At 56.6% G+C, this 135,852-nt stretch overlaps 7 protein-coding genes across 20 annotated transcripts in view; 2 read left to right on the plus strand and 5 right to left on the minus strand.

Annotated features, from left to right (window-relative positions):
- The window catches only part of CHAF1A (chromatin assembly factor 1 subunit A), a 26,844-nt gene extending 9,054 nt beyond the window's left edge, over positions 1-17,790 (plus strand). Inside the window, exons 4-15 of the mRNA XM_082620237.1 lie at positions 1,890-1,946; positions 4,417-4,646; positions 4,778-4,838; positions 5,173-5,241; positions 7,683-7,909; positions 8,393-8,561; positions 8,720-8,800; positions 9,216-9,308; positions 10,048-10,300; positions 10,970-11,460; positions 16,638-16,737; positions 17,308-17,790. Of these exons, the coding sequence (XP_082476363.1) occupies positions 1,890-1,946; positions 4,417-4,646; positions 4,778-4,838; positions 5,173-5,241; positions 7,683-7,909; positions 8,393-8,561; positions 8,720-8,800; positions 9,216-9,308; positions 10,048-10,300; positions 10,970-11,460; positions 16,638-16,737; positions 17,308-17,408 (1,932 nt within the window). The 3' untranslated portion in view covers positions 17,409-17,790. The remainder of the gene's footprint in view (positions 1-1,889; positions 1,947-4,416; positions 4,647-4,777; positions 4,839-5,172; positions 5,242-7,682; positions 7,910-8,392; positions 8,562-8,719; positions 8,801-9,215; positions 9,309-10,047; positions 10,301-10,969; positions 11,461-16,637; positions 16,738-17,307) is intronic.
- Positions 17,791-18,940: 1,150 nt separating this feature from the next.
- UBXN6 (UBX domain protein 6) lies at positions 18,941-32,201 on the minus strand. The gene is made up of 10 exons (XM_082620238.1): positions 32,007-32,201; positions 28,578-28,741; positions 28,067-28,131; positions 26,890-27,018; positions 23,074-23,171; positions 22,442-22,517; positions 21,640-21,724; positions 21,190-21,540; positions 20,875-21,023; positions 18,941-20,312 (listed from the first exon to the last, which is right to left on the minus strand). The coding sequence occupies exons 1-10, from the start codon at positions 32,087-32,089 to the stop codon at positions 20,187-20,189; spliced, it is 1,326 nt and encodes a 441-aa protein (XP_082476364.1). The 5' UTR covers positions 32,090-32,201; the 3' UTR covers positions 18,941-20,186.
- A 9,823-nt stretch (positions 32,202-42,024) lies between these two features.
- On the plus strand, positions 42,025-60,104 carry HDGFL2 (HDGF like 2). Of its 3 annotated transcripts, none has more exons than XM_082620393.1 (16): positions 42,025-42,198; positions 44,561-44,637; positions 44,732-44,870; positions 50,301-50,492; positions 53,835-53,951; positions 54,067-54,138; positions 54,755-54,911; positions 55,021-55,096; positions 55,169-55,478; positions 56,562-56,665; positions 57,547-57,620; positions 57,755-57,825; positions 58,186-58,287; positions 58,492-58,684; positions 59,342-59,474; positions 59,800-60,104. In XM_082620393.1, exons 1-16 carry the CDS (start codon positions 42,127-42,129, stop codon positions 59,900-59,902), a joined length of 1,992 nt encoding a protein of 663 aa, XP_082476519.1. In that variant the 5' UTR covers positions 42,025-42,126; the 3' UTR covers positions 59,903-60,104. The 3 variants fall into 3 exon arrangements, with proteins under 3 accessions (XP_082476519.1, XP_082476521.1, XP_082476520.1); XM_082620395.1 differs by having other exon boundaries at positions 59,803-60,104; XM_082620394.1 differs by having other exon boundaries at positions 54,758-54,911.
- PLIN4 (perilipin 4) lies at positions 60,099-73,548 on the minus strand. 3 transcript variants are annotated; one of them, XM_082620391.1, is made up of 7 exons: positions 73,246-73,548; positions 73,065-73,132; positions 72,406-72,553; positions 71,527-71,588; positions 64,912-68,959; positions 64,613-64,800; positions 60,099-62,525 (listed from the first exon to the last, which is right to left on the minus strand). In XM_082620391.1, the coding sequence occupies exons 2-7, from the start codon at positions 73,113-73,115 to the stop codon at positions 61,854-61,856; spliced, it is 5,169 nt and encodes a 1,722-aa protein (XP_082476517.1). In that variant the 5' UTR covers positions 73,116-73,132; positions 73,246-73,548; the 3' UTR covers positions 60,099-61,853. The 3 variants fall into 3 exon arrangements, with proteins under 3 accessions (XP_082476517.1, XP_082476516.1, XP_082476518.1); XM_082620392.1 differs by having other exon boundaries at positions 61,918-62,376; positions 62,448-62,525; positions 73,065-73,548; XM_082620390.1 differs by having other exon boundaries at positions 73,065-73,548.
- A 1,388-nt stretch (positions 73,549-74,936) lies between these two features.
- On the minus strand, positions 74,937-84,923 carry PLIN5 (perilipin 5). 6 transcript variants are annotated; one of them, XM_082621348.1, is made up of 9 exons: positions 83,962-83,978; positions 83,481-83,591; positions 83,089-83,170; positions 82,077-82,272; positions 81,069-81,151; positions 80,526-80,706; positions 79,417-79,616; positions 77,789-77,902; positions 74,937-77,576 (listed from the first exon to the last, which is right to left on the minus strand). In XM_082621348.1, exons 3-9 carry the CDS (start codon positions 83,146-83,148, stop codon positions 77,046-77,048), a joined length of 1,365 nt encoding a protein of 454 aa, XP_082477474.1. In that variant the 5' UTR covers positions 83,149-83,170; positions 83,481-83,591; positions 83,962-83,978; the 3' UTR covers positions 74,937-77,045. The 6 variants fall into 6 exon arrangements, with proteins under 6 accessions (XP_082477474.1, XP_082477473.1, XP_082477476.1 ...); XM_082621347.1 differs by lacking the exon at positions 83,962-83,978 and adding an exon at positions 84,898-84,923 and having other exon boundaries at positions 83,089-83,591; XM_082621350.1 differs by lacking the exon at positions 83,481-83,591 and having other exon boundaries at positions 83,089-83,150; positions 83,962-84,017.
- Positions 84,924-85,070: 147 nt separating this feature from the next.
- Positions 85,071-87,632, minus strand: LRG1 (leucine rich alpha-2-glycoprotein 1; the record flags this gene model as incomplete). Its single annotated transcript, XM_082621351.1, has 2 exons — positions 85,071-86,476; positions 87,493-87,632. 2 exons carry the CDS (start codon positions 87,630-87,632, stop codon positions 85,465-85,467), a joined length of 1,152 nt encoding a protein of 383 aa, XP_082477477.1. The 3' UTR covers positions 85,071-85,464.
- Positions 87,633-90,824: 3,192 nt separating this feature from the next.
- SEMA6B (semaphorin 6B) lies at positions 90,825-118,245 on the minus strand. Of its 5 annotated transcripts, none has more exons than XM_082621236.1 (17): positions 118,108-118,245; positions 102,603-102,752; positions 102,340-102,463; positions 100,645-100,705; positions 100,422-100,484; positions 99,950-100,051; positions 99,443-99,533; positions 98,980-99,099; positions 98,403-98,491; positions 96,708-96,925; positions 95,720-95,851; positions 95,334-95,483; positions 94,749-94,931; positions 94,514-94,660; positions 93,301-93,378; positions 93,113-93,171; positions 90,825-92,695 (listed from the first exon to the last, which is right to left on the minus strand). In XM_082621236.1, the coding sequence occupies exons 2-17, from the start codon at positions 102,721-102,723 to the stop codon at positions 91,791-91,793; spliced, it is 2,643 nt and encodes an 880-aa protein (XP_082477362.1). In that variant the 5' UTR covers positions 102,724-102,752; positions 118,108-118,245; the 3' UTR covers positions 90,825-91,790. The 5 variants fall into 5 exon arrangements, with proteins under 5 accessions (XP_082477362.1, XP_082477360.1, XP_082477364.1 ...); XM_082621234.1 differs by having other exon boundaries at positions 100,422-100,499; XM_082621238.1 differs by lacking the exon at positions 118,108-118,245 and adding an exon at positions 104,326-104,447.
- Between the last annotated feature and the right edge of the window lie 17,607 nt (positions 118,246-135,852).

A 135,852-nucleotide genomic window follows, 5' to 3' on the forward strand; every position in this document is an offset into this window, starting at 1 on the left:
TGGGCAAGACCGAACAGATGCGTCTTGCTCCCCAAACACCCTCATATAGCGGTCTGGCAGTCACGTTTGGTGCTACATCTTTTTTTTTTTTTTTTTTTTTTTTTGCGGTACGCGGGCCTCTCACTGTTGTGGCCTCTTCCACTGCGGAGCACAGGCTCCGGACGTGCAGGCTCAGTGGCCATGGCTCACAGGCCCAGCCGCTCCGTGGCGTGTGGGATCTTCCCGGACCGGGGCACGAACCCGTGTCCCCTGCATCGGCAGGCGGACTCTCAACCACTGCGCCACCAGGGAAGCCCGGCAGATGCTTTTTCTTAAGCCCTTGGTAAGACGGCTTTGGCGTTTCTGTGGGCGCCTGCGCAGTGAGGTGGGATTGAGCGCTCTCCCGATCACATGGCTTTCACATGATGGTGCGCGGCCCTCTCCTGAGGGAAGGCTTGGTCCAGAAAGGACTCGGTGCATCCTGAGTAAGAAGGATGTCTTAAACTGTAGTTTTCTTCGGTAGGAAGTCTTAGGGCGAGGCTTTCCCAGATAGAGGAAGCACTGTTTTTACACAGTTTTCTTGGCATGTCAAGACAATTTCAAGAGAAATGGGCTTTTGGTTTTTCAGCTCGTCTCATTTTCTGGCTGCCTCCTCAAGTCTAAAATGAGCCCGGCTGGGTATTTCTTTCCAGTCTGAATTCTCCCCGTTGGTCTTCCATGCAATGAATGGTCTGTTCGCCAGGATTCCCTGCTCTGGAGGTAGCTTAGGCCAGTAGCCTGGACTCCTTGTGCGTATTCCTACCTGGGACTGTTCAGCCAGCACGGCGAGGGAGTCCAGCCATGTGTCTTGGTCAGTCCTTGTAGCCCATGCTCAGTTTGAAGCAGAACGATAGAGAATGCTGTGCTCTAGAACACAGGGGTTCTAGACCAGATTACCACCTCTGGCCAGCTGACCTTTCTTCCTGGGCATTTACTCTGTGTTCTAAGAAGCAGGGCTGTGCTGGGCAGGGGGTACAAACATGGGAATCCAGCCCGTACACGTGTCTTACTTGACTCACGGGGTGTTGATTTGTAGACATTACAGCAGACCTTGGAGATAATGTGGATTTGGTTCCAGACCCCCACAGTAAAGCGAGTAGCACAATAAAGTGAGCCATGTGGATCTGTTGGTTGCCCGGTGCATATGAAAGTTACATTTACACTGTACTGTAGTCTATTTAGTGTGCAGTAGCATTATGTCTGAAAAAAGCACATACCTTAATTAAAAAATACTTCACTGCAAAAAACGCTGTTGTCTGAGCCTTCAGCAAGTCGCTATCTTTGCAATAGTAACATCAAAGGTCACTGACCACAGATCCCTGTGACAAGTATAATAATGATGAAAAAGTCTGAAGTGTGAGAATTACCAAAATGTGACACAGAGACACAGAGGGAGCAAATGCTGTTGGGAAAATGGCGTTGTGTTGGTGTGCCTGTACTCACACAGGAAATTTCCACTGTCAGCCTCTCTGGGGAGAAGCAGAAGGGGCAGCAGCAGTGCTGGGCTGCGTGCCTGTAAGACTCCGTCCTCTGTGGCCAGGGCGCCTCCTCTCCAGGTGCCTACAGGCCTACCACTCTGTGTCTCCCTGACACCAAGGGCCCTGGCTGTGGCTTCTTATTTCCAGCTTGGCCTCCTACGTTTTTTGGTTATCTGCCTCCCGGTCTCCCCTTTTATCCTCACATGCGTTGGAGTTTATGACCCAACTAAGAAGTTTTGGTTCTGTTTGCTGGAACTGGTTACCTGGAAAGGTTTTCACTGTTGTTGTTTTACATTGTTTCCTCCTTGCCCTCCCCAAGGACTGTGCGGTATGTTAAACGTGTTAAAGTGATAGAAACAACCCATGTTTACAGATCAATGTCTTTCCTTTCAGATAAGTAAGAAATTGGTCAAAGGCTCTGCAGAGAAGAACAAGATGAGACTGCAAAGAGTAAGACATGTCCCCTGAAATAGAAAGTTCCCCTGGTGCGCTTTTCGCAGTAAATAGGAAGCAAAGCCCTTTGCCCTTCTCTGGCCCGGTTTTCACTCTCCCCTGCTTGTTCTGAGCATTATTTTGATTCTTGCTTCATTTTGCATAACTGGGCCTCGTGCTTATGGGTTGCATCATTTTTAGGTTTGTTGAATCCTAAGGTTTTGCATGTAGGCTTTTCTAAGCTCTTATAATTAGTACTGACTGTCGTAATAGTTGGGCAGCCCCACTGTAGTTTAAAATTGCCTTAAAAAGAACCCAGTGGCTCTCCCTGCGCCCCAGCCTCCTACGCGTGTAGCTTGAAGTTCCATCCCTTCCCAGGCGCCGTACCGTGGTGGCCCCTACATCAGATGGGTGATTACTGTTTAGTGGTTGCCTGCTGAGTCTTCCATTCTGTTATCTGGAGGTCAGCACGTTTCACACCCAGCAGTGCAGGGGCCTTCTTCCTTACTGGATGAATTGCAGAGAAGGCCATGGACTTCTTCCCCGACCAGCTGACGGAAGGGGCGCTGATGACCCTTGGCTGTGCGCTTACCAGGCACTTGCTCTGCCGTCTGCCTTATGGCTGTGTTCGATTTTTGTGGGTCAGATTTTGATGGCTTTTTTAGAGTTTATCTCATTCTTCTTTGTAGTTTCAGAGATGGGCACCTGCGGGGCGGGAGTGGGGAGGGCCTGATTCCAGAAGCCTCCTGTCCTCATAGTTAGCAGGGAGAGACTCCTCCTCACCACCCAGCACTCGCGGCTGGTCTCATTACTCAGTTACTCGATCCAGACCAGCCCCTTCTTCAGGTATCCCATGAGTCATGTGCGGAGGGTACCTGGCAAGGACTTTCTCAGATCTCTACCAGCATGCCTCCATGGCTCTTGTGAAGCGAGCAAAGGTTGATCAGGGCAGAGGGTAGGATATTCTCTAGGGACAAGGGCATGATCATAGGCCCATACCAAAAGCTGAGTTGTCGGGCTTCTGCCAAAGGTGAGAAGCCCATCTTTGGTGGTTCCTGTCCTTGAGAATTACCCTGCGCTATGTTAGAAGGTAATGCCCTTCAGTCTGGGAGGTGAAACTTGTTTAATACAAAATCAAAATTATATAATAACCCAGCGCCCCAGGCCACATACGAATTCTTTGGAATGAGGAACTGATGTGATTAAAGGAGATGTTCCCGCTTTAAAGAGTATCCAAGAAAACTAGCTGTTTCCTCCTGCTGGTGATGAAACGGCACTGCCGTAGTCATAGAGATCACTCTGGGTCCTTTCTTAACACCTGACCTTTTCAGATGCCAAGAAATGTTTGTTCGTTTTGGTTTTTTGAGAAATGATTTTATTTTTATTTTTTATTTTTTTTTCTTTTTGCTGTACGCGGGCCTCTCACTGTTGTGGCCTCTCCCGTTGCGGAGCACAGGCTCCGGATGCGCAGGCCCAGCGGCCATGGCTCACGGGCCCAGCCGCTCCGCGGCATATGGGATCCTCCCAGACCGGGGCACGAACCCATATCCCCTGCATCGGCAGGCGGACTCTCAACCACTGCGCCACCAGGGAGGCCCGAGAAATGATTTTAAAGATAGAATTTTTTCTTCTGAGAAATGGCTGTAAAGATTAAACAAAAAATTTTTTTGCTTTTATTTTTTAATGTGTTCTCATCTGTTTCCCACTGTTGTTTTTTGTTTTTGTTTTTTTAATATTTAATTAATTAGTTTATTTATTTGGTTGCGCCGGGTCTTAGTTGCAGCAGGCGGGCTCCTTAATTGTGGCATGCGAACTCTTAGTTGCGGCATGCATGTGGGATCTAGTTCCCTGACCAGGGATTGAACCCGGGTCCCCCGCATCGGGAACGTGGACTCTTATACACTGCACCACCAGGGAAGTCTCAGTTCCCCCCGTTTTTAAGACTTGCTCGTCAGTTTCCCCCTCGTCTCATCCCACTCTCCCATTTCAAGAGAAAGAAAAGAAACCCTATTGTCTGGAATAGTTTTGGGGGGACGGGAAGGAAAATGTTTTTGTTTTGAAGGTAGGGAGGCAAAACCTGTGGGTGTTTTTGTGTCTTTATTTCACCACAGCTTTCTGAGCAGATAAATGCAGTTCAGATCCAAGAGCAGGTACCCGGCGTAGGCAGCCTAGAGGTGCTTACTTAATCTTTTTTAATTAAGTAAAAATTGACCATCATCCCACGTTTGAAGATGGTGTCTTAAACGCATCTTACTTTGAATTGCCCAGAAGGTCCTGTGGCAGTCGGCTAACCCTCATCGCCTTTCTCATGACAGAAGGAAATGTAATGGACTGAAAAGCCCCCTCTTTGTAAGGACGCTGACCAGCAGGCTGCTCCCGGGGCTGGTTCCTTCGTGCCTGCCCTCCGCTTGCGCACGGCCGCCCCCGGACGCTGGTGCGGCCCTTCGTGGCATCCGTGGGGCTGAGCTGTGGACCGTCTCCCGTGCAGGATAAGGAGCGCCTGGGCAAGCAGCTGAAGCTCCGGGCCGAGAAGGAGGAGAAGGAGAAGCTGAGGGAGGAGGCCAAGCGGGCCAAGGAGGAGGCCAGAAAGAAGAGGGAGGAGGAGAAGGAGCTGAAGGAGAAGGAGCGGCGCGAGAAGCGGGAGAAGGACGAGAAGGAGAAGGCAGAGAAGCAGCGGCGCAAGGAGGAGCGGCGCAAGGAGCGCCAGGAGGCCCTGGAGTGCGTGTCCCGCCCCTCCCCTCCCCCTCCCCTCCCCCTCCCCATGCCCAGCCTCGTCCCTGTCCAGGGACGATTGCGGGGCGTGGGCCAGGCCTGTGCTGGTTGGTGAAACTGAGTTTGATGTCTCTTAGGGCTAAGCTGGAGGAGAAGCGGAAAAAGGAAGAGGAGAAACGGTTGAGAGAAGAAGAAAAGGTAGCATGTTCTCCCAGAACTTGCATCTTCCTGTGTGTTTGAGAAGCGGGGTCTTTTGCCTGACTACTGCTGGATATCGGATATCGTCCTGGAGGTAGTGGGAAGCGGGGTGGGGGCCCAAGAACTGACATGTGCCTGCTGGCTTGACATCCCGGTCCTTCTGCAGCTCTGACCTTTTGAGACTGCCTGGTACCCGCTTGTGGGTTTTGAGAACTAACATCAAAATAATGCTTTCAACCTAAAAATGCTTGGGGTTCAGTTCTAGGGGCTTTTGCATGTTTTAAAACAGTTCCTCTTCATTTCTTCCTCATCCTCCTCTTCTCTTACATTGCAGCGCATTAAAGCCGAGAAAGCAGAAATCACGAGGTTCTTTCAGAAACCAAAGACTCCACAGGCCCCCAAGGTGAGCAGCTGGCTTCCTTTGGCTTTACTTTTGGCCTTTGTCAGGCTGTTCCTTTTGAAAAATAAAAAGACGTCTTCTGACCCACTGGCTCTTCTTTCATCAAGAGGGGCCTCTGCTTGCCCAGGGAGCTTTGATCTCTGGTAGGGTCTGGAGGTTCGATACCTTGTCATTCACTGTGTGCTCAAAAAGGCAAAAAGTGGCACGTTTGCTAAAACTGCCAAGTGTTTAGAGGTTGCTTCATCAACAGTTTTGTGCTGGGAGCTGTGTGGGAAGGTGTAAGGGAGGAAGACCCGGTCCTCACCCTTGGAGATTTTCTGCTCAACATAGGAGACAAGGTTGAGCATAAAACATGTGGGATTCAGCACAGGATTCTGCTTCCCCATCTGCCATCCGGTCACCTTCTAGACCATCCTCTGCCTGTGGAGACCCCAGACCTGCCTCCATGCTCCAGAGGTGTGACCCACCTCCTCTGATGCAAGGGTGTCCTTCCAGATCTTTCTCTGGGCGTGTGCATCCCTTCGTATATTTGTGTGCTTATGTAGGTAACAAATCATGAATTTATTATGTTACCGCTTTGTTCGCTTAGTCCTATCTTGGATTCTTGCCATGTTGGCCTCTCCATTCTTTTTTGTTGCTGCATAAAGTGTCGTGATGTGGGTGGCATCATCGTTGATATCCCCCTCCCCTGTTGATCCCCCCAAACGGTGCATGGATGTCACCAGCACACCTCTTGGGATGCGGACTTGCCACTATGTCTGGGGGACACAACATTGACAGAGTTGTATTTGTTATTGTCCAAGTGCCCTCCCAGCAGGAAATGCTGATGGACAGTCTCCCGTCCCCGCAGTGCGTCAAAATACGTCCTCTCCGCCTACTTACTGCCAGCACTGGATGTGACGAATTTTCTTATAACTGCCGACCTGTTGGGTGAAAAATACGTATCTTTGTTTCACTTCGTTTTTCCTTGATTCTCATTGCAGTTGAACATCTTTTCATGTTTGCTTGCCATTTTATTTCTTTTTCTGTGACTTGCCAGTTTTTGTTTCTTGCCCATGTTTCTATAGGATAGGCTTTTTCCCCTATCTCTGGCTCTTTATATAGTCTGGGTTTTCATTCTTGGTGGGATACACTACACATACTTCCTTCAGTCCATTCCTTCCCCCTTGACTTGTTGATGGTGTCTCGTTGTACAGAAATTTTTCGTTTTAATCTGAACATTTTTATTCTTTTATCGTAATTGGCTTTTGTTTCGAAAGCCTTATGTATCCTGTGGTTATAGACACGTTCTAATTTTTTCCAGGTTTTTTTTTTTTTTTTTAGCTTAAGTTTTGTTTTTTTATGTTTATTTAGTTCCTTAGCTTAGCTGGAATTCTTTGTGCCCGTGGACTGGGGCGTGGCCCTAGTGTTTCCCCGTACGGATACCCAATGTTCCCAGCAGCTGTTAGTGAGGAGGACAGTCTGCTGGTTCTTGGCCTCGGCTGTGTGTTGGACTCACCAGGGAGCTTTAAAAATCACTGGAGCCTGGATCCCATCCCAGAGAATCTGATGGGCCTGGCCTGGGCATCAGGATTTTCAACAGTTCCCTGGGTGACCCTGCCATGCGACCCACAGTGAGGGTAGCTGGCCTCAGCTGTTGTTTTCTTGCTGGAGTGAAAGGCTGGCCTTCTTATACCCAACCACAGAGACGTACACGCTCCCCCTGACCCCCCATGTTGTCCTCACTTGCTGCCACCCTCGGGATCTGCTGACACAGACATTCATGATGCTGAAGGAGCTCCAAGAAGGGAACTCAAAGCTACCAGGGTTGGGAATTTCTGGAGGGTCAGTGGTTAAGACTCTGTGCTCCCAATGCAGGGGAAACAGGTTCCATCCTTGGTCAGGGAACTAAGATCCCACATACTGCCCGGCACAGCCAAAAAAAAAAACCTACCAGGGTTTACCGAGAAGGATTCTTAGGATACAGACACCCGTGTTTCAGGTTCACGTCAGGCTTCAGTTCTGTTTCGAGTCATCTTGTAACAGTGTGGCGGGTCACTCTCCTAGGTCTCTGTTTGCTCATCAAGGTCTAATTATCTTAAAAAAAAAAAAAAAATCCAGTGAGATCCGTCCTTTTCAGGAGTACTGATCAGCGAGTTCTGACAATGTACAGGGCCCTGCAGCCACATCCGTCATCAAGATGTAGAGCATTTCCGTCCCCCGCTCCCTCCTTCCACCTCAGCCCTGGTGACTGCTGACACGGTCTCTGGCCCTGTAGTTTCGCCTTTTCCAGAAACCCACGTAAATGCCATCAAGCAGCGTGTGGCCTGTGTACGCGTCTCCTCTGACCTCCCAACCTGGACGACTCGAAAGCACCGGGCCTCGCGTCCAGCGGCTCCTCCTCACCGCTGCTGTGTGCGGGTCTGTCACAGTAGGGGTGCCATCATGCCCCTTCTCCATTTCAGACCCTGGCCGGTTCCTGTGGGAAGTTTGCCCCTTTTGAAATCAAAGAGCACATGGTCCTCGCCCCTCGCTGTCGGACTGCCTTCGACCAAGACCTCTGTGACCAGTTAGACCAGCTCCTCCGGCAGCAGAGTGGCGAATTCTCTTTCCTGAAAGATCTGAAAAGCCGGCAGCCCCTCAGGTCCGGACCCACCGTGGTTTGTAACCAGAACACAGAGCTTTTTAACAGGTTAGTGCTGGCGGAGACTGCCGTTTGCCCGTTGGTGATGTCAGAGAGCCCTGGGTGGCCCGGGAAGACCCCTGCGTTCTGGTCGCTCCTGTGTCCCGTGGCCTTGGTTGGTTCTCTCCCTCCTGGGCCTCAGGCCCCAGACTCGGCGGCTTCCCCTGAGCCTCTGGAGTCTCCTGGGTGCGGCGGGTTCGTAGAAAGCCCTGCTTTGGAGGACGGGCTGTGTGTGCTGGCTTCCCGGCAAGGCAGGGACATTCCCCCACTCTTGCCATCTTACCCGTCACACGCCGCCTTGGTGCGTGCTGTGGGGCAGCTGCTGGATAGTCGGGCTTCTCCCTCTCCTCGCGCCATGCCCCTGGAGTAAACACTAGCCTGCCTTGGGGCAGGTGGGGCCGCCCGTCACGGCCCACCGCCCTGGGGGGAAGGCCGCTGGTGGTGGGCGGGCGCACCACAGAAGGGCCTCTGAGCGGGAGTCTCTCCCCTCAGCGACGTGGTGATCGTGGAGAGCAGCAAAGTGGACGGTGTCCCCGAAAGGAGGAGGTTTGGCAGGATGAAGCTGCTGCAGTTTTCCGAGAACCACCGGCCGGCCTACTGGGGGACGTGGAACAGGAAGACGACGGTCATCCACCCGAGGGACCCCTGGGCCCAGGACCGGGTGAGCGTGCGGGCAGCTGCTCCCGACCCCCTGTGCTTCCTTCCCAGTGTGCCTTTGTCACTGGGCTCTGGGAGCTCCCTGAGTGTTCTAGCCTTCGTGCTCTGCCTTCCCCTTCCGCCCTGAGGATGACAGTGACCACTGTGCGTTTGCCCCCTCAGAACCTCCTTGACTACGAGGTGGACAGCGACGAGGAGTGGGAGGAGGACGAGCCGGGGGAGTCCCTCTCCCACAGCGAAGGGGTGAGCGTGGCTGGGCTGCTTCCGGCTTCCGGGCGGGCTCCGTCACACACAGCGTCCGGGTTTACGGCTGTTCTGGGAAAACCTTACTGGGTGGCAGTAACCTGCCTGGCGGTGGACGGGGCAGCGTCCGCCCGCCTCTGGACGGGCCCGCCTGCTTGCTGCCTCCCCGAGGGGCCTGCCACTCCCGCTGCTTTACATTTGGGCCTTGCTTATCTGTGTCCTGCCTGACCCCCACCCCCGCTGGAGCACAATGGGGCTGGGTAATGGGATTTTGGCTGATCCCTCAGGGTGTGCATAGGAATGAGACTGGAAGCAGTAGGAGGCTCTTTCTTTCTTAGACGTTCACAGGTTAAAATTTTACGTGAAGCATGTGTTGTTTCCACACATCATGAACGTACTTTTTTCTCTTCTTGAGGATGACGATGATGAGGTGGGAGAGGATGAGGATGAGGATGATGGTTTCTTCGTGCCCCATGGGTACCTGTCTGAGGATGAAGGAGTAACCGAGGTGAGGGGTGAACGGGGAGGGAACGGGTCCAGAGCTTGGTGGCTGCCGACCTGGGGGTGGTGACATAGGTCTCAGTCCACCCCCACGGCCGATTCCGCGTGGACCTCGCTCCCCACAGCCTCAGAGCCTCAGCACTCCCGCCCCCCCAGCTTTCTCAGTTCTGCCAGATGGTGGGACTGTTGAGGGAGCCATTTCTAGGGCTCCGAAGGCCTGCCGGGTTGTGGTGTTTGGGTAGTGGGGAAGCTGACAGGGCTGATGCCACTGCGGGAGTGACTTGTCTCAGAGCCAGACTTGCGGGGCCTGTGTTCTTCGTACGTTTCCAGCCAACGAGGCAGACAGATCTCGTTGGGCCCGCAGTGTATCTGCCTTAGACAGTGGCACCAGTCTGGGGTGGGAGAGGGCCGGGCATGGTGATTTCAGCTTCAGGGTCACATGTTAACCAGAAAACCCACAGTGGCGTTAAGAGGCTTACTGGCGAGGTAATAAAAAATACCTGTGACTACCCGGGGATGGCCAGAGGGGGCAGATGCACCTAAGGCACCAAATGGGGGAAAGTGCCAGTTATTGCTCAATCCGAAAATGCTCTCTGCCTGTTTCATCACCCGTCGGGGGTTGGAAGCTGGGTGGGCGCTGTTCCTCGCTGGCCTGCCCCTGCACGTGCTCTCACTGCCCTAGAGGCTGGGATCATGGGTGCCGGGGAGGGGGACCCTGAGCAAGCGTCTGCTCTCTAACCTGCAAGGAGTGTGCCGACCCGGAGAACCACAAGGTTCGCCAGAAACTGAAGGCCAAGGAGTGGGACGAGTTTCTGGCCAAGGGGAAGAGGTTCCGCATCCTCCAGCCCGTGAAGATCGGCTGTGTCTGGGCGGCCGACAGGGATAGCGGAGCTGACCTGAAGGTGCTGCAGCAGTTCACAGCCTGCCTGCTGGAGACCGCGCCCCCCGAGGAGGAGCAGACGCCCAAGGCCTCCAAGAGAGAGAAGAGGGACCAGCAGAGTGAGTGCCGGGGACGGGTGGGGACGGAGGGCTCGGGCTCGGGCTCCCACCTCCTCCAGGCCCAGGGAGTTCCAGGCCTGGGGCAGGCAGGAGACTTCCTAGGCACGTGGCATGGTAATTCAGAAGTTCTTAAAAAAAATAGCCAAAGCCAGCGCTTGTTGAGCACATGTGTGCTTTCTGTGACACTCATGGGAGCAGCACGGGGCAGCCACTTCAGTCGTCCCGTTTGCCCAACCAGCACACACATCCCTAGCTCTTCAAAGCGGGGGAGGGCCTGCTACCCAGGAGAACATGAGGACTGTTATTAAGGAAACAGGCACATGAAGTGAGACATGACAGTTTATCCCAATGAGTCCTGCCTCCTGGGGCTTGGGCCTCTCAGAATCTCTTCTGGAGCAAGTTCATGTGTCTTAAGTCCACCCATAAAAAGCCACCCACACTAAACCTATCATGGCTGGTCATTTCATGATGTCAGTAAGCATTTTGCTGCTCACCTTAAACTTACATGGTGCCGTGTGTTGATTATATCGCAATAAAACCAGAAGGGAAAAAAAGGCCACCCGAAGCTGACCGTGTTTCTCGGCCTCGGTGACAGATTGGGGAACCCAGGTGCCACGTTTATCCCATCCCGCCCCGAGTCTCATCCACGCGTCCCCCCCTCCCTGCCAGTCTTGGCCCAGCTGCTCCCGCTGCTGCACGGGAACGTGAATGGCAGCAAGGTGATCATCCGGGAGTTCCAGGAGTGCTGCCGCCGAGGACTGCTCAGCAAGGACGCCGGCAGCCCTGAGCTCAGCGCCGCCAGCCCCCCGAGCCCTGGCCCTTCCCGCCCACAGACCCCCACCGCCGGCGAGGACACCGCCGTCCCCTCCAAGGCCAGGCTCAAGCGGATTATTTCTGAGAACTCGGTATATGAGAAGAGACCCGACTACAGGATGTGCTGGTACGTCCACCCACAGGTGCTAAAGAGCTTTGCCCAGGAGCACCTGCCCGTGCCCTGCCAGTGGAGTTACGTCACCACAGTGCCCTCGGCCACAAGGGAGGACAGTGGCAGCATCCCCGCCGCAGGGCCCAGCCAGGGGACGCCTGTCTCGCTCAAGAGGAAGTCGGTGGGCAGCATGTGCATCACCCAGTTCATGAAGAAGCGCCGGCATGACGGGCAGGTGAGACCCCGCAGCGGCTTTGTTATCTTTAACAATCTTTCTTTTTAGAGCAGTTTTCGATTTACAGCAAAATTGAGGTGACAAAACTGACCAAAATTGAGGGGAAGGTACAGAGATTTCCCGTGTGCCTCCTGCCCCTGCCACGCACAGCCTCCCCCCAGTATCAGCGTCCCCAGCCAGAGCTGTGCTCTGGGCAGTTGCAACTAACGAACCTACATGGACACGTCACTGTCACTGAGACTTTGTGGTTTACTAGCGTTCACTCTTGGTGCTGTGCGTCCTGTGGGTTTGGACAGATGTATGAGGACTTGTATCCAGCATTACAGTGTCATACAGAATAGCGTCACTGCCCTAAAAACCCCCACGATCCACCTATTCATCCTTCCCTCCCTCCAACCCCTGGCAGCCACTCATCCGTTTAGTGTTTCCATGGGCTTCTTTCACTTAGTCGTGTGCCTTTAAACTTCTTCCCCGTGTTTTCATGGCTTGAGAACTCGTTTCCTGTTAGTGCTGAATAATGTTCCATGTCGTGGCTTTTATTTAGTTTTTGCGCTCAGTTAACACAGTTACTAAGCACTTGCTGTGCACTAGGTACCCTGCTAGGCCTTGTAGACAGTGGTGAGCAAAACACCATCTAATGGGAGACACAGATGGGGGTCGGTGGAGCGGACAGCCAGCCACGTGATTGCAGCCTGACAGCGCGTGGAGGAGGAAGCACGTGGCCCCGTGGGGACACGTGTTGCGAGGGGCCTGCCCTTGCCTGGTGGTGGGCAGGCTTCCTGAGAGACGCTGGTCCCCAGAGTGAAGTCTCCAGTGCTGCCTGGACACCCAGAGGCTGGGGCCCGAGCCTCGGCCTGGGTCCACGTTTGATTGTTCTTTCTCTTACTGGAATGTGGGCGTGAATGAGTCTATTCTTGTAGCTACTCTTACTGGAAACCTGTGGTGTGAGCACTGGGTCCTCACTTTTTTCTTTTCTAAAGATAGATTTTATTCCTTTTATTTACTTTTGGCTGCGTTGGGTCTTTGTTGCTGCACGTGGGCTTTCTCTAGTTGCGGCGAGCGGGGGCTACTTTTTGTTGCGGTGCGCAGGCTTCTTAGCATGGTGGCTCCTCTTGTTGCGGAGCACGGGCTCTAGGCACGCGACCTCAATAGTTGTGGCACGTGGGCTCAGTAGTTGTGGCTCACGGGCTCTAGAGCGCAGGCTCAGTAGTTGTGGCTCATGGGCTTAGTTGCTCTGCGGCATGTGGGATCTTCCCGGACCAGGACTCAAACCTGTGTCCCCTGCATTGGCAGGTGGATCCCTAACCACTGCGCCACCAGGGAAGCCTCTAATTTTTAAAAAATCTTGTTTATTTTTGGCTGTGTTTTGGGTCTTTGTTGCTGCACGTGGGCTTTCTCTAGTCGTGAGTGGGGGCTGCTCTTTGTTGCGGCATAAGGGCTTCTCTTGTTACGGAGCACAGGCATGCAGGCTGCAGTAGTTGTGGCGTGCAGGCTCAGTAGTTATGGTTCGCGGGCTCTAGAGCGCAGGCTTAGTAGTTGTGGTGCATGGGCTTAGTTGCTTCGCGGCATGTGGGATCTTCCTGGACCAGGGCTCGAACCCGTGTCCCCTGCATTGGCAGGCGGATTCTTAAGCACTGCGCCACCAGGGAAGCCCACCGGGTCCTCACTTGAGGCAGGCATCTCACAGACCCAGAGATGTGGGGAGACTTGATTTTACGAGGAGGAGCTGGGTCTTCCGCTCACATCCCGGGCTCTCCTCGGGGGTGCTGCCACTCCAGGAGCTGCTGCTGAAGGCTGGGTGGTGACGGAGACAGAGGGGAGCCGGCGTCCGCGTCCGCCCCCACCCCCGCCCCCTGCTCCTCTGCTGTTAGTTAGTGTGTGGCCATCAGGGTGAGGAGGCCGGGGGCGGGGTGGGGGGGCAACGGCTCCTGGAGTGACGTTTAGCCTTCTCCCTGCGGCCCACAGACCAATGAGGTCTTGGGTGCGACGTAAACCTGCTTCCTAAACTGTCACAGCAAGAGGGACCGTCAGAACCGTCCGGTGTGGTAATGCCGGCTGTTCCTGCCACTCTCCAGCCCCTGTCCCTGTGAGGCCTGTGGACACAGCTTGGTACTGGGGGAGCCCACCTGGTGAGGAGTTGGGGGCCCCAGCCCCACAAACACTTCCCTCCCTGGGCCTCGACCCAAGACAATCTGTTATGTGTTCAAGCCGCAGAGCCTTTTCACGGTCGATGTCATTAGCCAGACAATCTTAGCAGGACTGCGAGTGTGACTGCTCTGGTTGAAACTGGCCAGAGAGCCCATTTGAAAGGGGCTGGGTCTGGAAGACCTCCTTAGTGTCCTTATCCAAGCAGTGTGCGTGGGCTCCTGTCCCCGTCAGCCCTCCCTTAGATTCTCGCGAGAGACACAGCTGTCTTCCTGAGCCCCTCTCTGCTCTTCCTCTCCTGGTGTGGCCGTCCCCACGCGTGTACATTGCCTGTGTTTCTCTACGTGGAAAACGACTGTTTAGCCCTTATTACTTTCCTCACGCCAGGCACTTGACGTGGATTCTTACGTTTCATTGGTGCTTCGTTGTTTACTGAGCTACCAGGAACGAGAAAATGCTCCCACATAAACTGGGTGCCCCTCCCCAAGTGAGAGGGGTTGATTCATGAGAGTCAGTGACGCCTTTCATCCCACGAGACACACGTGAACAGCAGTCAGTGCGGCTTCTCCCCGTTCACAGTTCTTGAAGAGGCTCTGCGGTATGGCGGGGACTCACGGAAGGCTACACAGCCGGTGGTTCTGGGTGTGCTGGCCCCAGCGGTTCTGATTCAGTGGGTGTGGGGTAGGTGCTAAAGTCTGCAGTTTAAAAGCCCCTTCTCAGGGAATCCTGTGAGAAGGACCCCGGACCACAGCGTGGGCCAGCACAATGGGTGCATCCTGGGAAGGGAAGCTCAGAGCACCGGCTGTTCAGGGCAGTGGGGAGTCATCCCCGCTGCTCCTTTGAGTGCTCGAGGTGGGACACCCTGCTTGTGACAGCACTTGGTCCCCTGGGACTGTGCAGGCCTCAGGTATAAAGCCCCCTGTGTCACCTTAAACTTATGGGAGTTTGTCTCCAGCAACAAGAAGTCCGGAGCTTGTGAACATTGTCGTCCGGGGCCAGGCACCTCCTGTCGCGCTCCCTCCTGCTTTAGTTTGTGGCCTTGTCTTCATGGTGGCAGAACGGCTGCTGCGCCTCCAGCCAGCAAGACGAGGATGGCCAAGCCCACCCTGGGAAGGATTCCCGTTTGGCTGGAGGGGTGGCAGACTTCCACCTTACCTTTCTGGCTGGAATGCTCTGGCATAGCCACCCCAGCTGCAAGAGAGGCTGGTTCAATGAGACGTTGACCGACAAAATGCTGGTTGATTTGGAAGGGTGGGTGGGAGGATAGCTCTGGGTGTGTGTTGAGCAGGGCCTGTGCTGCATGGTGCCAGCATAAAGTGGGAGCCACGGATGGAAGTTTCTGAGGTCGGGATTGGAGGAGGCCTGGGAGCATGGGAATGCTTCCCCTTGCGTTTTGGTAAAGCCACTAACTAACTGATCCTTCCACACGCTTGGGGGTAATTGTTGCTAAACTGTAAATGCATATGAATAGTTTAGCTTGGGTTGGGCTTTTTCAATTTGTGGGAATTCTAAAATCTTTTCATTTAGAGTTCAAAGTAGCCATGCTACCTTATGGGTTTACAAGGTACCATGATCTAGTGAATCGAACAGGCTGAGGTCAGGTGCCAGTTATGCCACCAAGTGTGTGTGTGGCCCCACGGCAGCTCAACCCTTCGGCCTTGGTCTTATTTTTACATGGGCAGGGGCTGCATTTGCCCTTTCCAGTCTCCATGCTTTGTGGTTCAGTGTCTTCCTGCTCCGGAGGCTCACTTTCCGGCGCTGCGCCCTCCCCTGCAGTAGTGACAGCAGCGAGGCGAGCTGCCCCGTGGCCCTCAGCACAGCAGGACTCAGAGCGCCGTCCTGAACCCTCACTTCAGAGACTTGAAACCTGTCGCGTGCCTGCGGGGCTGTGGGCGGTGGTTCCTCCGAGAATTCCTCATTCGTCTGCACTTGGCTTCCTGTCTGGAGGGCCCAGGGGCTGGGGAGAGCTCCAAGAGACACATCTGTCCCATTGCTCACCCAACCCAAACCAGTACCTCCAGGGCAGCGCGGGGGAGAGCTGCGCTGTCTGTTCGTCTTGGACATTCAGCTCTCTTGAAACAGGTAGCTGGAAACTGCCTACAGCGTCCCCAGAGGTGCCCCTGCCTGCCTGGGGCCATTCCTGCCTCGGTGGCTCCCAGCCCGAGGAGCCCAGCGTGGAGCTTTTACACTAGCACTGAGGGGGCTGCGAGCTTGAGCCCCGTCTGCCGGCCAGGCTGGAGGACCGTGGGCAAGGCGGACAGCCCCGGTGTGCTGTCGTCCCTTTTCCAGGCAAACGGAGACTTCTGTAGCAGAGGAACTCCAGGAGTGTTTTGAGAAATAGCCTCCCCGCGGAAGTAGCCCCAACTCCACCGCCTCTGCTGGCTCTTTGTTCATGTACAGAGTGCGAGCCGCGTGTGGATGGGTGATGTATAAAATCGGTCCTGTTACTTTCCACAGTCTGTCTCTCTGTCCCCTCTGGTGGAAGCCAATGAAAACAGCCTGGGAATCTCACTGTAAATCCTACCCTCCATACAGCCTTCCCACCCCTCCCAACCCCTGTCCACAGAGGGCAGATGGTGTCCTCACAGGCAGAACTGGTTGGAGCCTCAGTCAGAGGGAGAGAGTTACCAAGCATCAGGCAGAGGGGATGAAGCTGTGGGGCAGCGAAGAAAACACTGGCCAACTAACTTCTCAGCCACTTAGTCCAAATAATAATTCAGAGAAAGTGTGTGCTTTATCCATTTCTCTTTCAAACCAAACCGGAAACCCAGAGTTCTAATTCAAAAACAATAAACAGATTATTTTTGTAATCAGGTAAATAACGATGGGGGTAGTTTTCAGAAATATGAACATAATTAGTTCATTTGAGAGAACTCCCCCAAAGTTTCCTTGGATCATAACCCGTCAAACAGACTCCTCAAATTTTGTTGCCAAGATGGGCAGAGGAGGTCAGGAGTAGGGAAGCGGGTGGCGGGAGGGGTCACACCGTCCCTGTGTGCTGCTGCTGACGGCCGTGCACCTTGTCTGTTCAGGTCGGAGGAGCTGGGGACCTGGACGGCTTCCAGGCGGACACAGAGGAGGAGGAGGAGGAGGAAGGCGACTGTGTGATCATGGACATCTCGGATGTTGGGGGTGAGAAGGGTCCCAAACCCTCCTCTTTTCCTTCAGGCTGGCAGGAAAGGGAAGAACGGTTACGGTCACTCTCCCGCTCACCTCTTGACTAACGGGGACTGAGTGAGGAGGCCCTGGAAGGCACTGGGCGGGCCGGTCTGATGGTGATGCAGGCAGTAGGCTCCAGCCCAGGCCCTGGGCCGCCTGCCCTGGTCTGAAAGCTGCATTTAGGAAACCAGAGACCTGAAGGTTGGTGGTGATGAGCCGTGTCAGGGAGGGAGGGTCCGGGGTGGGGTGCCAGCACTGGTGAGGGGCAGCCTCTGAACTAAGCTTCCCAGGGGCAGTGAGCCCCAGGCCGGCCATCCTCGGCAGCATGAGCTCCAGCAAGCCACAGGGCCTTGCTGCCCACTTTCCTCATCTTTGCCACGGGCTTCCCCTGCTCTGGAAGGTCAAGGGTAAAGCCGCTGGAAAGTGCCACGGAAGCACACGGGCTTGAGGTGGACGCAGCCAAAGCTCTAGTGAGGAGCGGGCAGCCCGCCCGGCCCCACAGCGGACACGGCGGCTGAAGCTCCTCCCTCTCTTGCTTTGCAGACATCCAGGCCCCGTGTGGAACAACTCCTGGAGCTGGGGGGTCTGTGGGAATGGACACCAGTGAGAGCCTCGTGGCCTCCAGCTCGCTCGGCCCCTCCTGAGCGCCCCGACTGGCCCGTGTATGTACGTAGAATGGTTAGGGTATTTTCAATGCCACTCAGATACTTGAAAGTCCTGATTCCTGTGTAAAGAGCACTTTGTCCTGCTTCGCAGACCTCCCTGGAAGTTTGGAAAGTTTTATATAGGATGCTTGATTAGTTCTTCTTGATATTTGTAAAAATTTCCCCCCCAAAGCTGCATATTATTCTGTCCCTTAATAAAGCATTATTGTGGTGTGATGACCTGCCCGGGGAAAGCCTGGTTGTGCTCTCCGGACCCCTGGCAGGCACTGTGATGCGATGCTTGTAAATGAATTGAAGCCCCTCGGGTGCGGCGTGGCACCTGGACCTGACATGGATGTGTATAAACTATTGTCTAGCCTGACCTAGCATGTCTGTCGTCTTTTCAAACACGTCACTTCTGTGAGTGGTGCGTCCATTGCCCTGGGCCCGAGCCCAGCGCTCTGTGCCGTCGGGTGTCCGCTCCCCACCCCGCTGCCCCTTCTCCGCCACGCATAGACTTGTGGCATGTGTATAAAGCTTTACGCTTTGCAAAAGTGCTGTCCCACCTCTTTGTTGTGAAATCCTCAACCTCCCCACTGACCTAGTTCAAGGTGAGGGCTTCTCGGCAGGTGGCTTACGCCGGTTAATCCCTCCTGCCCCTCGGGTAGGCGAGCAGAGGTATTCCCAGCCTCCAGGAGCTGAATCCTGGCTTCCAGAACCGACCGCTGGGTCAGGCCACCCCTCGGGAGTGTTGAAGCTGAGCAGCGTGGAGCCAGCCACGGCGCCTGCTGAGCCCTGGCCTCCGAGGCCCTGGAGCAGCCCTCGGACCGGGCTGTGATAGGCCCCTCAGAGGCGTCCGAGCATGCGCTGAGGACCTGGAGCTGCTGAGATTTTGGCAGAATTCACAGACTCCATCGGAACCGGGCTCCTGTCTGCCGGCCCCTCACATCATGCTGTCTTTATTGCCGCTGTTCCCGAGAGAGAAGAGTCGGCTGGCATCTCATTGTGAAGAATGGTTCAGTGTTGACTGTGGATACACCCGAAACAGGGCAACACGACCCTAGCCCCGGGGAGCTCGCCATGTGGGGGCCAGGTCCCTGCCGGGCCTGCCTCTCCTGGCAGCACCCCAATCCTTCTGGAGGGGTCCCATTCCTCTCCAGCTCCGCACGGGTGGGGCTGACAAGCACCCCAGTTGTGGGGTGAGGACCCTGGCCCCATCCAGGATGAGCTGCTGCAGGTGGGGTGAGGCTGAGTGCTGGCACAGGGAGAGGACGCAGGCGTGACTCCACCTGTGATGTGACTGCCTGCAGCAGTCACATCACGTCGCCTTAAAACTTTCAGTTGCCACCTGACAATTTGCAGCCGACTCCTAGTGGGAGTCGAGAGCAGGGTATCAAGCCGAGGCAGTGCTGGGTTCCGGAGATGAAGCGGCAAAGGAGGATGGGCCTAGGTCCTGCCCGCACGTGAGAACAGAGCTGCCGGCGGCCCAGGTGGGAGGCAAAGCGCGTGTGGCTGACGGGGTTACCAGGGAATTTTGTTCTAATCACATTGGGGGCCTGGATGCTTTAATCTCACAGTGGCCAGAGAACCAGCCACCACTGGCCTCCGTGAAGGCAAGGGTCCAGTAGGGGCCACAGCCCGGGGCCAGGCTGCAGGTGAGAGGGAGGGGACGATCCAGATGAGTGGTCAGGAGCGGGGGCTCAGGTGTCTCCTGGCAGAGGTGTGACCGGGGGCGAGTGCCCACCCCCTCCAGGCCTTGGCCCCCCTGGAGCCCTGTGTTGGCTCCCCTCGGCTGCTGCAATGAACCGCCAGACTTGTTCTACCGGCAGTTCTGGGGGGCGGAAGTCCGACAAGGGCCTCACTGGCTCAGAATCAGGTGTCAGCAGGGCTGGTTCCCGCTGGAAGCTCTAGGGGGAATCTGTTTATGTCCCTCTTCCAGCTGTTGGAGGCCAACCTTGGCATGTGGCCCCTTCCTCCACATCTCCGCATCCCTTCTGTTTTCCTCCACACATCAGAACTCACCAGGTTAACCCAGGGCCACCTCCCATCTCATCCTCAATCACAGGCCAAGTCCCTGTGTCACATAAAGTAATGCATTCACAGGTTCCAGGGAGGAGGATGTGGACATCTGGGGGAGCTTGCCCTGTGGGGCCTGCAAGGCTCCAGGGCCCTGGGAAGCGCTCAGCAGGGCTGGCTCATCAGGCTGGTGGGGACAACAATTAGGAAGGTGCAGGAAGTGAAGAGCTTGCCTCAGACGTGAGGGGCTCCTGGGTGCCCAGGTGGCCGCGGGGTGTCCGCCTGGCCCCACTTCACCAGGAGCCACGGCCGGGCCTCGCCTGCCGGCAGCTCTGCAGAGCTGCCACCCTATGCTGCCTCCCACGGCTTCAACTCACCACCGGGAAACTAGTCAAACACCCTATTTATTCAGGTTTAGAATTTTACACACCATGTCCTGACAGGCCCAGTGTCTCGTTCTTGTGCCAGTCACCTCAGGGCTAGCCGCAGCCACTGGGGCCACAGCACACGGGGACTGGGCCTGGGCTTCTCTAAGCAGGCTACTAGTGGCTGCCCCATCCAGGTGGCAGTCTCGGCACACATCCACGGCCAACCAGCACCCTTCCCCATGCCTGTGGTGCCCGTGGGCAGGAGGAGGTTCCGGAGGAGGCTGGGAGGCCCCGGAGTGGTGGGGGGACCGTGGACGAGAGGAGTGTGGAGGAAGCAGGGAGAGAGCATGAGACAGACCCCACAGGGGCTGAAGCCAACCCTGCTTTTGTTTCATTAGAGCTTCTTGATGGCCGACAGGAGCTCGGGTTTCAGGACAGATGAGTCTGGCTGGGCCCCCGCAGCCCTGATGTCTGCTAGCACGGCTGCATCCCACGAGAAGGTCAGGAGGGCCGAGGGCACCTGCAGTGGAGTAAGAAGCCTAAGCCTCGCTCTGGCCTTTACGTGACAGAGCTCCCGCTTCACGTTCAAATCTTCCTGCTGGAGCAGGGGCTGCTCCCCGCCGCTGACGGCACACCCATGCACTCTCAGTCCACTCGTAACAGGGGCTCCTCTGATGATGACCCAGGCTTGGGGACGCCCCCTGGCCTGGCTGAAGCCAACCCAGCGTCGGGCAGCACTCAAAACTTCCTGTCCAGGCCTCCCTGAATCAGGGTCTGACCGCTCTCTAGCCCCCTCCTGCACCCTCCCCAGTAATTCCTTGCGTTTTGAACGCCACCTTGGCTCTGCGCCACAGAGGACTCTAACACACTGGGCACATTCCCATTTTGTAGACACAGAAGTTACTCAAGATCACATGGTAAAGAAGTGGAAAGGTGGGACTCACACCCAGGGAGCCTGGCCCCAGGACCCCGTCCCCTAATGCCATCCCCAACCGAAGAGCATCCCCCTCCTCAGGGGTTTGTGCTGATTCAACAAGAACCCAGAGAACCCGGATCCACTGTGCGGGGAGCCCGTCACTCACCAGCCCGCACTCATTGAAGGCCAGGTTCTCGTCCTCCAACAACTTCTGCCCTCCCAAGGCCAGCAGCTCAAAAGGCAGCCAGTCCATCTGCAAGGCCTCCCGGACAAACGCGTACAGTGCTGCCGCCCGCTCCCGGGCGTAGAAGGTCCCTGGCGGGGGGACAAGAGTGGCGCTGGAGCTCGTGGGAGCCCCCCTGAGCCCACCCAGCCCCCTGAGCCCTCGGCCTCCTCCCCCGGGACGAGCTCAGACCAGAGCAGGCTGCTCCTGCCGGCGCACAGCGGACCCGAGGCAGCATTGCCAGCACCCGGCACGCACCCTGGAGGAGGCAGCCGTCGGGAAAGCGCACGCGCAGCAGCGTGTACGTGTACTTGCGCATCTCCCTCTGCTCCTCCCGCTCGCGCATGGCCTTGGTCCGCAGCACGCTCAGCCGCTCCACGGCCTCTGACCGCAGCCGCTGCTCTCGCTTGAGCTCCTCTGCCGTGAGGCTGAAGAAGTCCGCAGGCAGGTCGAACTGGGAGGCCAGGGGCGAGGGCCGGAAGACCCGGCGCTGGCGGGCCAGTGTGGCCCGCACGGGCTCGGCGCGCAGCAGCTGCTCCTTGTGCTGCTCCAGGCTCTGGGGCTGGGCCAGGGCGGCCTCGCTCAGCACGTAGAACTCCTCGGGGCCCTCTGGGACACGTGGGCACGTCACTGCCGTGGCAGGGAGACCCCCGAGCCGGGCCCCTCCCACCCCTGGGCTCAGCCACAGCCCTTCTCTTTTTCTCTTACCCTGGTTGGGGGTCGGAAGCAGCACCTTCTGGAAGCCGATGGCCTCAAAAAACTCGTGGGTCCCTTCCAGGCAGTTAATGCGCTCCTGAGAGCAGAGCCAGAGGTCATGCGGGACCCTTGGGGCCTCCTCATGCCCCACCGGCCTCACTGCCCACCCCGCCCTTCTGGCCCAGAGTCCCCAGTCTCACAGAGTGGCCGCTGCCCCTGGACAGGATGAACCCCCAAAGCTGTCTGCAGGGGTGAGCTCACAGAGGGCCTGGGATCCCAAAAGGTCAACACCAGGGTGAAGCAGGCTGAAGAGCCAAAGGACAGCGGAGGCTGGGAGTCCCCAGAAGTGGGGGAGGCAAGCTCTGGGATGCTGGATGTGGGTGGGGACCCCCAGGAGAGAGCGGGGCTCCGCCAGCTGCACGGGTACCATGGGCCAGAGTGCTAGGACCCTGCGATTTCTCCACAGAAACCAGAAGTCTGCGTTTGCGTGAAAAATCTCCCCAGTGCCGATGTGTTCCCAGCTAATTCAAAGAAAAGTCGAGTCACGCCGTGGGTTGGTGGCAAGAGCAGACAGTGTACGCGTACTGTGCTCGTCCTGCGCTCTTCCTGTGCTCACAAAGCCCTCCCTCCCCGCCTGGCACCTTCTGCCCACCTCAACTCCCAAGCCCTGCAGGGGCCCTTCTGCAGCCGGCTCTGGCCACCACTGGCTGGCTGCAGACCAGCTGCTCCCACCGCCAGCCTGGGTCCTGGGTGGCCTCACGGGCCCGGCCACGCCGGCCACCCCAGGCTAAGTCACTCTGATGGCAGCCCTCACCTGGAACACCTTGTTCTGAAGCTTGATCTTCCGGTACTTCTCCTCGTCGGGATGCAGGTGGATGTTGTCCAGGTACCTGGGGCGGACAGGGGAGAGCAGCTTAGAGCCACACCGGCTCGTGCTAAGAGTGACCCCCGGGAAGGCTGCCGTCATACCTGGTACACCCCATAGAGCCCAACCCCTGGTGCCCCCGACACTGGGCCTCCTCCTCAGTCCTGCCTCCCCCTGCGGGCGCCAAGGAGCCACCGTGGTGGGGGTGGAGCAACCAGAGCCAGAGCTGATGGGTCCCCAGAGCTGGCTTGGGGGTTGCTGAGCAACACAGACTTCTGGCCCCGCCCCCGACCTACTCCCATCAGAGGAGTTGGCGATGGGGGTGACCCTGCCTGCTTCACATTCTTCTGATGATCCCAAAGGGAAGCCAGGGTTGGGAACCCCTGATTCAGTAAACCTCTTCGTTCTAAACACTGGTAAACTGAGGCCCAGAGAGGCCAAGCCCCTTCCCCAAGGGCGAGAGGGAGTGAAGGGTGGGGCCTGGCCTCACTCCCAGGGCCGTGCTCCCTCCGGGGCCCCTCAGCCGATCATGATGGAGGCCCAGGAGCTGGCACCCCGGTGGGAGGGGGCCACCTGCTCACCTGGCGATGGTGTCCACGCCCAGCTTCACCCGGTCCCGGTCCTTGTTGAACGTGTGGATCTTCATGATGGAGGCGGCCACTGGGTCGGTGGAAAAGTGCTGGGAGGAGGGAGGAAAGCTGAGTCAGAAAGCGTCCACCTCAGGGCCTGGAGGCCATGCCAGCGAAGCAGCCAGGTCTCAGCACTCAGGTGGCAGCAGTGACACCGGTGACAACAGTAAGAACTGTCTCACAGCAGGCCCTAGTGTGGGACAGAAGCAAACTCAACAGCAGAAAAAGGAGGAGGAGAGCCCTTTTGATGACTCCAGCCTGGGGCCTCAGCCCTGCCCTCACGTCTAGGGAAAAGGGGGCGATGGCAGCCCAGGTTACGCCACCCCTCGGGTCGGCGTGACACAGACCTTTGCCTACCGCTCTGGCTTTGGTGCCCAACGCCAGCACTGAGCGCCACCAAGGGCGCAGCAGCTGAGTGCCCAGGACCCGCCGGCCACTGCGGACCTGCCGTCCCTCCTCATCCCCCATCCCTACAAGGGCGTTCTAGAAACAGACGGAGGTGGCAGAGACAGGACACAAAAGAGGTCTGTGACCTGCAGCTGCCTGGTCACTCCTGGGGGAGGCAAGATAGTGGAGACATCACTGACCGGTCCCCACATCTCGGGGGCTCGACCTGCTTCTCTGGGAGAGGAGGAGCTGCAGATGGAGAGGTCGCAGGGCCCACAGTTGATCCCTCGACCGGCCCAGCCTCTGGGCACCCCCGGGGACCCTGCGAACAGCACCCCAGCGAGGAGAGGCTGAGAATGGATAACTAAGGCGAGGGGCAAGACTGGGCAGCAGATCTGCTCACGCTCTGGATAGCCACTGCACACGGCCACACCGTGTGGTGGTGTTTCTCTGCAGCCCCAGAAAGTCACTAGTTACATGGCGAGTGGGGCTGGCACCTGCGTCAGCCCCAAAGTCATTTGCACTGCCTGGATGATGGTGGGGGTGGGGCCTCCCTGGCAGTCCAGTGGTTAAGACTCCGCGCTTCCACTGCAGGGGCCATGGGTTCGATCCCTGGTCGGGGAAGTTCCGCATGCCGCAAGGTGTGGCCAAAAAGAAAACAAAAAAATGGTGGGGGTGAACAGCTGGGTCACCAGAGGTGATGAATCAAGAGCACAGAAGACCTGGCCCACTCAGATCTACCCCTGGGCAGCCCTGCAGAAGCCCAGCCACAGCTCCTGGAAGGCAGCTGTGGGGCTTCCACCCTGCCCCAGCTACCTTCCCTCAGCTACACTGGGGTGAGCCTTCAGCAGCCACAGCTGTGTCACTTAGTTGTCTGATCTGAACTGGGCCAGCTCTCCTGGGAACTTCAAATTGGGACCCAGCCCAGTCTGCCAGTAAGTTGCCAGAGTAGGACAAAAAGATGTGTAAGGGCAGAGAAATCGGGTCTGCAGAGAAGCAGCAGTAAGATGGGGGGCGTCCTCAGGACACAGCTGAGCCAGGCTGAGCGCCCCCTACTCCAGCCTCCTCAGGACAAGCACACCCACCCACCCAGGGAAGAGCTGCAGCTCCAAATGCTGTGCTCAGATGTTCCCAGGCAGCCTGCAGCCTCGTTTAAATTAGGACCAGGGCGCATGAACGGACAAGGGGACAAAGGAACAGACACATCCAGAAAGGAACTGAATCCATGTAGGGATCTACTTTGTGATAACGGCATATTTCACGGTGGCCAAAAGACAGGTGTTTCAATAAATGAGGATTGGGGAAAACTGGATAACTATCCGGGAAAAAAAAAGAAATAACACTAGCTCCATGCATCCTATTCTACACAGGTATAATTCTAGTGGGATCAAAGCTTTAAACAGGGCTTCCCTGGTGGCGCAGTGGTTGAGAGTCTGCCTGCCGATGCAGGGGATGCGGGTTCATGCCCCGGTCCAGGAGGATCCCACATGCCGCGGAGCGGCTAGGCCCATGAGCCATGGCCGCTAAGCCTGCGCGTCTGGAGCCTGTGCTCCGCAACGGGAGAGGCCGCAACAGTGAGAGGCCCGCGTACCGCAAAAAAAAAAAAAAAAAAGCTTTAAACATTAAACAAAGCAAACAACAAAAGACAAAACAGAAAAGCACTAGAAAAACCATGGAAGAGTTGTTTTAATCCTGAAGTGGGGAAGGCCTTCCTGAGTAGGTCACAAAACCCAGAAGCCATAAAATAAGACCGACACATTGAATTACATAGAGATTAAAAATTTCTACATGGCCATATGACCATAAGCCAACTCTAAAAGTAAACAACTGGAGAAAAATATTCACAACTCAGATCATAGGCAAAAGGCTAGTTTTTCCTAATATGTAAAGAGTGCCTACAAATCAATAAGAAAAAAAAAACACACCACCCAACACAAAAATGGGCAAAGGATGCATTCTCATATGAAAACACAGCCAACCTAAGCCAAAAAAAGGAAATGCACACTAAAACTATGCTGAGATATTATTTTTACCAATCAGTTTGGGTAAAGACAAAAAATGTTTGGTAACCCACAGTGACAATGGGGGACAGGGAAATGGGTATTTTCTCACACACTGCTGGGTGAGTGTGAATCAGGACAACCCACATGGAGGTTCATCTGGTGACAACTATCCAAAGCCCTACACGCTGTCCTCTGTCCCAACAACTCTGCTTCTGGAATGGAGCCTACAGCTCAAAGTGATGTACAGACAAGGTTTTCATCATAAATATTGTCCTCACTAGCAAAAGACTAGAAACTTCCTATGCGCTTATCAACACGGGGTTGGTTAAAGAGTCAGGGAACAATTTGCCATGAGTCATCACGCAATCACTGTGGAGAATGCAGGCTTTTGAACTGCTCAGAAAAAAACAGAGAGCTGTGACAGAGCCAATGGGGTAAAAATGTTAGCAACTGGAAAATGTGAGTAAGATGGGCAGAATGACATACATATTTGTGACCTGATCCCTGGAACCTGGGAGTATGTTATGGGTCAGGGGGTGTGGAGGTGACAGATGGAGTTAGCCTGCTGATCAGTGGACTTTAAAATAGGGAGATTAGCTTGGATTAGCCAGGTGAGCCCAGTGGAATCACAAGGGCCCTTAAAAGGGGGAAGAGAGAGAGAGAGAGAGAGAAGCAGAGAGATGGCAGCTGGGAAAGACCTGGCCTGGCACCGCTGGCTGTGAAGACGGAGAAGGAGCCATGGAGTACAGACAGCCTGACTCCCCCTAGGGCTCCCAGAAGGCACACTGCCCTGTGGCCAACTTGACTGTGGCCCTGTGAGACCCAACTCCCACTTCTAATTTCCAGAATTATAAGAGGCATGCTGTCTGGAGGCACCAAGTTCGTAGTAATCTGTCAGAACAGTAATAGGACACTCCCACCCTGAGTAAAGGATGTTCACGTGTTCTTTTTGTTCTCCTTGCGATTTTTCTTTAGGTTTTAAATTATTTCCAAATACAGAGTTTTAAGGGGAAAAAAATGTGGAAGTTCTTTCTGTACTGATATAATACCTAGCAGTTTCCACGTCAGGCGTGAATGGTACATTACCTTTTACGTAAAACAAACACGCAGCACGTGTGGCAGATATAGATGCATCGGTAGTTTGTGCATATTTGGAGCATCTCTGAAAAGGGGCCTAGACTACTTACAGCTGCTGCCTCAGGGAGAATGGCCATGAGGTGGGTGGGAGGTGGCTTTTCCCCGCCTACCCTTCTCTATCTTGAATTCTGTCCCTCAGGTAAGTACTCCCTCTTTAGAGAGGTTAGAACAGAACCACAGCATATGCTCTGTGCCACCCGGGCTTCCGGGGGGTGGCTCCGGCACCGGGGCCGGCACTCACCGAGAGAATGGCCTCTCTGATGCAGGCGTCCCGCTGGTCCTTCCTCAGGATGGCCCCTGTGAGCGGGCAGGTGAAGTACACTCCGGGCACTGCCAGGTGGGTCGAGCCCTCCTCTTTGGGCTTGGGCACCTGGGAGGATGGGTGAGGGTGTCTGAGGACAGAGGCCACCCCGAGCTGCCCGAGTGCCACAATCCTGAGAGCGTGGCCCTGGGAGCCAGACATCCTGGTCCCAATGCTGTCCCCTCTGCCTATTAGCCATGGGACACCGTGGCCCAGTGGCCAAGCCCCTCTGAGCCTGTCTTCTGGTCTGTAAGATGTCCTCGAGGGACCACCTCAGAATTCAACAAGGTAAGGAACGGAAAGCGTGGAGCAGCTCCGGACATGGTGTAAGTGCTGAATTGATCGTTCCTGCTCTTCCTGCCCCCCTACCTGGTGAGGAAGGGGCTTTGGTGGGAGAGCGAGGAGTCACGGTGCCCTGGACGAGTCCCAGCCTTGTTCTGGGCCTCAATTCCTAGGTAATATCCAGGGTCCCTTCCATTCTGAAATTCAGTGAGGCCTCACAGGTGGTGCTGCTCAGAACACAGTTTCTGCCAAGTCCTCCTTTGAGGCCTGCCTCCTCCAGGAAGGCCTCCCTGACTACACCAGTCTCCGTGGTGCCCTCCTGTATCCGAGGAAGGCAGCAGAGGGCAGCGCTAAGGCTAAGGGCTTTGGACTCAGACTGGGGTTCCAGTTCTGCCCCTGCTGGTTTCCAGGTGCATGACCAAGGGCACCGGGCCTCACCTCTCTGAACCTCAGTTTTCTCTTCTGAAAAGTGGGAACTGTAACAGCACCTACCTTCATGGGGTTACAGGGGAGGGAGGGAACTTAACGGAGGTGCAGTTCCTCCCCCAGGGCCTGGGCCTGGTGTCATTAGATGCCAAGCACGCAGGTCCCAGATGACACCGCCCTCAACCACGGGGATCCCCAGCGTCCTGAGGCCAGAGATGACCTCGATCCACCCCGCTGTCCCTTCTGCATCTCCCCACCCTCTCCAGCACCAGATGCTCACCGCCCAGGGCTGGGCACCAATCAGACCAAACACAGAAGAGAGCCCAAGCGGGCACTCTGAGGGCTCCCAGCTCCCCTGCCCGCCCCAGGCCACCCCTTGGGTGTCATGCTGCCATCGTGATGCTTTTACCGGGTTGGTCCCTGGGGCCTCTGGGCTCCCACTGACAGTCGCTTCAGCTTGAAGTTCCTTTCTCACTGCGGGGAGAGGCAGGGACGGGTCAGTGTGCGAGCCAGGCACACCATTCCCCGGCACGGACCCTCGTGTGGGTCAAATTCTAGTCCTTCCAGCTCGAGGTGCTCCCAGCCCGCCAACCTCTCCATGCCCCCAGGCTGCGCCAGGCCACACGCTCCCCCTCCTCCTCTGAGTCCCAACCCTCCCCTCCGCAACCTCCCTGACATCCGTGCCGCCCAGACCACAGCAGACCCCTTGGCATTTCCACCTGCATAGCCCCTTTGTGGACTGGCTCACAGCTGTGATTTAAACCCTCCTCCCACCCCGAATCGCTGGCTATGAAATTATTTTCAGCCAGAGCCAAGCACAGGACCTGGAACGCATGAAAAGTCAAGGATCAGCCTCGAGGACCACCGCTCCACCGCCCCCCCGTCCCCACCCCCGTGGCCCAAGGACAGCCGAGGCTCACCCTGGCTCCGGATGGACTCCTGTGACGTGGGGCCCCGCGCCCTGGGCTGCTTCTGCTCGAGCCGGGCCAGGGCCGCCGCGGCCGCCATCTGCGCCTCATCAGTGGGTCCCTGGCGGGGCTGCCGGAGCGCCGGCTTGCTGGGCTTTTCTTTGGGGGCCTTCTCCCTAGGGAGATGTGGTGGGACCGTGAGGTGACGTGGGGGCAGATAGAAGAGCTTTTGTCCCTCTCCCACTTCTGCTCCTGCCCCAGCAGACAGACATGGGCCTCTGCCCCAGGGGCCACCACAGCCACCAGACGGGTCTAACGCAGACGGAGGAGCCTCAGGAGGCAGACAGTGACTCTGCTTCCCGCCCTGCCCGCCACTTTGGACAAATCCTGCACCGGCCTGGGCCTCGGAGTCATCTGTCAGGCGAGGTAAGAGCACACCTACCGTCCACAGGGGCTGACGCTCTTCGCCCCCTTCCCTGAGCGAGAGGCTCCACCCTTACTGTCTACGAGGGTGAGACATGGAGGCTTCATCTACTGAGCACCTACTGTGTGCCAGGCAGCGCACCAGGAGCTTGCTGTCGCTCAGCGCGTCTATTACGCATGGCAACGTGCCTCCCAGAGAATGCTCCAGACGCCCTTTCACAAGCCCCAGAGGGTCACGGAAGCTCGGGCAGCAGGCCAGGCCGCACGCAGGCCCTGCGTGGAGTGTTACAAGGATCTGGTTTAGGGACTTCCCTGGCGGTCCCGTGGTTAGGACTCGGTGCTCTCACTGTCTTGGGCTCGGGTTTGATCCCTGGTCAGGGAACTAAGATCCGGCATGCAGCGCAGCATGGCCAAAAAAAACCCCAAACAAAAGATCTGGTTTAATCTCCTCTCCACCCTGGGAAGTAGGCAGGGTGATCATCCCACAGGATGGGCAGCTTCCTAACCCAACCTAGCTCGAGAACGACCTGGCCTTGACGTTCCAGCAGAGATGGCCTTCTTCCCACCAGGGTCTGACTCACCTGCCTCACCCTCCTTTCCTCAGGACCCTCTCCTGATGCCACTAGTTGGAATCATCTGTGCTATATCTCTAGAACCTTCTCAGGAGCCAAGGCTCTGAGTTCATGGCCCTCATGCTTCCCACTCTGCTCAGACACCCAGGCAGCCCTCTTTTCTTGTCTCCAGGCCTCCGGGAGCTTCCTGCCCATCCCGGCCCCTCTCTCCCACCCTCCCAACAGCTGAGAGTTTCAGGTCGAAGAAAAGACAAGTCACGTAGTGCCACCCTAGCCCCATCTTTCCATGAAAACGCCATTTTTCCAAGACCCCTCACTCACCTGCTTCATGGCTCCTCTGGGCAGCCAGAGGGATCCTTCTAAAACCCAGTCACTCCTCTGCACAAAGCCATCTCATCCCATGCAGGACAGAATCCTGCAGCCTCCGCACGCTACAGGCCCTTCACAACCTGCCCCTTTCCCTTGTTCACTCCTATCTATACTCCCTGCTGTTCTTCACACAGACCCAACCTCGTACCACAGGACCTTTGCACTTTCTGTGCCTTCTGCCTGGAGTGTTCTGCCTGGGAGGGACAGGCACCGCTTCAGCTGTGTGTGTGTGTGTGTGAGAGAGAGACAGAGACAGAGACAGAGAGACAGGGGTTGATTTCCACACGGCTGAGTCTCACCTCATCCAGCTCTCGCTCAAAAGTCACCTTCTCAGAGAGGCATTCCCAGACCACCTAACAGTCACCTACATGGTTCACTCTCTGGACCCTGTTTATTTTTCTTTAGGGCCGATCTTTCATCGTTTATGTATTGTTCTACTTGTCCACCTCTCCCCACTACAACGTGAGCCCTGAGAGGGCAGGGATTTTCATGCCGTAACAGTGCTGGACACACCCTCGCACGCACCCTGAGTCTCCAGTCCGGCTCCAGGTATGTCACAGAAGCTTGGATCTCCATGTGACTCCCCTCTCCTGTCCTCCCAGGCCTCCAGTCTGACACAGCCATCAGCCCCCACCTCCTTCCTGTCACACACAGTCCAGCTGCACCAGCCCCCCACCTCCACCCCCTACTTGATGAACAAATGAATGAACCCCCTTGTCTGGCCCACGGCTCTCCCTGGGCCCCTCTTAAGCTGCCCTCCTCCCCTGTCACCGCCCCAGGCTCCCAGGACCTGCACTTCCCTCCCGTACTCATGGATCTGACCCTCATGGGCCTCCTTTGTCCCACTACTCCTTTGTCCCCTCCCAAGAACCCCAGGGGCCCCCAATCCTCGTGACAGATGCCCTGATGTCCTTGCCACGCACCCACTCTCCCTCACCCACCCCCACTGCCTCATGATGCCCTCACCACCCCTTCCTGCCAGCCTCCCTGCCTCTCCTCCGACCCCCTCCCAGCCCCGACCTCTTCACAATCCCTTCCATTATGCCTCACAGACCCCTCCCCAGGCTGACCTCTTTCTTCAGTCACTCCTGAACCTAAACCCCTCGGGTCCCCCAGCCCCCTCTGTAGCTCCTGGTAGCAGCCCCAGCCCCTCCTGAACTCCCTCTTCTCATCCCATCCCCCCCAGTGGAGCCTCCTTCTCAGCCCACCGGCCCTCAGTCTGGCATCCTCACCTGCTCCAGCTCTTCACTATCCTCTGCACAGCACTGGCCCCTCACACCTGCCCATGGAGTCTCCATTGTGGCCCCAGGCCCTTCTCTTCTCCAAGTCCTCCCCAGATAAGTCACAGAGGCCTGGAAATGCAGGCCACCTCCCCTCCCCTCCCAGGTCACCCTCGGGACCTCCAGGCCACTCAGCCATCACCCACGAGGCCCCCCACCTCCTTCCGGTAGCAGACTCCCCCAGCTCCCCAGCTCCACCCACCTGCCTCCCTTCTCCTCCCAGACCTTCCTCAGCCCCTCGCAGAACCCACCACCCACCCAGTGCATCCGCACCTCCCAAGTCCCTGACAACCCTTCCAACAACGCCTCAGGCTCCCTGACCTTCCAGATCCTCAACCCGTCCTCCCTCCTGCTCCAGAACCAAGGCCCAGACCCCCATCGCCACAGAGTCTAAGCCTCACGACTTTTTGTGACCCCAGCTCTACCTGTTTCTCCAGGCTCAGTCCCCAATCTCTGGTCACCTAGATTCCCCCAAGCCCTATGCGATGCCTCTTCAGGGCCCCTTCTCTGCATCCCCAGCCTCTCCCTTACCGCCCGCCCTAACCCCCTAGGGTCTCTCCAGGGACCCCCTCACTTTCTGCAGCCCCGCCCCCTCCAGCCTCGCCCCCTCGTGCCCCGCCCCCGGAGGCCTCCCCTCCCCCCTACTCCCACTCCCTCCCTCTTGCCCCGCCCCCCGAGGTTTCTCCCCACGCTCTCTCTGCCGCCCCTCCCGGCCTCTCGTCTTCCCTGGCCTCCCCGCCCCTCCCCCTCCGCTGATCTCCGCCCCCGGGCCTCAAGCCTCAGCGCCTGTCACGCACCCCACCGACTCAGTGAGCTTCTGACCGGGCCCCGCACTCTTGAACTTGACGTCGGCCTTGATCTCTTGGAAGAATTTCTTCATGGTGGCGGCGGGCCCGGCGGCGGGGGGCCGCGGGGGGAGGGGGGCGCAGGGGCCAGTAAGGGAGGGGCCGGTAGGAGCCAACAACCGGAAAGAAAATACTGGGCCGCCGGAAGTCCCGCCTTCCCGAGGGCAGCCCACGTGACAATCGGTCAGACGCTGCTTTCTGGATCTCCGCGCCTTGCTGGCCCGGAGTGAGCGCTCTGCACTGTCGGGCCGCGTCTCGGTGGTTCTCCTAGACTCTGTTGCCAGGGGCAACGAGGGCGCTTCCAGCGGGAGGCTGTGCTTGGGCGCCTTCCACCGCGTTCCCCAAGGAGTGAGTGACAGGAGAGGGAGGGACAGAACTACAACCCCACGGAGAAAGCGCTGGCCTTGTCCGTTTCCCTCCTCAAGAACCATCTCTGGCTCCCCGGCGGTTACGTGATAAAGTCCCAACTCAATGTGGAGGCATTCAAGGTCCCCACAAGCCAACCCGGTGGTCCGCCCTAGTAGTCCCCCACGCACACAGTGTGGGAGAGAATGAAGAGGATGCACAGAGCTGGGGCTTGGGGACCCACGATGGCGGACCCCACGGGGTTTAAATTAAGGAGATCGGGAGATTATCCTCAGAGCATTGACGAAGTTTAAGGAAGAATGGAAGAATCTGGTGCCGCCCAAACTTTAACCTTCCTGAATTTCAGTTTCCTATCTATGAAATGGGGATAAGAATAGCACCTGCTGGACTTCCCTAGTGGCTTAGTGGTTAAGAATCCGCCTGCCAGTGCAGGGGACACGGGTTCCAGCCCTGGTCTGGGAAGATCCCACATGCCGTGGAGCAACTAAGCCCGTGTGCCACAACTACTGCAGCCTGCATGCCTAGAGCCTGCGCTCCGCAACAAAGAGAAGCCACCGCAGTGAGAAGGCCGCACACCGCAACAAAGAGTAGCCCTCGCTTGCCGCAACTACAGAAAGCCCGCGCACAGCAACAAAGACCCAATGCAGCCAATAAATAAAGAAAAAAGAAAAAAGAAAAAGAATCTACCTGCCAATGCAGAGACACAGGTTGGATCCCTGGTCTGGGAAGATCCCACATGCCACAGAGCAACTAAGCCCATGCACCACAACTACTGAAGCCCGTGCACCTAGAGCCCATGCTCTGCAACAAGAGAAGCCACTGCAGTGAGAAGCCCGGGCACCGCAACAAACAGTAGCCCCTGCTCGCTGCAACTAGAGAAAGCCCGTGTGCAGCAACGAAGACCCAATGCAGCCAAAAAATAAATAAATAAAAATTAAAAAAATGTGAATGCCGGGAGGCGGAGATCACTGGGGTCCAGGTTGAAGGCTGCCTACCATACTAGAGCACTGAGTAAAACTGCAATAGATGAGACACTGCCCACTGGTTTACAGTGTAGAAAGCATGCTATGGAAAAACAAGGCAGGGAAGAAGGGCAAAACTCTAACACTGGTTATTTGGGTTGGGGGGATTACAGAGGATTTTTCTCTTTTTTTCCCCCTAGTTTCCAAGTTTTCTTTAATGGGGTTCTATGACTTTTATGATAGAAAATAATATTTTAAAATACAAGACGAATGGGACTTCCCTGGCAATCCAATAATTAAGACTCCGTGCTTCCTCTGCAGGGGGCATGTGTTCTACCCCTGGTCTGGGAACTACGAACCCATATGCCTCGCAGTGCAGCCAAAAAAATTTTAAAATAAAATAAGGACTTCCCTGGTAGTCCAGTGGTTAAGACTCCACACTTTGAATGCAGGGGCATGGGTTTGATTCCTGGGCGGGGACTTTCTGCATTAGTTTCCACTAATAGAAGAAAAAAATAAATAAAATAAAATATAAGACAGTTGGGGGACTTCCATGGTGGCACAGTGGTTAAGAATCTGCCTGCCAATGCAGGGGACACAAGTTCGAGCCCTGGTCTGGGAAGATCCCAGATGCCGTGGAGCAACTAAGCCTGTGCACCACAACTACTGAGCCTGCGCTCTAGAGCCCATGAGCCACAACTGCTGAGCCCACGGGCCGCAACTACTAAAGCCTGCACGCCTAGAGCCCGTGCTCTACATCAAGAGAAGCCACCGCAATGAGAAGCCCGCACACCGCAGGGATAAGTAGCCTCTGCTCGCCGCAACTAGAGGAATCTCATGCGCAGCAACGAAGACCCAACACAGCCAAAAAAAAAAAAAAAAAAGACAATTGGATTAAGCCTCTAGGTCTAATTTATGGGAATTACAAGGGATGGACAAAGAATAAAACAGCCTCACAAGGGAATTCCCTGGCGGTCCAGTGGTTAGGACTTGGCACTTCCACTGCTGAGGGCCCGGGTTCAATCCCTGGTCGGGGAAATAAGATCCCACAAACCGAGTGGCATGCTCCATCCCCTGCCAAAAGAAAAAAAAAACAGCCTCATGAGGAGATAGACAAATCCAGACTGTGAGACATTCTCCAAGCCGACTGACCTGTTTGCTCTAGAACATCAACGTTGTGAAAAATAAACAAGATTCTAAGTAAAAGGGATTAGAGGAATATAATCTTTACTTGTGGTGCAAGAACATTGATTTGATCCCTGTTTAAAAAAAAAGCTGCAAAAACTTCTTAGAACAATGAAAATTAGAAATGGACTGAATATTAAATAATATCTTGGCATAAATATGAATTTTCTTTGCTGTGATAAAAGTATCGCACTTATGTAATAAAACGTCCCTATTCTTAGGAAATGCTGAAGTATTTAGGGGTGAAGGGTCATGATGGATGTATGAAACTTTCAAATGTTTAAAAACAAATACGTATATATTCACACACATATATAAAGCACATATGGAAAAATGTTAACAATTGTTGAATATAGGCGTAAGGTTGTGGTGCTTTTAAAATATGTCCATAAAGTCTTTGGTGCTCCTACTTTCCAAAGGTGGAGCCTAATTCCCCTCTCCTTGAATGTGGGCTGGACTTGGTGACTCACTTTTTTTTTTTTTTTTTTTGTGAATGGCGAAGAGGGTTGCTCTTTATTTGACTTTCTCAAAGGCTCCAGTATGCTCAGTAAAGTTTCAGCTCATTCTGGGATGGAAGGAAAGGAACAGTGCGGACTAAATGTAGCATAATGTGACAAATATGACATGCTTGTTCAGTAGTATCCTTTGTTTTCATGGTTTGAGATAGAGAAAACTAATTAAGTGGCTGAATTTGGACAGGAATCCAGGTCTTTTAACTCTCCATCAAGCAAATAGTCTTTTTTTTTTCTCACTATACAATACTATTTGGACAACAGAGAAAAAAGTTTTTTCCTAAGCCAGGAGACAAGTTTGGCAGTGCACCAAAATCGTGATTTGATGTTAGATCTCAAAGCTGGAAGTAAGTTTTTGTTTTTTGGCTCTTTAATTTTTGAAATGGCAAGTTACCTTGATAGGTTGGGACAGTACCCAACTTCCCTTTTTTTTTTTTTTTTTTTTTTTTTTGCGGTACGCAGGCCTCTCACTGTTGTGGCCTCTCCCGTTGCGGAGCATAGGCGCCGGACGCGCAGGCTCAGCGGCCATGGCTCACAGGCCCAGCTGCTCCGCGGGATGTGGGATCTTCCCGGACTGGGGCACGAACCCGTGTCCCCTGCATCGGCAGGCAGACTCCCAACCACTGCGCCACCAGGGAAACCCGATGTGGACCATTTTTAAAGTCTGTATGGAATTTGTTATAATGTTGCTTCTGTTTTCTGTTTTGGTTTTTTCGCTCTGAGGCATGTGGGATCTTAGCTCCCTGACCAGGGATCAAACCTGCACCCCCTGCATTGGAAGGAGAAGTCTCAACATCTGGACCGCCAGGGAAGACCGTAAAGGGTTCATACTTTTAATCCCTGGGGTCAGCAGAATAGTGCTCCCTAAAAATGACCATGCCTTGGGCTTCCCTGGTGGCGCAGTGGTTGAGAGTCCGCCTGCCGATGCAGGGGACACCGGTTCGTGCCCTGGTACGGGAAGATCCCACATGCCGCGGAGCGGCTGGGCCCATGAGCCATGGCCTCTGAGCCTGCGTGTCCGGAGCCTGTGCTCCGCAACGGGAGAGGCCACAGCAGTGAGAGGCCCGCGTACCGCAAAAAAAAAAAAAAAAAAAAAAAGACCATGCCTTAATCCTGAGAACCTGTGAATATGGTGACATTTGTGGCAAAAGAGATGCTGCAGATGTCACTAAATCAGGAACCTTGAGATGCAGACATGATCCTGGATTCTTTGAATGTGCCCCACGAAATCACAGGGTCCTTATAAGAAGGAGGCAGGAGGGTCAGAGAAGATGTGACGACCACAGCAGTATGAGAAGGACATGATTTGCTATTGCAGCTTTGAAGATGGAGGAAGAAGCCACAAGCCAAGGAACGCAGGAGGCTTCTAGGAACTGGAAAAGGCAAGGAAACTGATTCTCCCCTCAAGCCTCCAGAAGGAGTGCAATTCTGCCTATATTTGGATTTTAGCCCAGTGAGACCCATTTGGGTCTTTTGACCTCCAGAATGGTCAAAATAGATTTGCATTGTTTTACGCCACTAAGTTTGTAGTAATCTGTTACAAAAGCAATAGGAAATGAATACAACCCCTAGACTAAATAACCCTAGGAAACAAGTACTGATATTTCTCACCGATTTATAGGAGAGGTTGCAAAGTTCTGGATGGACTTGTTCATATCCCCGCAGCTTGCAGAGGGATGATTCAAACCCAGGACCATCAGACCCCAGTCACACTTCAGTGGGTGCTTCTTGAACCATAATGCAAACTCAAATCCCATGGGGAACTTGTTTATGTATTTTTAAAAATATTGATTTATTTATTAACTTATTTTGGCTGTGCTGGGTCTTAGTTGCAGTGCGTGTGATCTTTGTTGCGGCATGAGGGATCTTTAGTCGGAGCATGCGGGCTTCTTAGTTGGGACATGCAGACTTCTTAGTTGCAGGATCGAACCCCGGCCCCCTGCCTTGGCAGCACGGAGTCTTACCCAGTGGACCACCAGGCAAGTCCTGGGAGCTTATTTAAAGGCAGATTTTGTTGCCTCTGGTCTTGAGGGGGCTGCGATTCTGCATTTCTGACAACACCCTCCTGGGGAGAATGAATGAGGCAGGAATGAATGAATGAATGTTACCCTCACAGCTCAGGTAAGGAGAAGCTCTGGGGCAAATGTCGAACATTCCCAGATTCCAATCCCCCGGTGCTATCCCTCTGCCTCAGTTTCCTTATCTGGAAAGCAGGGGTGAAAAATAACAACTGACATGGGAATGAAATTAACCATGTTAAATGCTTACTATATGTGACTTGGAACATAGTAGCTGCTCAATAAATCTTAGTTATTATTCTACTTGGGTAAGTGGGCAGTAAATATTTGTTAATCAGAGTATTGAGGGACTTCCCTGGTGGTCCAGTGGTTAAGACTCTGCACTCCCAGTGCAGGGGGCCCAGGTTCGATCCCTGGTCGGGGAACTAGATCCCACATGCCACACCTAAGACGCAGCACAGCCTAAATAAATAAATAAATATTAAAAAAAAAAAAAAAGATAGGATTGAAAGCTGATGGCCCAGGCTGTAAACTGGAGATCAAGCCTGCAGCACACAGTAGGTGCTCAGGTCACCTGCTGATTAGAAGGAGACGTTCCATGCAGTTCTTGGGGCAGGGCAGCACCTTCCCCACCTTGCCTCCTCCGGCCAGGTGCCAGGCACCATCTCTCAGGGAACAGGAAGCAAAGTCACCTCCCCAGGTGATGACTAATGGCCCAGCCGTTGGCTTCAGTGGCCTCTGATTTGGCGGGAAGGCATGGCTCCTCTCCCAGCTCAGCCTGCCATTTTGGGGGAGCCCTCCTAACCCTCTTAGGGAACTCTGCCCCCTGGCTTCCATCAGAGCCTGATCTTTTTTCAGCTGCTCGACATAGCTCAGTCTCTGGTTTTCTGCACTGGCTCAAGGTCTGGGGGAGAAGTTTTCACTGAATCAGGAGGGCCCTGGAGGTGGGAACCCAGAGAAGTGGCATTCTTGCCCTCGGAAGGACTGGATGTATGACCTCAGGCAAGGCACGCCCCTCTCTGGGCCTCAGTATCCCCATCTGTACCCTGGCCTAGGCCAGACCCCTCTGCACCAAGTTCCTCATTTATTGTGCAACTTCTACCTCATGTGAGGGTGCCCAGATTTAGCAAATAAAAATACGGAATGCCCAGTTAGATCTGAATTTCAGATACAAATACTTTATTGTTTTATATACATAATTTAAATTTACAGGGAATTCCATGGCAGTCCAGTGGCTAGGACTTGGCACTTTCACTGCTGAGGCCCGGGTTCAATCCCTGGTCAGGAAACTAAGATCCTGCATGCCCAGTGGCTAGGCCAAAAAAAAAAAAAATTACAATCTTAACCATTTGAAAAAGAACTATGGGTCAGATATTGTTATTTCATGATATATGCATTATTAATTATTTTTATTGTGATAAAATATATATAACACATTAACCATTTTAACTATTTTTAAGTGCACAGCTCAGTAGCATTAAGTACATTCTCACTGTTGTGCAACCATCCCCACCATCCGTCTCCAGAACTTTCTCATCTTCCCAAACTGAAACTCTGTCCCCATGAAACACTGACTCCCCATCCCCTCCCCCAGCCCCTGGTCCCACCATTCTACTTTCTGTCTCTATGAATTTAACTCCTCTGGGGACCTCCTATAAGTGGACTCATACAGCACTTGTCCTTTTGTGACTAGTCTATTTCACTGAGCATAATGGCCTCAGGGTTCATCCATGTTGTAGAATGTGTAATAAATACTTTTTTAGTGCAGATATGTCACAAATATTGCTTGGAACATACTTACCCTAAAAAAGTATTTGTTGCATATCTACAATTCAGATTTAGCTGGTAATCCTGAATTTTATCTGGCAATGTTACCTACAGCCTTTCTTCACACAGCAGCCTAAGGAATCTTTTATTTTTATTTTATTTATTTTTTAAAATAAATTTATTTATTGTATTTATTTTATTTTTGGCTGCATTGGGTCTTTGTTGCTGCATGCGGGCTTCCTCTAGTTGCCACAAGTGAGGGCTACTATTCGTTGTGGTGCACAGGCTTCTCATTGTGGTGGCTTCTCTTGTTGTGGAGTACAGGCTCTAGGTGCGCAGGCTTCAGTAGTTGTGGCTCGTGGGCTCTAGAGCACAGGCTCAGTAATTGTGGCGCAGGGGCTTTGTTGCTCCACGGCATGTGGGATCTTCCCGGACCAGGGCTCGAACCCATGTCCCCTTTATTGGCAGGCGGATTCTTAACCACTGCGCCACCAGGGAAGCCCCAGGAATCTTTTTTAAAACAGCTTTATTGATATATCATTTACATACCCTAAAATTCACCTTTTTTAAGTGTACAATTCAATGAATTTTATTGTATATTTACAGAGCTCTAGGACCATCACCACAATCTAGTTTTAGAACATAGGGTGATTTTCCATCACCTTAAAGAAACCTCATACTCCTTTGCAGTCAGTCTAGATTCCTACCTTCAGCTCAAAGCAAATACTGATCTACTTTCTGTCTTGAAATTTTTGCCTTTTTTGGACATTCTATCAAATGTCATATGATGTTGGAATCATAGAGTATGTGATCTTATGTCTGGCTTTTTCCACCGAGTATAATGTTTTGGAAGTTAATCCCTGTTGTAGTGTGTATCGGTCCTCCGTTTCTTTCTCTTGCTGAAGAGTCAGCAGTAAAATTCATCATCAGGATATACCACATTTGGTTTATCCATTTATCCGTAGATGGACATTTGGGTTATTTCCCCTTTTTGGTTTTTGTGAATAATGCTGTTATGACTATTAGTTGTATAAGTTTTGGTGTGGATGTTTGTTTTCATTTCTCTTGGGTAGATACATAGAGTTGGAATTGCTGGTTCATGTGGTAAGTCTTTGTTTAACTTTGTAAAAAACCCCAAAAACGAAAAAAACCCTGCCTTTTTGAGATGTATTTCACATGCATAAGGATGTTTCTTGAGATTAAAGTATTTGTGATCAAATCCCTCCAGGTTTTTTTCCCCCAAGAAGTTAAAATAAAACCCAAGCGTGTCACTGATATTCACAGGGCATATGATAGGTCCTTAACGGACCCTTTTGCTATCTGCTCTGCCCTAAATGCCCTCCCAGCGCCCACCTCCCTACCTGGACCTATTTCTAGTCATCTTTGAACTCTCTGGTTAAACTACTATCTCCTCCAGAAAATACTTCTGTTCCCCCATGATAGACGAAGTCTCTGGCATTACTCAGCATTTGTTTCTCCTTTTTCCTTTTTTTTAAAAAATTGAAGTATAGTTGATTGACAATGTTGTGTTAATTTCTGCTGTACAACAAAGTGATTCAGTTATACATATACATACATTATTTTTTATGTTCTTTTCCGTTATGGTTTATCACAGGATGTTGAATATACTTCCCCGTGCTATAAAGTAGGACCTTGTTGTTTTATTCAGCTCTTTCTTTTTTTAAAAAATAAATTTATTTATTTTATTTATTTATTATTTTTGGCTGTGTTGGGTCTTCGTTGCTGCGCATGAGATTCCTCTAGTTGCGGCGAGCAGGGGCTACTTATCCTTGCGGTGTGCGGGCTTCTCATTGCGGTGGCTTTTCTTGATGTAGAGCACGGGCTCTAGGCGTGCAGGCTTTAGTAGTTGCGGCCCGTGGGCTCAGCAGTTGTGGCTCATGGGCTCTAGAGCGCAGGCTCAGTAGTTGTGGAGCCCAGGCTTAGTTGCTCCGCTGCATGTGGGATCTTCGCGGACCACAGCTCGAACCCGTGTCCCCTGCATTGGCAGGCGGATTCTTAACCACTGCGCCACCACGGAAGCCCAATTCAGCTTTTTCTTAAGCATCCTATTTTACTCAGAGTTCCTTCCCTGGGTCTTAATTACGAAGAAATTAACATTTCTTTGCCCTGCTAGACGTTGGATATTTCAGGAGCCGTAGTAACAGCACCTAAGTGCTTCCAGTATTTCCTGCTGCCAGGCACAGTTTCCAGCGCCTTAGGGGCGGTGATGTCATTTAATCCTTACTCCCCTATAAGATCTGTACCATTATGAGTCCCGTTTTACAGGTTGGGAGACTGAGGCAGAGATTACATAACTTGGCCAGGCAGTGCTCAATGCATTTTTCTCGACTGAATTAGTATGTATATTGGGTATTTTGTGGCTCTGGCATATGGTGCTCAATAAACTTGTCGTGAGTGAAGAAATAAGTGTTTTGTGAACTTTTTGGCTGTTTATCCTCAGACCCCCACATGACCCGTCCCTACCCCTAAGCCCCGCCCCCTCGAGCAGGCAACGGCGCGTCCCTATTTTGAGTTGAACCTCGTCTCTTGCGATATCCAATGGCGGACAGCCGCTTAAGCCTTTCCTCCTGTGATAGCTAAAGGCCAGTTCTCTACCTTGAGCCGCTCCTCTCGTGGTACCCAATGCCCTTCAGCTCTATATTATGCCCCTCCTCACAGGAGCGGGAGGCTATCAATGACGCGCCCCCTACAGTGATTGGGCCTTCTTTCCTGTGGTAATCCAATAGCATGTTTCCTACTTAAGGCCCCTCCTCCTGTGGCGTTCTATGGCCCGCCCCTCTACCCTAAGGCCGGCCCCGAAGGAGCCTGGCTGCCTGCCTCTTCTCTCACAGAGCGCCTGTTTCTCTCCTCCTACCTTTCCTCTTTCACCTCCCTTAACCTCCGTCCCCTCCCATTAGGCTTCTGGGTCACGCCCCCTTGGCTCTGCCCGTTAGCCAATCCCGTTAACATGCTCTGCTCCAACCCCTCTTCTCATTGGTCCCCCTGCTCCTCTATCCCCGCATGTGGTCCTGAGCGACGGCGTCGCCCGCCCGTGACGGCCGGAAGGCGGGACTTCCGGCGACGGGCAGGCCAATAAACACGTTCCGACCCGCTACCTAGGCCGTCGCCCCCGCCCCCTCGGCGCCCTGCTCCCGCCCCCGGCTTCGTCTCCCCTTGCCGCCGCTGCCGCCGCCGCTGCCGCCGCCCGTGCCGCTGCCCGTGCCGCTGCCGCTTCCCGCGGCCTGGGCCTCCCGCCGCTAGCATGCCGCACGCCTTCAAGCCCGGGGACTTGGTGTTCGCCAAGATGAAGGGCTACCCGCACTGGCCGGCCCGGGTGAGGCCGCGAGGGAGATGGGCCAGGCGACGGGGGGTTGGGGGTGGGGTGGGGCAGTAGGGGCCCCGGGCCTGAGGGAGCCGCGCTCTCGGGGTCTGGGGGACTCCGGGCCTGAGGAACCCGCGCGCCGGGGGTCTGGGGGGACCCGGGCCTGGGGGACTCGCGTGCCTGGGGGTCTGGCGGTCCCCGGCCTGAGGAACCCTCGCGCGGGGATTGTGCGGGAACCTGGGCCAGGAGGTCTGGGGGTCCCGGGCCTGAGCGACCCGCGCGCCGGAGGTGCGGGGGGCCCCGAGCCTGGGGGACCCGCTCTGGGGGTCCCAGAGCCGAGGGATATGGGGTTGAGGGACCTGGGGCCTGAGGAGCCAGGGTTCAAATCTGAAGGAGTTTGGTGGGTGTGAGGGGAGGGGAGGAATCTGGGATTTGAGAAGAGGGTTCAGACTAATGGGAAGGAGGTGCTCCGGACTGAAGGACCTCTTAATGGGGGGCAACAAGAAGCCAAGTTCTGAGGGGCTGGGGGTCCTGAGCCACGTATGAAGGGGGCCTAGGGATAAGGGTTCCAGTAAGGGAGAGGGGTTGAGGGTCAAGGTTGAGAGGTGCTCAGCAGGACCAGGGCTGGAAATAGGGCTGGGTGCTGTGTTCACAAGGTCGCTGGAGCTGAGAGGACTGGATCTGAAAATGTGGGGCTTCAGAGACCGGAGATTGGAATAAGACTTGTTTGGGGGACCCTGGGGACTGGTGCCCTGTGAGGACTCCCCCGCCAGACCCTGGTGGAGGAAGCTGGTGGGGGCACAGGGTGGAGGGAGGACTTGGGGTGGGTGGAGGGATGCTTGAATCAGAGGCCAGCCACGGGGACTCAAACTGGAAAGAGAGAGCCCCTGAGGGAGGGGGCTGGGCCCAGGGGACTTTAGGGATCCCCTCTGGAGGAAGCTGGGATCCAGAGGACCCAGATGATTCGAGGGGTCCAGTTCTGAAGGGAGTCTTGAGCGCGAGTCTCAGAACTGCAGAGTGGAGTTTCAGGCACTGTGTGGGGGGCAGGCCAGTGTGGAGGAGGGGCCAGGAGGTTGTTGCCATCCCTAGGTCTAAGTCACCCCAGGACTGAGGTTGATGGAATATGCATGTTAGGACTGAAGGAATTTGGAGGGGGAGGCAGTAGAAGCATGAAGCTGAAGGCTCGGCTGGAACAGAAGGAGCTCAGGAGTTGTTGCCTGGGCAGTATTGTGGGGTGCCTGGAGATTTCAGCCTCGTTCCCTGCTAGACCCTCCCTCCCTCTGGGTGGAAGTAAGCAGGAGGGCATCACACAGAGCTGGGCGTTTGGTTGCAGAGAGGCTGCCACAGGATGCCAGGAGTGGGCTCAGGGACTGCTAACCAGGCAGCCCTGAGAGTGGTGTGCCTCAGGCTCAGAGGCGGGTCCTGGGTGAGGTCAGAGCAGAAGCGGGCCTGGAAGGCATGGCAGGCTGGTCTTCAGGGTGATGGAGTTTGGGGATGCGTCTGTGCAGGAGCGGGATGCTTGGGATGGGTGTTTGGGGCCCAGAGCCCAGGGCCCAAGGACTTTGAAAAGTAGCCGAGAGAACTGAGGAAGGAAGCTGGGTGAGGGGGGCAGGGAAGGTTCCAGGAGCTCCCAGGCTTTGAAGAGGACGGGAAGGAATTAATGGGGACCAGAGAACCCGCTCTAACCTGATTTGCTCGGGCTTACTTTCTTGGAAGCACCAGAGTGATAAAACTTTATGGGCACTTCCCTTCCTCCCAGAGTACCAGCTTCTCCCTCTCCTCCGCGCCCCCCTCCAGCTGGCTCTCTTAAGCCCAGAATGCTTCCAAGCACCTGATTGGAAGGGAAGGGGCTGCTAGCCTCCTGTGGGGAGATGACTGACAGCTGCTGGAGCCCATGGGCCTATAGGGAGAGGGTGGGACTTCCTGGATGCTCGGGGCCTGTCTCCTGCAGCCCACCCCCCACCCTCTGCATCCTTGGAGCTGCCAGCTGCAGCCTCTGGGAGACTGAACACCGGTTGCCTCTTTGCGGGAGGGGTCCCGTGGGAGGGTCCTGGGAGTACAGAAGCTGGGCTTGGCCCCAGCCCCTGGCTGCTCAGAGGACCATACTTGGCTTTGCCTAGGTGAAACACCTACCTTGGGGGAAGAGAGAGCACCCTGGGGGGAGCGGACAGGTATGCAATTGGGGGGGGGCACATTGCACAGAAGAAGGCAGATGCCTAATTGGAAGGTGATGCGTCTTCCTCTGTTGAAGGCTCCCCTCCTCCCAGCGTGCTTTCCCCCAAGTAACTTGGCTGTTTTCCTGGTCACTTCCTGGGTCAGTGGGTGAAGCTGTCCCCCACCCCCCAGCCACCCCCTGACTGGCCTCTCACTGCAGATCGATGACATCGCTGACGGTGCCGTGAAGCCCCCGCCCAACAAGTACCCCATCTTCTTCTTTGGTACCCACGAAACGTAAGTGTCCCCCGCTGGGGGTGGATTTTTCCCAGCTGTTGCCTCCCGGGGTGGCCTGGCTCACCTGGGCTCGGCCCATGGTTCTTTTCTCCAGAGCCTTCCTGGGACCCAAGGACCTGTTTCCCTACGATAAGTGTAAAGATAAGTACGGGAAACCCAACAAGAGGAAAGGCTTCAATGAGGGCCTGTGGGAGATTCAGAACAACCCCCATGCCAGCTACAGTGCTCCTCTGGTGAGTCCGTGCCGGGGGTGGGAGGCTGGCGGGGGTCTGCGGAGCCCAGGTCAAGTGGGCACTCGAGCGTGCTGGGGACCAGAGGTGGTCTTAGCTTGTCCCACAGAGAAAGGAGAGGCCTCTGGGACAGGGCTCCTCCCGCTGGGTGCCGCTGATGTTTGGGGCCTCATCGTTCTCCGTGAGGGCGGTCCTGGGCACTGTCAGGGTTGGAGCAGCATCCCTGGCCCCACCCACTCGATGCCAGGAGCTCCTTCTTTACCTGGTTGTGACAACCAAACACGTCTGCAGACATTGCTGAGTGTCGGGTGGAGGGGTGCAGGATCCCCCCTGGTGAGACCCACTGCTCTAGGATTAGCCTGAATGTGAAACAGCATCGTTAGAGCTCCTAAGAAACCTTTTGTTTTCTAAGGAGAAAAATTTTTTTCCTTTCAGTAACACCCTTTCCTTCCCCCATTACTGCCAGATTTCAGACTCGGAAAAAGGCTGTAGTTAGTAGACGTGAGAGCTCTTGCTCGGGTGGGAAAGAAGTGCTAAGAGTCACAGAGATGACATTCTCAGTGGCAAATCAGTGTCTGGAAACATTCGGGGAAAAAGGAATTTAGAGAAATTGAAGTGAAATTCGTAAAAAAGCCGTGGAAAGCTGAGGAAGGATGGCAGAGGGGTGCCTTGCTCTGGGTGTTTTGGGGCGAGATGCAGACAAGGGGAGTCGCGGGGAGGTGGAGTAGCCTGGCCTCAGACGGGGTGGGCTCCAGGTGGGCCGGGAGACCCGGCGAATTGACTGCAGGGCTCGGAGCTCTGCTGTTAGGGAAGAAACGGACTTCCCCCGTGGTCTGTGGGCGGGGAAGCGGGAGTCAGAGAGGGTCTGGTTTGTGTGAGAGAAGGACCGAGTGGTTTTGTAGCATCTGGTCCTGCTTGAGAACTCGGGGTCTCGAGATGGTCTGGGTGTGCCTCTCCTGTGCCTCCGTCTACCCACCGACCCGGCAAACACTCCTGTATAGACCCCGGCCGCACGCATGCCACGTGCTGCACTAGGGACCAGGAATCCTAGGTGACGCAGACGCGCCTCTTGCCTTCTGGGAGCTCACGATCTAGAACCGGGGTCCGTTCGAGAGCTTTCTCCAGTGCTGAGGGTTTGGCAGCCTCTTCTCAAGGGTCCAGGCCCATGTTTCATGTGTGTGGTGTCTTTTACCTCCCGTGATGGGTCTGGGAGATGGACGTTCCCCCTGCTTTGGTCCCCGCCGTCTCTCCGGGCTTTGCACATTCCCCACTTGAGTAAACGGATTGGAAGTTGCTGAAGGTAGCTGAGTTTCACGAGACCGTATTCTGGCCCCAGTTCAAGTGCTGGTTAGTCTCGTCCTAAGCTTATTGCCTCCTGGTGAATCATCACACCTTTTAATGTTTATTACGCACCCTCAGCCTGTGAAGTACCACGTAGATGCCTGCCCTCAAGGAAATGAAACTCAAAAATGGTGTCACCTTGACATTAAACCCGCCCCATACAGACTCCCCAGGTTGAGAAGTAGGTATAGGTGTGAGAGCATACTACTGCTGTTTGGTTCTCTGACCCATCTGTGCCTCCAAACAGAACATTGGGTTAAAAATGCAGATCCCTGGGCCCCACCCCGAGAGGCTTAGGTGTGGTAGTTTAGGGCTGAGGCCTGGGCACCTTGAGGCGGTTCATCCCCCGAGTTATCTAGATGCTTCTGATGGAGCCACTCCACAGCAGGCTTTTGGAAGCACCGCTTGGAGGGTGCTCGGGCAGTCTGTCTTTTCATCCTATAAGGTTTTAGTTTATAGTTTTATGTTTCGAGTGGGAGTACAGACTCCTGGTACAAGACTGAAAAGTACAAAAGGGCGTGTGGTAAGGGATCAGCCCTGCCTCGCGGCCGTTCTGTTTCAGTTTCCTCTCAAGGTAGCCCCAGCTACCAGTTCCTTGTGTGTTCTTCCAAGATTCTTTGTTCACGTAAAACCCTACATAGCTTGCTTTTTTGAAGCATGAAATGCTCCACTTGGCTTTATTCCTCCAATTGGTCTCCCTCGTCTGTGCAGAGAACAGCTTCATTCTTTTTGACAGCCTTAGCTCGGTGTGCTCCCACCAGGAGCGTACGACAGGGCCTGTTCCTGCACCCTCCTGCAAAGCCAGGAGGTGGAAAACGGTATCTCAGTGCGGTTCCAGCTATATCCAGTAATCCCAAGATGGGCTGGGCGGGTGGCATCTTTTCCATTTTACAGCTGAGCACGCTGAGGCCCGGAGTGTTCGCTTGATTGCCGGGAAGGACCCAGCTAGAATGTGAGGCCTCAGAGACCTAGACCAGTGTTTTTCAACTTCTCTCCCTCTCTGTGGGGCGTCCTAGGCACTGTGGGCTGTTGAGCAGCATCCCTGGCCCCGCCCACTCAATGCCAAGACCCCCCCCGCATCTTGACAATTTGAATGTCTCTAGACATTGCCAAATGCCCCCTGAGGGAGAGAATCACCCCTTGTTGAGAAGGATTGACCTAGAAGGATCCCAGTTGATACATCCTCGTGACCTGATAGAGGAGGTAAAGGGACCTGTCCCAGTAGCTGGTTCGAGCTGAGCTGGAACTAAAACCCAGACCTCCCGTCTCCCAAGCTGAAGTTCTTTTCTGGTCGGTACAAGCCGGGTGGGGTCCTGGAGGGGCAGGTGGGCCCGGAGAAGGACCTCTACACATGGATCCTGGGGTAAGAGCCCTGCTGTGTGGACGCGTGGACCTGGGTTCAAGGCCTGACTCTTCTTCCTGTTCACCGTGTTCTTTGGGTATTGATTGACGTCACCTCTCGGAGCCTCAGTTTCCTCATCTAAAACAGAGGCTCAGGGTACGACGAGCTCTCACAGGGCTGTCGGGGGAACACGGTGAGCCAGTGTACATCAGGCACCCGGCACAGGGGTGCGAGGTGTTGGGGACCGAGGAGGCCAGGCTGGGCCTGACCTTCCCTTTCCACCTCTGCACCTCTGTCACCCTCCCAACCCATTAAGACAGTGAGAGGGGGCTTCCCTGGTGGTCCAGGGGTTAAGACTCTGCGCTCCCAATGCAGGGGCACGGGTTCGATCCCTTGTCGGTGAACTAAGATCCCGCATGCCGCGCCGTGAGGCCAAAAAAAAAAAAACAGAGACAGTGAAAGAGACCAACACTCATCACTCATCTCACTCAACCAGTGGGTCTCGGGATGGTTGCAGGTCAGCTGGCTCTTGGCCTTTATCTCCTGGTTCCTCTCCGAGCCACCAGTGTTCCCGTCCTCCAGACGTCTCCATGGGGATCGGATTTCCCAAAACTTTTGCTGGCAGGTAGTTAGGTCTCGTGGGCCGAGCCCAGGAGATGCAGAGTTCCTGACTTTATCCCCAAAGCACAGTGCAGGGCAAGTCACTTACCTTCCCGGCGACCTTGTTTCCCCACTTACGGGACATGCCCACTCGTCCCAGTCGCCTCCCCGGCTGTCGAGGCGCACATCCGGCCGCAGTTGGTTGAGCGCTTAGCAGAAGCAAGCCGGGGTTTGTAACAGGCAGTAGCTGTGTCCAGTGGGCCAGGCTTCAGGGCCCAGCAGAGCTGGCTTGCACCCCAGCTCTGTCGCTTAGTCGCTGTGTGATCTGGCTCCATCATGCCGCCTTTTGCCTCGTCTGCAGAGTGAGAATGACAGCTCCCCACATGTTACACAGAGAGAGAGGATCCCTCGTGTCTGCTAGCTCTCACTGCCACGAGGCTGACTCCGTTCCTCCTGCAGACGATCAGGAGGGTCCTGGACCCTCCATTTAGTCACTCACACTCCAAGCTACTGTTTCCCCCATGAAGAACCGGGGACGTCCTTTCCCTTCTTCACTCACCAGGGGTGCTCCAGAGAAAAGTGACGCCCCGGAGGACAGGTGTGAGGGAAATCCGCCTGAAAGCCTGATGGTTCTCTCCCAGTGTTTCAGGTTTGGGGCTTGACCTACTTTGTGTGGCACTTTTTACCCTTTTTTTTTTTTTTAATTTTTTGGCTGTGCCACATGGCATGCCAGATCTTAGTTCCCCAACCAGGGATTGAACCCATGCCCCCTGCAGTGGAAGCGTGGAGTTGTAACCACTGGACCATCGGAATTCCTTGTGTCATATTTTAGATCCCACATATAAGTGATATTCTATGGTATTTGTCTTTCTCTTTCTGACTTAACTTTGCTTAGTATGGTAATCTCTAGGTCCATCCATGTTGCTGCAAATGGCATTATTTCATTCTGTTTTACGGCTGAGTAATATTCCAGTGTGTATACGTACCACATCTTCTTTATCCATTCACCTGTTGATGGACATTTAGGTTGTTTCCGTGTCTTGGTTATGGTAAATAGTGCTACTGTAAACATAGAGGTGTGTGGATCTTTTCGAATTACAGTTTTCTCTGGATATATGCCCAGGAGTGGGATTGCTGGATCATGTGGTAGCTCTATTCTTAGTTTTTTGAGGAACCGCCATATTGTTTTCCGTGGTGGCTGCAACCACTTTACATCCCCCCCTCCCCCCACAGTGTAGGGGGGTTCCTTTTCCTCCACACCCCCTGACTCTGGTCTGTTCACATGGCTGTGGTCGGTCTCCCACTAGATTGTAAGCTCCTCAGGGGCAGGGCCCGTGCCATGTTCACGCCTGGGCGCTCCCACCTCCCTAGCACAGTGCCTGGCACCTGGCTGCTGCTCACAGACGGCAACTGAGTGTGCAGACGAGCCCGGCATGTGGCTAGCACAGAAGAAGTGCCATCTATGTGTCTGCTATTTTTGCGGCTGTTACCGCCTGAGCAGGCATTTTGGCTAAAACAGAAATAGAAGTGCCTGGAAGTTCGCGCCCAGAGGTCCTGTCCTAGGTCATTTTCCTCCTCGTTAGTAATTGCAATAATAATCATTTTTACAAAAAGCAAACCTCCATGATGGACCTCCTGCCAGTCTGGGCACTGTCCTCAGTAAATGCCACTTCTGTCTCACCCTCGCCACAGCCCTGTGAGGCCAAAGTGGTGTCGGCCCCATTGCTCAGATGTGGGATGAGGCACACAGGGGCTTAAGTCACTGGCCCAGGGTTTGCCCTCAGATCCTGCAGTGCTTGAATCCTAGTGGCTAGCACACACGTGCCCATCTCGCCCTGCCGCATCAGTCCTCAGAGCTTTCTGTTTATTTGTTTTTTTTAATATTGTTTGGCCACGCCGCACGGTGTGTTGGATCTTAGTTCCCCTACCAGGGATTGAACCCATGCCCCCTGCATTGGGAACACAGTGTCTTAACCACTGGACTGCCAGGGAAGTCCCCCTTGGAGCTCTCCGAGCCTCAGTTCCCGCATTTGGAGAGCGAGCAGGCCAGACCCTGACACTTGAGACCCTGACACTTGAGACCCGGCCAGTGGCTGCTGTGCTGTGGGCCACACCTCGTGGTGACCTGCTGTCTCTGTCCCCACCCCCAGCCGGTGAGCTCCTCCGACAGCGAGGCCCCTGAAGCCGACCCGGCAGGTGGCAGTGAGGACGAGGAGGACCGGGGGGTCATGGCCGTCACCGCCGTGACCGCTGCAGCCGCCAGCGACAGGATGGAGAGTGACTCGGACTCGGACAAGAGCAGTGACAACAGCGGCCTCAAGCGGAAGGCGGTGGCCTTGAAGGTAGGGGCGCGGGGGTGGGGCGGGCACAGCTGGCCTGTGGGGGGCTGGGGCCCTCCCTGCTCCCTCCACAGGTTCCGTCTGGCCGCCTGCTCTTCTCCCTCCCCGGCCTTTCCTTTCGGTTTTTAGTACATTCACAAAGTTGTGCCAGCATCCCCTCTGTCAGTTCTAGAACTTTCCATCACCCCAAAAAGAAACCCTGTCCCCACTGGCAGTCCCCCCACATCCCCACCCGCATTCCCTAGTAACCAGGAATCCGCCTCTGTGGAACTTGCCTGTTCTGGATGTTTCCCATCAGTGGAATCACACACCGTGTGTCCTTCTGTGTCTGGCTTCTGTCACTGAGCATCATGTCCTCAGGGTCCATCCACGTGGTAGCGAGTGTCAGGGCTTCTCTCCTTTTCGTGGCTGAGCGATATTCCTGGGTATGGCCCGACCACACTTTGTTTATCTGTCATCCGTTTATGGACATTCGGGTTGTTTCCACTTTGGGGCCATCACAAATAACGCTGCTGTGAACATTCATGTACAAGTTTTTGTGTGGATGTGAGTTTTAAGTTCTCTTGGAGAGATTCTCTTTCCTGCCTTTTTCCCCTCTCCTCTGCCTTTTGACTGCTTCTGAATATTTGGTTGCAGAATGAAAGGACCGGGACCTAGCAGCAATTCTTTTGATAGAGTAAGGCATTGTTTTTATGATTTTTAAAAATAACATTTGCTTTTGGTTCCATTTATAACAATAAGCCATGCTCATTGTAGATAAGTTAGAAGATGTGAAAAGCATAAAGAAGCTGGTGAAAAATGCCCGAACTATCTGAGGGGGTTTCTGCGCCAAGGACTAGAAACATCCTGATGTGTTTCTCCGTGATCTTGTGTGTGCCTCACGGGCGGGGTGGGTATGTAAAGTATGGAATTGGCAATCACGCACGTATTGTGTCTTGCTGTTTTTCTACCTAATAGATGAGCATTTCCTTGTCCTTAAACGTTATGATTATTTTTTAATATTTTATTTATTTGGCTGTGTCGGGTCTTAGTTATGGCACGTGGGCTCTTCATTGTGGCGTGCAGACTTCTCTGTAGTTGTGGCGCGTGGGTTCAGTAGTTGCAGCACGTGGGCTCTCTAGTTGTGACATGTGCCGGCTCTAGAGCGTGTAGGCTTAGTTGCCCCACAGCACGTGGCATCTTACTTCCCCGACCAGGGGTTGAACCCCCATCCCCTGCATTGGAAGGAGGATTCCTTTTTTTTTTTTTTTTTTTTCCTTTAACATCTTTATTGGAGTATAAGTGCTTTACAATGTTGTGTTAGTTTCTGCTGTATAACAGAGTGAATCAGCTATATGCACACGTATATCCCCATATCCCCTCCCTCTTGTGTCTCCCTCCCACCCTCCTTATCCCATCCCTCTAGGTGGTCACAAAGCACCGAGCTGATCTCCCTGTGCTATGCAGCTGCTTCCCACTAGCTATCTATTTTACATTTGGTAGTGTATATATGTCCATGCCACTCTCTCACTTCGTCCCAGCTTACCCTTCCCAGTCCCCGTGTCCTCAAGTCCATTCTCTACGTCTGTGTCTTTATTCCTGTCCTGCCCCTAGGTTCTTCAGAACCTTTTTTTTTTTTTTAGATTCCATATATATGTTAGCATACGGTATTTGTTTTTCTCTTTCTGACTTACTTCACTTTGTATCACTGATTCTAGGTCCATCCACCTCACTACAAATAACTCAGTTTTGTTTCTTTTCATGGCTGATATTCCATTGTATATATATGCCCCATCTTCTTTATCCATTCATCTGTCAATGGACACTTAGGTTGCTAGAAGGCGGATTCTTAGCCACTGGACCACGAGGGAAGTCCTTGGCATCCTTTTTTAAAAGTCCCTGTTGTTTCTGTTTACAGTTATTGGAGGAGTTAGAAATATGTTGAAAATAAATGCCCCCCCCATCCTACCCCTTAGATATTAACCACTACTTGTAGGTTAGTATGTATTCAGGTTTTATTTTTTGGGGGTTTTTGGCCAACTTTGCATTAAATGAATGTCATTATTACAACACCTTTCCCCCACACTACGGAGACATTTAGACGACCTCTTCCTTCGTAACCCAGCACCCTAGCTGGGAACACACCTATTGGTGTTCCTTTCCCCATTTTTGGGGGATGTGGCTACGGCTTTCTCCTGAGTCAGCTTTGTGCCCTCTCTCTCTAGTTAACGTTCTTTTGTCGCTGTTTTTCTGTGTCCACCATCTCTTCACGTGGTCTCCCTCTGTGCATGTCTGTGTCCTAATCTCCTCTTCTTATAAGGACCCCAGTCATATTGGGTCAGGGCCACCCTAATACCTCATTTTACTTTAATTATCTCTTCAAAGACCCATCTCCAAATAGTCACATTCTGGGGTCCTGGGGGTCAGGGCTTCATTGTATGCATTTTGGGGGAACACAGTGCAGCCCATCGTACCCCGGCCTTGGTCAGGCCCCGGAGGAGGCGAGATGCTCTAAGTGCTTGTGACGAGAAGCAGCGAGTCTGGGCTGTAACGGGACAGAGGCAGAGGTGCATCGTACCTAAACCCACGCCCTGACGGGGAGGACCAGGCGTCAGTGGGCCGAGATCTGTGTCCAAAGCTCAGTCCTCTTTGCCTCCTCAGTTCTTCCTTTATACAGTTTCTTAAAGTGGCTTCTTTGAGTGGGCATCTGGGAGTCTGTGAACCCCTGAAACTTAATTCGGAATTGTATGTGTGTGTGTGTTTAAAAAACCTTTCTTACTGAGGTGAAATTCACATAAAAAAATTAATCATTCTAAAATGTACAGCTCAGTGGCATTTAATACATTCACAGTGTGGTGCAACCACCACCTCTATCTAGTTGCAAAACATACGTGTATGTGTTTTTCTGGGGGAAGGATCCCTGGTTTGTATTATTTTTTTTAATTGTAGTAAAATACACACAACGTTAAATTCGCCATCTTAACCATTTTTAAGCACACGGTTCAGTAGCATTTTATATTCACACCGTTGGGCAACCATCCCCACCATCATCTCCAGAACTTTCTCATCTTCCCAAACTGAAACTCTGTCCCCATGAAACCCTGACTCCCCCTCCCCCTCCCCCTGGCCCCCACCATCTACTTCCTGTCTCTGTGGATCTGACTCTCTAGGGACCTCCTGTGAGTGAGATCACAAAGTATTTGTCCTTCTGTGTCTGGCTTCTTTCACTGAGCATCATGTCTTCTAGGATCAGTATCCCTGGTTTTTATCAGATTCTCAAAGGGGTCCCTGCCCTCCTCCCCACAAAGTTTCCCGAGCACACGGGCTTTCTCAGTTGCTGATGTGTCCGGGCTGCTCCCCTTCCAGATGTCAGTCTCCAAACGAGCTCGAAAGGCCTCCAGTGACCTGGATCAAGTCAGCATGTCTCCATCCGAGGAGGAGAACTCGGAAAGCTCCTCCGAGTCAGAGAAGACCAGTGACCAGGTGAGCAGCTGGCCGGACCCCGGGCAGGCGCCCAGCGGGAGGGATGCATACGGGGGTGGGGCTGAGGGGTGGCCGGCCGGTAGGCAGCACGTCCAGCTCCCTTCTCTCCGCCCAGGACTTCACCCCCGAGAAGAAAGCCGTGGTCCGGGCCCCACGGCGGGGCCCCCTTCCAGGACGGAAGAAAAAGGTACAGGTGTTTTATTTTGTTCCCACACACCGGCCGGTGGAAGCTCCTCAAGCATCTCCCCACGGTTACCAGCCACGGTCTGCGGTCGGGGTCAGTCCGTTTTGGAGGAGGGGAGGCCGTAGGCCCCAGGGAGACCCCGGGGCCCGCTGACATCCGCCTCCACCTTCACTCATGGCTTTGGCCCATAGTTTCCGAGCGCCGTGTGCGCGGAGCACCTCCCCGGAGCAGGAGGCCACCCAGCCGCTGCTGCCCCCGAGAGGGCCTTAGAGGCCGGTTTGGAAAACGGGATGCTCGCATCGGAAGGGGGCAAAGCACTCTGAGGGGCCCCATGAGAGAGAGAGAGAGAATGCACGCGTGTGCGCGCCCGTGTGCAAGTGTGATGTATGTGCGTGTGTGTGTGTGTTGTGCGCAAGCAGGCATGTATGAGCGTGTACAAGTGTGTTGTGTGTATTCTGTACACAAGTATGTGTGCGTAAGCGTGTGAGTGTGGTGTGTGTGTGTGTCCGGGGTTCTGGGCCAGAACGAAGGGTTGTGGGTTTGGGTGGGGTGGGGCGCTGCAGGCACGCCTGGGGCCGCCCTCGCCCTGGCTGCTCTCACCTCCCCGGGCCTCCCCCAGAAGGCGCCGTCAGCCTCCGACTCGGACTCCAAAGCAGAATCGGACGGGGCCAAGGCTGAGCCTGCTGCCGTGGCAAGGTCGGCGTCCTCCTCCTCCTGCTCGTCCTCCTCCGACTCGGACGCGTCCGTAAAGAAGCCTCCTCGGGGCAGGAAGCCAGGTAGGCCGGCGGGGGGGTGCTGCCCTGGGCCTGCGCCTGGCCTGGCGGTGGGGGGGTAACGCCCACCGAGAGATGCGGGAGAGGCCACCCCGCCACCGCTCTTCCGTAGCCGAGAAGCCTCCCCCCAAGCCCCGTGGGCGGAAACCGAAGGCTGAGCGGCCACCGACCACCTCGAGCAGCGACAGGTGGGTGCGGGGCCCTCGGGGCGGGGGCGCGGGCAGGCCGGGACGGGAGCCCTAACCGGCCCGCACCCCTAGCGACAGCGACGAGGTGGACCGCATCAGCGAGTGGAAGCGCCGGGACGAGGAGCGGCGGCGCGAGCTGGAGGCGCGGCGGCGCAGGGAGCAGGAGGAGGAGCTGCGGCGGCTGCGTGCGCGCGAGAAGGAGGAGAAGGAGCGGCGGCGCGGGCGGGAGCGCGGGGAGGCGGCGCGGGCGGGCAGCGCCGGTAGCAGCGGCGACGAGCTCAAGGACGACGACGAGCCCGTCAAGAAGCGCGGTCGGAAGGGCCGGGGCCGGGGCCCCCAGTCCTCCTCCGACTCGGAGCCCGAGGCCGAGCTGGACAGAGAGGTGCGTCCGGCGGCGTCCGTGTAGCAGCTGCTGTGTGCGGGGTGCCAAGCCGTCAGGGAAACACAGAGAGCCCGCTGTTAAGGAGCTGATACTTGAGGGAGGGGGATGGGCAGCGGACCATCTGAGGATGGTGTGTGGTGCCAAGGAGATGGAAGCCAGGGCGGGGTGTGAGCTGCCGGGGCGGGAGGGTTTCCATCGCGAAGAGGGAAGACCTCAGAGGCTTCAGGCGGGCAGCCGACATTAAGGAAGGATCTGAATGAAGTGAGAAGATACCTGGGGGAGAGGCATTTCTGGCCGAGCGCACGGCCTGTGCAAAGGCCCTGGGGCAGGACCATGCCGGGTGTGCTGGAGGAACAGCCAGGAGGCCCGTGTGTCTGGAGCAGAGTGAGCGAGGGGGAGAGAGGGGAGAGGGGAGGGCAGGGAGGGGACGGGGCAGGTCGTGCAGGGCCTTGTGGAGGACTTGGGCTGTTACCCCAAGGGAGGTAGGTGGGACCCTGGAGGGCTGTGGGCAGAGGAGGGGTGGGTGCTCACAGGTGCCCTCTGGCTGCTGCGGGGGAACGGCTTGTGGGGTAAGCATGGGAGCAGTTCGGCCTCTGGTGCATGTTGGTGGTGACCTTTAGCACCTTGCGTGACCACAGGGCATCAGATGCTCCCTGTCCTCCTAGCTCTCACAGGCCAGCCTGAGTCTAGGAATCCGAGCCCCCCGGGCCCATCGCCCTCTAGTCCGAGCCCAGGATCCCACTCGATAGGGGTGGGGGAGCCGAACAATGCCCTGTTCTCTCCCCACTGCTGTCCACTTTGTCACAAAAGGGGGACCAAGTTCCCTGGCATGGGAGGTGTGTTGATCGGCAAGAGGAAAGCAGTGGGGCTACCCCACTGTTGGGTGATCCTTTCAGGCCCTGAGAAGCTGCTGCCCGGGTATGGACTGGACACGGGGTCCATCCTGCCCAGTCCATCAGCTCCCATCAGGCGAAGGTGATAGCAGGGAATGTCACACTGTGTCTCTAAGGGAACAGCTCAGGGGTCTGAGGCAGCCCCATGCCGCCTGCCGCTCCAGCCCCTCCCTTTCTCTGGTCGCTACAGGTGAAGAAATCAGCGAAGAAGTTGCACCTGCAAAGCACAGAGCCTGCGCGGAGACCCAGCCAGAAGGAGAAGAGAGGGCGCCCCGAGGAGAAGCCCCGGGCCAGGTCCGTTCCCGCACTGCCACTCCTCCGATAGCCCCCTGGGGGTCCCCACATCTCAAGGGAGGGCCCCAGTTTCCAAATTCAGTCTTTGAGACTGAATCCAGTTGAAGTGTCTGGTTCTTGGGGCCCCATCAGGTTATGCAGGAGTCACTGCCCAGGTCTGTGGTCCTTCCCCAGAGGAGGCCTCTCCCCCCGGGGTGACCCTGCTCCCAGGGGATACCGGGCAGTGTCCTGGGACATCTGTGGTGGTCACTTGGGGGCGGTTCCTGGGATCCAGTGGGTGGAGCCAGGGAGGCTGCCCCTCTCCCCACAGTGCCCAGGATGGAGCCCCACAGAGGATGACCCGGCCCCCGTGTCGCCAGTGCTCAGGGGGAGAGACTCTCCCCAGACCAGTGGTTCTCAGGCTTTTTAAAGTTCAAGGCCCACTGAGGTGGGAGCACAGAGCCCATCTCCCTGCCCACTTTCTATGTGGAATCCCAGCCATCAGTAAACGAACCTGCCCCCTGGGATTGTGGTAGCCAGGCTACCAAGCAGGATGTAGAATCGAAGGCTCGGTGACATGCCTGCTGCCGTTTCCCACCATCATATCAGAGTAACTCATGCGCTGGGGTCTACGTAACTAGCCACTTACCCTTAACCACCTGTTTAAAAAAAAAAAAAAAATTCTGGGCTTTCACATTTTTTACTTCTTAGAGAAAGGGTTATGTCTTGGGTCCCCTCAGGTGCTGCCCTAGACCAGGTCAGATGGGCCTTGAGCCTCCTCCTCCCAGTCTCCCGGGCCTCCTGACGGTTTCCTTCTGCAGCGGCCATGGGTCCCCTCACGGGCCCCCAGCCCTCAGTGGGGACATTGGTCAGGGGCCTTCTAAGGGCACCACTCTCCACAGGCCCGTGAAGGTGGAACGGACCCGGAAGCGGTCGGAGGGGTTCCCACCAGACCGGAAGGTTGAGAAGAAGAAAGGTGAGGGGCCAGCTGCCCAGCCCTGGTTGCATACTGAGGTCGCCGAACGGGAGGAGGGACGGCCCTGGAGGAGCCGGCTCCCATCACCAGGGACCCCACTCAGGCCTGGGCGCTGCCTTCTCTCTTGGCCACAGAACCTTCCGTGGAGGAGAAGCTTCAGAAGCTGCACAGCGAGATCAAGTTCGCCCTGAAGGTTGACAATCCGGTGAGACCTTCCTCGGGGTGCAGAGGTCATGTCTCAGTTCCCCTGCCCCCTCATCGCTCGAGCTCCCTTAGAAGTCTGGGGATGCTGAGGCAAAGCCAGGCCGCACGTGCAGGGCAGGGTCCTTGTTCGCGTGGGCACCCACCAGATAAGGGCCCAGCTTGGCCTCCTGGGTGCAGTGCTCTGCATTCCCACCAGGTGGTGCCACACGAGGCCCCAAGACCCCTCGAGTTCTGGGTGCTTCACCACTGTCCCCAGGGCTCCCTGTCGCTCAGCCCAGGGTGTCCTTCTCTGCCCTCTTGGGCCCCCTAGAACCCCTGCAGCTAGGCGCTGACCCTCCTCGCTGCCCTCGCTGCCCTGCAGGATGTGAAGAGGTGTCTGAATGCGTTAGAGGAACTAGGGACCCTGCAGGTGACCTCACAGATCCTCCAGAAGAACACGGATGTGGTGGCCACGTTGAAGAAGGTGCGGTGGGAGCCCAGGTGTTGAAGGGGCTGGTGGTGGGGCTACGGGTCTGCTCGGGGCACTGGGCTTCCGGCCACGGCCGCCTGTGGTCAGCGAGGAGGAAGCCGTGCGCACGGGAGGTGCTCCGGGTGCGGTGATGGGGGAGGGTCTCGGGCGGGGGGTGAGGAGGCTGCGCCCCCTGAGCCAGGCCTCTTGGTGGGCCAGATCCGCCGCTACAAGGCCAACAAGGAGGTGATGGAGAAGGCTGCGGAGGTCTATGCCCGGCTCAAGTCTCGGGTCCTGGGACCAAAGATCGAGGCCATCCAGAAGGCGACCAGAACTGGGCCGGAGAAGGCCGAGGAGATACTGGCCGGAGAGGAGGCCCCTGCGGAGAGGGCGGAGGACGAGGCGAGCGCTGGTGAGGAGCAGACCACCCAGGTGGCGCCATCTGTCGGCACTTGCTGCGCAGGCTGGCTGTGTCCCCAAGGCAGCTGGTGTCTGGGCCACACCCCCCTGTGCTGCTCATAGGCTCCATCCAGACCCTTAGAGCCAGGTAGCAGGGGAGGCTGTGTGTGTGCGGCCAGGTGCGCGAGCGTTTCTGGGACGGGCGGTCGCAGGGGTCTGGGAGGGGAGGGCCACGGGTGGACGCCAAGGGCGTCGGTGGGGGGGACAGTGGCTGCGGGGACAGGAGAGCATTCCTTCCTGCTGGGGTCATGCGGTCCTGGTGAGAGATGCTTGGAGCAGCCCTTAAGACCAGCACCGAGAGGGCTTAGCCGAAGCCGAGGCTGCCCGGGGGAGAGCACAGAGGGAGCGTCTCTCCTTACGTCTGTTTGGACACGGCTGCGGCAGGCTTTTCCCGGTGTTGCCCACGGCCATTCATTTACCGGCCCATCTCCAGGCCGCGTGGATGGGCCAGGGGCCGGCTGGAGGAAGAGCCCCATGCAGCCGGCGGCCCCTGTGTGTCTAGTGGCTCCGGGGTGCGGGTGAATTCAGGTGCACAGGCGGGTGCTCGCATGCTGCTCGCTCTCTGCAGGCAGGTTGCCCCACAGCGTCTCACGAGCCTCTCTCCCCGCAGATCTCTCAGCCCCCGTGAACGGTGAGGCCACTTCCCAGAAGGGGGAGAGCGTGGAGGACAGGGAGCCGGGGGAAGGACAGAACTCAGAGGAGGGGCCGGGGGGCGGCTCCTCTGAAGATCCATCACACAACGAGTAAGTGTCGCCGGGGCGACTTCCGGAGCAGGCAGCCCGGTGTCTGAGCTGCTCCCAGTGGGTAAGGGCCCGAGGGACATCAGTCTCCCGCACGCTGACTGACCCCCAGGCCCCTCGGAGGGAACTCTGGGCTCGGGGCCGGCTGGCCTGGGCCTGAGCTCTCGGAGGGTGGCTCCCTCCTGACACCCGCCACGGGAGTAGCCGGGGCTGCAGGCACGGCAGGGGGAGGTTGGGGGCGAGGGCTGTTGGCCTCTGTAGGTGGAAGGAAGGAGACAGACGGCAAGGGGCCTGCTCACCCCCGCCCGCCCGTGCTGTCCTCCACCAGCAGCGCGCGGGAGGGCCCCGACCTGGACGGGCCCGGGAAGGAGCGGCAGGAGCGAGAGAGGCTGCGGGTGGACTCGGAGTCCCTGGACGACGAGGACAGCTGAGCCAGGCAGCCTGTGGCCAGGCCCCGCCGCCACGCGCAGCTGCCCCGAGGCCTGCCTGGCTCCTTCCCGGCACCCAGGGAGCAGAGAACTGTTGGGGAGACGCTGTGTTGTTCGTTTGTATTTGTCCCCCTGGGTTTTTTTCCTGCCTAATTTCTGTGATTTCCAGCGGACGTGAAATAACTATAAAGGGTTTTTTTTAATGAAAAAAGAGTTGCTTTTATTGGCTCGGTTTTCTAGCCTCGCTGGTTTGCAGTTGTCAAGGGGCCGTCCAGGGACAGAGGGTTTTAAGCCATAGGGTCACCGTGAGCAGTGAATATGAATTTGGTTCTGATGGTGCTCCAGGCCCTGCAGGGCTGACGGGGGCAGTGAGCAAGGCCTTTCCAAAAGTACCAGGAAGGATGCTGAGGGCTGTCTGTCGTCCTCGATGAGCACAGGGCGTGGGTGTTGGGGGCAGGCCTTGCTGTGTGACGTGGGCCGAGTGACACCCCACACTCTGGGCTTCTCTGTGCTCACCTGTTGCTTGGATTCAGATGGGGGATGTGTGTGCGACGCCCAGCCAGGCACCTGCACACGGCGGTTGCTGGTTAAACGGTGGCCTCTACCGTGTGTCCCCTGTCCTGCCGGTGGCCGAGCCCCTCTGTCCCGGCTGAGAGAGAGGCGTGGTGTGGTTTTGCTCCCTGGGCCTGGCGTACCGCCTCCGCCCCCGGCCCTTGCCCCGTTTGGTTTGGTTTGGTTGGATTTGAGGTTGTCGGTGAGCTCGGTTTCCGTGAACGACTGTTTCCAGTGTCACCCCCTCCGATGGCTGTCCGTGATGGGGAGTGAGGAAGGAAAGGCTCAGGGAAGTTCCCGGACTGGTCCCTGTGTGTTGCCTCGGCCAGCTCCTGTGGCGCAGGGCCCCTTGTGGCCCCTGGCAGCCGTGGTGACCCTCTGGGAAGAGCTGGCCCATCCGTCCTGGGGCTTGGAGCACCTGGTGATTTCTGAGAAGCGGGGCCACTTCGCTTCCTCCGTCAAGGAGGTGGCCAGATAGGGGGGCTGCAGGCATGGGAAGTGGGGACTTGACAAGCCTCGGGCCGCTGGACTTCTGACGCAGCAGCTCCCTCAGCATCTGGAGCAGGGGGACTGGCCCTCTGTTGTCCCACCTTCCCATGTGCAGCCCACCTCGCAGGGCGCCCCAAGGATCCAGGGAGAGCACGGTGGGAAGGAAGGGGCCCTTGTCCAGGGGCTGCTGGTCTCCAGCCTGGAGCACGTGACTGAGACCTGAACGTGTGTCGAGCACGTTTTTCTGTTTTTGGTTTTTTGGCCACGCCTTGTGGTTTGTGGGATCTTAGTTCCCCAACCAGGGATCCAACCCACACCCTCGGCAGTGAAAGCACAGAGTCCTTACCCCTGGACCACCTGGAAGTCCCTCGAGCACATTTTGTCACGTGCTCCCTAGGGCCCCACCCCGTGTGAGGGAGCCCCTTTATTCCTTCATCGGCAGCCTCTGGGCCCAGTGACCTGAGAACAGCATCTGTGGGGTCCTTGTGATCACCCAGGACCAGGGGGCGCTGCCGGGTGAGTGGGCTGCAGCAGGAAGGGAGGTGTACTCACCCAACCCCGCCCGGGCAGTCCGGTCCTCAGCTGTCAGTGGCTGCTGCGGCTTTGCCTTCATGAAGCCCCTGGGCCAGGCCGGGGGTCAGCAGAGGCGGTGGGGACCTACCTGCCTCAGGATGATGGTGGCGTTCTGGTACCTTCTGGCATGCGCTGTTTGCTGAGGGGCGTGGGCTTTTCAGAGCGAGGACAGAGCTGCCTGGAGCCCAGGATGGAGGAGCAGGGCCGCCTGCCAAGCTGGTATAGCTAGAGGGCCCAGGCTGGGGTGGAAGACCACCCCCCCCCCGAGGTAAAAGATAAAAGGGCCCTACTGGGGGTGCTGAGTGGAGAACCTTCAAGACAGGCACGACTCCCCTTGTTCCTAAATGAAGTGCTTGCTTGAGATCTTCAGGCGAAGCCCGGGTCCCCCCGTCGCCATCGAGGGTCTTAGCCGCCCCGGGCTCCTCGGCCAGGAGAAGGGCCAGCCGTGCTCAGGGAGGAAGGTGGGGCGCCAGCCAGCAGGGCCCGGAGCTTGCGGGGGTTGGGGCTGGTTTCGGGCGGGGGAGGGGCTCCTACAGCCGCTGCCCATTGGGGTGCAGGACGAAGGGCCCCACCAGCCAGCTGAGCGGAGGGCTGCGCTGCACGCTCTCCAGCAGCTGCTCCAGCCCCTGCCACGCCTGGCGTACGCCCTGGCGGCTCTGGGCCAGGCGCTCGGCCGGCAGCGCCGCCACGGAGGCGGCAGAGGAGACCACGCTGTGGAGCTCGCAGAGGCTGTGCCGCGCCTGCCTGAGCTGCCACCGGAGCTCGGCGGGGAGGCCCTGGAGGCCGGAGGCCAGGCTGCTGTAGGCCACATGGAGCTGCTGGACAAGGCTGCAGACCCTGGACAGAGCCCCGGCGGCTGGCACCTGTGGGTGGAAGGAGGGAGGTGAGTGGGGCTGGAGGGGAGGGGCAGGAGCGCCGGCCCCCTGGTACGCACCTGTCGGGCGCCGGCTTGGCTGTTCAGATCCTGGTCCGGCCACGGCTGCCGGTCTGGAGCCTGCTGGGCCTTCTCAATCTGGAAAGAGAGAGCCCAGCAGAGACATGAGGCCTTGGCAGGGACCTTCCTGATACTCCCCCGGGGGCGGCGTTCCTGGAGCTTCGTGTCTACCTTTCCCGTGGTGTGGTGGAAAGGTTTAGGGCCAGCTGTACCAGGATGGTTCACGTAAAGAGGCAATAATCCAAATTCCTCATGAGGTTGTCAGGGAGCTCAGCAGAATGGCAGGGGCACCATGTCACACCCCAGCTCAAAATCCTCCCACGTCTCCCAGTGAGTGGCCTTTGGACCGAATCCAGTTCCTCACCATGGTCTGCGTGGCCTGCTCAGGACACCTGCAACCTCACCTCCTGCTGACATCCCGCTGTGCTCTCTGCTCAGGCCACGCTGGCCTCCTTTTGTCCCTCGAGCACATCCAGCATGTTGCCTCAGGGCCTTTGCACGTGCTGCCCACTCAGCCTGAAACATGCTTCCTCTGGCCCAGTAAGGTGGCCCCCCCCAGGCCCTCCCTGCCAGATCTCTGTCTCTCCTCAGAGGCCTATCACTGTCGAGTTACCGTGAGTTTCTTTGTTGTTTATCTCCCCTCCTTGGGTGGGAGCTCTGTCAGGACCTTTTCCTCCTTGCTTTTTGGGTCCCTAGCACATAGGAGCCCCCCACCCCCATTGACTAATCTTCCTTGTCCTCCTGAGAGCTCAGCAAGCGGACCGAATGTTGACTCCAACTTTCCATCACCCTTCCAGCTCTTAACCCCAGCGACTCCATCCGGGGGCCTACTAGACATCTCCAGGTTACCCTGTCCAAGACCAAGCCTTAATGTTCACCACCCAGGGCATTTCTAGGTGTCCCCTGCTAAAAGTCCCCGAGGCCTCATAGGGTCTTTTCTCTCTCTCACTCTCACACCTAAGCTGGTGGGTCTGCTTTTGAAGCACATCCAGAACCCAACTGCCTCTTGCCACCGCCGATGCTACTCCCAAGGCCCCCCTCAGCATTTGCCAGGATTTTTGCAGAAACCTCACTCATTTCCTGGCTCTGGCCCTTGGCCCTTGACCCTGGTGACCTGTCCTCCCCACAGTAGCCAGAGGGATCCCCTTAAATAAAACCTCTGTTGCATCAGGCCAACCTTCAGCCCCCAGTCCTGGGCTCTGCAGGGTGTGGAGCAGCCTCCCGGCTCCCACCCACTCAATGCCAGGAGCCCCCCCCCCACCCTGCTGGGTGACCAACAGACATCCCCAGGCATGGCCCAGTGTCCCCTGGGGGCACGACTGCCCCGTTGAGACCCTCTGGGTTGGAGCAGTGGTCCTCAAATTGTGGCTCACCACAGACCCCTGGGGCACTGACGGAAAACACAGGTGCCTGAGTGCATCCCAGGGATCCCCACTCAGGTAGCATGGCTGGGTTCCTCGCCACCTGTGTAGATGGGGCTGTTCGACACTTACGACCCATGACCTTGAGAACCTAGAGGTGCTCAGACCTGGGGGTCCATCACCGTCTGCATCAGCCACAGACGGGATGCCACTAAACTTCCTACCGCAGGCAGGTCAGCCCCAGCACCCACAAGGAGCCAGCGTGGGTGTCAAGTGGTGCTGCAGGGGGAGAAAGCCTGCGGCGGAGGGGTGAGTGGGGCTGGCGAGAGAGCATGACCCCGCTGGCTCGGTGCCTGTCCCCGCGGTGGCGTTCAAGTCACCTTCCGCTGGGCCCTTCCTTGCATCACTGAACCCCACCCAGATCGCATTGGTTCCCCCTATCCTGTCAGCGCCTTCACTTTACCCTCCCCTGCCACCGGCCGCCCTTCTGCTCCTTGGAACACACGTAGCTTGTTCTCAGGCCACTGTCTGTCCTTGCGGTCCCCACTTTCCACACAACTTGGCTCAAACAGACACGCTCCTGCCCTGCCCCTCTCTGCACGACTGTCTTGTTTCCCTCTCTGCAACCCCGTTGGTGGCAAGTATTGGGTCTTGTGTCCATCTTCCTCCCTGGAATACAGGCTCCTTGAGAGCAGACCCGTGACTGAGTGGCTGACGGCCGTTGTCTACTAGGTGCCTAGTATGTGTCTGTCAGGTCCCCCACGTGTGGCTGAGGAAGGCACTGGTGGAAGGGAGGGCTCTTACCAGCCAGAAGGCGTCCTCGAGCTGGGCCAGGATGTCCAGGGCCTGGAACTGGCCTTGCTGCAGGTGGCTCAGGGCGTGCTCGAAAGCCCGCTGGCGGAAGCTGGGGTCCAAGTCGCCCAGACGCACGAAGTAGCTGCTTTGGTCGGCCGTGGCCTCCCTCAGCCGGGGCTGAGAGGCAGCCAGCTGAGCTGAAAGGGAAGACAGGGTCGCTCAACCCGAGAGGCCCCTCGGGCGTCAGGGGCATGCGTTGTACAGACGACCAGGCCCCTGGGAGCTGGGACCAGGCTTCCTGCTCTCACCTTGCTCCTCAGCGCTCATGGGCTGGAAGATCTCCCCCAGCCCCTCCACCGCGTCCCGGAGTGTTGCAAAGCCCCGGGCTCCTTCCTGGCCGCAAGTGGTGGCCCCAGGCCCTACGTCATCCTCCTTGCCCAGTGCGGCCTCTTGGGTGAAAGTCACCTTAGCTGACACGAGGCCCTTGGTACTGGTGGTGGCTTTCCCAGCAAGGTCCAGGCGTGCACACAGAGTGCCCGGGGGCCTGGAGACCCCGCAGGACTGAGCTTCATGAGGGTTCAGGATGGTTTGTTCTCCTTCATCTGGGGCTCCGGAAGTGGCGAGTCCACCTGAGGCAGCATCCTGGGGAACAGGTAACCAGTTCTGGATGGTTCCGAGACCAGCCTGCACACCTCCTCGGGCCACGTTCCCTACCCTGGTGAGCCCAGTGGACACAGCGTCTTTGGTGCCAGTGAGGACAGCCTTCGAGGTGTCCAGACCCCACTGGGCAGCAGTGTTAGCCATATTCATGGCACCAGCCATGCCACTGGAAATGGTGTTCCTTGTGCCAGCTGAAACATTTTGGGTTGTATTCAGCCCAGTTTGCACAGCCCCTGTAGCCACATTCACAGCCCCAGTGAGCCCTGTGGACACTGCATCTTTGGTGCCTGTCAGGACAGTCTTGGTGGTGCCCATGCCTGTCTGGACGGCCCCCTTGGTCACACCCATTGCTCCAGTGAACCCAGTGGACACTGCATCTTTGGTGCCAGTCAGGACGGTCTTGGCAGTGTCCATGCCGGTCTGGACGGCTCCCTTGGCCACGCCCATTGCTCCAGTGAACCCAGTGGACACTGCATCTTTGGTGCCAGTCAGGACGGTCTTGGTGGTGTCCACGCCAGTCTGGACAGCTCCCCTGGTCACGCCCATTGCTCCAGTGAACCCAGTGGACACTGCATCTTTGCTGCTAGTCAGGACGGTCTTGGTGGTGTCCATGCCGGTCTGGACGGCTCCCATGGCCACGCCCATTGCTCCAGTGAACCCAGTGGACATTGCATCTTTGCTGCCAGTCAGGACAATCTTGGTGGTGTCCACGCCAGTCTGGACAGCTCCCCTGGCCACGCCCATTGCTCCAGTGAACCCAGTGGACACTGCATCTTTGGTGCCAGTCAGGACAATCTTGGTGGTGTCCACGCCGGTCTGGACGGCTCCCTTGGCCACGCCCATTGATCCAGTGAACCCAGTGGACACTGCATCTTTGCTGCTAGTCAGCACAATCTTGGTGGTGTCCACGCCAGTCTGGACGGCTCCCCTGGCCACGCCCATTGCTCCAGTGAACCCAGTGGACACTGCATCTTTGGTGCCAGTGAGGACGATCTTGGTGGTGTCCACACCGGTCTGGACGGCTCCCTTTGCCACACCCATTGATCCAGTGAACCCAGTGGACACTGCATCTTTGCTGCTAGTCAGGACAATCTTGGTGGTGTCCATGCCGGTCTGGACGGCTCCCTTGGCCACGCCCATTGCTCCAGTGAACCCAGTGGACACTGCATCTTTGCTGCTAGTCAGGACAATCTTGGTGGTGTCCACGCCGGTCTGGATGGCTCCCCTGGCCACGCCCATTGCTCCAGTGAACCCAGTGGACACTGCATCTTTGGTGCCTGTCAAGACAGTCTTGGTGGTATCCACACCAGTCTGGACGGTGCCCTTGGCCATGTTCAGTGCCCCAGTGAGGCCAGTGGACACTGCATCTTTGGTGCCTGTCAGGACAGTGTTGGTGGTGTCCATGCCCATCTGGACGGCCCCTTTGGCCACACCCATTGCTCCAGTGAGCCCAATGGACACTGCATCTTTGGTACCTGTCAGAACGGTCTTGGTGGTGTCCATGCCAGTCTGGACGGTGCCCTTGGCCATGTTCACTGCCCCAGTAAGCCCAGTGGACACTGCATCTTTGGTGCCTGTGAGGACAGTCTTGGTGGTGTCCATGCCAGTCTGGATGGTGCCCTTGGCCATATTCACTGATCCAGTGAGCCCAGTGGACACTGCATCTTTGGTGCCTGTCAGGACAGTCTTGGTGGTGTCCATGCCAGTCTGGATGGTGCCCTTGGCCATATTCACTGATACAGTGAGCCCAGTGGACACTGCATCTTTGGTGCCTGTCAGGACAGTCTTGGTGGTATCCACGCCCATCTGGACGGCCCCCTTGGCCACACCCATTGCTCCAGTGAGCCCAGTGGACACTGCATCTTTGGTGCCAGTCAGGACGATCTTGGTGGTGTCCACACCAGTCTGGACGGCTCCCTTGGCCATGCCCATTGATCCAGTGAACCCAGTGGACACTGCATCTTTGGTGCCAGTCAGGACAATCTTGGTGGTGTCCACGCCGGTCTGGACGGCTCCCTTGGCCACGTCCATTGATCCAGTGAACCCAGTGGACACTGCATCTTTGCTGCTAGTCAGCACAATCTTGGTGGTGTCCACGCCAGTCTGGATGGCTCCCCTGGCCACGCCCATTGCTCCAGTGAATCCAGTGGACACTGCATCTTTGGTGCCAGTGAGGACGATCTTGGTGGTGTCCATGCCGGTCTGGACGGCTCCCTTGGCCATGCCCATTGATCCAGTGAACCCAGTGGACACTGCATCTTTGCTGCTAGTCAGGACAATCTTGGTAGTGTCCACGCCAGTCTGGACGGCTCCCTTGGCCACGCCCATTGCTCCAGTGAACCCAGTGGACACTGCATCTTTGCTGCTAGTCAGGACGATCTTGGTGGTGTCCACACCGGTTTGGACGGTGCCCTTGGCCATATTCAGTGCCCCAGTGAGGCCAGTGGACACTGCATCTTTGGTGCCTGTCAGGACAGTCTTGGTTGTGTCCATGCCCGTCTGGACGGCCCCCTTGGCCACACCCATTGCTCCAGTGAGGCCAGTGGACACTGCATCTTTGGTGCCTGTCAGGACAGTCTTGGTGGTGTCCATGCCCGTCTGGACGGCCCCCTTGGCCACACCCATTGCTCCAGTGAGCCCAGTGGACACTGCATCTTTGGTGCCTGTCAGGACAGTCTTGGTGGTGTCCATGCCCATCTGGACGGCCCCTTTGGCCACACCCATTGCTCCAGTGAGCCCAGTGGACACTGCATCTTTGGTACCTGTCAGAACAGTCTTGGTGGTGTCCATGCCAGTCTGGACGGTGCCCTTGGCCATGTTCACTGCCCCAGTAAGCCCAGTGGACACTGCATCTTTGGTGCCTGTCAGGACAGTTTTGGTGGTGTCCATGCCAGTCTGGACAGTACCCTTGGCCATGTTCACTGATCCAGTGAGCCCAATGGACACTGCATCTTTGGTGCCTGTCAGGACAGTTTTGGTGGTGTCCATGCCAGTCTGGACAGTGCCCTTGGCCATGTTCACTGATCCAGTGAGCCCAGTGGACACTGCATCTTTGGTGCCTGTCAGGGCCATCTTGGTGGTGTCCATGCCAGTCTGGACGGTGCCCTTGGCCATGTTCACTGCCCCAGTGAGCCCAATGGACACTGCATCTTTGGTGCCTGTGAGGACAGTCTTGGTGGTGTCCATGCCAGTCTGGACAGTGCCCTTGGCCATGTTCACTGCCCCAGTGAGCCCACTGGACACTGCATCTTTGGTGCCTGTCAGGACACTCTTGGTGGTGTCCATTCCAGTCTGGATGGTGCCCTTGGCCATGTTCACTGACCCAGTGAGGCCAGTGGACACTGCATCTTTGGTGCCTGTCAGGACAGTCTTGGTGGTGTCCATGCCAGTCTGGACGGTGCCCTTGGCCATGTTCACTGCCCCAGTGAGCCCAGTGGACACTGCATCTTTGGTGCCTGTCAGGACAGTCTTGGTGGTGTCCATGCCAGTCTGGACGGTGCCCTTGGCCATGTTCACTGCCCCAGTGAGCCCAGTGGACACTGCATCCTTGGTGCCTGTGAGCGTGGACTGGGTCATGCCCAGGCCTCCTTGGACCACACCTTTAGCTGTGTCCACGACGTTGGCCATCGCAGACGAGAAGGCATCCTTGGTCCTGCTCATCTTGGACCACACTAGGTCGTTTGTCCCGGAGATGACCTGATGAGGAAGGACATTCGTGATCAAGCAGAGAGTGCTAGACACCTCACTCCCCACCTTTCCCCAGATCTCCGACTCATCCCTACATGCCCCGGGGAGTGGGACCTTCCTCCCAGAGGCCCAGCCTGCTCACCTCCCACCCCGACATACCTCCCTCCCTGGCTTCCAGGATACAGCCTACTGGGCTCTGTCACAGCGTCACATGGTTCCCCTGACACAATAGATCCCCCACTGCTGACAGCTCTTCCCTAGCACCTCTGGGACCCTCCTTGCTCAATATCCCTTAGCCTTGTGCTCAGCAAGCCATTGAATTCCATGTTTTCTTCATCTTACCTAATCTCTATGGCAATTTTGAGACAGGTTTCCCCATCACGGGGAGAAATTTGAGGAGGCCAAGTGCTTGTTAGCATGAATGTATTCAAGTAAGAGAAGGGGATCTGGGTATCTATGTTTAGAAAAATAATAACTGGAAAAGTACAGGGCCAAGTATTGGGTTTGAGCCATAGGAAACTGTCGATAACTTGGTAGGTCAAAAATGAGGGCAGTTTCCTCTTGTTCATCCAAACTGCTGAAGGGCTGTGATGGCCTCAGGGTTGCCACCACCCAGGTTCAACCATCAGTTTCCTATTTCCAATTCAGGGGTTCTTAACCCAGGGTTAGGGGTGACCCAGGGTGATCCTGCCCCCCCCTCCAGGGGACACTGGGCGATGTCTGGGGACATCTGTATGATCACAACTTCAGGGAAGAGGGTGCTCCTGGCATTGAGTGAGTGGGTGGGGTCAGGGATGCTACTGAACCCCCCCCCCGCCAGTGCCCAGGACGGCCCCACACAGAGGATGACCCGGCCCTGAATGGGCAAGACAACTGAAGTTGAGAAGTTGAGAAGTCCTGAAATGTTATTCTCACCACCTGCCTCCTACCCAGCATCGTCTCAAGTGGGCATCTTGCCCACAGAGACCTGGGTTCAGCTCTTTCCCACACTTGCTGTGTTACCTCAGGCAAGCCACATCCCCTCTCTGAGCCTCATTTGAAGACTGACAATTAAAACAGCACCTCCTGGACTTCCCTGGTAGTGCAGTGGTTAAGAATCCGCCTGCCGGGCTTCCCTGATGGCGCAGTGGTTAAGAATCTGCCTGCCAGTGCAGGGGACACAGGTTCGAGCCCTGGTCCGGGAAGATCCCACATGCTGGGGAGCAACTAAGCCCAAGCGCCACAACTACTGAGCCTGTGCTCTAGAGCCTGTGAACCACAACTACCGAAACCCGCGCACCTAGAGCCCGTGCTCTGCAACAAGAGAAGCCACTGCAATGAGAAGCCCACGTACCAAAACGAAGAGTAGCCCCCGCTCGCCGCAAGTAGAGAAAGCCCGTGCGCAGCAATGAAGACCCAATGCAGCAATAATTAAATAATTAAAAAAAAATCCGCCTGCCAATGCAGGGAACGTGGATTCGAGCCCTGGTGCGGGAAGATCCCACATGCCACAACAATGAGAAGCCCGCGCACCACCACGAAGAGTAGCTCCCGCTCGCCACAACTAGAGAAAGCCCAGGCACAGCAACAAAGACCCAACGCAGCCATAAATAAATAAATAGATAGATAGATTTTAAAAAATCCCTTCCCAGCCATTTAAAAAAAACAAACAAAAAACAATAAAAACAGCACCTCCTTCAAAGATTGGTAGAGAAAACTGAGTCAAGGTGCCTGAAGCACTTTGCAGGGAACAGGTGCTCCATTAATGCAAGTGAAGAGGGGTGGAGGGGGAGGAGTGAAAAAGTGGGGAGGGGGCCCTCAGCTGCCGGGGTCCATTTTAATTTGGGCCACAGGGTGAGCCCGGTGGTTCTTTGCCCTCCGAGATGCTCAGATCTGGCCAAGCTGAGGGCAGAGGGGAGTCGAGGAAGACTCCAGGGTGGGGTGTGTGCTGGGCGGAAGGGTTGTATCAGGGCTCTGTCACCCTGCTATGGCCCTCAGCAGTCTTAGATCAGCCACTCCGCTTGCCCTGGCCCTGGGGACATGGTTATATGGGCGGTCCCCGGCCATCCAGGACGGAGGGTGGATGCGTCGTTGTCCAGTGTTCAGCCTCTGACTGCCCAAGGTTCAAATCCCATGCTACAGTGTCTTGCTGTGTGACCTTCGGCAGGTGGCTTGGCTTCTCTGTGCTTCAGCTTTTGTGTGGGGTACTATTGCTCCCTTCCTCGCAGGACGGTTGGGAGAGTTAATTATTAAGCAGCACATGTAAACACTGAGCCCAGAGCCTGACACAGGGTGAATGAGTTACCACTGTTTGGGTCGTAATGTGCTAGGCACGGAACTGGAGTGCGGGTGGGGGGTGTCTGTAGACCGGATGGAGCCTCATGGCGCCTGGCAGTAAGGCAGTACTGCACCCATTTCACAGATGTAGAAACAGAGGCTCAGAGGGGAAGACTGGCCTGGAATCCCACAGGGGTGTCTGCCTGCTCCTTGGCCTATGACAACCCCCAGACGGCAGGATCTGAAACATCCCAGGAGGAGGTACCCCAGGGGGAGGCGGAGGCCATCAGACCAGACCAGGCTCTGCCAGCCCCTCTCACCCTGTCTGAAAGCGGCAGCGTCTTCTCAACGCCCCTGGTCGTCTGCTCCGGGTCGGTGGCCACTGTGGGGACAAGAGCCAATCAAGCAACCCAGGGAGGGACACACGCTGGCATCAGCCACCCTGAAGCCCATTGCACAATCAGCGGGCACAGCCCAAAAGGTCAGGAATGTCCCAGCTGCCCTGCCAGGGACGGCAGAAGGTGACATCCACGGCCATGGGTCTGGCTCGCTCAACCCCCAGGGGCGGTCTCTTGGAGCAAGGGTTCTCTAGAGTTTTCTCTGCCTGGGTCCTGGGTGCTGGACACCCACCCAGGGTGATGCAGGGAGAGGACTCGGGGCCCCGCCCTGCCCCACTCCACCACAGCTGGCAGCCGCCTGCCGGGCCTGGGTATGTGGAGCAGAAGTCAGCTGCCTGCGGCTCCGGGCCCAGAGCGGCTGCCCTAGCCTGGGCTCCCCTTCACCAGCCCCCCTTCAGGACTTGGGGCTAGGGCTGCCTCGAGCACCCCAGCTGAGCAACTGGAGGGTGGGGAGCACCCCAGGCTGTGTGACGCCAGGGAAGGTGCTGCCCCTCTCTGGAACCAAGATCAAAATCTTTGATAAGCTTAGACATGCTGAACGCCCAGCCTCTGGTCCACAGGGCGTCAGAAACGGGGTGATGGAAGGCGGAGGGGGGTTGGGAATGTGGGGGGCATTACAGGCTGTGCCCCCTTGGGCCACTCATTTATGCCTCAGGTCCCCATCTGGCGCTAAATGAGCATGCCAGCTGCGTGGGGTCTGTTGAGGTGACGCAGGCACCTATGAAGCACCCCCACGATGGGCAGAAGTCCCTGCTGTGGTCCATCTCCAGAGCTCCCGGCTCCATGGAGCTGTGCACTCACCCTGAGCCTGGGGCTGAGCAGTCTCGGCAGCTGGAGCAGCTGCGGGATGGGCGACCGGCCGGGCCTCTCTCGCTGAGCTGTGGGCGTGGGCCACCGAGTTCCGGGCAGAACTGAAGCCAGGCAGGGACCCAAAGAAGCTGCCCAGGGTCTACATGGGGTGGGGGGCAGCATGAGCAGAGCCAGGCCGTGGTGGGGGTGGGGTGGGGGAGGGGAGCATCAGAGAGCCCTGGCTTCCCAAACGGCCTCAGGCCTTGCTCCTGGATGACCTCAGCCACTCTGAGCCTCAGTCTCCTCGCCTGAGCAATGGGCAGGTTCAGCCTGCCTCCCATAGACAGAGAAAAAATTCATCCTCTGGGTCTCTCCTTTTCCTTCCGTGGCCCACATTTCTCAGATGGGGAAACTGAAGCTCAGAGAGGGGCCGAGGCTGGCCCAGGGTCACACAGCAAGGAAAGAACTGAGGTTTGAGTGCATCCTCCCACCCCCCACCCTCCAGCTTGGGACCGGAGGGAAGATTGGCACTGTGGCCTTCAGAGCCCTCCCTCCCCCACACTCCCCCAGGAAGCCCCTCCAGACCCCAGGATTGTGGAGGTCACCTTCCCAAGGTTCTGGGGCCTCTCCAGGCCCCAGTTGCGATCTTTCCCTCCCACGCCTGCCCTCACCTTGCCCTTGGGTTTGGGTGGATCCCGGCCTCCTTCATCTTGAGCAGACATGGTAATCCTCTAAGCAGCTGGAAGGGCAGAGAGGGGGCATGAATGGCGGGTCCCGGGCCTCCTGCCCCACACCCATAACCCTGAGCAGTCCCACCCGCCCGGAGGCCAGCCTCACCCTGGCATCGCTCACCTGGACCGTGTGAGGGTCCCCTGGAGTGACGGGCAGCGCAGCTGGCTCTGCTCGCAGCTCCCAGGCCTTATACGGTCTGGGGTGGTGCAGGCCTGGCCGGCAGAGGCAGGCGGCCAGTGGGCCAGGGGAGGGCCCTGGATAGTCACGTGCCTGCCCGCTCCAGCGTGGGCCCCGGGCCCAGCACCTTTCCCCTGCTCTCAGCACTGGGCAGCTTCTACCCATGGCACCCACCCCCACCAGGCTGAGTGATTCATGGGCTGTCCTGTTCCCTCAAGGCACAGCCTGAATGCTCTCGGCCTCTGATTTCCATCTGTGTGATGGGCATGGTTCAAGTCGCTCTGCTGGGCCACCTTGGCCACTTACCATCCTTGTGCCTCAGTTGCCCCCTCCAGACTCCTCACCGTGGCCCACAAGGTCTTACTTCCTCCCTGCCCTCATCTCCCTCCCTCTCTGCCCACTTCACTCACCATGCTTCAGCCACACAGGCCCCCTCTCTGTTCCTCCAAATCTCCAGGCATGGCCCTGCCCCAGGACCTTTGCACCTGTTATTCCCTCTGCCTGGAGCATCTTCCCCAGACACCCACACAGCTTCTTCCCTCACCTCCACCAGGCCTGCCTTTTGTTCGCTGCTGTGTCCCCTGCAGTAGAACAATACTTGGCACACAGTTGGCAACTTAATAAATGTTCGGCTAAACGGACCAACTCATAGGGTAGTTGTGAGCGTGAAATGAGGTCATGCGTGTAACCTGTTAACCCCAGTGCCTGGTACCTAGCAGGTGCTCAGCAAACATCAGCTTAGCATTGTCCAGGCAGAAAGAGATGAGCAGGGTCTGTCCTGAGCAGTGAGGGGACATGTCACTCTCCAGAAGGGACTTCCCTTGAGAAAGGGCCTAAATACAGACCAAGACAGGACACCAACGGAACTGGAGGTTCCCTAGAAGTGAGATCCAGGCCTGGTGGGCTTGGATCCATCCAGGGTGGATTTCTGGAAGAGGCATCCTGTACCTGAGGCCACAGAGTTGGGAAGTGGCAGAGACAGGATTTGAACCCAGACCCAGAGCCTATATACCAGCAGGCTGTCTGTGGGTGGGTGTGCAGGCAGAGACATGACTGCTATGCCCTCCCTGAATGCCCCCTGCCCGCCCCTGGGACAGGGATCCCAGCTGTGTCCAGTTGATGGCTCTGGGTGCTAAGCTGGGAGGAGGGAAGGTCCAGCCACTGGGCCTGATGACCCCCAGGTCGTTTCCTTGGAGCCATCACTGTGTTTGCCAAACAGTTGGGGAACAAAACAGGGGTGTCTCCCAAACTCCTCAGCCAATGCTTCCCAAAGGTGGTGGCAAAGGGGGGTGGGAAACCCAGGGTGTGCCTCTCCCTTCCCCTCCCCTCCCCGCAGGCCTGCCACAGCATAGCGAAGGGGGAGAAACCCAGCAAAAATAATAAAAAAGATCATAAACACCGAGTCAGGCCCCTTCCTTCCTCTGCCCACAGACCTCCAGGACTCCCACCTCCCTCAGGGTAAAAGCCCAAGTCCTTCCTGTGGCCCACAAGACCCACCCTGTCCCCTCCCTCCTCCCTCTCTCTCCCCCTCGCTCACTCTGCTCCAGACACACGGGCCTCCTGGCTGTTCCTCCAACACGCCAGGCCCGGTCCTGCCCCAAGACCTTTGCACTAGCTGCCCTTTGTGAGGAATGCTCGTCCATCTTTGCACATATGTCACCTTTTCAGAAAGATCTTCCTGGACCCCTCCTCTCCTATTTAAAAAAATATCGTCCTCCTTGTACCCCTGCACACTCCCCATCCTCCAGCTTTTATTTCTCATCACCTACTAAGACCAAAAATTTATCTATTTTTATTGTTTATGGTCTGTCCCTCCTAGAGGGCGTTTTCTGCATTTTGCTCACTGCCGTGCCTGCAGGGTACAAGACTACCTGGAACACAGCAGGCGCTATTTATTAAATGAACCAATGAATGAGTGAATGAACAATAGCTTCCACAGGTGAACGGCCTACTAGGATTGAGGGCTGCTGCCTTACTCCTCCTTTCATACCTGTTTCACAGAGGAGAAAACTGAGGTTTGGAGAGGAGCAGTTGCTTACCCATCCGTTTGTAGGCAAGGCAGGGACTCAACCTCAGGGCCTTAACTACTGCTCCCTCCCCCCAAATTCCAGGACTTACCTCATGCTCTTTCCCTCCCCTCAGTGCTGGTCAAACTGATTCTCCACTGCTGTGCCTTTGCCTGAGCCGGTCCCTCTGTCACCTGCCCCTTCTGTGTGTCATTCAGCTCATCCTCACCAAGCCTGGCCCTCCAGGAGCCCCCAGCCTTGTGAGGGAAGAGAAGGCAAGGCTGCCTGTGGTTTGTGTCCAGGTAGAAAGCACTTAGAGCCCCAAGGAGGTGGGCTGCAGAGGGTTGGAGCTATCCCACACCAGGGGAGAGTCAGGGCAGAGTCAGAGAAGGCTTCCTGGAGGAGGTGGCATTGGGGCTGGGCTTAAGGATGGATGAGATGTAGCTGAGAGATGGGGGCGGGGAGGCATTCCAGGCACAGCCTGAACAAAGGCCCTGAGGTGGGGGAATGTGCACAATTCAGTGGGACTGCAGCAGTGTCTCTATCAGCCCAAGGATGAAACCAGAAGTCCTCAAATGCCAGGGTGAGGAACGTGGATGTTTGGTCTGAGGGCAAAGGGAGCCACGGACATTCCCGAGGAGGGGCAGGGAGGTGAATCTAACTGGTGGGAAGTAGTTGGCACTCCCAGAGCCACCCCTGTACCAGGTCCCAAGGAAGCCAGGGAACACCCTGACCTCACCACATCAGACTGTGCTTTCCCAACACCCTGCCTGGCCACAGGGGAGTTTGAGGGACAGCCAAGAACACGGTCAGAGGACGGGGAGCCCCCACGAGACTGGCCTGTGCCCCTTACCCTGCGTTTGTGTCCCCCATCCTGACCAGTGCAGCCAGAGAAGCCACAGCAAGCTCAGCTCCTACAGGTCCAGTGAGGAGGGCATAGGAAGGGCTGCTCCCTCTTAGCTCCCTCCTCTTGATCCTTTGCAGTTTCCAAGAAATTCATTAAAGTGGGAACAGCTTCCATTCCAGGAACCTACATCTGAATACTTAACCCGGGTGGGTGGGTGGGGCACTAACGGTGAAACTCCAGACAAGATATCAAGCTGGTCAGGGAGGCATCACTCCTTTGAAATTTCGAACCCTGGCTCGTGCCATACAGTCGCACACCTCTGAGGCCCCCAGCACCCCGCCACTGAGACCCACCTCGGCTGGAACAGAGGCCACTGGCCTTTAGACAACACGAAGCACCTTTATTCTGGAGAGCAAAACCCCAAACAGCAAAGCAAGTGGGTGTGGCAGGTCCAGCCGTTGAAGCATCTTTGGGGACCCCTCAGTCCAGGATAGACAAGCTGGGGGAGGAAGGGGACACTCACTTTTCAAAACCCCAAACAAGCGTGTGCTTCTATCTGGGCAAAACATGCAACTCTCTGGGGAGTTTTGATCAGCTTCTTGGGGTGGGGCAATGCGGGACCACAGCCAGTGAATGCAGCTTGGGGCTAGTCAGACCTGAGTTAGGTTCAAGTCCTCATATGTCCAAGGGAAAGACTAGGGATGGTCTAATATCAGTGAAGCTGGTCTAGGATTCAGAGTTAGGTCCCCAGCCCCCAACTCTGTGCCTGGGCCAAGGCCAAGGCCAAGGCATCGGCTAGTAATACTGTTGCATGGCTGCTAGGGGGCAGCAGGGATCTCGGGGTGCAGGACGGCCTCCAGCTGCCTTCGCTGCCGCACGGCCCCATCGGCTCAGAAGTCCAGTTCTGGCATCACGGTGTGCTTGCGGCAGCTGGGGGGCTCAGCCTCCTCCTCGGGAATGTCCCCGGAGAGGCCCATCCCGTCCCCGTACTGGGCCTGCCAGGCTTTCTGCTGGGCTGGCCAGTGCAGGTGCGCCCAGCGGGGGTCGGGCCCCCCCACGACCTCATCCACCAGGGCCTCCAGGTCGGGCGGGGGCCCAGGCCGCTCCACGAGGATGGGCGCAAAGGGCCCGACCAGCCAGGGCAGGGGCACGGCCTGGACCACCAGCTCCAGCAGCTCGTCCACGCACGTGTGGGCCCGGGCCACGCTGCCCCGGCCCTCGGCCAGCACGGCCGCCGGCACGTCCTCGAAGCAGCTGGCGTCGGCGAAGGCGGCCTGCAGGGCGTCCACGCTGCGCCGCACCTCGGCCACCTTCTCCTGGGCGCTGGGGGGCAGGCCCCGCACGCTGGTCTCCAGCGCGTCCACGGTGCTCTGCAGCTCCCGCATCAGGCTACGGGACAGCACCAGGGTCTCCAGCTCCGCCTGAGGGGGGGGCGGGGGGAGGGGAAGGGCCTGGGTGTCCCGGATGGACCTCCACCAGGACCCCCGCCCTGCCACAGTTTCCCCACGGACTCTCCAACCAGCTGACCTCAGTACTTGGTTGGAGCCGGCTGGAGCCCCGCCCCTGGCAACCCCTGGCAGATCCAGAAACCCCTCCCACGCCCCCCCAACCCCCCTCCTCCACGCCATCTTACCTGACTGCGGCGGCCGTTCTCTGGGGAGTGCTGGCTCCAGCCCTCCCACAGCTCATGCACCTTCCCAGGGTGGGCTGGGGTGATGGGCGTCACCCCACACTGCATGTGGTCAATCTGTGGGGACGGGGACCATAGCAGTCAGAACTGGAGGATTTGGAGTGTTGGGGGAACCAGGACGCTAGTGTGGATCTGGCCTCAACAGGCATTTACGGAACATCCACTGTATGCGAACCTTCCGCGCCTACTGATCCAGCCTGGCTGATCTGCCCATTTTCTCCCCTGCCCGTTGCCAGACCTGAGACCTGTGGTTCCCCTGAAACTCAGACTCACTGCCAGGTTTTGCCCATGCTTGTGCCTCTGCTAGGAACACTCTCCTCTCCATCCCATCCCCCTGCCTGGTTCACTTCAGTTCAAGTCTCACTATAGACGTCACCCACTCCAAGAAGTCTCCCTTCCCCGGCTCCTGGCTGGGTGGATCCCTCCTCCGGGTCCCACAGAACCCAGCATGCCCTCCCATCATGACCCTAGTCCCCCTACTGGACTGTGAGTGTCCTGAGGGGGCCACTGTGCCTTCAGTGCCCAGGACAGGGCAGGTATTAGAAGATTAATAGACATAAACCGTGATCCACACAGTAGAACAGCCTGCCCTCCGTATCCGCGGGTTCTGCATCTGCGGATGCAACCAAGATTCGCAGTTGGTTGGATCTGTGGATGCAGAACTGCGCCATTTTACAGAAGTGACTTGAGCATCCTCGGATTTTGGTATCCGTGGGGGGTCCTGGAACCAATCCCTCGCAGATACTGAGGGATGACTGTTATTCAGCCTTAAAAAGGAAGGAAATTCTGAAACACGCTACAACATGGATGAACCTTGAGGACACTCTGCTCAGTGAAATTAGCCCACTCCGGTGCTCACAGGTGCCCTCTGGTGGCTGGTTCAGGAAGGACAGACTGTGGGGTCCAGGATGGGAAACCAGGACCAGGTTGAGTAATCATGGGGGCTGGACCCAGGTGGAGCAAGAGAAAGGAGGAGATGTGGGCGGGTTCTAGGTAGACTTTGAAGGCAGAGCCAACAGTACTGGCTGATATGTCGGATGTGGGAGAGGAGGAGAGGAGGGAAGTTGAGGGTGACTCCCAGGTTTTGGCCTGAGGCCCTGGAAGGACAGGGCTGTCATCAGTTGAGATGGGGAGAGGGATGCAGGAGGAGCAGGTTAGGGGCGTCTGAACTCATCAAACCCAGAAAACAGGAGCTGTTATGGTCCTTTGGAGCAGGGAGCGATGCACAACGGGGAAAGAAGCTGGGTTATCAGCTAGAACCTAAAGGCTGGGAAGATTGTGATTGGTGACGGGAGAGCCCAGGAAGAGGTACCTTCACTCTCTTCCCATCCATCTTAACCGCCTATAACTTCCCCTCCTCCACAAAACCTCTTCCTGCCTCCCCAAGCTGAGCCTTGACCCCCACTGAATGCCTCCAGCCCCGGGTCCCTCCTCTGCCCCAGCCCTGCACATACACAGTTCCGCCTCCCCCTTTCAGACTAGCAGGGGACCAGGTAGTCCGCGGGCACTCAATCCACGCATGCTGGCCTGCATCACGGGGTGGGAAAGGGGGGCAGACAGAGGGCTCTCACCAGCTCCAGAGTCTCCTGCAACTGGGCCAGCGTGTCCTGGGCGTGGTGTTTCCTCCGCCTCAGTTTCCCCAGAGAGTGCTCATATGCCAGGTGGCGGAGCCGCGCCGACAGGGAACCCAGGCGTACAAAGTAGCCCTGATGTCTCCGCTGCTCTTCCACGGAGCCCACTTCTGGGCCCTCAACCTCCGCTGCCAGCGCCGCTGGAGGACGGGATGGGGAGGGGAGTCAGCGTGGCCACGCCCTCCACTTCTGGGTGGACACGCCCATGGGCTCCCACAGCTTGTATATTTCCCCTCTACAATATCAATTCATGCGACCGTCCCCAAGCCCTACCATGTAGGCACTATTATTAGCTCTATTTACAGGTGAGGAAACCCAAGGTAAAGAGAGGTGAAGTCCCACGGGGTGCAAGAGGCCGACCCGGATTCGAACCCAGGCACTCGTAACCACTTGACTGACTGCCTCGGTGTGAATCCCAGGTCTCTTTACCTCGATTTTCCTCATCTGTGAATGGAGCTTATAATAATGAAAGAGTCGCTTACAAGTGTTTGGCCCACAGAAGGTGCTTCAACAATGGCTCACAGCCTTTCTGCGAAGGAGGGGGCACGCCCCATGTTCCTCTAGTGCCATAAAGCAGGGTTTGGAAGTCAGATTGTCTCCAGGGTCAACGGACTAGATGCAGAACACTGGAGAATGGTAGGGTTCAAGGGAACCACGTAAAGGGGAGGACGCCATTCAACCCAAATATCTGATTTTCCAAGGCAAGTTAGAAATCAGGATTTGTAGGGCAAAACCTGATTTTTAAATGCATGTGATGAATTAAACCATTTTAAAGGCATTGCACAGGCCAAATACTACAGTATGGAGGGCCACCAGCTGGAGGCCGTGGCCCTCAAGTCTATAAGCCCCATATACTCTTGGGGCTCTGGGCAGTCAGATCTCTAGTAGGATGCGGGTTGGGGGAGGTCAGGCCTGGGCTGGAGCTCCATGTTCCCTACTGATTTGCTATGTGGCCTTGGGTGAGGCCGGGACCTCTCTGATCCGTAACCTCCAGGGATGGGTAGGAGGATTCAGGGGCGAGCGGTGGCTGGGGGGGCCTCTGGCCTTACCAAGCTCCTCCTCAGTCATGGGCAGAAAGTGGTCCACCAGCTCCTCTGACTTGCCCAGCACTACGTCCACGGCATGGCTCATGGATCGTTTCAGCTCCAAACTCCAGCGGCGGCCTTGCCGAGCCAGGCCCACCATGCCTGTCACGCCACTGGCCACCGCGTCCTTGGCCGAGGTCACCACCTGGCGGAAGGGGCCCAGCTCCAGTTGCTGTAGGTCTCCGGCTCCCTTCCCCTGCCCCCAGCTCCCTGGGGCTGCGAGGCAAGGACCCCTGGCCCCTGTTTGGCTCTGGGCCACAATTTCCCCTCCTATAAAATGGAGGAAAATCAAATCTTCCTCACGGAGTTGCTGAAGGGATTGCCAGCACCAGCTGGCACATATTATGTGCTCAGTAAACAAGGGTGTCAATTATTTTCATCTGGCTGCTGTTTTGTTCCAGTTGACCAAAGCCTGACCGGGTCCTGGAGTCCAGCTGGCCCAGGCTGCATTTCTCACTGCCACCTCCACCCCCTACAGCTTCCCCACAATCTGGTGGTGCTGGGTACCGTCTCTGAAGGTTGCTGGAGAAAGGGCAGCTTCTCCCCCAGCTTGTCCAGGCCCCTGCAGACGAGATCGTTCACTGTGGCCACTGGAGACAGAGAGGCAGCAAGCGAGAATCGGGGAGATGTCAAGGGAGAGGGGGACACAGGGACATAGAGGGAGGGGATGCTGGAGGGAGAGGCAGAGAAAAAAGGACACACACACACACACACGGAGGGAAAGAGAGAGGGGTCACCTGGCTAGCCCCCTGCAAAGGGCCGGGACCCTGAGCGTGTGGGTGAGCCACCAGGCTGGACCCTGCCTCTCTGCCCTTTCCGCCTCCACCCTGCCACCGCTGCTGCCAGCACCAAGGTGACTCCTCATCCATGTCCAGCTCAGACGCTCCAGCGAGCAGGCTCAAGGTCACACAAGCTGGCTGAGAAGGAGGCAGGCGAGGCCCTGGGCTGGGACCCTCAGGTGATCCCCTTCCTCGGTCAGATACGAGGCCGAGGGTCTTTCTGTCCCCCAACCCCACTGCCAGGTTGGATCCCCTGAGTTGGTCATAGGCTCAGGACAGGTGGAGGAAGGGGCAGACAGGGGAGGGAGATTGGACAGACAAAGGGACCCAAGGCACATCAGGCTAACCAAAGGGAGGAGGACAGTGAGACAGACAAGATGGGGACAAAAGGAGGGGAGCCCCAAGGAAACAGCTAAGGGCAGACGGGCAGGTGATCAAACTACAGAGGAACAAATAAGCAGAGACAGAGGGCATGAGGGATGCAGGTGGAATGGGGGACGGGACAGGCAGAGAATGGAGGGTGAGATGGCACAGGCAGAAGGACCAAGAGAGGGGGTGACACAGGAGGATGGGGGACAGGCATGTGGACAGAGTAAAGGCACACAGCATAGGTGAGACTGCAGAGGGACACCTGTCTCAGGGGGTCCACTGCAGCACCTGTCATGCAGATGGAGCATGAGAGGGTGGGGCAGTGGGACAAACCACAGGACCCAGGACTCTGGCCAGGGGGACTCACGCTGGGGCTGCAGGTGGCTGAGCAACGGCTGGGCGTGGTCCAGGGCACGCGTGGTCAGGCCGCACACGCAGTGCTCAGCCAGGCGGCAGGCGGAGCCCAGCAGCGGGTGCCTGTCCTTGGCGGCGCTGTAAGCATTGGAGACCGCGGTGCACGTGGCCTTGACCAGGGGCAGGGCTGCCACACGCTGCACCACGTTCTGCAGGAAGGGGTGGCATCAGAGGGGTCCCAGGTGGAGGTGGGGGGCTCAGCCACATGCTAGAGAGCCCACTCACCCTCTCTGGGCTGGGACGAGGGGCAGGTGAGAGGGGTGGGGGGGAAGTGCATTGAGCGCAGCTGTGTGCAGGCAATGGACACCCACACCGAGGTGCGCCTAGAGCTCCTGTTCTCAACAGCACACACAGAGCGGGACCGGTTCTGAAAGACTCAGTCTCCTTGAGGGAAGAGCAATTAGTGTCTGGTCATTAAGGGCACAGCCTCTGGAGCAAGACCACCTGCGTTCAGTTCTGGTTCTCCACTTCCAAGCTGTGTGAGCTTGGGCAAGTGTGTGAACTGCTCTGTGCCTCAGTCTCCCTATCTGTAAAATGGGTTTTTAGGGCTGTGATGGGGATTCAAGGAGTACAATATGTGAAGCGCTTGGAACAGTGACTGATGCAGAGCATAGGCCGTGATTGCTGCTATTATTATTGTTGTTGTTCAGAGTGCCATGATGGTGGACACAGAAACAGAGATACAGGTAGAGACCCGGAGATGGGAGTGGGAGAGAGTTGGGCAGAAGCCAGGTAAGCTGGCTGAGAGTGTCTGGAGAGACACACCCCAGAGACACACCCTTCCCTGGGCCTCACTTTGCCCCTCTGGTAAATGGGTAGAATGTGCCTCCCCCAACCACACTCCAAAATGCCCTCAGAGTAAGGTGCTCGAAGCAAGAGCAGGGGGACCCAGTCTGAAACTGTCCCAGGAGGGACTGCCCCCACCTCCTCCCGTGCCGAGCTCCATGGGAGGTGCAGCCCCTTACCTGCTGGTCCTGCTCCCACAAGCTGGGTCTGGGGGCCTGAGCCGCCTCGTCTTCTGACATGCCTACTGCAAACAGGGTCACCCTGGGGGCAGGACAGAGTGACGGGCCCCTGCACGCCAGCCCTCCCGGCTCCCGCTCAGGCCCTGGGTTCTGTCTGGCTGGGCTTGGTGACCCGGGCAAATCTCCTTCCCTCTTGGGGCCTCAGTTTCCTCATCTGCAAAATGAGGTAATGATAATGCCTACCTCAGAGCGCCCTGGGCAGGGACAATGCATGCACAGGGCTCTGCACACAGCAGGTGCACAGTAGAAAACCTCTGACAAAGTGGAGGCCCTGCAGTGATTCAAAGCATGGGCTCTGGGCAGAGAGACACCTGTTCGAGTCCGCCCATTACCTGCTGTGTTACTTTGGGCAAATGCCTTCACCTGTGTGGGCTGTTGCCTCCGCTGCAGTTAGGGAAGATCTCTGTTGCCCTGGCCCGGGATGGAACCGTGCAAGCAGCCCCCTGCGGGAGTTTAGGTGGTTGCCGCAGAATCCCAGTAAACCCACAGTCCAGTTTGACACACAGGGAAACTGAGGCACACAGCAGGTCCATGGTGGGCCCAAGGTCACTTAGCTAAGTAGACTCAGAGCGGGACTTCGACCTCAGACTCCCCGCCTGCAGTTCTTCCCCCGTCCGCACCCAGCGCCCTCAGAACGCTAGTCCTCTCCCAACTGGGTCCTGAGCTTTTGCCAACTGGGCCAAGGGTCTCAGCCACCTGCTCCGGCCTGTCACGCCACTCCTCTCCCCAAGCCGCTGGACTCTCGGCCTCCCCCCCCCCACCGCGCCCCCGGGCCTGCTGGGCACTCCTGAACGCCGCCTGCGAGGTACTCACCCGGGCACGTTCAGCTTCAGCCCACAGGTACCGCGGCAGACCCAACTTAAGCTCCAGTCTCCGACCCCAGCCTTCCCCGCCCGCCTTATAGTGACTTGGGGGCGGGACCTTCGAGGACCGACCAATAGGGAGAGGCCTGAGGGGCGTGCCCGGAGCGGGGCTCCGGGGCCCCTCGCCCTACCCAGGGGCTCCCAGAGCGCCCCGCGGTTGCCATAGCAACTCGGGGACGCTCTATGCTAAGAGTTGAGCTACTTTCCTTGGCTAAGTTTGGCCACCTGTTACCCTCACTGCTGTTGCCGCAGAGACGGTGGAGGACGATCACAGCCCCCCACCGCTTTGCCCAGTGACCTTGGGCAAGCCCTCACGGTCTTTTTACTTTTTAAAACCTGCCGCTTAACTAGGCCGGAAGACAGGCCGGCCCATTCACTTGGATCCCCATTTTACAGACGAGCAAAGTGAGGATCAGAATACTTAAACCACTTGCCCTGGGTCGCCTAGCGATTGAGGAATCTGATTCAAACACAGCTCTGCCAGACTGCAGAACCCTGGCTTTCATCACCACACCTGGAATGACCACCAACGTGGGCATGACCCTCCTTCCAGGGAGCTGCAAAAACCGAGCATGCCCCAAACATCCCAGGGTCCCCCCAGTCTGACCTCGACCCCCACCATGCCCAACATTGTGTTGGAAGGTGGCCCCGAGGTTCTGGAGCTGTGAAAATACAGCCCCCAGGGCCTCTGCCCAGCTGTTCAGCCTCATCCAGCCTGCCCATGCTCGTCCTGGGCAGCTGCTCCCCTGGTTATCACAGGCCAGCATGAAAAATTGTTTGGAGCCCTGAAGCAGTCTGGTTTAATTTAAACCTTCCCCAGGACACAAGCTCTGGAAGGAATCCACTGGTAAAACGACACCTTGGGCAATGGTCAGGGTTTTATTACCAGTTAAATCCAAGGATGGGGGAAGGAGGAGGAGCAGTCACAGCCATCAGATACCAATTGCTATCCATTTGGGATTTCATGGCATGCCTCTCCTTTCCTTCTGCTTCATTCTGGAGACCTAGGAGTTCGCCTTGGGAGAATGCAAGGAACACAGCAAATACATCCAATTCTGTTCAACAGTTATTTATTAACCCCTTCCAGTCTGACCTCAAACCGAGTGATGCTGAGTAAGAGGGAACCAGCCCCAGGCCCTGCACTCAGAGAACCCCTGAAACTGGGGGAGACAGAGACAGATTGAGCCAAGCTCAGTGTGGCCAGGACAGGTTGGAGGAGCCAGAGACCAAGACACCCGGGAAATAGGGGAAAGAGATTTCTGGAAGAGGATACAGCTTGAGCAGAGGCAAGGAAGCAGGAAGAGCCCGAGGTGTGTTTGGGGCAACATGGGCAAAACAGGTCCCGGCAACTATGGGAAGCCCAGCCTCACCCTTAGAAGGTGGGATTATTTGCTAAGTGGGGTGCAGCGTCCTGCCAAGCCTTGCCTCCCCACCCCGCCCCCAGCCCCAGGCTTCAAGGGGACCTGGCCACCGCTAGGAGGGTTTGGCCCTTCAAGGCTTTAGGGCCAGCGCAGCGTGTGTCATTGCGGAAGAACATCTTGTCTTCGTTGGCCACCAGCCACTCAAAGAGGTTGTCCAGTTTCTGGTCGCAGATCCACGGATTACCTGAGAGGTCAAAGCCGTCCTTCATGTTCCCGGCAGCCTTCCCCAAGGACATCCAGAGCCCCTTGGGCACGGTGGTCAGCAAGTTGTTGGAGAGGTCCAGCATGTCCAGCTTCTGCAGACCTCGGAAGGCACCGGCTGCCACCGTGGCCAGCCTGTTGTCGCTCAGGAAGAGGTAGCGCAGTTTTGGCTGGCGCACCAGAAGGCCCTCTCTGAGCTCCTGCAACCTATTACCCTCGAGGTGCAGCCGTTCCAACCTCAAGGGGCCGCTCAGAAGGTCAGGGGGCAAAGTCTGCAGCTGGTTATTGCCAAGGTCAAGGATGAGCAGGTCGGTGAAACTGGCCAGCAGCCCAGGGGGCAGCGTCTGGAGCTGGTTCCCGGATAGGTCCAGATGCCGCAGGGCTTTCAGGCTGTGCAGCCACGAGGCCTCCAGAACTTTCAGCTGGTTTTCCTTCAGCACCAGGGTGTGGAGGGCAGCTGAGACCTGGAAGAGGCCAGGAGGCAGCCGGGTCAGGGCATTGCGGGTCAGATCAAGCACCTTTAGCTGAGGCACGGGCAGCAGGAACTTGGCGGAGAGGTCCTCCAGCTGGTTGCTGGAAAGGTGCAGTTCCTGGAGGTTAGGGATGCCCTGGAGGGTGTTGGCAGGCAGCTGAGTCAGGTTGAAGAACTCCACGGCCAGGTAGACGGTGTCAGCTGGGAAGTGGTGGGGGAGTCTGGCAGGTGGTTGGCAGGAGATGGAGCTGCCGTTACCTGAGTGGGACACCAGGCAGGCGTCTGGATTTGGGGTGACCCCCTGGGCTGGGACCACAAATAACAGCAGCAGGAAGAGGATTCTAGAAAGATGGGAGTCCCAGCCTACTGGGCTGCAGGCAATGACAGAAAGTGCTTAATAAGTCAAAATAATGATATTATATACCCAGCAAAGTGAAAATATACCCAGAATCTGCCTGCTTCTTCCCACCTCTAATTTCACCACCCTGGACCATGCCACCTCATTGCTGGCCTGGACTAGTGTAGCAGTCCCCTCCTCCTCCTCTCCTGGCTTCCACCTTCAACCCCACCCCCCCACCACAGCTGCCAGAAGTAGCTCCTGTTCCAGGAAGAATTCTATGAAACCTGAGTTTCTTAGTCTGACTCCTACATACTACCCTTCCCCATTGCCAGCCCAGCCCCAAGGGACTATTAATTATTTGCAGTCCAACTTGCTAATTTCTTCTGCTCTCACTTGTTTTCTGGGTCATTTCTTGTCTCCCTGGCTTCATGTTTTGAAGGCAGAGCCTATGAACTCTTACTCATCCTGCAAAACCCCAGCTCCAATGGCCCCCTTTCCACAAAGCTTTCTCTGAGCCTCCCAAGCTTTCTCTGACCCTCCAAGCAGAATTCTCAGTTTCCCCCTCTGGGCTGCTCTTCTTTCTGTCTAGCCCTGTCTAGGTTATCTGTGCCCAGCCCCATCTTGCTCCAGAGTTCTGGACTCCAGATACAAACGGGACTCTGAGCATGAAAAGTGCATCCTGCCTTGTACAGGTCTGGAGGCAGGCATTTGGCTTTGGGATGGTGAGATTTACAGTTGGTACTGGAACCCTTCGAGGGCTGGGGCTTCTGTTCCTCCCGGTCCCTCCAGCAGTAATACCCTAGCCCAGCAGCCCTAGAGACCACCTGAACATCCTTGGTTACTACAGCCCGTGGACCACCTGGGCTTTCTGCAGGAAGTGTGTGTATGGGAATGAGTCTGTCCATAGATGGAGCCTGAGGGTCAGTGTGTTCCAGCCTGCAGGCCTACGTCTGGCCCTGTGACTTCAGTGGGTCAGACGGAATGTCCATGGATCTCTGCACTGCCTGGTGTCCGGGCCTGCCCAGGGTGGGCGGGGTGGGGACCTACCTCTGTTTTCGCTCTGGGCTCCAAGAGGACATGGCGGCCTCTCTCTTTTCCATCCAGGTTCCCTTGGTCTGGCAAGGTGGCCTTATACCTGCCTGGGCTGGGGACAGGGGCACCAGCCATGGGGAAGTCTCCACCCACATCCTGTTCCCGTTAGGGGCTGGACCTGAGCCAGGCAGGGGAAAGGGAGGGGTCAGGATTGCAAAATTGCTTCCTGGCAGGGGGAGGACAGAAGGTGGGCTGCCCACCCCCTTCTCGACCCTGTTTCTACCGAGTTTTTCTTTCCCCTGAATCCTGCTTTTGGGGAGTGGGTACCCAAGAGTCTCTGAGGCTGAGTCCCCACTTCCCCCAATCTAGGAATCAAGGGTCAAGTTTGTAAGGCGCCAGTCTGTCCTGGGAGATGGGGACAACTCTTTGAGCAAGAGGTACTATTTATAATAAATTTGAGCAACCAGGAAGCTCAGTGAAGAGAACAAAAAAACACTTATCTTGTATTCATGACATATTCTTATTTTTTTTTAGTAAAATAATTAAAAAAAAAGAATTCTAAAGCAAGTGATGCCAAAAGTCTCCACAGTCTTTGAACAATGGCCTGGGAGGGACTAAACCTGGTTCTGAATCCCAGCTCTTCTGTGACTGCTCTGCTTTGTGAACTTGGGCAAGTGGCTTAACTTTTCTTGGCCGCAGTTTCCCCATCTGTGAAGCTGAACTCAGTCTCCGAGAGCCCCTTCCATTCTTTCTTTCTTCAGCTGAAACTGATGTGCTATTTGTTTTGGACTTTCCTCATTTCCCAATAAGCGCATTTGAAGGCTCACACTTCCCTGAGAACTGTTTGACTGCATCTCACAGGTTTGGCTATTCAGTGCTTAAATTCTTGTTGAGTTCTAAACGTTCAGGTGTGATTTATTATCTTTATCTGCATGCCTGGCTATGGCCTCTTTTTCCCAGCCCAATCTCTGAAGGGTTTTATCCCTATTCAGCTGTGAGGATGACTAAGCATTCTGTCTTCGTGGACAAATGGGCTGAGAGGGAAACACACAGGCTGGCATAGACCGGCACAGATAAAGAAAGACAGATAACCACCTGCGTGAAATACAAGGACATACATAGTGACAAAGAGACAGGGAAAAATACATAGACAGACCCAGAGACACAGAGAGAGCAGGACACACAGGAGAGAACAACATATCTGCAGAGATGGACACACAAAAACAGACACACACACAAACAGGAAAAGGACCTGAGTAGACGTGTTTCCAAAGAAGAGATACAAATGGCCAAGATACATGAAAAGGTGCTTGACATCACGAATCATCAGGGAAATGCAAATCAAAACCACGAGATGCCACCCACACCTGTTAGAATGGCTTCATCGAAAAGACAAGAGATAAGAAGTGTTGGTGAGGATGCGGAGAAAGGGGAACCCTTGTGCACTGCTGGTGGGAATGTAAATTGGTGCAGCCGCTATGGAAAACAGTAGGGAGGTTCCTCAAAAAAGAATTAAAAATAGAACTACCATATGATCTGGCAATCTCACTTCTGGGTATGTACCCAGAGGAAATGAAACCAGTATCTTGAAGAGATATCAGCCCTCCCGTGTTCATTACAGCACTATTCACAATAGCCAAGACATGGAAACAACCTAAGTGTCCATTCACAGATGCATGGATAAAGATGTGGTGTATATATGTATAATGGGATATAATTCAGCCATAACAAGGAAGCAAATCCTGCCCATTTGGGACAACATGGATGAAACTTGAGGGCATTATGCTAAGTGAAATAAGTCAGGCAGAGAAAGACAAATACTGAGTGATCTCAGTTATGTAAAATAACCAAATTCATAGAAACCAAGAGTAGAATGGTGGTTGTCAGGGACTGGGGGGTGAGGGAAAAGGAGAGATGTTGGTCAAAGGATATAGACTCCCAGCTATAAGATGCATAAGTCCTGAGGATGTAATGTACAGCATGGTGATTAGTTAACAAGCCTGTACAGTATACTTGAAAGAGGCTAAGAGTAGATCTTAAATGTTCTTACCACACACACACAAAGTAACTATGTGAAGTAATGGATGTGTCAACCTTATTGTGATAATCATCTTACAATATATATCAAACAAATCATCAAGATATGCACCAGAAACCTACACAATCTTATATGTCAAATATATTTCAATCAAGCTGAAAAAACAGACACACAGGTACAGGAGGAGCTGCTAGATGCCGTCACGGTGTTTTGTGTTTCTTTGTTTCAATCAGTCTCCCCATGATAAGCGGTGGACAGGGGGTCTGTTCTGTTCATTGTTCTATCCCCAGAGCCCAGCACACAGTAGATGCTTAATCGACATGGGCTGGAAGAGTTGTGAATTGTAGTGACATAATGCTAAAGTGATCTCTTAAAATGAAATCAGATCATGTCCCCTGCTTAAAACTCTCTGATGGCTTCCTGTCCCACTTAAAATTCCTAAGGCTGGAGGGAGCAGGGAGTTAGTGTTTCACGGGGACAGAGTTTCAGTTTGGGAAAACGAGAAAGTTTTGGAGATGGATGGTGGGGATGGTTGCACAACAGTGTGAATGTACTTAATGCCACTGAGCAGTACACTTAAAAATGGTTCAAGTGGTAAATTTGATCGTATATGTTATTTACCACAATTAAAAAAAAAATTGTACTCCTCACTGGTAAGGCCCTGCCTGCCTGGGGCCCTGTGCTCCTCTCCCTCCTCATCTCCAGCTGCTCGCCTTTCACTCACCTAGTGTGGCTGCTCCAGGCATACTAGTGGCCTGGGCCCTCCTCCAAGCTTGTTCCTACCACAGGGCCTTTGCACTGGCTGTTCCCTCTGCCTAGAACACTCTGCACATCTCCCCACAGCTGTTCCTTCTAGCCCATCTTATTTCAGCTTACATGTCACCTCCTCTGGCAGGTTCTCCTCAACCCCCCCACCCCTACACAATCACCCCGTACCTAACACATTATCTGGCTTTTTCTTTATTATACGTATCGCTAATTCAAATCAAGTCCTAATTTGCTTGTATGTGGTTGGTCTTCCCCATTAGGCTGCAAACTCCATGAGGACAGGGGTCTTTGTCTCCACACAGTGGCTAGCACATAGTAGGTGCATAATAAATTTTTGCTGAAGGACCAGAGACTGGCCCCCATCCAGATGAAGGCTGAGACCCCAAAAACTCTCCACATTTCCACACCCAGCTCCCCATCATTCTGTTTGCTGCAGTGACCCAGCCAGGACTCTCCCGGGTGCTCCCAACTGCCCCAGGCCAGGCCAGGCCACTGTCCAAGTCCCACCCCCAGGAGACAGAGCAGACCCAGAGCCTTGGGGGCCGGTGGTTGTAAACAGTTTTATTGACGGGGGGTTGGGGGAGGCAGACTCTAGAGAGGGTCCAGGACTCTCAGCTGGCCACTCAGCTGGCATGCATGGTCAGCTGGAGGTCAAAGGGGAGGTCACAGAGGACGGGTGGCATGGGACCCTCTGACCACCCTCGGGCCGTATTTACAGGGGGGCCCGCCCGCCTTCGCCATCTCCCAGACCGCCCGAGCCCTTAGACAGCCGCCAATACGACTTCTGGGCAGGCCGTCCCGACCCCCTGCCTGAAACCCCTTCCTCATCACCCCTCAAACTCCTAACCGGCACCTTGGAGGCCCCCGGCTTTCTGGAAGCCCCGGCATCGGCTCAGCCAACACCCAGGCCGCTGGGGCCTCCGCGCTCTCACACAGACACGCACACCGCACGTGGCCGCCCCCACGCACACGCCGCAGCAGCCCGCGGGCACACGCGCACGCCTCCCTCCCCTTCCCGGCCCCTTGCACACGGACACAGCATGCACACGCACACACACACACACACACACACACACACACACGCCGGGGGCCGGGTCGAGAAGGGGCCTCTGGGTGGGGCGGGGGGGAGCTGGGGTCTGCAGATGTGCCCCCTCCCCTTCCCACCGCCAAGCCCCCCGCCGCCACCCCGAGAACGGAGTTGTGCAATTGGTTAGAAAACTGCAAAAGAAACGCAAATTGGAAAACAAACCAAAAATCCACGCGCAGAAGGTCAACCTCAAATCCACAGCACATTCCGCCCGCCCGCCCGCCTGCCCCAGACCGCCTCAGGGTCCTGCGGCCCCGGGGCGCGGCGGGGCGGGGAGCCGAGCCCCTTGTGCTTCCGGGCGGGGGAGGGCGCCCCCCACCCCGCGCGTCTGGGCCGGGGGTCTGAGCACCCACTTGGAGCTGGCCCGGTCTCTCGCTCCTGGTTCCCGTGGCTGACACCGCCGAGGCGCGCGGCCCCGGCCTAGGGCACGGGGGGCGCAGTCCTGTCCGGGCCCCCGTACGAGAGGAGGTGCGCCAAGTCCGTGCCGGGCCGGGCGTGGCGGCCGCGGGGCCGGGCCTCGCCGCTGTTGATCGTGTGCGTGCGGCGCAGCGCGGCGGCGGGCGGGGCGTGCGCGCCCGGCCTCCGGAGGCTGCCGGTGGGCGGTGGGCTCCAGGGCCGAGGGAGGCCGTCGGCGGCGGAGCTCGGGTCCGAGGGGCCCGTGGGCGCCGACACCACCCGCCGGCGGTCCGGGCTGGCGTGGGGGGTGAGCGGGAAGTCGCCGTGGGAGGCGCGGCCGGGCCGCGCGACGAAGAGGCGGGCGTCGGGGGCCGGCTCGCCGGGCGCGGGGGGCGGCTCGGGGGCGCGGGCGGGGGCCAGCAGCAGGAGGGAGGATGAGAGGGAGGCCGTGAGCAGCGCGTGGCCGTGCTCCCAGGCGCGGGGGCCCAGGGCGTGCGGGTGCGGGGTGGGCAGGCGCTTCTGGGGCAGCGGCGTCTGCTCGGGCGTGGGCAGCAGCCCCGAGTCCAGGTCGTGGGGGCCGCCCTGCAGCAGCGTGGCCTTGGCCCACCCGTTCTGCATCAGGGGCGCCAGCAGAGCCTCGGGGGGAACCCCGGGCCCGCCGCCGCCCCCGGCCCGGCCCCCGGGGCCGCCCGCCCGGCGCTCGCCCAGGCGGCTCACGCTCAGCACGGCCTCGCCGCCCCCGTGCGCCAGGATGGCCTCCTTGTCCTTGCGGCGGGCCAGCTCGCGCCGCTCGCGGAGCCCCACGTACCAGCCCACGCTGAAGCCGGACACCACGGCGCCCACCACGAAGGCCGCCACCGACGACGTCACCAGCAGGTTCACCGACACCAACCCGGCGCGCTCCTCCGAGAGGCTGGCCCGCAGGAGTCCTGGCCGGGAGGGCGGCGTGTGAGGGGCCCGGTCGGGGACGGTCCCCTGCGCACCTCTCGCGGCCTCCGGCTGGTCTACCCACTCAACGTCTGTCTGCTTCTCTGCTTCGTGGCACCTCTCTGACCCTTTAAACGCCCGTCTGCCCATCTCTCTGTCCCCTGGCATATGTCTTAAAGTTTGTCTGCCCATCTGTCTGTCTCCTGGCCTCTCTCTCTGTGGTCCCCAGCGCCCCCTCGCCATCTGTCGGTCCTTTTCCCACCTCCCTACCTGGAAGTGGGGCCCCCTGCCCTTCCCAAGCCCTGACGGAAGCCAGTACCCCCCCCCCGCCCCCGTTGGGCATGGGCGGCAGAGGGTGTGAGAACCCTGGAGGACCAGGACTCCGAGTCCCCAGGCCTCCTCCTCTCTCCCCCGCTTACCTGTGCAGTCCCCTAAGCCTGAGGTGCTGGCCCCGGACACGTCCTGCTCAAAGGTGGCTCTGATGAGGGCAGGGAGGCAGAGAGGCGCAGTCAGCAGAAACCTCTCGCACAGAGCTGTGGTTGGGGGGGGGACTCCCGATCATCACGTGGGTCACATACCCGCCCCCCACCTCCCTCGGCCCCAGTACCTGGTGCCGGGACTGAGGAAGATGCAGGAACCATCCGGGGCCCAGCCGCAGTAGGGGTCCTGACTGCCAATACAGTTCCTGGAGCAGACAAGGGACCCGGAGGGCAGATCAACCACAGCCCCTTCTGAGGCACCTCTTACTGTCAACTCTGGGAGTTCTCAAGTTACGTCTTAGCGGTGGGGGCTATTTCTTCCCCATTTTACAGATGAGAAAACTGAGGCTCAGGAAAGTTTACTTTTGCCCAAGGGACAGAGCCAGGGTTGGAGCCCAGGCAGGCTTGCCCCTGAGTCTGTGCTTTGGGTGTGTGCTATGGCATCATTATTGCCAAGTCAGCGGGCACAGGGTCGGGTGCTCCGTGTGGAGGGCACACTGAGTCCAGAGATGTGCCAGTGTTTTATCTGCATGTAATCTTCCCACCCATTTTATTTTGTTTTATTTTTTGGCTGTGCCACGCAGCATGTGGGATCTTAGTTCCCCGACCAGGGATTGAACCCATGCCCCCTGCAGTGGAAACGCGGAGTCTTAACCACTGGACCGCCAGGGACATCCCTCCCACCCATTTTGTCTTTTTTTTTAATTTTTTAAAATTTATTTTATTATTATTTTTTATTTTTGGCTGCGTGGACTCTCTAGTTGTGGCACGTGGGCTTAGTTGCCCTGCTGCATGTGGGATCTTAGTTCCCCGATCAGGGCCTGAACGCATGTCCCCTGCATTGGGAGGCAGATTCTTAACCACTGGACCGCCGGGGAAGTCCCTCCCACCCATTTTAGAGGCAGACAAACAGCTGTCTCCCTGGTCCCCAGCTTCTGCTCCTGCTGCTCTTAGAAATGTCAGTCACATCCCATCCTGCTCTGCCCATAGACCTCCAGGGCTCCCACCTCACTCCAGGGGTGGGGGAAGGAGCCCAAGTACTCCCCACAGCCCACAGACCCTGCACGACCTACCCCCAGCCCCGTCCCCTCCCTGACCTCCCCTCCTCCCTCTCTCTCCCTCGCTCATTTTGTTCCAGCTACACAGGCCCCCTCTTTGTTCCGCCAACACACCAGGCCCAGTCCTGCCCCAGGGCCTTTGCACATGTTCTGCCCTCTGCCCTGCTCATCGTTCAGTGAGTCAGGATGCTGTTGGGGCCTGGACTGAAACTTGACTCTCTCCCTCTTCCTGTGCTCACCTCCCCTCACTTCCCCTGCCCACAGCTGGCCTGGGAGTACTCACTTCATGCATCCTGAGTATTGCTGGCAGCGTGCCACGGGCACTCGGACCACACAGCGGGGGAAGGCCGCCAACAGGCCACCCGAGGCCGCATCCAGCTCCAGGCTCAGCAGCCGCTGCCCTGTCTCGCTACCCCCAGAGCGCCCACACCTGGGGGTGAGCAGATTGGTAAGACTCAAGGGGCACGCCCTATCTCCCTGCCCACTGGCCCTGTCCCTTGACCTCTGCCCGGCCTCACCTGTCCGGCCGGTAGGTCTCAAACTCCTCCAGGAAGACACTGGGCCCGGTGGTACCCGAGGCACTGGCGTTGGGCCAGACAAGGAACTTGAGGACAGTGCCCGCCTCAGAACCCAGGAAGACGACAGTCTGGTTGCCCCAGGGGCCGGCGCCCACGTCCACGGCCACTCGCGTCAGCTGGTACCTGGGACCAGGGTTGGGCAGAGGTCAGGCTGCCTCCCAGCCCCCTGGGGTCCTGGGCGCACTCAGAGACACCACCCACGCCTGGCAAGGTGGACATGGGCGTGGCTCCAAGGGGGCACATCATGGAGAGAAACAGACCCCCAAACCTGACTCCTACCTGGGCCTGCCTGTCTCTCTCCCTGTCTCCCTCCATCTCTCTGTGTCAGATGGTCTCTCTCTCCCTCTCTCTGTCTCCATCTTTCTGGGCAGCCCCAGAGCCACATGCCCAGCTGTCTTGAGTGTCTGGCTTCCCCCTCATGTCTGAAGTTGGCCCTGTGCTCCCTCCTTGCCCACCACCCTGGCCAGGGCTCTCCTTCCCACCCAGGCCCGGCCACCAGGACCCCAGCCCCATGTAGGGACTGACCGCATCAGAGTCCGAACAATCCAGGGTGCGTGGCCCAGTGAGGGCACTGCCTCGTCCATCAGGGGGTGTGTCTTGACGAAGTTGAGGATCTCGTCCGGGAAGGCGCTGGAGGCGTTGTACTGCATGCCAGGAGCTGCACAGCACCCGGGCCTGGGTGGGGACGAGGGGGTGGTCAGGGTGGACATGGAGGCCCCCACATAGGGGCTCTGATTCACCAGGGGACCTGCTGCCCTGCCCAGAGGGCCTCTGTTTTCCCCACCTGCATAATGGGTACAGCTGAACTCGGCAACAGCTATTGAAATAACTAACTGCCTGGAAGTCCCAGCCCTTGGTCCAGGGTCAGGATCCTACCCAGGCACCCGTCTCAGGGTCGAGGGGGCTCTCACCGGGGCCGTGGCACTTGGTCCTCTGGCACGGGTGTCCAGATGGACTCAGGGGACTTCTGCTCACGGAAGCGGCCCTCAAACACGGCAGCCACCTGTGTCATGTCGAAGGCGCAGACGGCCGAGCCAGGGATGCTGTGGGTCGGGGGGCAGATGAAAGGGAGCAGTGAGCCTGGCCGGGGGTGGGGGTGGGGGACTGCCCTGGGCAAGCAGGTGGAGGAGTGTTTGTTCTCCAGAGCTGTTACATGTTCAGTTCCCTGGGCCAGAGGTTGCTGCCCCCTCTTCCCCCCTCCAATCCGGTCACTCCACCCGCTGAACAGTTCTCAGACTGGATCATAGTTCAGCCCCTCCACAGCCACCCGTGTCCAGGCCCCCCCTTGTCACTTGCCTGCATATCCAGTCTCCGAGGTGCCACTCCTGCTCCCTTTCAACCCATTCCCCAGGGAGTTTTCCAAAAATGCAAACCTGACCTGGTCCCTCTTCTGCTCCTTACTCTCCCATGGCTCCCTAGTGCTCTCAGGATAAAATCCAGGCTCCTCCGCACAGCCCGTCACCTCCCTGCCCTCATATCCTCCACTCTCCCCCGTTGCTTCCCTCCACTCCAGCCACACGGGCCTCCTCCCTATGATTTAAACATAGCAAGCTCATTGCAGCCTCAGGGCTTTTGCACAGGCTGTTTTTACAACTTGGAATGCTCTTCCCGCTGCTTCCATCTCACAACCATTGATGCCTCCTCCAGAAAGCCCTCCCTGACCCCTCCTCCAAAGGCAGAGGGTGAGGACTCCCACCCCACCCCCATCTGCCAAGTTCTGGCCAAAGGGCCTCGGAGGGTCAGTGTCTGGCTTGGTGCCCCCTGGCTTGGGACCGAGGCCTCCCAGGAGTCAAATCTTGCCCAGTGCAGGGCCCAGGGAATATGTGGTGAGGTAACATGGGAACTCTCCGCCCGTGCCCACCCGGTGCTCCCAGTCTGCTCCCGACGGTGCCCGCTGACCTGTTGCTGGGCGTGGAGAAAACAGCAAGGACCACGGGCCGGCCCCCCAGGCTGACCACGCCCGTGACGGCCCGCAGCACATTGAAGTAGAAGTGGGAGTCCCCCGGCACCGAGCAGTTGAGCCGTGCCTTCAGGAACGACGTCCACTGCTTCTCCAGCACGCGAGGGGAGCCGCCCACATCATTCTTGCACACCCGGGCCACACGGGACACCACCACCTGGCACATCAGCAGGCGAGGGGGGGGTGGGCCTGAGCCCTGTGTTCCGCAAGGCCTGCCCGCAGATCACACTGCCCACTACCCAGGATGGGATGCAGGAGCCTGGCCCTGGGTCACTGTGGATGCCCCAGCCAGTCACCCTAGCCCCCCTGAGCACCAGATTCCCCAGCGAAATGTGGGGATGGTCACAGCCACCACGCCAAGCATAATCATCATCGCCTCCATTTACAGATCACTAAGTGCCAGGCACTTCATCCTCCTCACCTCTCACGTTCCTCCCAAAGCTCTACAGAGGAGGGCCTACTGACATCGCCGTGGTACGGAGGGGAAACTGAGGCACAGAGAAAGGAAAGTGACCGAGGCCCAAGGTCACACTAGTAGTTAAGTGGCAGTCTGTGCACTTAAATGTCTCCATGGGTTGAGGGATGGGATGGATGTATGGATGGATTAGTGGATGGATGGATGAATTTGAAGGAGACAATGATGGACAGTGAAGATAAGGAAGAAGGAGATAATCAACTGATGGATGAATAGGTGTGTGGATGGATGGGTGGATGGGTGGATGAGTAAATGGGTGTGAGTCCGCATGAATGGATAGATGGGTAGATGAACGGGTGGGTGGATGGATGGATGAAAGGATGGATGGGTGGACAGATGGATAGATGGATGTGAGTGTGGATGAGTGGAGAGATGGGTAGAGCAATGGATGAATGGATGGATGGAAAGGCAGATGAAGGAGGTAATGACAGATCAGTGGATGGGTGGATCCATGGGTGGATAGAAGGTTGAGTGGATGTGCAGGTGATGAGGAGGAGATGGGCTAGATAATTGGATTATACAGGGCTGGGCAGGTAGATGGAGAGATGGATGGTAGATGGATGAGCTGATCAGTAGGAGGATAGATCAATGGATGGTTAGCTGTATGAATGAATGGACAGGTAGGTGTATGAATGGATAAAGAAGTCGATGAGTGGGAGGTGGGTGGATGGATATATAGGTGCATGGAAGGGTAGATGAGTGGACGGATGGATGGAGGATGGCCGAGTCAGGGGGTGGGCGGATGGATAGATAAGTGGTTTGATTGGAAGTGTGGGTGGGCTGAAGAACAGATAGATGGGTAGGTGAGAGGGCGGCTGAGTGGGAGACTGAGTGGGCAGACAGATGGGCCGTTGAGGAAGGATGGATAAATGATGGTAGATGGGCGGGTGGACAGGCGAACAGCAACGGCACTGGGACTGGAATCAGGGGTGTATCTGACTTCAGACCCGGGATCCTCACCCAGGGCTGCTCCAGAAATGTCTTCAAGCCCCAGGGGCCTGGACCCGGCTGGAGTGGAGGGCCCTGAGGACCAGAGGGACCCTCTTGCCCCAGGTGGAGTTTCATGGAACCACCTCTGCTCCCCACTTCCTGAGATCAGAGCCTCTCAGCTGCATGCCCCACTGCCTGGGCCTCTTTGGGAGGGGAAATAGGGCCCTACCTTTTCCAGGTAGTTAAACTCCATTGCGATCTCCCGGAAGAAAAAGTAGATGTGGCTGCCCCACTCCACCACGTGGACAAAGTAGGGCTCTGTAGGAGAGGAGGGGTCAGAACTCAGCCCGTGACAGGAGAAAGGGAGTTTCTGGGGCTGGGAACACAGTAGCCTGGGTGACTGCTTTTACAGTGAAGGGGGGAATGTAAGCTGATTACCCAGGCAAAATAAAAGAGACCAAAGTTTCAGGGGTTTTTTGGAGGGAGTAGGTGTCAGAATCCTAAAATCACCGTGTCTTCTTTCCACTGACAGCAACGTCTACTATTTTGTCACCTTCCTCCCTCATGTGTTGAGCTGAGGTCCTACCATACCGCTCATGCTGTTCCGTTTCGGGTTACTAAGCCACCCATTTCCAGCAAGTTCTACTTTAGATCCAACTTAAATCTTTCCTCTAACTTTATCCTCAAAGAGGCTAGTAGGTTCCAAAGATAAGATGGGAGTTCCCTGCCTGTCTCCTCTGGGACTGTTATTCTGGTGGGGGAATTTGATGAATGTCAGCCCTACCAGGTCTGCCCCATCGCCCCACCTTTGAACCACTTGGAGTCGTGTTTCACGGTGCGCAGAGTGGGCCGGTCCCCGAGGCTGCGGTAGATGACGGCGTCGATGGCTAGGAAGTCGGTAACGGTGGCTGTGAAGAGCATCCCTTCTGGATGGGGGTGAGTCAGGGGGAGGCAGGTGAAAGATTAGATCATAGAGGCCGGAGGCTGGGTGGGTCAAAACTTGACTTCAAGACTGAGCCCTAAGCCTAAGTGAGCCCTAAGCCCCAGGCTGAGCCCCAACCCTGCCGAGGCCCTGACTTCAGGCTGATCCCCAACTCCTCAGCTCATCCCCAACCTCGGCTGAGCCCTGCCCTTGAGATTCTGCCTGTTTCATAGCTGGAGAGATGGTCTCCCAGCCATCTTCTAAATGACCTGACTCCAAGAGTGGAAAATGCCATGTCTTGCTGTGGACTGGGGCCCCATCAGATGGTCAGAGTTGGGGGCACTCACCAGAGAAGAGGGCAACATTGGCGTGTTTGGGGTCGTATGGGCAGCGGGCCATGCCGCTGATGTTGTCCCCAAGGGGCTGCAGTGTGTCCATCTGCAGGGGGGACAGGGACTGAGTGACAGAGCTCCCGTCTATACCTAGCAGCCCCTGGCTCCTCCAGCCACCCCCTCTAAGGGGAATCCTGGCGCCACCTTGGATGTTGTGTGACTTGGTCAGTCATTTAACCTCTCTGGGACTCAATTTACTGATCTGTAATAAAGGGGTCTGAATCGATCCTAATTCATCCTATAACTAACTGGTTTGTAGTTTAAGTTGCTGCAGCCTGTACAGGCCTCCTTTGGAAGCCTCCTCTGGAGCTCCGGGTGAGGGGCCTGGGAGGGCATATCCAGTAAGGCTTCCTGTAGGAGATGATGTGGCCTGGGGATAGGGCATGACCAGTGGAGGGCAGGTGAGCAAAGGCGTGGAGGTTGAACCTGGGGCAGTCAGGGCTTCGAAGAGCGGTGACTCACGCTGTAGTTGGCACACACGGGGTTGAAGGCATTGGAACCACACACGAAGAGGGTGGATTCGTCCCGAAGTAGAAGCACCTTTACAAAATTTCGACACTCGCCCTGGATTGGGGCGGCGGGAAGAGAGAAGCCAGGGTGGGTGTGGTCACGGGTGTGGGCGTGGCCAGGGAAGAGGCGGGGCCTGCAAGGAGGGGCCAGGGATGTGGGCGTGGCAAAATCAGGGGGCTAAACTAGGACTAGCCTGGGGGCGAGGCCATGACTAAGGGAGGGGCCCAGACAGGGAAATAGGGGCACGGCCACGAGTGAGGACCACCTTGGGGGCGTGGCCAGGCTCTGGGAGTAGCCACGGCAAGACCAGGGCCCTGGCTTAGAATGAAAACAGAAGATTTGCCCTGGGGGGTGGCCAGGACGGATTGGGGCATGGTTGGAGGCGTGGCCACGGCTGATGGAGGCGTGGCCAGGGCCCACTTACCTCCTGCTTGCCCTTCATCCGACACACGTTGATGTCGCTGGGGTTGGAGCTCCAGGTCAGCTTCTGGGACACAGAGAGCTGGTGAGGTGAGCGGGGTCCTTGACAGCCCTAGGAACCCTGCTAGGCAGGCCCGAATCCACCTTGCTCCCCAGCTCAGTGTCCGGGCCCCTGGCGGGAACCCCAAGCATTGCCCCCTCCCCTCCCGCCTGCACCCCCTCCTCACCCGCTGGTACCGCAGCTCCATGGACGTGGGGGGCTCCAGCTCCACCCGGTACAGGTTGTCCCTAGAGGAGGGGTGTAGTTAATGAGATCGGAGAGCCTCCCCTCCCCTCCCACTATTTTGACAGCAGACATGAGGTCCAACGCGTGCCAAACAGGGGCGTGCCAGCGCCTCTGCCACGTGCAGCTCCGCATGTGCATGCCCTAACACGCCTCCTCGTGCCCTAAAGTGAGCCACGGGTTCTAGCGCACCCCATATGCCTTACCACGCCACCTCACGCTTACACACCCCATGGCCTACACCCAACACAACGCACTGTCTGATGCCTTTACATCCGCTGTCCCCCCCTCAGCACCCCTCAGTCTCCCCCAGGCTCTCACCCCTCCCCCCATGCCGCAGAAACTACCCTAATCAAGGTCACTGGCCCCTGTTAAGTCCAGCGGTCACTTCCCTGTCCTCCTCCCCCTCTCCACAGCGTGTCCCCCTTCCTCCTGGGAACTCCATCCTCACTGGGTCCCTGGACACTGCACTTGCCTGGCTTCCCTCCCACCTCGCCGGGCCCTCCTCTCTCCCTGGTGGGCCCACACCTGGGTCCTCTGGCCTCTTCCCTCCCCCATCCATATCCCTCCTGGGCCGCCTTGTCCACTCTCAGGGCTGGAACCACATCTCTGCCAGGATGACATCCACAGTCCTGTCTCCAGCCAGGGCCTCCCCTGAGCTCCAGATTTGGGGTCCAGCTAACCCTCAGGGTCTCCACGAGGGGGCTCAAAGGTGTCTCATACTCTGTCTCACACTCAGCTTGGCCACATGGCACCCGACCATCCCCCAAACCTGCTCCTGCTCTGTCTGCCATCTCGGCTGAGGCAACTCTATCCCCACGACGTGGGAGTCACCTTCAACTCCCTTCTCCTTCCCTCCCAATATGTCACCTCTGCCTTCAGTATCTAGCGAGGGTTCACCCACTTCTCACATCCTCTATGACCACCACCCTAGTTCAGCCCCCATTACTGCCCACCTGGACCAGCATTGTCCCCTCTGCCCTAGTCTAGTGGCTCCTGCCCTCACCAGTACAGTCTGTCCTCCCCCAGCTGCCACCAGAGGGCACCCGTGAGCACCTGAGTCAGGTCCTGTCCCTCCTCTGCCCACAGCCCTCCAGGGTCCCACCTCCCTTGGGGGTAAAAGCTCAAGTCCTCCCCTGTAGCCCACAAGGCCCTGCCCTCCCTGCCCTCCCCTCCTCCTTCTCTCCCCCTCACTCACTCTGCTCCCGCCACACGGGCCTCCTTGCTACCCCTCCACCATGCCAGGCAGAGTCTGGCCCCAGAACTTTTGCACAGGCTGTGTCCTATGCCCTGACTTCTCCCTCTCCCGCAGATTTCCTTATAGCTGGCTCCTCATCACTCACTTCTCAACTCAAATGTCACCTTCTCAGAAAAGCCTTTGGGGTGCCACTTCAGCACCCCCTCTAGCACCCAGTGAATTTTGACCAAACAGCTGTCCCTACCTGGTAACACATCATAGCAAGCTCTGGGCTCCAACCACACCCAGAGTTCAGCACCCTTAAAAATCCCACCCCAGGGACACACATTCACACTCCAGCCAAACAACAGGCCCCAGCATGCAAACCTCCCTAAAATGCTACCACCTACTCCCCCACACCTCACCCTGCACACTCTGCCTGACTCTGCCTGTCCCTCGTACCTGTCCCCGATGAAGAGCGTCCTGTTGACCCGCAGAACCCGCTGGATGTTGAGGTCGTCGGTGCCCTCTGCGGGGGTCAGGTGTCCTGGCCCGCTGCCCACGAACACAGGATAGTGGTTCAGGTCTGGGGGGAGGGCGAGGAGGGGTGTGATCCAGGGCCAGGGTGAGCCTAGCCTGGTGAGCCCCCGGGGGAGGGGGCAGCAGATCCAGCTGGGGAGCAAGACCCTCCCTTGGGATGCCCCGTCTCCAGGCCCCCCACTCACAGTCCCTGGGGGCCACGCTGAGTGGCGGCGGCTCCTCGGGGAAGAGGCCGTGGGAGCCTCCCAGTAGCAGCAGCAGGAGCAGTAGGGCCGGGCGGGGAGGGGGCGCTCGCGGGGTCCGCATGGCGAGGTCAGGGCGACAGGAGGTGACACCTGCGAGCGAGGGGCCATGCGGTGAGCCGTGTGGCTTGCAGTCCCCATTGCTGCCAGCAGAGGGAGCGCGAGAGCCGCGGCGGCGGGGACCTTCAATTTCCAGAAAAATTCCCCAATGGGGGGGTAATCATTTAAAAATAACAACAATCATGGCAATAACAATAACACCAGCACTTATTAGTTACCAGAACAACTTTCTGACCACATTTTAGTGAAAGCTCAGGAAACGGTTTCTAACAAAAAATGGATAACCATGAGAATATTTATTTTAAAAATTAAATGATTTTAAATTAAAAATTAATAATAATAATAGATAAACAGGGACTTCCCTGGTGGCGCAGTGGTTAAGAATCCGCCTCCCCAAGAGGGAAGAGATATGGGGACATATGTATATGCATAACTGATTCACTTTGTTATAAAGCAGAAACTAACAACACCATTGTAAAGCAATTATACTCTAATAAAGATGTTAAAAAAAAAAAAAGAATCCGCCTCCCAATGCAGGGGACACGGGTTCAAGCCCTGGTCCGGGAAGATCCCACATGCCGCGGAGCAACTAAGCCTGAGCACCACAACTCTTGAGCCTGGGCTCTAGAGCCCACGAACCATAACTACTGAGCCCACGTGCTGCAACTACTGAAGCCCGCGCGCCTAGAGCCCGTGCTCCACAAGAGAAGCCACCGCAATGAGAAGCCTGCGCACCGCAACGAAGAGTAGCCCCTGCTCACTGCAAGTAGAGAAAGCCCGTGTGCAGCAACAAAGACCCAACACAGCCAAAAATAAATAAATAAATTTATTTAAAAAAAAATAAACATTTCAAAACATATATTTATAAAAACTTCAACCTCAAAACATATGTTTTAAGAATTCTTAGAATTGGGGCTTCCCTGGTGGCGAAGTGGTTAAGAATCCGCCTGCCAATGCAGGGAACACGGTTTCGAGCCCTGGTCCGGGAAGATCCCACGTGCCGCGGAGCAACTAAGCCCGTGCGCCACAACTACTGAGCCTGTGCTCTAGAGCCCGCGAGCCACAACTACTGAAGCCCATGCGCCTAGAGCCCGTGCTCCGCAACAAGAGAAGCCACTGCAATGAGAAGCCTGCGCACCGCAACGAAGAGTAGCCCCCGCTCGCCGCAACTAGAGAAAGCCCACGTGCAGCAGCGAAGACCCAATGCAGCCAAAAATTAAATAAATGAATAAATTAATTAATTAAAAAAAAGAATTCTTAGAGTTAAAACACAAAAACCTTAAAACGAAAGTCTCAAAAAACAAAAATTCAAAGGCTCTTGGAATTTTATAAACCACAATCTGGGAACTGCAGTACTTTAGAATAGCAGAATATTCTAGCTGGCCAGGGACCTCAGAGGCCCTGGTAAGTCTGACTTCCTTCCCGATAACAGCCTTTCTGTCCTCTCCTGGAATACCTCTGTGACAGGAGCCTCACGACCTCTTCAGGGGGCCTGTTTCCCGCTCCCGCTCAAGGGAATTTGGAGAAACTTCCAGGTGTGTAGAGTGGAGACCAGCCCCCACCCGTCCCAAGTGATGATCTGGTGGGCGGTGTGAGCAGAACTCACCCTCTGGAACCCAGCCCTCCACGCCCCTTCCAGAAGGAGTGCAGTCCGGAGGCCCCAAGAAGACACCCGCAGCCTCCGGGCAAGCCCCGTGCCTCAGTTTCCCCGTCTGAGAAGCAGGTACATCTCCGAGCCCTGCCCCAGCCTCGGGGTGCGGGGATCCCGAACCCGTGGAGGTAGACGTGAGGCGGGAACTTTGGCCCTGGAACGCCTGCCTCTGAGGATTCAGGGCCAAAAAACAGGAAGTCCTTGCGTGGAACAGCGAAGTTTCCTCTCTGTGACCCTGAACTTCCAGGATTTGTGACTCAGCGGACGCCAGGATCTCACGTGTGCGCGGATCTGGTTCTACTTCCTTAAGAGTTTCCTTCCCCGGCTCCTCCCCTGCTTAGCAACGTCCCGTGGTTCCCAGCGACCCCCGAGCCAGGCCCCAGACACTGCATTCAAGACCCCCAACGGGATCACCAGCCCCGCTGCTGCCTACCCCAGCCTACAAGCTTCCTCCTTACAACACCTGCCGGGGCACCCCGCCTCTGGTGTTCTGTCTGCTCTGTGCCTTCTTTTTTTTTAAAGATTGATTGATTGATTGATGGATGGATGGATGGCTGCGTTGGGTCTTCGTTGCTGGGCGCTGGGCTTTCTCTAGTTGCGGCGAGCGGGGGCTACTCTTCCTTGCGGTGCGCAGGCTACTAATTGCGGTGGCTTCTCTTGTTGTGGAGCACGGGCTCTAGGCGCACGGGCTTCAGTAGTTGCGGTGTGTGGGCTCAGTAGTTGTGGCTCGTGGGCTCTACAGCACAGGCTCAGTAGTTGTGGTGCACAGGCTTAGGTGTTCCGCGGCATGTGGGATCTTCCTGGATCAGGGCTTGAACCCGTGTCCCCTGCATTGGCAGGCGGATTCCTAACCACTGCACCACCAGGGAAGTCCCTAAACATTTTCTTTAACATTGTGGTAAAATGTATAACAAAGCTTGCCATGTTAACCATTTTTAAGTGGTACTAATTATATTCATATTCTTGTGCAACCATCCCCACCATCCATCTCCAGAACTTTCTCATCTTCCCAAACTGAAACTCTGTCCCCATTGACTGACTTCCCATCCCCTCCCCCAGCCCCTGGCCCCCACCATCTACTTTCTGTCTCTATGGCTGTGACTCCTCTAGGGACCTCACATAAGTAGAATCAGACAGTATTTGTCCTTCTGTGTCTGGCTTATTTCACTGAGCATCATGTCCTCAAGTTCATCCATGTTGTAATGAGTGTCAGAATACCTTGACTTTTTAAGGCTCAGTAATATTCCACTGTGTGGATGGACCACATTTTATTTATCCATTCACCTGTTGATGGACACTGGGGCTGCTTCCACCTTTTGGCTGTTGTGAATGGCTATGAACGTGGGTGTGCAAACATTTCTTTGAGACCCTGCTTTCAATTCTTTTGGGTGTATGTGAAGGAGTGGAATTGCTGGATCGTATGGTGATTCTATGCTTAACTTTTGCAGGAACTGCCACGCTCTTTTCCAAAGCGGCTGCACCATTTTACATTCCCAACGGCACTGCCCATGCATTCCAATCTCTCCTGCCAACACTATTTTCTGTTTTTTGATAGTAGCCACCCTAATGGGTGTGAGGTGGTGCTCTGTGCCTTTTATCCCATGTCTTATCAGAATAATTTTTTTTTTCTCCTTCCTTCGGTACGCGGGCCTCTCACTGCCGTGGCCCCTCCTGCTGCAGAGCACAGGCCCCGGACGCGCAGGCTCAGCGGCCACGGCCCACAGGCCCAGCCGTTCCATGGCACGCGGGATCCTCCCGGACCGGGGCACAAACCCGCATCCCCTGCATTGGCAGGAGGACTCTCAACCACTGCGCCACCAGGGAAGCCCCAGAATAATTGTTAACTTCAGAAACTTCAGGACAACACCTTCCACTCGTGGGCCATGCAGCATTGTGGTGAGGGGAGGGGCTCCAACGCCATAAGGGTTCAAATCCCAGCTCTGCCATGTACATGCTGTGTGATCCTGAACAGGTCACTCCACCCCTCTGGGCCTCAGTTTTCTCATCTGTGAAATGGGCATGGCAACAGTATCGACCTCACAGGCCTGTGGTGGGTGTTAGCAAAGTGCCTGGCATGCTGCAGGTGCGCAGTAAATGCTAATTATTATTATTGTCGTTGTTGCTGTTGGTATATTGAGTATAAGAGGCCGGGCTGGGTGGTTTCCAGGAATTGCTTCATGGGGACCCCTGATGGCTCTAGTACAGTTGGTATAACATTCAGCCCATTTTTCAGATGGGGAAGCTGAGGGGCTGATTGAAGGGTCATGACCCACCAGAGAGGATGTGGCAGCTGGATTGAACCCAGGGCTCTCTGCTACCAGGATTTTGCTCCTGGGGGTTGAGCGTACGAATGGTCATGGCAAGATTAATAATCACCCGTTCCGTCATCCCTCAAGCCAGTGAGGCCAGCAGTTATTTAACACCCAGTTCACAGATGGGAAGACTGAGGCCCCAGGTCGGGATGGGACCTCACGGCTCATTTTTTCTCCTGGTTTTCATAACTTTGTGATGCAGCAACTCGGGGCTGGAAGGCTGTTCCTGTCCTCCCTCTGTCCACAGCTGCCCCCAGCCCCTCAGAACCACCCTGGGAATCCTGAAACCCAAACTGGGCTTTTCTTACCAGCCCCATTGTTCCCGAGCCAAAGACAAGGGTGTCGGCTTCCCAGTCCCTCCCCTGCCCTGAGGGCCGCATAGCCCAGCTCCCACCCGCTACCTGGTCCCCTGGCTTCCAGTCCCGTCCCTTCAGTATCCTCCTCAAGGTAGCAAAGGAATCTTTCTAGAACCCTAATCTCACTTGTTTCTTCCCTGATCTAAACCAGGGTCTCTCCCCTTTGGCACTGCTGACATTCAGGGCCAGGTCATTCTTTGGGGTGGGGAGGTTCTGGGCACTGCCAGGTGTGGAGCAGCATTCCTGGCCCCCACCCACTCGATGCCAGGAGCATCCCTCAATTGCGACAACCAAAAATGTCCCCAAACACCGCCCAGTATCCCGTGGGGGGCAAAACCACCCCCAGCTGAGAACGTCTGCTCTAAACCCTTCTATGGCTCCCCAGTGCCCTTGAAATGAAGTCCCCTCCCTTCCATCTCCACCTCTGAGCATCTGCACATGCTGTTCCCTCTGCTTGGAACACCTTCCTCCTGCTCCCAGTAACCTGGTGAACACGCTCGCTCGTCAGGTCTCAGACATCTCCTCCAGGAAGACCCCCCAGATCAGCCCGGATTGACTTCCTCTGGGCTCCTGCCTGCCTGTGCAGGAGGGCCCTGCTCACCTTATCTTCCAAATGCCTGGTTAACTGTTCATCTTCCCCGCTGGACTCTGAGCTCCCCGAGAGGGCGGGACTGAGTCTGTCTTGGCTACCACTGTGTCCCCACTGCCCAGCATAAGGCCTGGCATACAGTAGAAGCTCAATAAAGAATAAAAGTAGCAAACACCAAGCACTTGTGATGTGCCAGGCACTGTCCTAAGGACTTAAATGAACTAATTTGATCCGCACCACACATCGGAGAGGTGGGTGCTGTGCCCTTTACACAGATGGGGAAACTGAGGCACAGAGAGACGAAGTCACTTGCCCAATTGGAAACGGTGGAGCCAAGACTGAAACTCGCTCAATCAACATTTGTTAGTTTGACGATCATGCAGAGCTGAACCCTACATGCTCTTTGGGGGAGTCTGGGTCACGTCGGAGCCAACCCACTGCACCTGGCCTCAGTTTACCCCCCTGACCTGGGGTTATCAAAGAGGTGGCACCTCTCCCACCCCTCCAGGACCATCTGCTTCTCTCCATGAAACTCGAGGCATCTCTGCCAGCAGCTGCCCGGCGTCCACCTGCCCGGAAGTGGCTCCACCGCCGGCCCTTGCACCTGGTCACTGGGAGCCGCACTACCTCCCAACCCCGGGGCCGGGCGTGGGGAGCTGCGTGTGCACCCCTTGGCGTGCAGGGCACCCATGTGTCTGTCTGCCTGCAGCCCTGGAGACGTGCATCCATGCACATGGGGGTGGGAGGGACGGTCATAAAGAGATAGAGGTCCACCCCCAGCCGGGAGGGCTCGCGCTGTGGCACGGCCTCTCTGCTTGTCCTCCCAACCATCACTCCAAGCCTTGGTACAGTCCCACTATACAGATGAGGAAACTGAGGCAGGGATGGAAACTCCCCCCAGGCCACCTGGCTTCACCCTCCCATCAACCTTCCCAAGTACCATATGGCCTTAGCTACTCTAACTTCGTCAAAAGTTCAAATTTCCTTCTGGAACATTTTTTCCCACCTGGCCAGGGCTACCTGGGCTACCCCAGGGCTTCAGCATACATTTTAGGATCAGCTGGTAAGTTCCAAAACAAATAACATAAAACATGTTAGGATTTTCACCAGAATGGTGCTGAACGCATAGACCAAATTGATCTATTGACGGACAGGCTCCCTGTCTCCGCTAATGGCTCAGGCCCCACCTGGGAGTCACCCCCCCTCACCAGCTCTCTTCAGCACCAGCCCCTTCTTTTCTCACCCCCACATCCCATGCCAGCAAGTCCTGTGGAGTCTTCCAAATTCATCCAGAATTCTCACCCCTCTCTAGTCTGTTCCCTGGTCGGCCCCCAGCATCTCCTGCCTGGACCCCACAGTCCCCTCCACCCGGTCCACAGCTCCCACTCTTCATCCTCACTGTCTGTCCTCCCCGGAGCCGCCACAAGAGGGCGCGCGTGAGCACCTGAGTCAGGCCCCGCCCCTCCTCTGCCCACAGCCCTCCAGGGCTCCCACCTCCCTCCCAGTAAAAATCCTAGTCCTCCTGGGGCCCACAAGACCCTGCGCGACCTGCCCCATCCCCTCCCTGCCGTCCTCTCCTTCCTCTCTCCCCCTCGCTCACTCTGCTCCAGACACGTGAGCCTCCTCGTTGTTCCTCCAACACACCAGGCCCGGTCCTGCCCCAGGGCTTTTGCACGGGCTGTTCCTCACTCCTGAAAGCCTTTTCTCTCAGATACCCACACGGCTCCCTCCTTATTTCAGGTCTCCACCCCCACCCCCTGGACTCTAGCAACCCCTTCCCTCCCCATGCACCCACCTCCCACCTGGGGTCCAGTGTCACACTCTCAAAGGGTCCTCTAGACCCTCTGTTACTTCGAATATGGTCCTCGGACCACCGGCAGCAGCAGCCTCACTTGGGAGCGGTTAGAAATGCTGAGTCCTGGGACTTCCCTGGTGGTCCACTGTTTAAGACTCCGTGCTTCCATGGCAGGGGCATAGGTTCGATCCCTGATCAGGGCAGTTCCGCATGCCATGAGGTGCAGCCCCCTCCCCCCCAAAAAAAGTCTACACGGGGATGCCCCCTCCTCCAGGAAGCCTTCTCTAACTGCCTTCCCTGGGGAGCTCCGTTTCCCCAGCCTCCCCCAGCCATGACCCCACCCTCAGCTCCACCCAACCTCACCAACTTGGGAGCATCTGTGACCAGCTCTGGCTCTTTGTACCCCAAATTGGAAGCTATTCATTCACTCATTGGATGAGCAATTACTGAGCACCAGTTGTGTGCCAGACACTGTTCCCAGCATGGGGACGCAGCGATGGCCAAGACAGTTGCAAAGCCCTGCCTTTGGGGGGCTCCCAGTCCAGTGGGGAGATAGGGGTACACGCATTACCAAAAAACAGAACTCAGCTTCTGACAATGATATCGAAGCCTGAAGATGAAAATGCAGAGAATGATGGAGAGTGATGGCAAAGGGGCTGCTTTGGTGGGTGGTAAGGGGACCTCCTGGAGAGGGAACTGAAAAGGCAAAACCCTGGAGGCTGGAACCATCAAAGGAACAGCAAGAAGATGCCGATGGGCGGGGAGGCTGCCATATCATAAGAGAGGAGCCCTGGGACTTTCCCCCTTTTCCAGACAAGACACAGAGCCTCAATTTTCTCATCTGTAAAATAAGGCACTAGAACAGGGCCTGGCACACGTGTTTACTCTCTGTGAAATGACCTTGCTGGGTGACCTTGGGCCAGCAGCTTGCCCTCTCTGGGCCTCTCCATACCACAGCAGGTGACTCAGTGACCCCAGGCCAGGCTCGGAGCCCCTGTTTCTCCATCTGCCGTGGCAAGGATGGGGGCGGGATGCCCGTCTCCAGTTCCATGGAAGGAGCTCCTGTCAGCCTGCCGCCCCAGGATTCCAGCTCCGGGGCCCGGCATCCCCGAGGGGATCGAGTAACCTGGCCAGGCAGCCGGGCCCCTGCGTCGTCCAGGTCTAGTTACCAGCTCTGCTTACAGCTGCCTCCTCCACCTGCCTCAGTGGCCCCCAGCGCAGCCCAGCCGGGCTCCGGGGCTGTCTAGGAACTTGGCAGAGTAGCCAGAGGGAGTCCCTTGGGGCCCAGGCCACGGGGGCGCTGAGGAGAGGGGCTCCCTCGCCCCGCAACGTTCGCACCACACTGGTTAACTCATCCCTCCCCAGCCTGGGAGGCGGCCAGCACATCCTCTTGGTCCTCAGCCTTCCTCCCTGTGTTCTCGGTTCCCAGAACCTCAGCTTCCCCATCAGTGACTTGAGCATGATAACCATCCCCAACGGGTTATCATGATGGGTAAATAAGCTCCAGATAGTAGGTGCTTAATAAACTGCTGACTGCTGTGCAGCCTAGGGTTACATCCTTCCCCTCTCTGGGTTTGCTTCTGCCTCTGTAAATCAGGGATGAGAACATTGGCTCCACGGGGGCAAGGGGTCTGGTCCACAGTAGGCACTCAACAAATACCGGCTGAATGAATGTCCCACAAAAAGATCCAATTTATGAAAAAGCTACAAGGATCTGTTTATTCCAGACTTCCTGAGCACCTACCGTGTGCCAACATGGCCGGGGATTCAGCCCTGACCAGGATCATGCACAGAGCCGGGCATGCAGTAAGCACCTAATTAATGCTGAGCATCTCGTTTAAAGAGGATGGTGCTCAGAGTACCCGAGCTGACTCCCTGGTGCACCCCACAGCAGCCCAGCAGGGCAGGGATTTAAGCTAAAATTTGATGAAGCCCCTACTGTGTGCCAGCTGCTGGACCAAGCCTTTCACATGTTTGAACTGGTTTCCTGCCCATGCCAACCCTATGAGGCAGCGACTAGCACCATTATCGCCATTTCACAGAGGGAAAAACTCAGGCTCAGAGAGGTTATGACACTTGGCCAAGGTCTCACAGCACAGAAGGGTGTAGTTGGGATTCGAACCCAGGCCACGTGGCTAAACTGCCTCTTGCTGACATTTACCGAGTGCCCACAATGTGCCATCTGTCAACGAGGCTGCACAGCCTAATTGCACATTTTGCAGATAAGCAAGCAGAGACCCAGAGAGAGGCTGCCCGAGAGCCAGTGGGGAGACCAGGTGGCAGAAGCAGGACCTTGAGTGGGGGACATGGACAGGTCCCCAGGGCTCCCAGCCAGACAGACAGGGGGTGCTCCTGGGTAATTAATTTTAATCACTGTTTGGAAATTGGGCTGCCAGGGGGCAAATCGGAAGCAGCAACTTGTAATTAGGAATGGGGAAGAGGGGCGCTGCTTTCTTGGTGATGCAGCGACCATTCCAAGGAAATTAAAGTGTCATTTATACCCAGCGGGTAATTAGGGGGCCCGGGAGGGGGCCACTCGAGGGGGCTGGGGTCTCCTAGGGAATCTGGGATGGTGCTGGGGGTTGGGGGTCAGGAACCCACAGATTCCCAAGTCGGGGGCCCTGAGCCGGCCTGGGGGCAAACGTACCCTGGTCTCAACCACAATTTGGAGGAAACACAGAAGAGCAGGGTGCTGCTCTTGGGACACAGCTTTGGGGGACAGAGGGGAGTAAGGTTGGGCTCTAGGGGGCTCCACTGTAGGGAGGGCAAACAGATCTGGTCCCTGCCCTTGGGGTCCTCAATCTGGAGGAAGCAGAAGATGGTGAGCCCGGCCCCTCTCACTTGGGGTTCTGGGAGCCCTCCTCTCCCCCAGGCTGATCCTCCCAACCAGAAGTCCCCCAGTCACTGTCCCTCCCTAGAGGCCCTGTCTGGGAGGCCACAGGGATCCCCAAGTGGGATGAGACCAGAAAGGCAGGTCTGGAGGGGGACACCGCTGAGCAATGCTGGGCGTGAGGCAGGCAGGGCCGTGCCAAGTGCTGCTGGGAACGGAAGACCTGGCGATGAACTTGAAGAAGACAAAGGCGGGAAATGGGTCCTGGGGGATGGTTCTGGGGTCGTAGAGGACCACAAGTCCTGGTGAGTCAGGGCTCAGGAATGGTGGAGATGCTGGCAGAGTGATGTGGGTTCTGGGGGCTGGGGCGTGAGAACTGTGCATCAATGGAGCAAAACGGCGAGGGGACAGGGGCCCCCGTTTTGCTGGGTGACCTCGGGGAATTTGCCACCCCAATCTGTGCATTTCTTCCCAGACCCTGGGACTTAGACATTCAAAGGGGAATAACAGCAAACATTTATAGAGCACCTACTGTGTTCCAAGCCCCGTGCAAAGGGCTTTGCAGAAAGTACTGGTGGGGTAGGTAGGAGGGGTTTCCTCACCATTTTACAGGTGAGGAATTGTAGGCAGCCCAGAGTGGGCAAGTAATATGCCCAAGGTTATACAGCTAGGAAAAGGCCAGACTGGTTTTTGAACCCAGGCCATATGGTCCAGACACCACACTCTTAACCTTAGCACTATGTGCCCCCAGAGAAAGGGGTTCTCAGTTCCCCACATCTAGCAAGTCCAAAATCTACCCTGATCCGCCCACTTCTTTTCCCCTCTACTGCCTCACCCTGGCTGGCCCCCATCATGGTTCATCTGGACCAGTGCAGACCCCTCCACAGGGTCCCCCAGCTCTGGCCCTTGCTGCCCACAGTCTGTGCTCCCTGCAGCAGCCAAAAGGCGCCTGTGAGCACTTGAGTCAGGCCCCGCCTCTCCTCTGCCCAGTCCTCCAGGGCTCCCACCTCACTGGGGTAAAAGTCCAAGTCCTCCCTGTGGCCCACAGGGACCTGCATGACCTGTGCCGTCCCCTCCCTGCCCTCCCCTCCTCCCTCTCTCCCCCTAGCTCCCACTGCTCCAGACACAGTGGCCTCCTCACTGTTCCTCCAACACACCATGCACAGTCCTGCCCCAGGGCCTTTGCATGGGCTGTGCCCTCTGCCCGGAAGGCTCTTCCTGTTCTCTGCAAGACTGGCTCCTTTTCATTTTCCAGGTCTCAGCTCAAACACCACCTCCTCAGAGACACCCTCCCTGACATCATCAGCTAAAACAGCCCCGCCCTTCTCAGTGTCATTGTCCTCGGGGCACTTGTTATACTCGATTCACTTTCTTTCCTGAGTTAGTGTCCATGTTCCCATCTAGTGTGAGCTTGGCAAGGGCAGGGCCTGGTCTGCCTTGGTCATTGCTGGGTTCCCAGAACCTGGCATATAGTAGGCAGTCACTAAATATCTGTCAACTCATGAAATGAGAGCAAAGACCCCACAGCTCTCAGTGAGATCAGGACCAGAGGCCACAAGCTTCTGCTTTTCAAAATTATTCCTTTTTCTAGAGTAAGAAAAGAACAGGTCCAGACCTGGCATTTTCCCTGCATCCTCTTGTTTAAATGTTCAACCTTAAGGGAGAGAGAATAGCATCCATGTTTCACAGATGGGGAAACTGAGGCTTAGAGAGGGGGCATGAGGGAGTGAGTGAATGAAGAGATGAATTCCAACCCAGGTAAGTCTGATCCAACTGTTGTGGCAATCTCTAAAGGCAAAAATTCAGAGGGGTTGTCTCAACTGCCCCACGGGATTCTTACTGGGCCTTCAAGAAAGGGAGAAGGTTCTGAAACTATCAGAAAACATGTGGCTTCCCCCTGGTGAACTCCTACACATCCATCATGGTCCTAGAGGCAATGCCCCTCCTCGATGCATCTTCTCTGATCCACTGGGAAGAGCCAGCTTTCCTCAGCCCCATTTTGCCCCAACTCTGATCCGATGTAGCCAAGAGGGTCAGGGTCTGCCTGTTTCCCCTCCCTGAGCCTGGAAGACCCTTGAGGGCCAACCAGGCACTAGAGCTAAATCTCCCTCTCTGTGATCCCAGCGTCACCCAGCCCAGGGCCAGGCACACAGAGGCCACTGGGAGCATCTGTTTAGTGACTGACCTTCCCTACCGCTCTGGACCAAGTCTCCCCCTGGGCCCTCCTGAAAACCCATGTACCCACAATCCTCTCTGGGATCCTGCAGTCGGCAAGCTCTCTCCTAGGTCAGCCCTTGGAAGACAGGCTCAGCCTGGGACAAAATGCATCCTGGGAAATGTAGTCCTCACTAGACTGGGCTTCCCTCCCAGCAGGCCCTGGGGCTACCACCTTTGGACCCTGGGGCTACCACCTTTGGACCCTGGGGCCAGTGAAGGAGCTTCAAGGGTGGCTGGTAGGGGGCCACCCCTGTATCCCTGCCCAAAGAGATGGAAGAGGGGTCCTTGGCCTCCCAAGTCACCTCCTTAGCACATTCTAATGCCTGCCACTTCATCTGGACATTCCTCAAGGGCAGGTGATGAACGACTGTGATAATAAGAGAGAATTATGTGGCTCAGGCCCAGACCTCTCAGGCCACACATCAAACCCTGGCTCTGGCAAGCCAAACCTACACCGGTCACAACAGTTGGGGTATCTAGCGTGCGGGTCTGTCCCCTGAAGCCAACTCCTAGATAATTTGACCACGGGATGTGGGGCAGGTGGCCAGGGCCCCCTCCCAGGCTGCCATGAGCCTCAGTGTCCCTGTTTCTGCTAAATGAGGCCCCACCCACGGTCAACCCCAATCACCACTGGGTCTTGAATGAATCAGTCTGAGAATCTGCAGCCCCTTAAATGGCTTAGAATTTTGGAATCACTGTATCCTAAACATTTTTCCAGCATTCTGGAAAACCTATCTCCTGGTAGCTATCCTTCCCCACGGCTGCTCAAGGTCTGAAACGTGGCCCATTCCCTCCCCTGCTCCAAGATCTTCGATGGCTCCCTATTGCCCTCGGGATAAAGCCCGCTCCCCAGCTTGGCATCCCCGGCCCCTGTCACCTCTCAGGCCTCATTGTTTATTGTCTCCCACCCTTAAAATAGCCCAGTCACTCAGGAGTCCCCCAACACACCCCTCCGTGGTTTTCCCCACTGCTCCCCCCACCTGGAATCCCTGTCCCCCTCGCCTCCTGGCAACCGCCTTCTCACCCCTCAAGGCCAGTGCCAGCATCCCCTCCTCCAGGCAGGGGATGCTGGCACTGGCATCCCTGCTTCCACCTGTCCTGACCCTGGCTGAGTCCTCTCTGGGTTCCCCATCATCACCTGGCAAAGGGCTGGGCACACAGGACAGGGCCACACCACAGGGTCAGTTAGGGACACCCTCCTTCCCGGGACATGGGCAGCGACCGGTACATCCTTCAGCCCCGGGGGACCCAGCTTACCTGTCCCGCCAGCTGACGTCAGGGTTACCTTTGCAAGGACAGTTTGATTTCTATCTTCCTGGTCCAGCCCCCGGTAACCCCAGCAACTCTCAGCTCAAGCCCTGGGCAGCCACTGCAGACTCCAAACCCTCCTGCAGCTCACATCTCCAGCACCTTCTTTGACCAGAGGACAGAAGTGAATGGCCCCTCCCTGGTGACTCAATACCTCCGCTGGGAGTCGTGCTCTCACCTCAAAGCAGAGGAGGCGACAGGACCCTTAGGCCCCATGGGTGCTCAGCCCTGGCAGAAGGCAGGTGGGGACTGGAGGGAGAGGTTACAAATCCAGGGTATTCCTTGGGACCTCTCTCTGCCTTATCTCCCTCCACTCAGGTCCTAAAACCTTCTGGGGAGATCGCAGCCCAGAGAGGGCTAGAGACCTGTCTGAGGCCACACAGCAGCACCCCTCCTCTCAGGCCCCAGCCTTCTCTATGATGTTTTTTTTTTTTTGGAGAGGGGTGGGCGTTGGAAGCTCCAGGTCTAATTTCTGCCCTGCCCAGGTCGGCTGGGTGGGGGGCCAGGGTTTCCAAGGAAACCTTTGGGCTGGCATTTTGGGTTTCAGCAGATGTGGAGGCTCCTTTCCCCCTTGACCCCATCTAACAGCCCCAGCAGTGGAGAGGCCTGGCTTCCCTCTCCACACATTCTGCCACCTCCCTGGGCCTCAGTCTCCCTGTCTGTTCTTGGGAATGGGCCAGTTCAGGGTGGACACGCTACAGTTTAATGAGTCTCCTGCCAGGCTGCCACCTACCCAATATCCAAGGTCCTCTGTGCCACAGGGACCCCCCAGCTACCTTCCCGAAGAGCTCAGGACCCCCTCCCAGGAGAATACTGACCCCACCTATGACTCCCAGCCTCTCCCCACACCCTGTACTCTGTCTAAATAGAGTTTCAGCAATTGCTCAGATACATTCAAAAATTTCAAAATTTCATCCTTGAAAGAAAACATATCTACTAGGATATGGGAAAGGGACCGGCCAGCGTCTGTAGGGGAGGAGATGCCCCGGGGGTACTAAACTTTGATTTTGGAGAGTGCGCTGTACCCTTGAGAAGCTGAGGGAACCCAGAAAAATATGAAGCAATGTAATTTTGCAAACTGTGGGGGGGCTCTTCTGAAGCCCCAGCCATTAGTCCCCCCCTTCCTCCTTAAACCCAAAAGAGACCCCCAAAACTTAAAGGCCCAATCCCCTAACCCCAAGCCCCAGTTCCCCTCCAGTCTGGGGGTCAAAGATGACAGCCTCAAGGGGGAGGATGCCAAAGACCTCAGCCAGAGAGGGCCAAACAGGGGTTGAGGGTCTGGGAATCGCCCCCAGCCCCAGGACGCTTGCAAAAACTCCCAGCTTCAGCGTCTACACGTCCGAGCGGGGCAGAGCAGGGCGGAGGTGCCCCAAACTCGGAGGGCACCCCGAGGGGGAGAGCGGGACAGGGGGCACGTGACCCCCACCCTGGAGACCAATCAGCGCCCACGGGAGGGGGCCACACTCGGCGCCCCCCACCCCTCCCAGCGCTCTCGGAGAGAGACGCTTTCTTTGTCCCTTTGTCAGCTCTTGGGGGGCCCAGAACCCTTGGGCTCCCACTGCAGCGGAGGGGATCCGGACCGGCTGACTCTCTCCCCCCACCGCGGCCCCTCCCCCGCGGCCCGGGCCCTGGACTCGTTCAGGGGCGCCCAAGGTGCGGCGGCTGGACCGCGGAGTGGGGCGGAGGGGCCTCACCTCGCCGGGACCACCGCACCAGCCCCGGGGGGCCCTCGACTTAGCGCCCAGGGCCCCGCCCCCCAGCACCACCTCCCACCCCCGGCCAGCAGGCCCCCTGCCTGCCCTGAACCCCCCACCTGGGCCCAAATCCAGCTCCCCAGCGGCGCAGCCGCGAGCCCCCATTATTGTGCCTCTTACGGCCCCCCCGGACAAAACCTCCACCCGTTGCGGTGCCGACAGAACCCCCATTATAGCTCCACATACAGGCCCCAAGTCAACAATCCAGGCCCCCCCAGCTGCGGTGCCATTAAACACCCCCATTATGGTGTCTCATTCAGCGCCCCAGGCCCAAATCCAGACCCTTCAAAGCGTTGTTACTGGACCCCCATTATATCGCTCCATACTGCGAGCCCCCTAAAATCCAGCCCCCTCCCCAGTTGCGTTGCCGGCAGATCCTCCCGTTACAGAGCTCCACAAACCCCCTCTCCGGCCCCAATCCATCCCCCTCGCAGTGGCGGGGCCCCCAGGCCCCCCATTATAGCGCCTGACCCGGCCACCCCAGCCAACAATTCAGCCCCCAGCTGCGCGCTGACAGACACCCCCGGGATAGCGCCTCCCCAGCCCCCCCTCTTGCAGACGCCCCAGGGCGCTTACCTCGGAGCCACGGCCGCCGCGAGTGCGCGGGAGGGAGCTCGAGGGCGGGAGGGCGCGGGTCGGGGGGGGGGCGGTTCGTGCGCGCACCTGTCCCGGCCCGGCCGGCTCAGCCAGGCATCCCGGGGTGGGGAGGGGGGCTGGGGGCGCGCGCTCTCCCCGCCCCCGGGCCCGCTGCGCTGCGCTGGGGGAGGGGGCTCAGCCCCGGCCCCCGGCGCGCTGGCGTCGGCTCCGGGGGGGGCGCTGCGCGGCGGCCGGACCGGGGGCGCGCCGCGGCCGCATCTCCTCTGCCCGCCGCGGCCGCCGCTGCGACTCGCGACTCTGCCACCTCCGCCCCCCACCAACCCGGCAACCCCCCCTTACCAAGCCGGGCCGGAGCCGCGCAAAACCCGGCCCGGAGCAAAGGCGGCGCGGAACGGAGGGCGGAGCCAGGTGGGCGGCCGGCGGCGCTGGGGTGGGGGCGGGGGTGGGGGGTGGAGGAGTGACCCAAGAGAAGGCACCTTGCTTTTGTCTCGGTGGAGGGCCTGATCGCCTCTCCCCTCCCCAAATTACTGCCCCGGTCCATTCTGGCCAGTCCCGCATACCCAGAATCCATCCTCTATCGGATCCTCAGGGATGATGGGGATGCTGCGGCGTCAGGAACTCCAGGGGTCTGCATGGCCCTCTTCATATATGAGGACATTTATTCAATCCACAAACATTATATTAAACAATACTCAGTAGACATGTAAGGAAACTGAGGCATGGGGGGCGTCTTGTCCAAGGTCACCCAGTTAGAAAGTGGCAGAACTGGGATTTGAACAGAGCAAGCTGGCTGCAGAGACCATGGCTATCTTCTGTCCCAGCGCCCATGGGGCCTGACGGGAAAAGAGGTTCCCAGGGGGCTGCAGCATACCCTCAGCCGGTGGGGAGCACTCTGGCCCCCTGCCTTTGGGACTCCAAGACAAACTGGTCTTCCTGTTTCCGAGACCTCCCTGTAACCTCCCTGCCCCTTTGTGATCTTAGAAAGAGAGCTCCTCTCAGGACCTCAGTGTCTCTCTCTGTCCAAAGCACCTCTCCATATGGGTGTGACTGTGTATGTCTCCCCCACTGCGCTGCACGCTGTCCCGGTCCCTCTGGCATCTCCACTATACAGGAGGTGCTCCATAAAAGTTCTGCTATTGTGTATTTATCTAAGTGACATTTCTTGCACACCTGCTGTGTACTTATGTTTGATGCATACATCGCATTGTTCAGTCCTCAGGGCAGCCGCACGAGGCTCCCACAGATGGGAAACTGAGGCACAGAGAGGTCGACCAGCTTGCATAAACCCTCTTGCCTTTGGTTATTGAGCACCTTTGGTGTGTGCCTTGCCCGCTGAGTCCCACCCAGGGCTCCCAGCAGTCTGGGGGCTCAGGCAGGCTGTGTGGCTTCCCAGTGGCACACACACGCAGTGGGACATTGGATCCTGGGCCACCTGCAGCCTCCCTGGCATCCGTGGAGACAACCCGGTTCTTCCAACCCCCCCCCCCACCGGCAGCTGCCCAGGGGCCGTCCTGGCGACCACAAACCTCCGATAGCAGCCAGGCCTTCCTGCCAGTGGTTTTGCTCTGACAAGCTTTCCGGCTGAGCCAGAGTCCCAGGCAAATCAGCCAAGCACCTGCCTGTGTCTGTCTGGACTCTACCCCCTTGCCTCCTGCCCCCTGGGGAGACTGAGGCCAGCCCGGCAATGGGGGGCGTGTTAAGTCCCAGCACTTCAGCTTGGTGTGCAGCCTCTGCATTCCCCTCTCACCTCTATACCATTCCACGTGCTGTGCCCTCCCACTTGCAGCCTTGGCCCGACGGGGCTCCTCAGCAACCTATTCCATCAACAAACATTTATTGAGCATCTACTGTGTGCCAGGTCCTGGACTGAGCAGTCAGCAAGGCAAACTGGCTTCCTGCCTACAGTCTAGCAGGGGAGACAGAAGAATCAGTGGCTGCCGAACTCAAGGTACAGATACCTGCTGAGATAGACCGGGGTGGGGTGGGGGGCATTGTGCGGCCCAGGAGGTCCACGAGGTGATGTGGGGGCCATAGAAGGACGACAGACAGATCTGGCAGAGTACATGGGGTGCAGGGGGTGGTGGGAAGGGTATACTAAGCAGAGGGACCCGCTGGGACAAAGGCCCTGAGGGAAGCCCCACCCCCGTGGGCTGGCTCAGCTGCCATCCAGGCTTCAGCAGTCATGAATGGGTCTTTCATGCCCCGGACCAGGGCAAGGTCAGACCGGGCTGCTCCCTCCCCCGCCCTGGGCTCCTGACTGTCTGAGCCTTGACCTGGAAGAGGGTGGCAGGAAGTTCACAGCTTGCCCGCCGGGTGAGCCAGGGAGGCCCCGGGAGGGGCAGGGACTTGCCCGAGGTCACCAGCGCCAACAGAACCCTCCAAGCTGTGTGACTCTGAGCAAAGCCCCGCCCCTCTGGGCCTCAGTTTCTCAGGTCAGGTTGGGCAGCTCTGCGCTCCCGTCCAGCTCCGACCCGCAGGAATCCAGGGCGGGTTTTGAGGGTGCCCGCGGCCACCAACACCTTCCTCCCCGCGTGTCCAGGCCGCGGCCCCGGGTCCGAGGGGTCCCGGGGAGACCTGGAGTGGGTCAAGCGGCCTTTGTGTCCCCCGGGATGGGCTGAGGCTAAGCCCGGCCTTGGTGCCTGGCGCCTGCGGGGAAGGAAAACCCCGTCCCGCTGCCTGCGCGCCCCCCATCAGGGCTCCCCGCCTCGCCGCCCTGCTGTGTGACTCCCGCCGGCCAATGCCCCTCTCTGGGTCGCGCTGGAGCCAGGCGGATGGGCAGAGGCTCGGAGGGGTCAGCTGGGTCTCGCGCCCCATTCCTAGAGGGTCCCAGCCTTGGTTTCCCCAGTCAGGTCCGAGCCCTCTTTTAAGCCCAGGCTGGGGCTCTTAGCTGCTCGGTCGCGCCCCTGGTCCCGGCTCCAGCCTGGGAATCTCCGGGGGGTCTCGGAAAGGGCAGCTCCGATTGGCTGAGGCCGCCGGTGACGTCAGGGCCTCCCGGAGCCCCCTCCCCCCAGAGGCACGTGGGGGCGACCGCAGCAGGGGAGGGGCCCGGGGTCCGGGCGGATTCGGGGTGTCCCCCCAGTGTGAGCCTGCAGCTGGTTAGCGCAGACGCGATTCTCCTCGGACAGATTTTTCCCTCGTCCCATATCCCCCATCCAGCCTCCCCCCCCCCACCCCCCCGCCAACGGCAGCTGTTCCGGCGGCAGATGCGCTGGCTAAATCCGCCCAGCTGGTCCCTCCGCAGAGCTAACCGCCTAGAGCCCATGGTGGGTTGTGTGTGCATGTGCGTGGGGGGGGGGGGCATAGCCTTGACCCATCCCTGCCTCTTGCCCTTTGACCCCTGCCTGCTCGCAGGGCAGGCTGAGGGGCTCCTCTCTGGGACTCTCCTCCAGATTCAAAAATAGTCCTGGGGCCTTTGGAGCATTTGGAGGGCCTGGTGCCCAGAGAGGGTGTGGCCCTTTCCAGAGACAACACAGCACCCCTGCGCTGGGAAAATGACCCATTTTGTGCATATAGTAATAATGATAATGATGAGCTAACATTTATGGAGCACCTACTATATGTAGCCCCATGATTCTAGAGCATGACTACTGTTATTGTCCCATTTTCAGGTGTGGTAACTGAGGTCCAGAGAGAAATGGCTTGGCCACTCACACAGCCAGGAGATAAAACTGGAATTTGAACCCCATGCTTTTAATCGTTTCCAAGGGACTTCCTAGCTTGGAAGGTTCTTTTTTAAATTTTTATAATTAATTTATTCTTATTATTTGTTTATTTTTAGCTGCATTGGGTCTTCCTTGCTGCCCCCAGCCTTTCTCTTGTTGCAGAGCTCAGGCTCTAGGCGCGCAGGCTTCAGTAGTTGTGGCGCACGGGCTCAGTGGTTGTGGTGCATGGGCTTAGTTGCTCCACAGCATGTGGGATCTTCCCGGACCAGGGCTCAAACCTGTGTCGCCTGCATTGGCAGGCGGATTCTTAACCACTGCGCCACCAGGGAAACCCACCAACAGTATTTCTTTTATCCATTTACTTGTTTCTCTTCCCATTCCTGCCCCCTCTTCTGCCCCACCCCTGCAATCAGCTCTGCCAGGGCAGGGCCAGAGTCTGCCTTGGTCATGGCTGTGTCCCCAGCGTCTAGAACAGGGCCTGGCACACAGTAAGCATTCAACAAATGTGTTGAACAAATGAATGAATGAATGGGGGCCTGAGACCTCTGCCTTCATTGTACAGATGGGGGAACTGAGGCCCAGCTGGGCAGGAGCCCAGGGTCACTCAGTCCCCTCGGCAGCAAAATGGGGCAACATGAGGTCACCTCTTCAGGCTGGGGGAGAGGTATCCAGTGAAGTAATAACTTCAGGAGCACTTATTAAGTGCCCGCTGTGTGCACTGCATAGCTCCAGGTACTGTACACATTTTGAGCCAGAGCAAGGATTTAAACCCAGGATGCTTGGCCCTAGAGTTTGCCCAAGTCCCCCTCCATTGCAGTGGAGAGGGTGAGTGCCAGGCCTGGGCACACAGTAGGCCTTCAGCCAGGCAGCCAGCAGGGATGGCTGGGGGCTGTCCAGCCTGAGACCCTCTCTGCAGCCCCTTGGACCCAGGGCTGTGACTTGAGCTGACTGTGTGTCTGGCTGGAGCTCCAAGCGCCAGACATACCCCTGGGAAATAGTAGAGAGAGAAGCAGCAGCATTCCCTGCCTGATTTGTGAGTGGAAATAGAGCAATTACAGTGCTTCCTCCTGGTCAGAACCAGTGACATCCCCAGAAAGGCATGGGTGTGTCCAGGGTCCTCCCAGAACCCCCAGCCTCAAGGCCTCATCTGAATATGCAAATGAGGCAAGGGGCACCCTGGTACTCAGAAGGGAGAAGTGGTGAGGGACCCAGGGACCTTTGAGCTCCCTGGGGTCTGTCCTGGGTGTGGATAGGAAACTGCGGCACAGAAAGGGCAGGAAGCCAGCATCACTTGGAGGGAGGTGAAAAAGTGTCACATTCTCCCTGTTCAAAATCCACCCTCCCCTAAGCTTCCTGTTCCAGCCTAGCAAACATATGGAGCTCAGCCCCACCCCAGGACCTTTGCACTTGCTGTTCCCTCTCCTTGGGAAGATCCTCATGTGTTTGGCCAATATCCTTTTCTCCAAGAGACCTTTTGTTAATTCATTTTTTGATCAGTGATGGAGTGGTAGAATGGGCATGGCCACTGCAGTTAATTTGACACCTGCTACAACATGGATGAACCTTGAGGACGTGATGCTCAGTGAAAGAAGCCAGACACGAAAAGGATAAATACTGTCTGATTCCACTCATAGGAGGTCCCTAGAGGAGTCAGATCCACAGAGACAGGAAGTAGATGGTGGGGGCCAGGGGCTGGGGGAGGGGATGGGGGGTCAGTGTTTCATGGGGACAGAGTTTCAGTTTGGGAAGGTGGAAAAGTTTGGGACTAGGTAGTGGTGATGGCTGAACAACAATGGGAATGTCTTTCATGCCACTGAATTGAACATTTACAAATGCTTAAAATAATATTACATTAGGTATATTTTCCCACACAAAAAAATCAAATCAAATCAAAACTGTTATGGTAAAAAAAAAAACCCAAAACAGCCAGTGACAGTAGAGGGTGTGTGTGAATGACCTCATGTGGTGGCGACTCCGTCATTGCCACCAAGGCTCTCGACTCAAATGACGCTGACGTCAGTGTGTGGAGGTGCAGTTGGCGGGCCCTGAGCTCACCCTCCACGCCTAGGCTCCTTGTGCCCTTTGGGACCTGCCTGGGACAAACTCAGCTTTGGCTACAAACCCTCTGATGCATTCAGGAAGCAGAGCCGAGTCCGTAGGTCTTGACCCTCATTGGCCTATTTATTCAGCTAACTTTATTGAGCACCTACTGTGTACCAGGCTCTGCCGGGTAGTGCTGGCGACACAATGGTGACCAAGACAGAGCCAGGTTCTGTCCTGGCAATGCTCACAGCTCAGGGCAGGAGAAGATGAACTTATTTAACGAGTATGGATTGAGTACCTACTGGATGCCCCACTTGTTTTAGTCACTGGGGACACAGCAGCAAACAGAATAGATAGAAGTCCTGGCCTCGTGGAGCTGACGTCCCAATGGGGTTGACAGACAAGAAGCAACATAAACGAGTGAGATCTATGCTGGGCCAGATGGTGCTAAGGAGAAAAATTAAGCAAGGAAAGAAGATGGGAAGTGCCCGAGTTGGGGGAGATATTAGGCAGGTAGTCAGGGGAGGTCTCATGGAGGAGGTGACATCTGAGCAGAGACCTGAAGGAGGTAAGGGAGAAAAGCATGCAGGTATGTGGGGGGAGGGAGCTCCAGATGGGGGGAACGGCCAGTGCCAAGGCCCTGGGGAAGGACCATTCCTGACCTGCTAGAGGAGGAGCAGGAGCAGCATGATCCAGGGGGAGAGAGGGAAGAGGTGATAGGGTGTGTGTCGGGGGGGCAGGTCATGCAGGGCCTCGTGGGCTGTGGGGACCACTTTGGAATTCATTTGGTTCCTCAAAGACCCCAAGCTGTCTTGGTCAAGGCACTTGGTCTTGATCCCAACACTGCCCAACACAGACCTGGCACACAGTAGGCACTCAGTAAAGACAATGGAGTATTGGCTAAGGTCCAGGCAAGTGTCAAGGAAGCCTCCTTACCTCCAGGATCCCGTGGAGCGGTGGGCCAGTTCTCATCCCAGACCTGTCCTGGAATGGCCGGCCAGTGAGGCCAGCGGTTCCTCTTGTCCTGCCTCAGTTTCCCCTGCAAGAAGATTCCAATAGGTTATGATCAGAGTGAAGGTGGGAAGGTTACTCCACTGATCCAAGTGTGTGGTGGGGAGCAGGTCTGCCCCCAGCATGCCCTGAGGTGGGCAAGGGACCCCTGCCTGGCCCTCCTCCCTCATTCCTTCCAGTCTCCCTCTCTGCTTCTCTCCTATCCTCTCTGTGTCTCTCCATCTCCCCACCCTCTTCTTCATCTCTCCATCTTGCTCGTCTACTGTCTTGGTCTCAATCTTCCCCCAGGTCTCCAGATTTCTATCTCCCACACCCACCTCCTGCCCCTTTTCCTGCTTGCCTCCAAGACTGTCCCTCTACCCCCAAAGATCCCCAAGAGATGTGGGCTGAGACAGCTATCCACCCACCCTCCAGCTTCCAGGGTCCCTTAGGCCATTGGGGAATTTGTTGGGGGGAAGGGGGAGGAGAAATAAATACTTGTGTCATTTACATAAAATCTGAATCAATTAGCATATTGATTACAAACAGTTTGTAAGGGAAATATCAATAGTAACTTGAACAACAAATGAGGCAGGCAGCCTTCCCAAGGGAGCAGCTTGTCACAAGCCTGCCTATCTTATAGACAAGGAAACTGAAGCCCATGGTGGGTGAGGTCTCTGGCAGGGTCTCTGCCCTCTCGGGGCATTCATGGACAGACAATGAAGAACCGTGTAAATGACTAAAGTAATTTCAGATCATTATAAAAGCCAGGGAGAAAAGACGATGAAAAGCAGCGGCTGTCTGGAGGTTTCTCAGATGAGGTGACTTCTGAGCTGAGACCTAAAGGAGAAGTAGGAACCAGTCTGGGGAAGAAGAAATAGGGGAAGGGCAGAAGGAACAACATGTGCAAAGGCCCTGGGGAAGGACCATGTTGGAGAAACAGCCAGGAGGCCCGTGTGGCTGGAGCAGAAAGAATGAGGGGGAGAGAGGGAGGAGGGGAGGGCAGAGAAGTGTTGGGGACATGGGGAAAAGTTTGGATTTTATTTCAAGGGCACTAGGGAGCCATGGGAGAGTTTATAGTGAGCAAGTGACATGATCTGATTTAACATTTAAAAAGGTCCCTCTGGCTGCCTTGCAGAGACTGATGCACCCAGGGCAGGAATAGGCCCCAGGGGAGGAGGGACTAGTCTGGGGGAGCAACATGGGGGCCTAGACCGGGGCAGGGGCTGAGGAGGTGGAGAGAAATAGGCAGATTTGAGAGGCCTTCTTTTTTGGCTGCCCTGGGTGGCATGTGGGATCTCAGTTCCCTGACCAGGGACTGAACCCACGCCCCCTGAATTGGAAACACAGAGTCTTAACCACTGTGCCGCCAGGGAAGTCCCTTGAGAGTCATTTTGGATGCAAAGGCTTGGGGAGCAAGGAAATGGGAATCATCCAGGAGGACTCTGAATTCCTTCCCCTGCAAACTCCTCCCCTGTTTTGCTCTTCCCTCCCCATCTGTCCCATCTTACATTGGGTTCAGCCCATGTCACTTCCTCCAGGAAGCCCTCCTGACTTCCCTGGCCAAGTCTAAACTGTCTGCCTTGGTCCTGCCGGCTTCCCAGCACCCAACACAGTGCAGAAGCCCTACGTGTTCCGTGAGGAAGAGGGAAGATTCCAGGGTTCTGGAATTCGAAGATTTCTACAAACCAGTAACCCTCACCTCTGGGCTTAGAACCTCATCTGCACCTCCCAGGGACAGGCCCAGTGATTCCCCTCTTTTCTCAGTCCCCTGGCAGGGGAAGGGGAGGGCAGAAGATGTTGAGCTCATTGGGGGAAACCGAGGAACTGCCAGCAGCTTTCCCCACTGTTTTCCAGCAGGGGTCCTTAGGGTTGGGGGCTTTGGCACAGCTACCACAGTGGGAGCCTAGCCAGGAAAGATCTGGAGAGGGAGAGAGGCAAGGCTGGGAGAGGCTAGAAAAGTGTCTATTTTTCCTCCTGCAGCTGTATTTATAGATTCCCTTTGATGTCCCAGCGGTTGGCTGACCTGGTTCTCTGCTGCTTAGGGAAGACAGGTTCTCGGTGCTGCTTCTGGGAGCTGGGCGGGGGCTGCCTGGATGTGGAGAGCCAGGTGTGCAATGACTGGGCCCCCAGGCTTGGGGCAGGGGAGGCAGGGAACTTGCCTCAGTTTCCCCATTTGCAAAATGGGGCTGTCAAGGTACAGTTCTCAGAAAGTTGAAAACATAAACTGTGGTCAATGATTAATTAACTCATTATTCAGGGAACCAGTTAAATGGTCATTCTCCACGAGCGGGGGCTACTCTTCATTGCGGTGCGCGGGCTTCTTATTGCAGCGGTTTCTCTTGTTGCGGAGCACAGGTTCTAGGAGCGCGGGCTTCAGTAGTTGTGGCTCACGGGCTTAGTTGCTCTGTGGCATGTGGGATCTTTCAGGACCAGGGATTGAACCTGTGTCCCCTGGATTGGCAGGTGGATTCTTAACCACTGCGCCACCGGGGAAGTCCCCAAGCTGATTCTGAGAGCATTTAAGGGACTGGGTATTTATCAGGATTTTTTTTCTTAAGAATGTTAGAATAAGATTAGGCTGGGTACAAACTAGTGAATGTCCTACATGCAGCAAAACCATAACTGGAATTTTTTTCTACCAGACAGAAACCTACAAGTTAATTGTAACTTACCAGGGCCTGGGCTCCTACCTGATGACAGCAAGCACTTTCTCATAGAGCAATGTTCATCAGTAGAACTTTCTATGATGATGTGTTTTCAAAGTTATACAGCTTTGTAGGTTTGAGCAAATTGCTTATTCTCTCTGGGCCTCAGTTTCCACATCTCTAAAAAGAGACTTCTATTAGCAGTCTCCACCACCTCATTTGGTTTGGGGGAGAATTAAATGAGCTAATCCATGTAAAGCAGGAACCCAGTGAGCACGCAATAGGTATTACTGTAGTTATTACTGATTGGGTTATTTCAACCTGTGAGTCATATAACCTTTCTCTGTGCCTCAGTTTTCACATCTATAAAATGGGGTCAACAATACTTGGGAACTCAGAATCCTGCTAGAAGATAGAGTTCATTCATAGAAAGGCTCTAAACATGGCCCCAGGCACATAATATGCACTGAGGATGTGCCAGCTGTTATCATTATTGGTGGTGGCGGTGACCAGAGAGGTTGACTAACTTTCCCAAGGCCACACAGCCAAGCAATGCCAGGGCTAGGAGTTGAAGTGGGGTCTTTCCAGCTAAGGTTGGTAGCGGTGCCAGGGCTCTTCACGGGGTCAAGAGGGATGCTGTTGGGCCCCTGAAGACCTGGCGCCCAGGCTCCAGGGTTAAGCCCCCGTGGCAGCTGAACTTCTGTGCATCTACCCCTCTGAAATCCCTGGGAAGCAAGGCATCAGGTGTTCCGGAACAGGCGCCTGCTCTTGACAGGCGGCTGCACACATGGAAGGACAGCTGGTGGAGGACGGGTGGGCCCAGGGGGGAGGGGCCCAGGGGACAGGGGCACCTTGGCCAGAAAAAGAGGTCACGAGCTGCCCCAACCCACTCATCCCCAGGCAGGGGCCACAAAGCCTTCTCTTTCATGACAACCCTCGAAACCTCAATTCCCTCATCAACATTTGGCAAATATTTATGGAGTACTCTTGTATACCAGGTGCCCTGCCAAGCCATTCCGTCGAGCACTGGTAACTAAGATTCAGAAAGAAACAGTCACTTGTCTGGGTCACACAGCAAATAAACAGCAAAGCTGGGACTGCAAGCCAGGGGCTCTTGCTCCTGCCTCAGGACCTTTTTACTTGCTGTTCTCTCTGCCAAGAACACCCTCTCTTGGCCCCTAATATCTTTAGCCTTCAGTTTAGATGACATCTCCTGTGGGAAGCCTTCCTTCCCTGACCCACCAGCTCCCTGACCCCTATAGCTGCCTGTGTGCCCCCATCACAGCCCTCTGACCCCCATCATCCCACGGACTATCTCTCCCACTGGACCGTGAGCTGTATCCGCAGCCTCCGGCACAGGCTTGCAGACAGTAGGAGCTCATTAAATGTTTGTTGAAGAATATGAGTGAAAAGATGAATGAATGAAGTCAGAATTTCGACCCATCCCCCATTTCAAAATTGGCTCCTAGATCTGGGAAGAATGAGAGGTCTAAGCGGGAATTTGAAGGGGGTATGCATGCCTGAAGGTCTTTCTCGAAGTTTCTGATGAGGAGCCTAGCCCGGGACTGGGTGTTGGAGGTAGCGGATCTCTGCAGGTATTTGCTGTATAACCGGGCCCGCGGGGCGCCCGGGGAGGGCGGAACCTCAAAAGCTCTGTTTGTTCCAGTCACAGAATATGAGGGTGATGCTGCAGATGAGGAAGAGCCAGGGAACCCCCACCAGCCAAGGAGTCAAGTTTCGATCTGGACAGCCGGAAGGGGCTGTCCCAGGACACTCCCCACCCCAAGGAACTGAAAGATGGGAGGTGATGCTTAGAAAGAGGGGGGCTGAGAGAGAGGAGGGGGCTGAGATAGAAGAGGCGGCTCAGCCAGGGGAGGGGTTTAAGGGAGAGGAGAGGGCGCTGAAAGTGGAGGGGCCTAGAGAGTGGAGCCGTCTCAGAACCAGGAGGGGCTTCAGGGAGGGGTGAGGCTCGGCGAGGGGCGGGGCTCAGAAAGGTTGTGGACCCGCCCGGTTCTGTCCTCCGCTGCAGCCCCAGGACGCCAGGGTCCGGAGTGTATCACGTCACCGGGTTTCACATCCACCCAGAAACTTGGCCGCCTCCCAAGGGCTCAGGGTCGCCTCCCATCCCGCTACCCTACCCGCCCTCTTCTCGGGTCCTTCAGGTTCCCTCCGATTCCCCTCCCCCAAGTCAGCTGTGTCCGTATTTATAGCGGTGCGGGGCCCCGATGTCACTTCACTTCCGAAAGGGATTGTGTCCCTTAGTCCTGCCTTCAGAGCCCCCCACACCTGTTCCCGGCACGAGCCCCGGGGCCGGGGGGAGGGGGCGGCCTCTCCTTCTGGAGAGGGGGCTAAACTCCCTCGCCTCCGCGAGATCCCTCCTGGCTGGGTGCGCCTCCCGTTCCTCTCGGAGCCCCCGCCCCTCTTGGAGGCTCTGTCTGATCTCAGTACCCACCTCCCTGCACACCAACCCCGAGCCGCTCTGTTCCCAGGCTCCCCGAGGCCCCAGCCCCGCCTGCCCGCCTCCTCCTCCGGCCTGCCCATTGTTCTGGATCCGGGGTCCTGGGGGCTGGGCGGGCAGGGGTCTGCGTGCAGGGGGCGGGGGCCCGCCGACTCCTTTCCCGTCTCTGGGCAACGCTGACAAACCTGGAGGGACGTTGGCCCCGCGCCTGACACAGAGGCGGCGCTGTTCCCTGCTAGGGGCCGGAGGGCACTTAGGTGACCGCCAGGGAAGGGGATGTCAGACACGTGTGTGTGTGTGTGTGTGTGTGTGTGTGTGTGTGTGTGTGTGTGTGTGTGTGTGTGTGTGTGTGTGTGTGTGTGTGTGTGTGTGTGTGTGTGTGTGTGTGTGTGTGTGTGTGTGTGTGTGTGTGTGTGAGATCTAATTGCCCCAGGTTGCAGAGAGGTTGATGGACGGGGGCCATGGGAAAACTTTTCCCTGCGCCGTCCCCATTGTGTCCCCAACTCATGCAAATCAGACCCTACTGTTTGGCCAGACCCCACAAGAGGTGCTTTACGAGCCTGCTCGCACGTGGTCCTCATAACCTGGATTCGGCAATTAAACCCACCTTATGGATGCTGAAACAGAGGCCAGGAGAGCCTTTGGTGACTGGAGTGGTTAAGAGACCCGGTTCTGGGAGCATGGGCTCAGGCTGGAGCCCCAGCTCTGCTATGTCCTCCCAGCACAGCACAGCAGCTCCTCTGAGCCTCAGTTTCCTCATCTGTACAATGGGCAGATAACAGAGCCCACCTGGCGCATGGCTCTGTGGATTCCACTGCTCCTGGGTGGGAAATGATACTTAGCACACGCTGTGCCTCTCAACTCAGAGAGACAAGGGTTCAGACTCGGGGTGCCACTTACTGGCTGTGTGACTGGCCAGGCCACGGCACCTCTCTGTACCTCAGTTTCCCCAGCAATAAAATGGGTACTATAGGGACTTCCCTGGCGGTCTAGTGGTTAAGACTCCGCGCTTCCACTGCTCCACTGAAGCGGGCACGGGTTCCATCCCTGGTCCGGGAACTAAGATCCTGCATGCTGCGCGGTGCGGCAAAAAAAAAGGGGGGGGGCTCTATAATAGTATCTAACTCATAATGTTGCTTTTACAATTAAAGGAGTTACTACACATACCCACTAGCATGGAACACACCCTTCATAAACGTTAGCTTTCTCTCCTGGTTTCCCTCTGAGTCTGTATTCTTCATGAGAGAGGCTGGGTGTGTGACTGTGAAGGGGTGGTATTCCCAGGGCCTCCCAGGCCCCCAGGCTTAGAGTCAGGGATTGAGGTGGGTGTGTCTGGGACTGGTCCCCCTGCCTGGTGAGTGATTCCCCCATCCCAGAGCCCCTCCAGGCCAGCAGCCCCCAGCCCTCTCCTTCCAAGCAGTGGAGGTGGCAGCTTCCCCCTCCACCTGCCTGGCAGTCACCAAGGTGGGTCCCCCTGCCAGGGGCAACTTTCCCAGAGAACCATTTCCTGGTGTGGGGATCGTGAGAGACCCACTGGAGCAGATTCTGGAGGCAACAGGAGAAAGGGTGAGTGTAAACAGCCAACTCTCAGGAAACCGGGTGGTCAACAGAGAGGAATGTGGGATCAAGAAAAGGGTTTTAAAACGTGCCTTGAGGGGATTCCCTGGTGGTCCAGTGGTTAGGACTCCACGCTTTCACTGCCGAGGGTGCAGGTTCAATCCCTGGTGGAGGAACTAAGATCCCGCAAGCGCGGGCCGAAAGAAAAGTGCCTTGAACAGTGTAAAGGCTCACAAAATGGATGCTGCTAAATATACTTTTATTAGATAATAATTAAAATCATTATCCTAATGACAGTTATTACCAGTTCCCGATGCTCTGGGCTCCAAAGTCTGTCATCTCCTTCAGCTCACAAAGGAAGGGCTAAAAGCAACAGCACGCGGCCAGGGGCTCACAGCCCAAAGTCTAGGCCCCAGGGTGCCCAAGTGGTGGCATCAATTTCTATTTTACTATGTTGTTTTCAAAGCCCAGGAGGCTGCAGGTTCCTGTCGCTCGGGCTGGGAGTGGTAATGAGGCCTCTCTAGGGAGGATGAAAAGCTAGAAACAGGTTCTAGAAGCTGGTGGTGGCCGAGGCGGGGACAGCCGGGATCAAGGCTGGGAGGTGGGAGGCCCCCAACCTGGCCTCCCCCAGCTGCCAGTTTGCAAGTTCTGTCTGGGAGGGGCTGTGTCCCAGGGCCAGTGTGCATTTATTGAGCACCCACTGTGTGCCAGGCTCTGGGAACTCAGAGGCATCTGTGACAGATATCAATGAAAGAAGTTCCCCAGTATAGATGCAGCCATAGCCAAGAGAGTTTGAAGGTGGCAGGGAACTGCAGGGGAGTGAGGGGATGGAAGGGCTAGCGTGAGGAAGTGACACTTGAGCTGAGAACAGAAGGATGGGGGGGGGGTTGCCTGGCAATGGAACAGCAGGGACAAAGGCCCTGGGGCCACATGAAACATTGACTATTTCAGAAACTGGGTGGCCCCAAACAAACCCATTTTCCTTTTGCTTCAGAGCCTCATTTACTCCATCTGTGAAATGGGAATAATCACAGAAACTCAGAGAATGTACCTCTCCAGGGGTGTCTGAGTGTGTGTGTCCACCTGTGTCCTCCCAGCTCACCCCAACATTTACTCTTTTATTAGGCTTACTCTCCCCCTCCCCTTTCAGATGTCAGCTTCCCAGAACAGGAATTTGTGCATATCTTGTTCACTGCCATAACTGCTAGGCCTGCCATGCATTAAGTACTCAATCAGTACCTGTCAAATGCATACATAATAAGCATTATAGAACACTGAGTATGCACCAGGACCTGTGTTAAGTATTTTCTAACTATTAATTTATTTAATTCTCCTGGAAGCCCCGTGGATGTGTGTGGGGAAGAGACTATTATAATCCCATTTTGCAGATGGGAAGATTGAGGCACAGAGGGGTTATATGCCCACGTCTCTCACCACCATGCTACACCGCCTCTGTCTGGATCTGTGGGTTGTGGGCTTGTGTGTGCTTGAGTGTCTGTGTGAATCTTGGTGTGTTCTTTGTTCTTGGTGTCACCAAGTATATGAAGATCAAACATAGCAGAGGCTTGCATGAGCCTGGGAAGGGACTCTGAGCCTGCAGGTCGGTGGGTGCCCTAGTCCTGGAGGGAGGGCAGGCCCTCTCTGGTGAGGCAGAAGGTCCAGCCTTCAGGCCTTGTTCCCAATCCTGGAGCGGGGCTCCCTCCCACCTGCCGTGGCCTGGCCCTGGCCCAGCTGCCGACCTCAGGAACTCGAGTTCCCCCCGGGGAGGCAGGCAATCAATTAGAACTGGCAGCGTCGGCCTAAGTAAAAGGCCTGCTTTAATGAGGAGGCCAGAAGGGCTGCTTGGAGCAGCAGGCACTGGGTTGGGCCAGGCCTAGTCAGGACTACGGGGTCCCGTGGCCACCAGTGCCCATCTGCCTGCCAAGCCTTCTGTGAGTCCCTGTGTATGCTCTTATTATGTTTACCATCACCAGGCCGGAGCTATTTATAGACCTGAGTGGAGCAGCATCCAACTCATGCAAGCTGCAAACATTTACTGGGCGCCAACTGTGTGTTAGGCTCTGTGCTAGGTGCGAGGACCCAGAAGGGGCAAGACACACCTCCTAGTGGATCTAGTGGGAGTGACAGACATCACCAGGTAACCCACATAGGGTGGTAAGGGCTGTGATGATGACACACAGGTGGCAGTGGGGACCAAAGGAGGCATCAGGGAGGGCTTCCTGGAGGAGGTGATCCATAAGCTGAGATCTGAAGGATGAATAGAAGCAAGTCCCAAAGGAGGGCAGGGAGGAGGAATATTGTGGCATGGTTAGGAATGATTCCACATGTTCTGGGTGTCTAAAGCTGTATAACCAACTGTGGTAGACAAAATAATACTCCCCAAAGGTGTCCCCGTCTAAATCCCTAGAATCTGTGAATATTTAACCTGACAGGGCAAAGGGGAATTAAGCTTGCAGATGGAATTAAGGTTGCTAATCAGTGGACAGTTGAGTTAAAGAGATTATTTTAGATTATCCGAGTGAGCTCAGTGTAATCACAGGGAACCTTATAAAAGGGAAGCCAAAGAATGAGGGTGATGTAAAGGCAGAAAGACTCCACCAGCCATTGCTGGCTGTGAAGGTGGAGGAAGGGTTCCCCCCCCCCCGCCACCGATGCCCCTGTTCCTTGAGTTGAGGCATGTGGGAGGCCTCGAGAAGTTGGAAAAGGCAAGGAAACAATTCTCCCCTGGAGCCTCCAGAAGGATCAGCCCTGCCCACACCAGGATTTTAGCTACAGAACTTTAAAATAATAAATTTCTGTTGTTTTAAGCCAGTAAGTTTGAGGCAACCTTGGTGTTCCTTGACTGGTAGCTGCATCACCCCAATCTCTGGGTCCATCATCACATGGCCGTCTTCCCTGTGTGTCCTAACCAGCCTGTCCTTTCTCATAAACACACTGGTCATTGGATTTAGGGCCCACCCTAAGTCCAGGATGATTTCATCTCAAGATCCTTAATTACATCTGCAAAGACCCCAGTTGCTGGTAAGGTCCCATTCCAAGGTTCCAGGTGGGCATGAGTTTGTTTGGGGGCAGTGGGGGTGGGGTGCGGGGGAGTGTTTGACTTTGGTGTGTCTCCTACTCTTGAAGGTCACCTCTTGGAGGGCAGGAATTCTGTCTATATTGGACCCCCACAGCATTCCCTATGCCTAGAATATGGCCTGGCACACAGTAGGTGCTCAATAAGTATCTATCCAGTGAATGATTATGAAGCAGCCGCTGTGTACCAGGCCTGCCCTCAAGGACCAGGTTACAGGGCCTTGGTCTCTCCACATGGAGAGGGAGTTTTTCATGCCTTGTCTGGAAAAGAGAGAAAACATTTGATTCTCCATTGTTCCAAGGGCCTGGGGCAAAGTGAGGGATGGGAGAGACCAGGCGGGAGGGAAAGTGCTGGTGGAGATGGTGCTTCTGCAGGAGGGAACCCCCCTGGGAATCAAGATGGGGAAGCAGTGAGGGAGGAATGGGTTGGTCAGAGAGCTGGTCGGTCCAGCAGGACACTGGACCAGAGGGCAGCGTGTTCACCTGCCCCTCTCTGAAGTGAAGGCAGGGCCAAGGCGGGGAGGGGTCTCTGTGTGAACCAGAATGGGGGTGGGTAGAGAGAAGCAGAACCAGGGGTAGGGGTGACGGAGGAGGTGAGGAGAGACAGAGGGAAAGAACATTGAGAGACACACAGACAGTGACAGAGACAGAGAGACAAAGATAGTCAGAGATAAAGGGAGGCACAGAGAGACAGAGAGACTGAGATTGAGCCCCAGAGAGAGACAGGCGCAGAGAGAGGGACCCAGAGAGAGACTGAGAGAGACAGAGAGGGACAGAGACAGAGACAGAAGGAGACAGAGGGACAGAGAGAAGTGTGTAAGAGGCTCCCAGCCCGTCCTCTCACTTGTCCCCTCTGGGCCGAGGGCTCTGGTCGTGGCCTGCTTACCTGCCCCCCATTCCCCTAGCTGCTACCTGAGACCCCTCCTTGAGGGACCACAGTCCCTAACATCAGGTCTCCCCACTGCAGAGGCCATGGGCTCAGCCGTGAGACCCTCCTGATCAGAATCAGAACCCTGATCCCCACTCAGCCAGAGCTGGGTCCCAGAGACAGGGACACATTTGCTCCTAAAATGGGGGCGGTCTCCACCACCCAGGCCTGAACTGAGCTGGGGAGGCCACACTCATGATGCTCCCCCCGGGTGTGACCCCCTGGGTGTTTTCCTTCCCTTCTCTGGCACACCCCACCCTAAGCCTGCGTGGGAGGGTTTCCCTCCATTTTACAGGAGAGGAAACTCAGGCCTAAAGATGGGGAGGGGTTGTTGAGGGGTACAGGTTCATTCACCTAGAAAAT

The sequence above is a fragment of the Mesoplodon mirus genome (assembly GCF_964341445.2).
Source record: "Mesoplodon mirus genome assembly, chromosome: 5".
Taxonomy (NCBI): domain Eukaryota; kingdom Metazoa; phylum Chordata; class Mammalia; order Artiodactyla; family Ziphiidae; genus Mesoplodon; species Mesoplodon mirus.

What these genes read in the sequence shown, in the direction of transcription:
- UBXN6 (XM_082620238.1), bottom strand. Translation starts at nt 32,089, where the DNA reads ATGAAGAAATTCTTCCAAGAGATCAAGGCCGACGTCAAGTTCAAGAGT. An exon ending in GGCGTGGACACCATCGCCAG is followed by an intron (nt 22,518 to 23,073) that starts GTGAGCAGGTGG and finishes TGTCCGCCCCAG; the next exon opens with GTACCTGGACAACATCCACC. An exon ending in CGACGGCTGCCTCCTCCAGG is followed by an intron (nt 21,024 to 21,189) that starts GTGCGTGCCGGG and finishes TCCCCCCGCCAG; the next exon opens with GGACCTTCTACGCCCGGGAG.
- HDGFL2 (XM_082620393.1), top strand. Translation starts at nt 42,127, where the DNA reads ATGCCGCACGCCTTCAAGCCCGGGGACTTGGTGTTCGCCAAGATGAAG. An exon ending in ACCCGCACTGGCCGGCCCGG is followed by an intron (nt 42,199 to 44,560) that starts GTGAGGCCGCGA and finishes CTCTCACTGCAG; the next exon opens with ATCGATGACATCGCTGACGG. An exon ending in GAGGAGAAGCCCCGGGCCAG is followed by an intron (nt 56,666 to 57,546) that starts GTCCGTTCCCGC and finishes CACTCTCCACAG; the next exon opens with GCCCGTGAAGGTGGAACGGA.
- PLIN4 (XM_082620391.1), bottom strand. Translation starts at nt 73,115, where the DNA reads ATGTCTGCTCAAGATGAAGGAGGCCGGGATCCACCCAAACCCAAGGGC. An exon ending in TGCTCAGCCCCAGGCTCAGG is followed by an intron (nt 71,589 to 72,405) that starts GTGAGTGCACAG and finishes TTGTCCCCACAG; the next exon opens with TGGCCACCGACCCGGAGCAG. An exon ending in CGCTGCCGCTTTCAGACAGG is followed by an intron (nt 68,960 to 71,526) that starts GTGAGAGGGGCT and finishes CTTCCTCATCAG; the next exon opens with GTCATCTCCGGGACAAACGA.
- PLIN5 (XM_082621345.1), bottom strand. Translation starts at nt 83,681, where the DNA reads ATGGACCTGCTGTGTGCCTCAGTTTCCCTGTGTGTCAAACTGGACTGT. An exon ending in GGAGGCAACAGCCCACACAG is followed by an intron (nt 83,171 to 83,511) that starts GTGAAGGCATTT and finishes TCCTGCCCCCAG; the next exon opens with GGTGACCCTGTTTGCAGTAG. An exon ending in TCCAGCAACCTTCAGAGACG is followed by an intron (nt 80,707 to 81,068) that starts GTACCCAGCACC and finishes CCCTTCCGCCAG; the next exon opens with GTGGTGACCTCGGCCAAGGA.
- SEMA6B (XM_082621234.1), bottom strand. Translation starts at nt 102,723, where the DNA reads ATGCGGACCCCGCGAGCGCCCCCTCCCCGCCCGGCCCTACTGCTCCTG. An exon ending in TGGAGCTGCGGTACCAGCGG is followed by an intron (nt 100,500 to 100,644) that starts GTGAGGAGGGGG and finishes TCACCTCACCAG; the next exon opens with CTCTCTGTGTCCCAGAAGCT. An exon ending in CAATGTTGCCCTCTTCTCTG is followed by an intron (nt 99,100 to 99,442) that starts GTGAGTGCCCCC and finishes ACCCCCATCCAG; the next exon opens with AAGGGATGCTCTTCACAGCC.